The sequence below is a fragment of the Mytilus galloprovincialis genome, chromosome 6 (genome assembly GCF_965363235.1).
Source record: "Mytilus galloprovincialis chromosome 6, xbMytGall1.hap1.1, whole genome shotgun sequence".
NCBI lineage: Eukaryota > Metazoa > Mollusca > Bivalvia > Mytilida > Mytilidae > Mytilus > Mytilus galloprovincialis.
The window spans coordinates 60,767,111-60,911,289 of NC_134843.1; the positions used below are offsets into that span (position 1 = coordinate 60,767,111).

The 144,179-nt window shown below is 31.7% G+C and overlaps 6 protein-coding genes across 13 annotated transcripts in view; 4 read left to right on the forward strand and 2 right to left on the reverse strand.

Moving 5' to 3' along the window:
• Nucleotides 1-4,923: 4,923 nt before the first annotated feature.
• Nucleotides 4,924-24,386, forward strand: LOC143080027 (heat shock 70 kDa protein 12A-like). Its single transcript, XM_076255667.1, has 5 exons — nt 4,924-5,012; nt 7,825-8,163; nt 9,123-9,341; nt 10,653-10,851; nt 21,248-24,386. Exons 2-5 carry the CDS (start codon nt 7,849-7,851, stop codon nt 22,303-22,305), a joined length of 1,791 nt encoding a protein of 596 aa, XP_076111782.1. The 5' UTR covers nt 4,924-5,012; nt 7,825-7,848; the 3' UTR covers nt 22,306-24,386.
• A 4,322-nt stretch (nt 24,387-28,708) lies between these two features.
• Nucleotides 28,709-56,366, forward strand: LOC143080028 (uncharacterized). 5 transcript variants are annotated; one of them, XM_076255672.1, is made up of 26 exons: nt 28,709-28,798; nt 32,377-32,448; nt 33,574-33,659; nt 33,968-34,041; nt 34,353-34,456; nt 34,838-35,027; nt 36,102-36,224; nt 37,687-37,826; nt 38,155-38,278; nt 38,548-38,665; nt 39,049-39,154; nt 39,493-39,724; nt 40,195-40,355; nt 40,745-41,041; nt 41,533-44,637; nt 46,220-46,345; nt 46,749-46,907; nt 47,465-47,816; nt 48,780-48,932; nt 49,654-49,774; nt 50,279-50,403; nt 50,803-51,077; nt 51,346-51,540; nt 52,046-52,138; nt 53,959-53,978; nt 54,908-56,366. In XM_076255672.1, the coding sequence occupies exons 2-26, from the start codon at nt 32,413-32,415 to the stop codon at nt 54,930-54,932; spliced, it is 6,540 nt and encodes a 2,179-aa protein (XP_076111787.1). In that variant the 5' UTR covers nt 28,709-28,798; nt 32,377-32,412; the 3' UTR covers nt 54,933-56,366. The 5 variants fall into 5 exon arrangements, with proteins under 5 accessions (XP_076111787.1, XP_076111786.1, XP_076111785.1 ...); XM_076255671.1 differs by lacking the exon at nt 53,959-53,978; XM_076255670.1 differs by lacking the exon at nt 53,959-53,978 and having other exon boundaries at nt 54,997-56,366.
• A 5,480-nt stretch (nt 56,367-61,846) lies between these two features.
• LOC143080031 (biogenesis of lysosome-related organelles complex 1 subunit 4-like) lies at nt 61,847-69,513 on the forward strand. The gene is made up of 5 exons (XM_076255675.1): nt 61,847-62,002; nt 66,262-66,333; nt 68,062-68,163; nt 68,507-68,626; nt 69,315-69,513. The coding sequence occupies exons 1-5, from the start codon at nt 61,868-61,870 to the stop codon at nt 69,447-69,449; spliced, it is 564 nt and encodes a 187-aa protein (XP_076111790.1). The 5' UTR covers nt 61,847-61,867; the 3' UTR covers nt 69,450-69,513.
• A 5,196-nt stretch (nt 69,514-74,709) lies between these two features.
• LOC143080029 (oxidative stress-induced growth inhibitor 2-like) lies at nt 74,710-89,199 on the reverse strand. 2 transcript variants are annotated; one of them, XM_076255673.1, is made up of 6 exons: nt 89,060-89,199; nt 84,501-84,645; nt 83,960-84,096; nt 78,167-78,358; nt 77,774-77,865; nt 74,710-76,242 (listed from the first exon to the last, which is right to left on the reverse strand). In XM_076255673.1, exons 2-6 carry the CDS (start codon nt 84,547-84,549, stop codon nt 75,225-75,227), a joined length of 1,488 nt encoding a protein of 495 aa, XP_076111788.1. In that variant the 5' UTR covers nt 84,550-84,645; nt 89,060-89,199; the 3' UTR covers nt 74,710-75,224. The 2 variants fall into 2 exon arrangements, with proteins under 2 accessions (XP_076111788.1, XP_076111789.1); XM_076255674.1 differs by lacking the exon at nt 89,060-89,199 and having other exon boundaries at nt 83,960-84,124; nt 84,501-84,636.
• Nucleotides 89,200-104,737: 15,538 nt separating this feature from the next.
• On the reverse strand, nt 104,738-131,597 carry LOC143080033 (acyloxyacyl hydrolase-like). Its single transcript, XM_076255679.1, has 18 exons — nt 131,423-131,597; nt 129,643-129,799; nt 128,589-128,688; nt 126,714-126,805; nt 125,656-125,716; nt 125,180-125,250; nt 124,668-124,716; nt 123,347-123,487; nt 122,420-122,489; nt 121,439-121,555; nt 121,043-121,079; nt 119,530-119,604; nt 112,174-112,249; nt 111,748-111,903; nt 110,689-110,748; nt 109,572-109,668; nt 108,810-108,886; nt 104,738-105,122 (listed from the first exon to the last, which is right to left on the reverse strand). Exons 1-18 carry the CDS (start codon nt 131,541-131,543, stop codon nt 104,994-104,996), a joined length of 1,686 nt encoding a protein of 561 aa, XP_076111794.1. The 5' UTR covers nt 131,544-131,597; the 3' UTR covers nt 104,738-104,993.
• A 64-nt stretch (nt 131,598-131,661) lies between these two features.
• Nucleotides 131,662-144,179, forward strand: part of LOC143080032 (uncharacterized) — an 18,697-nt gene continuing 6,179 nt past the window's right edge. For 2 of the 3 annotated variants that reach the window (XM_076255676.1, XM_076255677.1), the window contains exons 1-11: nt 131,662-131,776; nt 133,767-133,914; nt 134,651-134,779; nt 135,427-135,601; nt 136,075-137,113; nt 137,549-137,633; nt 138,278-139,254; nt 141,085-141,185; nt 142,061-142,196; nt 142,419-142,557; nt 143,259-143,414. In XM_076255676.1, coding sequence (XP_076111791.1) covers nt 131,759-131,776; nt 133,767-133,914; nt 134,651-134,779; nt 135,427-135,601; nt 136,075-137,113; nt 137,549-137,633; nt 138,278-139,254; nt 141,085-141,185; nt 142,061-142,196; nt 142,419-142,557; nt 143,259-143,414 — 3,103 coding nt within the window. In that variant the 5' untranslated portion in view covers nt 131,662-131,758. The remainder of the gene's footprint in view (nt 131,777-133,766; nt 133,915-134,650; nt 134,780-135,426; nt 135,602-136,074; nt 137,114-137,548; nt 137,634-138,277; nt 139,255-141,084; nt 141,186-142,060; nt 142,197-142,418; nt 142,558-143,258; nt 143,415-144,179) is intronic. The other variant, XM_076255678.1, reaches the window with a different exon arrangement.

Consider the following 144,179-nt stretch of genomic DNA (forward strand, 5'->3'; position numbering starts at 1 on the left):
TGGGATAGAAATGTATTTTAAATAGAAGTATTATAGTAAATAACATCTTCTTTACAGTTACCATGATTAGAAGGGAAAGAAACATAGAAATCAATGACAAAAAATGTTTGTACGGCATGAGGAAAACTACGTGTTGGGAAAAATATGGTTTAAAACGCTTTCCATATCCTGGAACACGCAGATACAAGCCGTTGATTTATCAATCTTTAGATGGAGGGATGATCATCTCAAATGATGTTTTTGGGTTAACAATTAGTCAATTTGAACGCGAGTTTAGAGCTTGCTTAGAAAGAAGAACAACACAAGAACAATGGATACTAAATCTCAGATATCCAGATAAATCTTCAAACAAATATATCGAATACTTACAGACTTGTACAGATCAAAGCAAAGGTATGTATATAGTATTTAATATTAAATGCATCGCACACAATGGCTAATGTACAATAGATATATCAATGATTTTAAAAATATATTCATTAATGTATATTATATGTTTATAAGGTCACTTTTAAACCTTTCTATTAATTCATTTTATATTGAAATCTAAACTGTAAATAGTATAATACTGCAATCTGACAAGCAGCATTAAAAGTTACAGAAATCATAATTATGCATGGAGGAAAATTTTAAAAATATGTAAATTATCAATAAAATATCAGATGTATGCAATTATGAAGTCATGAAACAACTGCAAAACCAAAAAACGATGCAATAACTGTCTTAATAAATGTTAAGAATTTCTATTGACGTTGTTATATGTTTAACTAAATATTTAAATATTTCACAGATAACTATTGTTGGTCAGGAAATAATTTAGAGGATAAAAAGTTATACGAACACCTTCTAAATATCGCTGGTACTGAAATAGATATACGTACTCGACAACGACTTTGTATCATACAGAATACTATTCATAATGCAACGTCGCCCAATTCAACCAAAATATCAAGTGGAAGTTTAGCAGAAGGATTGGATTTACCAGGCAGTGACCGAGATGATATGTACGTTTTAAATGATATAGATGTAATAAAAATAGAAATGTCAAACAACATTGTCAACGGACTACACTTGTTATGGAGACTGATTTTAATCATCCTGGATTCACTAAACTTAAATTGGTAGCAGGAGAGGTTAATGAATCCCTAATTGTACAAGGTGCTTCTTTTAGAGATACCAGTAAATGCTTTTATTTTTCAGTGAAAGGCTTTGTTGATGTCATTCAGCATCTACTGTTGGATACTAATATAAATCTACCTGCTCACGGTCCGTGTGTATCCGACAAAGGACAAACGCTCGATATTGCGTTTTGCCTACGTAGTAAATATTTCCCTTACACCTCAATTCCATGGGTATGGCGTCATCGAAAACAATGGCCTCCAAATATCGTTATTGATAGGATTATCAGCTTCGGATGTTTGTTAGTACCAATAGGACCTAAAACTATATCAGAAAATCACTTATTGTGGAGATTGTCTTTTTCTGTGGCAGAAAAACTAATTGTATATTCGTTTAATTTCACACAACTCTTATGTTACAGTCTTCTGAAATTAACATTAAAACGTTGCGTAATCAAAAACGATGTCAAAGATTTGTTGTGTTCCTATTTTTTGAAAACGGCTTTATTCTGGGTCTCAGAAGAAGAAGATATTAAAATATTTCGATTGTCTAAATTGTTTTATTGTTTTTCTCTCTGTCTTGATAAATTAATATCGTGGATAGACAAATGTTACTGTCCAAACTATTTCATACCTGAACACAACATGTTCTTAGGAAAGATCAATCAGAGTAACAATATAATACTTCTTCACATACTTGATAGGATAAAGTGTGGTGGAACTATAGGATTGTTAAAAAATTTATTTCCACAGAACAATCGCTTTTATCTTCCATTAGATAAACAGAGTAAACAATCGTCTGGAAAGTTAGACACACTATTTTATAAAGTTTTTTACCTACCATATTCGCACGAAAGAAATATGTCACATTATTATAAAGAATTTGAATTGATTGAATATTTATTGAAGTCTGAATCTTCTAAATTTATCATTGGGGTAAGTAAATATCACTATGCGAAAATCAATCAACATGTAGCACAACTACTACCGCCTCCATTCGCAATGAATAAAACGTACATGATACACAATTGTTATCATAGACATTTGCAAGACGGTTTAAAGACAGATGCTGTGTCGGGTTGGTTGTTATACGCGTCGTTTTATTACGTGATAGGACAGTACAATGTATGCCTAAGACTACTAGATTATGTTCTAGCAAGATGTGATCCTACCATGCTGTATTTAGGCGAGGGTGTCTATAATGAAACCAATATAAACATCTACAGACAAAATATACATTCTACAATGACATTAAATGAAAGGATGACAGTAGCTACTCGAGATTGTGTTATGTACTTGAAAGCCTCGTCATTAATACCAGAAGAATTAAAGTTAACACAGGGAGATATGACCATTTTTGTACCACCTATTATCATGTCACACTTTCTTAAATTCCTATGTTATCATCATCTTGGTGATATTCCAAACAGACAGCATGCAATTCGTGATTTAGAATTATTAGTGGATGGGAAAAAATATACGGTCCATTCTCAACTTTCAAATTTGAGAATGCTTGGAATATGCTATGAACTGTCAGGTGAAAAAGTCAGGGCTTGTCAATGTTATGAAGGAGCTTTTGAAACAGTATGATTATGTATGTCGTAAATCCTATATAAAGAAAACTAAACCATTTCCTTTAATGCAGTATAGTAGATAACTTTCGAGTTTGGAGCATTTCCTTCAAAAACTATTGTTTTAGTGAACATAATTCGTGCGTTTAGGGGTATCGTCACTTCCGTTCCAGTGTTGAGCGAGTGGTTGGAAAACTATAATGATATATTGCACGAATAATTCGGCAAATAAAATTCGCTGCTGTCATTAGGTAATTGTGATTAGGTACTTACAAAACAAACAGTTGTTCTGGTTTATCCTGCACAATGACGATCACTAAGACGCTTGATTAACGTGAAAGGTGCAGGGATAAAGGCGATTCCACTTTATCTGGTAAATGACGTAATAAAGACGCGCATAGTTGAAGGGTTTTTTCCGGTGCAGGGTGAACTCGAATGTTGTCTATTGCCGTTCACCGACGTTTTTAAGACTTAGACGTATATAAGTATTTATACAATCTGATATTTGTGAATAGATTTAAGAAATGAATATGTGTCTCACTTTAATAACTGGTGGCTGAAAAGGGGATGGAAGATAACAAGGAAGAAATAAATAGAAATAGAAATAGAAAACATTTTGCCCATTGACCCCTATTTTTCTTTTTATGAATCTTTTACATGTATAATTATAAGCAATCTGTAAAAGTCTTATAAAATCCTTGTTATTTTTTAATAGTTTTTGAGCACTTAAACTTGTCAATGATCACGCTATGAAAAATCAAGAGAGAACATTTTCCCGCCAAAATTTTAATGGCTAATATCTCGAAAACAAGCACATTGACCTATTTATTTTTTTGGCTCTTTTGATTCCTTTAATTGTCCCCTTTCAATATATACTAGTGTTATAAAAAGCTTGTTATTTTGAAACTGAGTAGCAAACCTCCTCAAACAACCTCAAGTTTATCGAGTGTATTCATTCTAAGATGTGAAATTGTTAAATAACAATCTATTTCAAATACAGATATTGTGTCACCACTTTGCCATCAAGGATTGATGCTTCATTTCACAGTTTTATTTAAAGTTCTTTCTATATACTCTGGATTTGTCGTAATGATAAAAACTTTCGGATATTTCACGGCTGACATTTCATTGGCTGATATTATTATTACCAGAACAGATAGTAGGGTGAGTGTTGTTCTATCATTGTAACTGCAGCGGGCAATGTAGCTGTATTTTAATAATGTGAATAATAGCAACTCGTTTAAAAGGGTGAAATCATGAAAATGAAAGCCACTTGTTAACGTACCAATTTTAAAAATTGAGATATTCATACACCAAAAACAATTTTCCTAAATGAAAATTTCTGTTGTTGGCCATACGTTATTTTGCAAAACAAAAACAACAAAAAAAGAGTCGAAATTTTAATCATCCATGTTTAAGTTCCGTTGTACACGAAGTTAGTAAATAAATACATACTTTTATATTGCTATTGTTTTTATGTGATAATATATACTGTCGCAATACCTATTTTTGCAATTTCCTCTAGTCTTAATATTCATCTTAAATTGAGACTTTTTCTTCTTGTGCTAAGACATCAGTTATTTCAGGGGGAAATATTGTAAATATGTTCTAATTTCGGAATAAATCAACGAGATGGATATTAAATAATCAATTAAATAAGTCTTGCAGAAATAATATTGAATTATTACCTGTTACTTGTTACCTCTAGCATGAGCTTCGCTTTTAAAGCGTACTCATTTACACCCTTATCCTTAAACACGGGACACTCTTACAATGAAATACGACCATTTATGTTATCAACCAACAAACGATCGGTTTGAATGATATTTTCAGACTATTGCTCAGAAATTCGAGCGACTTAAAAAATCTGCTATGTTTATTACCTCAGTTAAGTGAAATATTTATTTTTTTTCTAAACAGAAAGTATGGTAAGCCTGAATAGTCGTTATATGAGCATCAATAATGATTTTTAAAAAGTTCTTCAAAATGTTTTGCGTTTTTAAAGTCTGTCGGTATACTTTGAATTTAAAATATCCAGAAATTATAATTATCGTTGTTTTCTCCGTCCATGGGAGGCAAGCATTATAACATACAAAATATATATGAACATGTTGTATTCAAAACAGGAGTTAAATTTTTAAATAGAATAAGACGAGTTACCTGTAAGTGTTTTATCTTTTATCTAGTAAACTTTAATAGGAAAAGATTATTCCTTTCCGAAAAATTGTTGTTGTCCCGGACTGCATATGACATTTATGGTATTTATTGACTAAGGTAGTAAGGTCGGCTAGTTTCAAGTCGTTTTAACAAATCTTCAATAAATGTAAGTAGGCTAATTGCATTAACTTTTTAAATTATTTCTAGTTCATCAATACATTGAAAAAACTGTTCATTTTTTAAATAGAATCAAATAAATGCCTGTTTACATAAATGTTACTTTCGTTTTCAACAATATGCAAAATAGATATACATGTATTCTAATTATAATTCTAATAAGTGGGCCCCCTCTTAGCCAGTTAGTGGGTCCCACTTATGACAAATTCTGGATCCGCTGCTATTGGAAACTAAAATTCAGTTGATAATATGTATTATATAAAGATTTCTGCTTTAGGAAGTATCTGTAACGACCATTGGTTAGAATATTGATTAGTAACTAAATCATGAATATATCTCATACAACTATATGGTACAAAACAATAATTCGAATCACACATTTAGTATAAGAACGTATAGAATATTCTTATTTGCAAATATTTGTTTGTATAAACCGAGGGCAGGGTTGTCTAAGAAGTCCATTTTTTGTATCACTAGCCTGTCAACATTAAGGTAGTGAGTTCGAACCCCGGATGCCGTGGGTGCATTTGACTCAATCTTAATTGACTAGGATTGTCAGTTTTTCTGCCGTAGTACGTATTTCTCTACCGGGAATGTAGGACAGAAAGTCACAAAAACACTTATTAAAAAAATATTTGTCTTGAACTATTACATTTAAAGCAGCTTTGTAATTATTAATTATTGAATTTCAATAATAATCAAATAATTGTTAAAAAAAAATAATGTCAAACTGGATTGGTACTTTATAATATATGGTTTCATAGTGCAAAGAAATATATCATTTTTAACAAGATTTTTGTGACAAAAATGTCGGTTATTGATTTGGGGATGTACGGCGGGCAGTCGGGCGGTCGGTCGGGCGGACGGCAACCAAATGTTGTCCGTGCATTTACTCATGAACCGTTCAACCACAGCTTTTAAAAATTTTATATGTTGTTACTGACAACAAAATGAAGGTCAAGTTCAATAATGATGATTTTGACTTTTACCGTTCAGGAGTTATGGTTCTTGAAAGATTGAAAAATGGCATTTCCAGTCGTGTCCGTTCATTTACGCATGAACTGTTCAACCAAAGCTTCCCAAATTTAATATGTTGTTACTGATGACAAAATGGAGGTCAAGTTCAATAATGACGATTTTGACTTTTACCGTTCAGGAGTTATGGTTCTTGAAAACTTGAAAAATGGCTTTTCCAGTCGTATCCGTGCATTTACTCATGATCTGTTCAACCAAAGCTTTTCAAATTTTTATATGTTGTTACTGATGACAAAATGGAGGTCAAGTTCAATAATGTCGATTTTGACTTTTACCGTTCATCAATTATGGTACTTGAAAGATCGAAAAATGGCGTTTCCTTTCATGTTGTAGCATTTACTCATGAACCATTCAACCTAAGCTTCTCAAATTTTAATATGTTGATACTGATGACAAAATGGATGTCAAATTTGATATTGACGATTTTCACTTTCAGCGTTCATCAGTTATGGTTCTTGCGATATTGGCAGGACACAAATAAATGTTATTAAATCCGGTTTGCTGTCGTTGTGACAGCCTCTTGTTTTGGTTAAAGTCATGAGAAACCTCAAATTAAAAAAATAATGCATATGTTTTTTATATCTCAATGGATAGTTTTCATCATAAAACTTATGTACATATACTTTTTCCTGAAGAAAATTCTTAGTTTGTTCATATTTAGAAGAAGTATAAATTCTACTTATACTCGTTTATTATGACTTTAACGATCATTAAATTTAATATTTTTTCATTTTTCAAGGCTAATGAACATTTCCCTAAACTGTAAAATGAATATATGAAATAAAAAGAATATATTATATTTCAAGTTTTTTTTCTTATATTTTTCAACAACTGTCAGCAATTTATTTGTGACTTTTTGTACTGTCACTTTTTATTTTATCAAATGTCTTTCTTTCTTGTGACTTTCTGTTCTGTGACTTTCTGTCCTCTATACAGGCACTCATAACTTCCGCCACCCACCCCTTAAAACTGCCCACCAAGAAAACGCCAAAAGTACTGAGATTGGCGTTTATCACCAATCAATTCATATCGTACTGATATTTTTTCTTATTATTTTTTATGACTCACAGAAATTTAGTTTTCTACATAGAACAAGCTATAAAGCACCTTTTCCTAGATGTGAGATAAGATTTCCTATATATGGAGATTTATTATTCTTTCAAAAGAATCTTTTTGATATAATTATATAGCTCATATATATTTTTTTAAATCCTTTAATCTATTTTGCAAACATTTTAATATGGAAATATAAAAGATTAATAGTGTTAATGTATACTATCTCTGTGCGAAATAATTGTTATCGGTAACCATTGACACACACGAAGTTATCATGCTTATGCAAGTTTTTAGTAATGACGGTTATTTTGCCAATTTAGTTGTATTACTATTGATAATCATGTGTCCCTCTAACTGAGTTCACGGTTAATTGTTATTCGTATTCATATTGCTTTTTCGGTAAGAGCCAAAGCTCTGTGTTGCAGGCCGTACTTTGACCTAAAATTGACACATTGTGACTTGGAAGGAGAGTTGTCTCATTTGCGCTCATTCCACATTTTCTTATTTGTATTCATATGAAAGTCACCTTATGTCCCATATGACCATTTCAATGTGTGCGTTTTCGCCTGACAGACGTCAATTTACCGTGATCTCATTTCTAGCGGTATTTGATCATTTGATGAATACTTTTTTTAAATATTACAAACAATACTTTCATGCTAGAAGAAAAAGCACAACTGAATATTTAAACGTATAGTTGAATATTTTAGGCTAAAAAAACAAACTGACGAGGGATGGCAAAATTAAAAAATAATTACCTAATGGTTGCAGCCTTGGACTTTGGCACCACATACTCAGGATATGCATTTTCTATGAAAGAAAATTTCAAGTATGATCCCTTAAAAATAAGGGCAAACCAGGCATGGAATTCAGGTGGAAAGCACTTCATGTCATTGAAAACACCAACATGCATACTTCTAGATGCAAAGAAGGATTTTGATTCATTCGGATATGATGCGGAAAACAAATATGCCGATATATTGATGGACGGGAAACAAGATAAGTTCTACTACTTTCATCGTTTTAAAATGAATCTACATAACAACAAGGTACATGTGAATACATTTGTAAACTGAAATTGATTATAAAGACATTTTGGTGTAAACAACAATGCAAAGTGATACACTTAGGGATTGCAGTTTTTCAACGGTGACGTTAACTCGTGCATTTTACTATTATATTTGCTATTTGGGGGCTCTTAGGGTAAAAATAAATGTAGTATGAGTGCCACTGAGACAACTCTACATCCTTGTATATGACTGTTTCTAGTTTTGCCCATTAGTAACAATCTTAACCTGTGTTTGTGGTTTTGAGATTAGATTAAGAAAAACATTTAAATCAAAGATCAGCAAAATAAGTTCTTGAGATAAGATGACACGATTGAAATCATCGGTTGTCTTCCTATATGAGCAATGTCCCTCTAATGGTGTGTTTAATCATCTGTACCTTTTGGGAGAAAACTGTAAACATGTAAGATCAGATTTCTAAATAGTGTTTGCTATCATTTTGAGTACTATAAAGAATGGAAATCAAAATTCTGATCTACATTAGCTCGCGTGCTCAAATTAAAAAGATAACTAAATCATAAATATATATTTGATTATATTGAAACATTAACCAATGACAGCTTTGTTATTTAAAAGTTCATGACTTGTAACATGCATTCGTTTAATCAAAATGGTTAAACATGTTTGTGAAACCTCCTCTTCTATCCTTGGACAGTGATGTAACAGCACAACAGAAGAATAAACTGTGAATGTCAACCGGACATATCTATACTCATCAGATTAGCACGAAGCACAAAACCACTAAACTAAAAACCAAAGACACTGTGCTGATATAAGAGTACTCGTAATTACTGAAAGCAAGTTTAAAGACAACAACAACTAACTGATATATAAGACATGACTAAGTTTGCTCGGAGCCATTTATTCTTGAAACAATAAAAACTTATTATAATCGTTTATGCTGAACACATTTTCTGTATATATCACGTTATCAATTGTAGAACATAACACTTGATATGATGATGGAAGATATATCTGGAAAGCCTGTTAGTGCTATCCATGTGTTTAGTCTCTCAATTAAGGCTCTGACTTCACATTTGATTGACAAACTAGCAAAGCAGGGAACTGGAATTCATGATGATGAAATCAGATGGGTTTTGACAGTGCCAGCAATTTGGACGGATTCAGCAAAGCAGTTTATGAGACGAAGTGCAAATGCGGTATACTTTTTCATTCTACCTTCAAACTATTATAAAACAATTTTAGGGAACTTGATTAAGTCTTAACTGAATTTGTCTGCGGGAGAAAAAAGATTTCAGTCGTCGTTCGATTGATGGAGACTGAATGCATTGACTGTCTGTTCAAACATGTCCCAGTTAATGGTCTCTTAATTATTCAGACTGAAGATTAAACAAAATAACGTAGCATTTTATCAGATCGTATTCAAGAGTTTCAGCTTTTGTGTTTAAGGATTAAAAATGGGCGAAACCACTTGTTATTATTTATTATGGGTTCCCAATCCTCTGGATGCACACCATCCTAAAATTATGTGTCTTAAGAGTTATCGAAGTAACAGCAAAACCATTTAATACTTAGACTTTTCTACCTAGAGGATAGATTACCTTAGCTGTATTTGGCAAAACTTTATAAATTTGCGGTCCTCAATGCTCTTCAACTTCGTACCTAATTTGATTCGTGCGTCACTGAATAGTCTTTTGTAAACAAAACGCGCGTCTGACGCACATGCAAAACAGTCCTGGTATATGTGATGAGTTTACTTCCTAGCGTAGCTAATTACGTTGGATTTTATTTTTAGAAATCTTTACTTATTTCTTCAAGCAATAATGGATGATACGGATTGTGGGCTGTTGGATACACTCACATATATTTCCACAGCAAACGCATACTAGCATAAAAGAAAACCGAAGACCTATCTTGGTGTTTAACATGTTTGAATGTAAAAGGATATTTTGATAAAAACGAAACTAAAAAATAGGAAAAGTTGGATTCATCTTATCTGTCAATTATTCCGTGGTGTCATTGTTAAACTTGATATAATGAGAAGACAGTAAAGAATCAGTAAAGGATGCAATGCTGATAACTTGGTATGCCAGAATTACAAAATGAAAGATGCAAGGGAAATAATTTTAATAGAAAATAGTGTTAATTAGGCTGCTGAAATGATGTTTTTCTCTGTATTCTCCTGATTTCCCCATCAATGACATTTCCCGTCTTACTATAACCAATGTGCAGAAACTGTTGTTAAATGCAAACAAACATATCATTAGTATTCAACATTTTTCATTAACAACAATATTTGAAGGATGGATGCTTGAACTATTTTGATGACATTATCTCAGTAAAAGAAGCATTTTGGTTTTTTTTTTTTTATAGGTTGTCGATTGTTATTGAATCTCATTCATCCTAGATTTTGACAAGTTGCAACGCAACCTCTTTAGGACAATCGCGTTAAATTTTGGGAGTGTAGGGTCGGGACGGAGTTTATGTTCTAGCTTTTTGATATATTTTAGGCTGGAATATCAGATGAAAATCTGCTTATTGCATTAGAACCAGAATGTGCATCAATATATTGCCAATATCAGAATTATCTCCCTACAGAAAGACTCCATGGGCCTGATGGAAAAGTAAAGAGGTTTCTGGTATCTATGAAGAGTTTATTATTTTCAATGCCTGAAAGTGGACAGAAGTATATGGTTATCGACTTGGGAGGTAAATTCTATTAAATCTGACGGTTCATGGAAAATGAAATTTCAACCAATTTTTGAAGTTTACAAGATAATTCAAGAATGATTCTCTTACCTCTTACGTAATTTGAGGGGAAACGTGTAGAAAGTTCACAAAACAGGATCTAGTGCATATAGATAAAAACTAAAAGACAATATAGTGGCCTAATGTTTCAAACCGAAAGGGATTTATAAAGGCCTGTTGAAGAAATCTTTTAGACGCTTCTACTGTGATTGTAGCACGCTCTTACCACGACCATACTACAATCATACCACGTTCATTCCGCGATCTTACTACGCTCCCAGTAATAACGTCAACATCGTGTTCCATATAAATACTGTATCATTCCTTTTATTTCCCATTGATACGTAGAGTTTCTCGGAAACAACGCAGTCATGAAACCAAAATCTACGTAAGGGTAGGGGTAGAGGGAGAGGCAGAGGGAGATGTAATAGTAATGAATCATGATTTCGAAAATATATGTGGGACCGACCAACCCAACCAGTAGTATATTTATTGAAAGAGAGACTTTGCTTTAAGAACGATAGTTTTGATGACACAGACGTGTCAAGAATGGTTGAGCCGTTGGAGATAAAGGACAAGAGGTCCGAATAATTGCATACAGATAAAACAAAAGATGGAAAGTTTTTATGAATTTTGTATGACAGTGAGCATGATGATCGTAGTACGACCGTAGTCGGGGCGTAAATACAGCGTAATGAGGACGGCATGGGCGTGCTAAAAACGAAATATGGTCTTGAACAGCGTGGTATAAGCGTGGTATAGACGTGGTATAGTCGTAGTGGAAGCATGTTTGGGTCGCGGTAAGAACGTGATGATCGTGGTGAGGTTGTCGTTAAGTCGCTGTAGCACAGTCTCCCCGACTAGAATCACGCTTTCGCTACGCTGTCGCTACGTATACGATGGTACAGCGACCTTTGTGATCTTGCCACAACATTACTGCGCTCTCACTACGCTTCTACTACTACCTGATTTCGCCACGACCGCACCACAATTGTTTTTAACATGTTCAAAATTGGCAACGCTCAGTATAATCCTGGTACTTTTGATAACTATCATCACGATCATGAAGACCTCACCAAGACCGTACTACGACCTTACTACGATCTGCATGATTGTAGTGCGATCGTGGCCTAGTGGGATTGCGATATTATGCCTTTTTTGCATTAGGTGCAAAAAATCTGAAGCCCAAAGAACATATGTGAAACAGGAAATTTAAGGGGTAGACCTGGTATGGAAGATGACTCTTTGTTGTCATTTGCATTTAATGAATCAGTGACCAATCATTTCTGCTAGTTATGAGAATGCTGCATGTAAGACAATTAGATCAAGGAGTTGCATTGTTATCTATAAGATTAAAAAATCAATACTGAAATGGAAGAAAATTAGAATTCATACATAGTAAAAAAAAGCTGTCCCTGGATAATAACCGTCCAATAACATTATTAAAAAATCCTACCGTTAATAATCCATAGGGACCAAAATGGATACATAAAAATCGCTATATAGGATTTAATGTGCGTCAAATTCAAGACATTATAGATTCTTCTGAAAATTTAAAAAATATTGAAGGAGCTATATTATTTATTGACTTTTCTGTTTCATGGTATTTTATTTTGGAATCATTAAAGAAATTTGGGTTTAATCAATCATTTCAGAAGTCGGTTTAAGCCCCATATTATGACATAAAAGGATGTATCTTAAATAACGGGTGGATTTCAGAAACCTTTAACATTGAGCGCGGAATTCGACAAGCGTGTCCTTTAAGCGCTTTATTGTTTGTTTTATCAGTTCAATTACTGGCTTGCAGAATAAGAGACTCTAATGATATAAAAGGAAAACAAATCAAATCTGATAAAAAATAACTCATAGTTTAAAAATCTCACAATAAGCAGATGACACAACTCTTTTTTTTTTTTTAAATCTAAAAATAAAATAAAGCATGCACTTAATATAATTGAAACCTTTGGATCGCTCTCTGGGCTAAAACTCAATAGAAACAAAACAGAAGGTATATGGTTAGGTAAACTTAAACACTGCAAGGACAAATTTGAAAACATTAATTGGAAATATAAAGTAAAAAGTCTCGGTATTTATTTTGGATCTGACAAGTAAGAATGTCAAAAACTTAATTCAGAAAAACAGTTAGAAAAATCAGAAAAAAATATTAACGATTGGAAAAAAAGGAAAACAAGCATGATTGGTAAAATCAATATCGTCAAAACACTTGTTAAACCTAATATAACATATATTGCATCACTAATAAATCTGTGCAAAGAAACAATATCTAAGTTTAAGAGGGAGGGCGATCTAGTGAGAAAGTTAAACGCTCATTGCTAAGAAAAGATTATTTAGAAGGGGGTTAAAAATGACAGATCTTGATTCTTACATTGAAGCAATGAAAATAAATTTGGTTAAAAGACTTACAGATGAAACTTGGGCAAACTGGAAAATTATTCCAACCTACTATTGCAGTGAGTTTGGGGGTAAAAACCTAATATTTAAAATGAATCTGGGTTCTCATAAATCATTAGAAAACATAAAAAAATGCCTACTTTTTACCTAGAAATCTGAAAGTGTTGGATTAAAAATGGTGGCGGGAAATATGTATCTACGACCACACAATACATATTCATTATTCAGTGATCCTATATCATATAAACAATCATATAAAAAAGAAATAAAAACAAAAAAACAAAAAACCTGGATTTTTGTCCGTCATTTGTTTTGATATTAAAATAAACAGCTGCGCCATGAGCGCATGATACGCCCGACGTCTTATGTGGAAGTCTTATGCAATAATCATAAATAGTTTATGAGAAAGTTTTAAGCAATAACCATATATTGTTTTAGAGACACGGCGGGACATGTGAAACCCCCTTCCCTGGTTTTTTTTACAAAAACTAAATATTACCAAAATAAAATTTTGAATCAAAACCAAAAAATATACAGATCTTTAGATTAATATATCAAAGAAGTGTGTAAAGTTTTAAGCAATAATCATAACTTATTTTTGAGATACGGCACGACATGTAAAAAACCCTCCCCTGTTTTACAAAATACTCAATAACTCAAAAATAAAATTTTGAATAATCACCAAAAAGTATACAGATCTTTAGATTAATAGAACAAACAAGTGTGTAAAGTTTTAAGCAATAATCATAAATCGTTTTTGAGATACGGCACAACATGTAAAAAAAAACCTCCCCCTTTTTTACAAAATACTAATAACTCAAAAATGAAATTTTGAATTATCACCAAAAAGTATACAGATATTGAGATTAATATAACAAAGACATGTGTAAAGTTTAAAGCAATAATCATAAATAGTTTTTGAGATATTGCGCGACATGTAAAAAAAACTATCCCCCTTTTTTACAAAATCCTCAATAACTCAAAAATGAAATTTTTAATCATCACCAAAAAGTATACAGATATTAAGATTAATATAACTAAGAAGTGTTTAAAGTTTTAAGTCATAATCAAGAATTGTTTTTGAGATACAGTGCGACATGTGAAAAAAACACACCCCTTTCTTAGTTATAAAGTGCCGTAACTCAAAAAGTTTAAATCTTATTTTCCCCAAAAAGTATACAGATCATTTGACCATCATAAGAAACAACTATATTAAGTTTCATGAAATTTGGATAAGTCGTTCTCAAGTTACGGTGCGACATGTTTACGCCGGACAGACGGACAGACGGACGGACAGACAGACAGACAGACAGACAGACAGACAGACAGACGGACACCGGACATTTGTATACCATAATACGTCCCGTCAAAATTTTGACGGGCGTATAAAAACTAGTTTGAACCGAAAGTATTTCTTTCTTATATGATTGTTTATGTGATATAGGATCACTGAATAATGTATATGTATTGTGTGGTCGTATGAATACTTTGTAAAATGCAACTAACACAAAATATTAATATAAGATATATTTTGTTAGCCCAATCCCATGGTTTCATTAGCAATTAATAACTCAGGGAGAAACCTTAGAGTCATCGATGTAGCGCTAAGGGACATTGTTCACAACCAGTAGTGAAATAAAATATTTATATTTAAAAAAAAAAAAGAATCTGCAAAAGAAGACTACAATCAGTATACTTTGAGGATTTGTTTTGCATGATTTTCTACCTTAGGAATACGTTACTTTACATATATTTGTCAAAATCTTTCGGCGTAAAGCAAACAACAATCAATCATTCAATAAAAATCTTTTGGAATTTGCTGGTCCTCAATGCCCTCAATATTCGTATTTAGAGTTTAATTTATTTTATGCCAGAGTCAATAGTCGCGCGTTTATTGTACAAAGTTATGAGTCTGGTATCTTTGATTAATTTGTCTTTACAACCACTGTCTTGATACCACTGCTGGTGGAGGTTTCATAGTGGAGGTAACCACTAGCCCAGTAGTCAGAACTTCTGTGTTGACATGAATTATCATTGATATGGACATATTTGATAATTATTTTAAGTTTGATTACGTGAATACAAAACTTTAAATTGTTTAAATACTAAGGATTTTCAACCCAAGGGACAGATAATCATAGCTGTATTTTTCAAAACCTTTTAGAATTTTGTGTCCTCAATGCTTTTCAATTTTTTACTTTCTTCAACGTTAGATTAAACGCGCCTCTCGATTACGAAATTATAAACTGTTATCTTATATGATTTTGAGGCAGTTAAGCTTCCTTATGCTAGCACCATAGATGTGTGTTCCTCCCAACTTCAGGTGAAAAAAGGGCCATTGGTATCATCTAGCAGCTGGCTAACATGTTATTTATAAATACTTGGACATTTTTTATACTTTTAATTTTGGAATACAATAAATATGACTAGAAAAAAAGACCATAAATGATCGTCGAACTATCCAAAAAATTTAAGTTGCACATAAGAAGCAGTGCTCAATAGAAATCCGTACGTATTATCCTATGTGCTTTTGGCTAAGATGTCAAAGAACAATTGTATCAAATATTTCATCGCCGAAAATCTCTATGTACATTTCCCAAATGGCAAAAGACGCAGGAATGTTGTTTATGTACACCCAATCTCTGTGATACTGAAATAAAGTCATATATATAACATGTATAAGTCTAAGTTGGCGGTAATATCAACTTACACGAAACGTAAGCTAGTATTTATTCTAATGTTATAACGGTAAGTTTTGTTAATCATCATGATCTTTTTTTTTTAAGAAGATTGTGATTATACACATTTGAATTCCTTTCTATAATCGTATTATTCCGTTTATCGTTGTCTTTGCCAAATAAGTTGTTATTGTTTTTGAATGAAAGAGATCCGACGTTTATGGGATGTTTTATGCCCGCGTCACACTGTCCCGATTTTTACGCCGATGGCAACACGATTATGGAAATTTTCAAAATCGGGACTGATCGTATCCAGATCGGGCTATTCGTAGTGCCATCTTTAACCTTCGTAGAACCATCGGCCACTTTTTCTAGCCTTCGGGGACAACTTCGGGAAGGGTTCTAAATTTTTTAACATGTTAAAAAATCCCCGAAGGTGCGTCCGATGTTGAGGGTTCGTATTGAGTTCGTATCACCATTCTCACCATCGTAATGTCACCGGGAATGCATCTTTGAACATCGTATTGCATTCGTGTTTCCATCGTTTCCATCGGGCAGTTTTGACATTACGATGTCTACACGAATGAATCACGAAGCTACCCGAAGGTCTTACGATGGCAACACGACTTCGTGAAGACCTCGTAATCCCGTCATGATGCCATCGAATAAAAGTACGAAGGTGACAAGATGGAACTACGACGGCAATAAATCCAGCTAAATGTAAGTTAATTTTCGCGCTTAAATACATTTAAAGTGCCATGCGCGATATGCATTGGTCAGTCTACTACGACAGTTAAGAAAGACGTTCACAAAACATGGAGCCCATATCATATGATTCTATGAGAACAAGAAAGGCGACAGCGTTGTTTCTATTAATTCAAATGGAACAAGAAGAGCAGGTATTACAGGCTCAGGATTTACTTTTACAGATAAAATATTATTTTTTGTCAATTTTTCATATCAAATAACATAATGAAAATCATAAACGCGCCTCGTATACCAACACTGCAGGTACACGTATATAAGGAAACCAACTTTTTCTTCATTATTCTGATTTTTTATGTATCGTCCGAGATGTTGTCACACGAATGTTTACTCCATAAACATTTTGTTTTCTATATGTCATATTTTGCCGCATTTGTTGCTTTCCCCACATCCTTCCTTTAGTATATATTATTATGATATTCTCCTGGAAAGAGCTCTTTTTGAATAAAAGGGATCAACGAACCCATTACCTTACCTTTAAGATAGATCAGTAAACATGGGCATAATTATGGGTGATTATTCAGACTAGTGCACACATTTTACAGTTCAAACAAGGCAATGCCGAGCGTGGCATCCCCTCGTATGTAACATATTGGGGACAAATATGGACACTATATTTGTATATGACACATGCAGAAAATGGTAAATTGAATACGCATATTTGATACATAAACTATTTTTTTAGAAATCAACCAAATTATTCAGTAACTGGAAATACCCACGGTCTTCCGTCTTATGATTAAACCAAAAATTGAATGTACAATATAATATATATTCAATATTGATCAAACAATTTAAAACGCGTTATGCCTTCGGCATATAATTTAAATGCATCGTAAGCTGTACAGACATCATATGGCCATCGCGCCATCATCGTAATCCATCATGTAGCCTTCGTGATCCATCTTGTAGGCTTCGGCTGAGATATAAAGCTTAAATACCGTCTTCGGTTAACCTTAGTATGTCCATCTTTTGCTATCGTATATACTTTCGGCACCCTCGTATAGACTTCGTTATTCATCGTACTTGCTTCGGTCACTTTTTGGTATTTTAACGAGATCGGGACCAACTTCGTACGAACTTACAATTTTCGCATTCGGGTGTCCATCGTATATAAAAATCGGGACAGTGTGACGCGGGCATTAAGAAATGTAGACAAGTCGTCCCCAAAACAAGTCGGACCGAGCCACTCGGACCGCTTGTCAAATTTACTTACGGTTTCATAAAATGTTAGACTAACATGTCTAGTGGAGCCATCAATCTTTCGTTTGTGCATTGGGGTCTGTTTAGGGGTATTTTGAGGGCCTAAATAAGGGAGGGGTTTACTGTAGAACCATATGGGATTTTATTTTTGTCAATGTTCAAATGACTTTTACTTGAAAACAGTTAGTGAAAGACACACGCGGTCTTCGGTAATGAAAACAGGACGATATAACAAATCAAACAAAACATAGGGTGAGTCCCTGGGAGTCATCCCATTCCCTTCAATTTGAAAATATGCTGTTATCTTGAAAACGGTCGCGATCCCCACCCCTAAACCATATACTAGTACAAACTTGTATGGGTCAATAAAATAAATCCAATGAAAATTTGGAGGAATTCCCAGTGTCACCCCACCCACTTCTGTTTGAAAATTTGTAAACAGTCAAGATCCACACCCCTACTGCATACATATTCTAGTATCGGACAATAAAACAAATCAAATGAAATATAGGGGAATCAACAGGGGTCACCTAACCCTCTTCTTTTTGAAAACTGGTAAACAGTCGAGATTACCACCCCTGAACCGTATATATGTTTGTATAGGACAAGAAAACAACTCCAACGATCTATAGGGGAGTTTCCGTGGTCACCCCACCCCTTTCTTTTTGAAAACTTGTAAACGGTTGAGATCCACAACCCTACACCATATATATTCTTGTTTGGGACAATAAAACAATCAAATGAAATATAGGGGAAATCCACGGGGGTCAACCCATCCACTTCTTTATGAAAACTAGTCAACGGTTGAGATCCCAAACCCTACACCATATATTTTCTTGTTTGGGGCAATAAAACAAGTAAATGAAATATAGGGGAATTCCACAGGGGTCACCCCACCCCCTTCTATTTGAAAACTTGTAAACAGTCGAGATTCCCATCCCTAAACCGTATATATGTATGTATAGGACAAGAAAATAACTCAAATGATATATAGCGGAGTTTCCGTGGTCACCCCACCCCTTTCTTTTTGAAAATTTGTAAACGGTTAAGATTCCAAATCCTAAACATATATATTCTTGTTTGGGACAATAAAACAAATCAAATGAAATATAGGGGAATTCCACAGGGGTCACCCAACCCCCTTCTTTTTGAAAACTTGTAAACAGTCGATATTACCAACCATAAACCATATATATTCTTGTATGAGACAATGAACTAAATCAAATGAAATAAAGGGTGAGTTCCCTGGGGATTACTCTCCCTTTTTGGAACTTGTAAACGGTAAGATACCCACTCCTAAACCATATTTAGTACTGTTCGTTATTTCAAGAAGATTTGATTGACACACAGGGTCAATCTCCTAGACGTAACATATGCATATTACTTTACTAGACATAACCAATTTGTATTGGACTTTGCCCAATATCAGGCTACCATGGGTATGACAAATTATGGGAGCTCTGTTTGTATAAGACGTCGTATTAAACAGCATTCTGTTACACTCATTTCTTGTTTATTATAAAATGTAATTGATGCAAAAATAAGTCTTTACTTTAATTATTTTTTGACTTATTTCTTGCCCTATAACATTTTTCATTATGGCTCATTTTAAAGAGAAATAATAATTCTTTCAACATGTTCAAGCAGTGTGAATCACAAGAATGTTTGACCAACTGTTTTATAATCACCTGTCATTCTATTCCAAATTTGGGATGAAGTAACATCATGGACATGGTGAAGGTAAGGGTCTCTTATATTATTTGGCTTTATAACTATTTTGATCTGAGCGCCACTGATGAGTCTTGTGTAGACCAAACGCGCGTCTGGCGTATTGAATAATTATCCTGGTACCTTTGATAACTATTTACTTTTACTATGGACAGGTCAATCAAACCTCACCTTTGATTTCTGTAGTAGTAAACCTTTGGCTGATTTGTGTCTCATAACTTTTGTACTGTAGAATCCAAACTCAATGTTCCTGACAGGGAAGCAATTCCATTTATACTATTACAAACTCGTACTACGTTAACTTGTATCACTAAAAGTCAACTGGTACCAACGTTAACTACCAACTACAACAACTGCAATCATTGTGAACTTGTAACACTGCAAACTCATCATTAGAAATATACATTGGTATATGCATTGTTTTTGAAAATCTTGTTAAAATATCAATTAATTTGCCTTAATAATCAATTCATTAGATAAACATACATGTGCAATATACGAATGTTTAATGTTTGTCCTTTTAAAAATCTTTTAAAAATAAATTGAAGCAACACTTCCATAGTTTTAATGATTACGTTTGCCTTGGTTTTTAGTTAATTGCTTATAGCGCTTTCAGTGCTTTGATTTATGAAGTAATAATACTTTGATTTTCAAATTCAGCGTATAAAACATAAATTATTCTTAGAGAGATAGTGCATTTGCCTATTTTAAATACATCACATACCATTCAGCTGGAAAATACGTACAAAAGTAGCCATGTTTGGCGCACTTTTTGGAATTTTCGGTCATAAATGCTCCTCAACTTTGTACTTGTTTGTCTTTCTAACTATTTTGATCTGAGCGTCACTGATGAGTCTTATATAGATGAAACGCGCGTCTGGCCTATTAAATCATAAGCCTGGTACCTTTGATAACTAATTATACATATTTGATACACACTTATTTAACATCAATGTTTGTCTAGTTTATATCTTTGAATTAAATCTTAAAGGTGTTTTCCTTCGAAATGATACCCATGTCCCCGCCGACCAACACACTGACAATAAAAACAGAACACACCGGCAAAACATTAGTTTTGATATGTTTAAAGTAACCTATTCTACTTTGACCTAGATATTATTATTTTCACTTCCAAAGTTGGGCGGAAAAATGTGTTTAGATCAGTTAATAGTTTACCCTTCCAATCTTGAAAGAATTCTATAAAATGTCTCAGGATTATTCTTCAGGATGCATTTCGAAGCATTGATATGGAATTAAATTGGGCGCCATCACATGGATTTATTTCAAATTTATTACTTCCGTGACGTTTTTTAAAAAATTATACATGATAAACAGGTACCAAAGTAGCAACAAAAGCTATGGTCGAAAAAAGGCAAGATAACAACATGGTCTTAAAAAGAACAAAATATATAGTCAAACTGAAAATCAACAAAACGTAATATAGAAAATTAGGATTTAACAACATAAGTCATGACAATTTTTGGCTTTATCACCAGTTGCTCTCAACTGTTAGTTGATTTTGTGTTCAGGTGAAAAGTCACATTTATCGGTTACATGTTTTTATTTTGTAGGCGGAACAGCCGATATAACAGTACATCAGAAAATGTCTGACAACAGTCTTAAGGAAATATGTCGAGCTACAGGAAGTGATTGTGGTGGCACATCAGTTGACAGTGCATTTTTTCAAATGATGGCAAAAATATTTGGAGCACCTCTGATGAATCTTTTGAAAAAAGAAGACACATCTGCCTATCTGGACCTTTTCCGTGAGTTTGAAACGGTCAAAAGAACAATTACTTCTGAAAAGTCAGGTAGAGTTAACATAACTGTTCCATATACCACACTTGATTTACTTTGTAAGAAGCACTTAAGAGAAGATTTTCCATCAACAGTACATGCGTCTTCTTTATCTACGAAAATAAGTTTAAAAGCAGATAAAATGCGTTTCGAAGTAGATTTGATAAAGACATTGTTTGAATCAACCATTCAAGAAATCATCAAATTGATTGGGGAAATCCTACAGAGGCAAACCGCAAGAGATGTCCCTACCTTTCTGTTGGTCGGTGGCTTTTCTGAGTGTGTTCTAGTGCAAGATGCCATACAGAAAAAGTTTAAAGACAAAAAAATTGTAATTCCAGATGAGGCTGAAATAACGATATTAAAAGGAGCAGTTTTATTTGGACACAAACCGGATTACATTACTTCAAGAATTTTAGGACTCACTTATGGTATTCGTAACTGTGTTAACTTTGACAAAGAAAAACACGGAGAAAAGCGTCGTGTACTATATCAAGGCATTGAAAAATGTGATGATGAGTTCAACACTGTCTTAAAAAGTGGCGTAGAGGTTCCTATTGGCACAATTAAAACAGATTCATTAAGAACTTTTATGCCATTTCAGCACGCAATGGATATTGAGATGTTCTGTACACGTGAAGACAATCCTAAATTTGTAGATGAAGATGGTATGCGATTCCTAGGGAAAATGACGATTAATATTCCTGAACCATCGAAGGAAACGAGATACGTAGACATCGAATATCACTTTGGTAATACAGAACTGAGACTTAAAGCCATTGACAGACAGTCGAAAGTAGAATGCGAAACATCCTTAAATCTACTTCTCTAAGTTGATATGATGACATATACAGACAATCTCGGATTAATTTACCTAATGAAATTATTGTAAACACTACAGAGCGTGATTTAATTTACAGATATTAAAACGACAGATAATATCCTTACGCAAATATATATAGAGAGAGATCCAAGTAATTACAGAGGTATAGCAATATCTAGCTGTTTAAGTAAGTTGTTTGTAAAGATCTTGTGCAACAGATTAGATTTTTTTGTAACTGAGAACAACATACTATGTCAAAATCAAATAGGCTTTAGAAAAGCTAATAGAACAATTGATCATGTCTATACATTAAAATCCATTGTGGATAAAATGTTTAGGGCAAAAAAATATCTATATTGCTGTTTTGTTGATTTTAGAAAAGCCTTTGACACAGTCCGGAGGAATTTTCTGTTTTCTAAACTTTTTGAGCAAGGTATTAGTGGCAATATTTTCCATTTAATTAAAGATATGTACACATGTGTTAAATATTCAGTTAAACTAGATTCCGGACTGACTGATTCCATACTCTCAAATGTGGGTGTTAAACAAGGGTGTACACTGAGTCCCCTTCTTTTCAATTTATTTATGAATGACTTTCCAGGATACCTTGATAAAAAGTGTGATCCAGTAGATATAGGAAATACAAGCCTAAATTGTTTAATGTATGCAGATGACATAATTTTAATGTCTCAAACCAAAGAAGGGCTACAAAATTGTCTACCCTCATTGGAACTTTATTGTCAAAAATGGCAATTATCATTGAATATAGAAAAAACTCAAATAATAGTATTTAACAAATCAGGTAAATTATTGAAAGACTGTAATTTTTATTTTGAGCAAAATCTGATCAAAAGTGTTCAAGAGTATAAATACCTAGGTATTGTAATGAGAGCATTTGGTTCTTTCAGTACTGCAGTTGAAGATCTTAGTAAGAAAGCACTTAAATTAAACGTAAATTTCACTGTACACATAATAATACACCTTTGCTTTTAAAACTTTTTGACTCCTGTGTAAAACCAGTCCTTCTCTATGGAAGTGAATTGTGGGGTCCGTACATTAACCTGGACAAAAGATTAACACAAGGTTCAAATGATGATTTAGAAAAAACTTTTTTAAATTTTGCTCCTGAAAAGGTTCACATTCGATATTGTAAATATGTACTTGGTGCCACTAAATATGCTCCTAATATTGCCAGTATGGCAGAACTTGGTCGTTATCCAATCTCTATATTTGTTATTTTGCAATCTCTTAAATACTGGCTATATTTGTATAAAGACCCTCTTTTGATTTTTTCAAAATTAGCATATAAGTCAATCGAAGAAGTTGATTGTACCTTTCCATGTACCTCCAATAAACACATTTTTAAGTTTCTAAAATTAATTAATTTTGACCATGTTTGGAATAATAAAGGAACTATGTCAGAAGGAAAACTCATATCTGCAGTGAAAAAGATATTACAAGAAAGATATGGAAATTATTTTTTCTCATGTTTGTCAGGTGAAAAGCAAAACAAACTACGCACATATTACAAGTTAAAAGAGGAATATAAACCTGAGACTTATACAAAGTTAAATATCCCAAAACAATATGTTAGACAATTATGTAAATTAAGAATTTCTAACCACAATTTACAAATTGAAAAGGGCAGATATAATAAAACGCCTTTGGATCAAAGAATATGTACACATTGTATTGACAAAATTGAAGATGAGTTTCATTTCATATGTGAATGCAACCTCTATCACGAGGAGAGGGAAAAGTTTTATGATGACATTGTTAATATTATACCATGTTTTTGCGATTTAGATAATTTTGATAAATTTAAATATTTAATGAACTGTTCGGAGACTGATGTTCTCACCAGATTTCTTATATATATAGACAAATGTATTTTGATTAGATATTCATCAGTGGGAATAATTGCATAGTATTGAAATGTGAGTTTTGTCTCTTGCTTGTTATAAGTGTCAAAATTGTTGTCTGTTATGTTTTATTTTTGTTTTGTATATGTTTTTTATATGTGTTTATGTGTTTCAGCGATGATCCTTTTGTACTGGATTTTATACTGAATAAAATTAGTTAGTTAGTTAGTTATATATACACCAAGGAATTTTTTTTTTATAGAACAACCTTATTTCAAACCCACTTTACATCAACTAACATTAATCATATAACTCATCATCGATACCAGGATTGAAATTTTGTGTTTACGCCAGACGCGCGTTTCGTCTACAAAAAAACTCATCAGTGACACTCCAATCAAAAAAGTTGAAAAGGCCAAATAAAGTACGAAGTTGAAGAGCATTGAGGACCAAAAAAAATCCTAAAAGTTTTGCCAAAAACAGCTAAGGTTATCTATTCCTGAGGTAGAAAAGCGTACATTTAATTCGAATTGAATTCGAATCGAATGCGCATCGAATTCGATATTCGCGTTCACACACTCTTCTTTTTCAATTCGAATTGATTCGAATTGGCTAATTCGAATTAATTAATTCGCATTAGAAATAAGTTTTCGAAATAACATACAAATTAAAAGTTAACGTCGTTAGGACAGTAAAGCGAATTTGACGCGCATTGCAATTCGAATTAGAATGACGTTAGGACGTTAAACTTTTCGAATGCGAATTAAACTAATTCGAATTAGTTAATGTGAATCAAAGTTTTGTAAACAGATAATTTTTAATTATTACTATATCAATGATAATTCATTTCAACACAGAAGTGCTGACTACTGAGCTGGTGATACCCTTGGGGAATAAAAAAAACTCCACCAGCAGTGGCATCGACCCAGTGGTTGCAAATAAACTCTTCAAAGATACCAGGATTAAAAATTTGTATTTACGCTAGACGCGCCTTTCGTCTACTAAAGACTCGTCAGTGACGCTCGAATAAAAAAAGTTAAAAAGACCAGATAAAGTACGAAGTTGAAGAGCATTTTGGGGACGTATTGTAAACGTATAACGAGGAAACTTAACATTAAATATTTTGCACTTTTAAAAAAAAGTTATACAAATTTAAATATCTTTGTAACTTTAGCAAAAGACCAGTCCACGTTAGAATATAGATTCAAAGTAAGGGATGTTGATTTGAAAATGAATCTAAAAAAGTAGGAAAAAAATTTATAAAAAAAAACTACCAGAATAGAAACGGGGCTAAATATTTGGAAGCATATGAGCACGATGTTTCGAAACTGACTGAAAAAAATCTTTTAAATGCGAATTCAACGTAAATTTTAAATTTCCTGTCAAATGCATAATAAATCTTAATGTCCTTAATATTTACAGCTAATTTTCTTATGCATGTACAGCAAGACTTGGGTTAGCTTGCTTGCTTTGTTTGTATATATTGTACAATTGTAATTGGGGTAACGTCCAATGAAATGTATATACAATATATACAGGTTTAACTATGCTTATATATATTGTTTGAAGATGTCATCTTAATTCCAAAGCTTAAGTTAACATTTATGCAAATAAAGCAAGCAAGGCAACCAAAGTTTCACACTACAAACATTTGAAAATTAGCTCTAATTGTGTGGCTACGTAGTTCCAGTTATATCTAATATCAGTGGAAATAACCTTGAAAATAAGGATAATTATGACAAATTCTACGAATATCTGAACGTCATTCATACCATCTTCTGTCAGAATGTGGAATAATCTTAACTTTTCAAGAAACGTACTAACGATTTTACATTTTAAAGAAAATAATATACTTTGAACCATTTAGAACTCATAAATATTAGAGCGGAGGGTCCAGGAAATTGTACATATTGTATACAAGGCTAAGACACTAACGCGCTTAGAGTTGAGTTCAAAATGCGTGTATCAAAGTGTAGTATATGGGCATTTATTTTTTACAGAGACAAGTAAGTGTGTGTGATTCTAAATGTCCCGATAGTTTTAATGATTGAAGATGCTATTCATCTACATCTTGAAGGTCGATTGTATTGCAACTGATAACAACCAAAGAATATCTCTGGATATTATTGGTCTTTTTATATAATAAACGTGCATATACAAATATATTTATACTGGAACTGATTCATTTCACTACAAAGTTGACTTAATTTTTTTCAATAAGGTTGTGTTTTTTTTTTTATTATACATGCGAAGCGGTTGTAATATTTCTATTCAGCTGTCTTGCTAAATATAAAAAAAGAATATATATATGTGGTATGATTACCAATGAGAATCGTAAATCTCCACAAGAGACATGGGCAAATGACATAACAATTAACAACTATAGGTCTCTTAATTACAAGATAAAATTATTTAATTAAAATTGTTTCTAACCATTACAAATATTACCTCGAATATCTAATACCGATTGCAGTTCATCATGGTTCATGTGATGACTCTTTATTGTGTCGATTTTTGCACACGATATTTATAATTGTTACATTTGAGAATGGTTCTTTCGATTTATAGTCATTAATATTATACATTAGACACTCACATGGTTATATAATTCTAAGGCGAGTCTGTTTTAACTTATCAATGCTTTATGCTTTCTATTGCATGCATGTTGGTCGTCGAGATTTTTTTTTTTAACCTTTTCCAGTTCTAAATTGTGATATCTCACCGAAATAAGTTTTAAGCTTGGTGAAAATATCATGACCTAAATAATTTACTTATCGATGCCAGATGGTTTATTTGTAACCACCAAATTAGCAAATAAAGAGAAATGACCATATTAATACCCGTCAATAAGTTTCTTTGTGTTTTTTATTGTTTGTTTATTATTATTATTATTATGATTATCTTAAAGGACATATGTACAGCATTACAAAGAATACACATTGTCATATTCCCGAGGGTGTATCAAATGAGGTTCTGTTAGTTAAAATGCCCACTGCAATTAAGTTTTTAAGTATGATATAATTTTACTCAATGTCAAAAATTGACATTCTCTCTACGTATACGTGCGAACGGATATTGTTTTATTGTTAAAGCGTTAAATTGCATTTTAGTCTGTTGTGGCCTCAAGGAAGTTATGACACGAAAAAATGGTAATTAGTGATTTAACTAAGCATTGCTGTTTGTGTGACATACTGGCAACAAACTGAATATTAATCGAATGTTTCAGATGAAATGACAGTGTCGTTAAACATGTTAAAAGAAGTAAATCGAGAAATGCGAATGTTTTCAACTCGGAATAATATATTCATATCAGCTATACTTATATGCGTTTGATGTCTGTATGATATTTTGATTGTATGATGATATTATTTTAACCTTATAACCTCCCTAACTAGTAAGTATTTGTTCCGCATATATTGAACCAGTTTTAATATTTGTATTGCATTAGTTTAAACATGATATAGCCTAGAACTGTATTGCATAAAAGAAAGCCGTTATACCATGTTTACCATTCATGACAAGCAATACAACAAGAAGAAAATATGCAATATGACTAAAACCTACAACATATTTATTTATTAGTTAATGCAGATATGTTTTGAGCCAACTGAGGTTGCGAATGAGTCCAGTTAGTTATTTTATTTCATTTCTTTTACATTATCAGTAAAATTATCCCTGGTCTAGCTGATAATTGAACAAACTGAAAAAGTGCGCATCGTTATAGAAAGTGGTTATATAGATTATCTGCTGTCCGCTAATAAAACGTGTCAGTTGAAAATGCTCAACCACACCGTATTTTTTTTTTTCACTTTGCACGAAATAGAAAAAATGCAATCTTTTGAAAAACGAGTTATTGGTGTCATTAGGTCCAAAGACACCGTTATCGTCCTCTACGAATAAAGTTCCTAGTGAACAGTGTATAATTTGATGTTTTATTTAATACACTTTCACAATTTATTTCTTGATATTTAATGCATGAAATATTAAGTAGGGGGATGAAATTACATGTTAAAACAAAATGGGTGCTGAATCTTTATGTATAGTAGGGATTTGGTCCAGTTAAAAATGGTCAAATTTTATTACCTCCGAAGCTGTCAAACTGAATTGTATACCCCCCTTAACCAAGGACGTATAACTAATATACGTCCTTAATTGCCTTAACACAGAATTGTCAATATCATTGAGTTATAGAGCTGGTAGAAGTTTCTTTTATTTTGATATTATTTGGCCAATTAGTAAAAATCCTTTTGAGATAGAGCAGTTGCGGTTTTTTTAATTTGAATTTATTGTCTAAAAGAAATGCACTACGAAATAACTGTGTTCTTCATGTTAAGTTCGTTTCTTCGAAAACATACTGATATTACTAAACCCCTTTTTTTTAACATGGCAGCCATTGGTATGGACTTTCATTTCTACACCTACATTTCGAACTGATATGTTAATTGGACAAAAATTGATCCTTTAAAAAGAATTATTGGTGTTTTTATTGGGACAGTTTTATATTAATAAATACACTGAAATTAAAGTTCGTTTCTTCGAAGTAAATTAGAAAATTCCAAAACGAGGCTGGCCGCTGAAATTCAAAATAAAGATCTCCAGCTGAAGATGCGAATGGCGTAACTTACAAACAAATGCCTATGGTTAGTTTCCAAGATATGTAGTGTCTTCCATTTGTTTTTAGCTTGATGCAAACACTATTATTTTGATATTTCAAACAATCCTTATCAAAATGAAAACGCACAATTTATAATTTAGTATCGACACAACTGAAATGTGGTCGGCGTCATCACACGTCGATTATAATTTGTTGTTATTATTATTATTTGTAAGAGGTCAACTCATGGTTAAAATTTCAAACGAATATGGTTAAAAGCTTACTCGGAGACTTCAATTTCGTCATCTTGTACTGTAGGCAACTTTCAAATGAAAAAAAAAAACAAATTTGTATCCCCCCTTTTTTATGTAAATATTAAAGCTGCATATTTGTGACTATACAAAATAGTTGGATGTCCCAAGTTAGGCTTCATTTGATAAATACGACATTACAAGCAAGTCATATTGAAGAAAAAATAATAATGTATAATCTTCAGTGTTTTTTCTAATACACCTTATCACTATTTGTCCGCCATTACTGGGCAGTGTTCCAGCTTGAATCTCAGGGCAGAAGGGTGCTACTTGTCTGAAAGGGCACTTTAGCGCAATAACCCAAATTGTAAGGGCACTGTTTGGCAGTGTATTAATAACCTTGAATATATGTATTCTATATTGCTAGGCTCAGCTGCAGAACATTACTTGTATTTTAACCTTATTCAGAAATTAATGTGTTCCAAGTGTTGGTTCCAGTAAGATTTTTTTATTATCAAATTATCATACCATGACACAAAGCATATCATTTTAATTGATGTAAATTTATGCAAACTGTGCATTTTGATCAGGAAAAAAATCCTTAGAAAAATCTTTTTTTTTATTTTATAATTTATATATAACTTAATTATACAAGTCTATAAAAATAAACAAGTAGTTCTGAAAGATGGAGCTAAACAAAATTGAATTTGTTATGTAATTAAATTATTTACATTAAAACTACTTGTTTAGACATATAGCATTTGTGTTATTGAAAGTTACCTAACTTGTAAATTGTTACAAAAAAGTATTAAGAAGTGCACACCAAAGTGCTCCTAAGTAGGGAGTTTTATAAATATAACAGGTGATACAAGAGATGATTATATTATAATGATGCAATAATACATTGCATATATTACAGAAGGTATAAACTCCATTATGGTTAAAAAATAAAAGCATTTGTTAAGTGCTCCTATGTAAGGAGGATTATAATACAAGAAATAAAACAGGAAGTGGTGCAATCTTGTTATGTTCAAATACAAATTTCTTTGGTTCTTCTTTTAATTTCATACTCGTGGTTATAAAAACAAAACGTTTTTACCAATCTACCAATTTACTCAAAACTTAGTCTGCCTTTTAAATTGTTTTAAATTTTCTTAAAAATATTTTTTTTTATGTGTACATATGCTATGATACGTAAACATTACAAATGGCTAACATGTCAGCATTTTCATTCTGTATTAAATATCTAGTATTTGTTCAATTATCTTAAATCCACTAATTAGCAGTGAACAATCATTAGCAGAGGTGATAAAACTGCCAAAGGCATTAGGTATTTAACTTAATCCTATTGTCAGTTAATTAGTGTTACACAATCACTCAGGTAACAATTTTACCGGAAACGCCAGAAGGCATGAAATTTGTAAAATGTATCTTTTGAAAAGGCAGATGGGGGCATTCTTTGGCTTTGGAGGGCAGAAGGGCGGGGGTAAGGGCACCAAGGGCGGGGCGCCCTTCTATTTAGGGCAGGCGGGAACACTGCTGGGTATCACACAGGTTCCCATAAAATTTTGACGTCATAAAACAGAATATCTGACGCCTTAATGGAAAAGTGATTGCTGTATGCGTCAAAAGTTCAAGCGGCCGGGTCAGCCGGCCGATAAGGCTAATAGCGATAAGGTGTATGAAAGGGAAACAGTGAGTAATGAACAGGTGCTTGCATGAATTAAAAATGATTATATGCATATACAAAATGTACCAACCAGTGAAACATATTAACATCACTTGGAGTGCATGTTATCCCTTTTCGGGGTTACATGGCTAACCAAAAATTAGCAACACTATAGGATTAAATGTTTTTTTATGCCCCACCTACGATAGTAGAGGGGCATTATGTTTTCTGGTCTGTGCGTCCGTTCGTCCGTCTGTCCCGCTTCAGGTTAAAGTTTTTGGTCAAGGTAGTTTTTGATGAAGTTGAAGTCCAATCGACTTCAAACTTAGTACACATGTTCCCTATGATATGATCTTTCTAATTTTAATGCCAAATTAGAGTTTTTACCCAAATTTCACGGTCCACTGAACATGGAAAATGATAGTGCGAGTGGGGCATTCGTGTACTGAGAACACATTTTTGTTTTTTATTTGTTTGTGAGTGAATTGGTCGAGTTAATACACCAATAAATTCCATGAAAAGGCGTTTAATCCTTATAATTCTTTTAAATTGCAGATAAGGAATATATTTTTTTTCACACTCGTAACCTCTATTACACATAAATTGTATATTTATGTCATTGAATATGCCTGTCGCATGAAGTGGGTCTCATTGGGGTCTAAGCGTGACGCAGGATTGCTGATTTTTTTGTAAGCTTGACACGTGAAAGTCAAATTATTGTGCCGTGAAAACAGGAAATGTAATCTAGTGGGACACAGGAAATTACAAAAATATTAGAATTGCTTACGTATAAATAGTGTAAGCGGGATACAATAATTTGACAAAACAGTAAGCAAGATCCGGGATTAGAACCCCCCATGAATATATTTGTTGGTTAACACAAAAATATGTACTCAATGAAATTTCCTATCTGATAAAAATTAAACTGCAAAAACTCTTATTATCATTTAAACGAATGTTTTTGTGTATTATTTTATTTAACGATAACCTTGCAGTGAAAATAAAAATAATGTCGTTATTATCGCCGCCATTTTGTTTACATTGGTTACGAAAAGAAGTTCAGTCAACATCGTCTATGGAAAAATAACCAATGTCAACTACCGGAAGTCCTCTCAAACCAAGCAATGCAAGCATATCAACGTATTCCCTTATATGCAAATCCTATAAGAATTATACAATAATCTTATTTATAATTTCCCAATCAATGTCTTATAAAGCTTGCCACATTCTATCCAGTTAATGTTGAAATTTTTGTCGAAACATACACAATTTTACCAGTCATTTGCCAATGTCCAATAGAACTTCACAATGACAGATAAATGATTATTGTATAGGATATTTGGTTAGTGATTAATAATGTCAATGTGACGGGTCACAAAATTGAAAAAAAAAAAATAAGGTCTAATAAAGGTATCATCATGTTTCCAAACTAATCTGTGTGTTTTAAGAAGGATTTTTTTATAAAAAAATCACCAATATATTAGTTGTGCTTCTTCCAAGTAAGGAACCAAATTCATATTGAATGTGTATGTTATACATTTGTAGCTGCGCAATTATTTCCTAAACCGGACTACTGACATTTTTAGAATGAATTTTGTTTTCTTGGGCTTTGAAGTATTTATTATTTACATCAAAGAAATTATCTCCAATGGTAAAAGAGTTATCTTCAAATTAATAAAAAAAAAAATGTTGTAATATTTGCAGATTTTAAATTTCATTCATGTATGACAAAGATAAACAATGGACAGTAATAAAAGAAAAGCACTGATTGAATGGGTATGTATAATTTTGATTTACCTTTAAATGAACATTTTATTGCTCATTGACGTTGTCTCATCACTGGTATCAAAACAATGTAAATTACTCTTTGATGCTCAATTGTTCATCACTCCATACACATATTTCAGTGTTCACGTCGAGTGGCTGCCCAGGCTGGTAAAATTGCTCTCGGTCTGTAAAAATCAGACCTACAGGCCAACAGAATCTAACTAAAATTTTTCAAAAATTGAGCTGGTAGATTTAGCAGTTCGGCGTGAAGACTGAATATTTTTTTTCCGTTGGCATTTCAAAGATTTTTAAGAGTTTGATTTCAGACTTCTTTTATTCTAAAAGCTACATTACCTTGTGACCATTTCTGTCTAAGACATCAGCCAGGATTGTGTTTTCAATATTGCACACATATATATATATATATATCTTCTATCATCATTGATACTAATTTGTACAGATTTTATTTTCAGCATAAAAATTAAGTCAAGCTACATAAGATCTTTACACACAGAGATGCAAACAGTTTTTTTTTCCTGTCAGACAATGGGGCCTACAGGGTACCAAGTTTTGCCAGACCCATCAAATTTCTGCCAGACCCATATTTTCACTCAAAAATCAAATGAAATTATGCTATTGAACAAACGTTAATTTTGATTTTGTTGATATTATTATTATTCGACCCACTTACAAATTTTATCGGCCATGACATATTTCCTGAACTTATCAACTATGCTTAATAGACCTCCTTCCTAGAGAGCGAATTTCTAAAACAAAAAACATGACAGAAATACGGAGAATTGTTCGGGGCGAGATGGACAAGGTACGAAAGACTATTACTGGGTGGAAATACTGGTTCCCGGAGTTAGAAAATGCGGGGGGAACAGGACATTTACTTTTATTAAAGATGATCGCAATTTTATAAACAAAATACTCTGCCGGGGCCGACGGGGATTTCAGTTTTGGCGGACCCAAGCGGACTTAAATATTGCCGGCCATCAGGTCCTGCACAGCTACGAGTTTTGCCGGACCTGCATAAATTCTGCCCCTTAGGTCCGACGGGTCCGACGATTAGTTGCATCTCTGGTTACACAATACATTTATATAAAACTATATTCTTTGTTTTACTTTCAGGTTAATTCTTTAGTTCCAAGTAATTCTATCAGATCAGTTTTAGATTTACAAGATGGAAAAGCTTTTATACAACTTTTACAGCTATCGTAAGTACAATGAGGGATAGTATAAAGAATTTAAATAAAGTTTATCAAGGAAAGGCAATAATTTTAACTTTATAAACTACAATTTATATGTGAAAATCAGAACAAATGTCAAAACGTCATACAATAAAAGACTCCACTTAAGAAATAATACCTGCTTTAATTTATGAAATATATACGAATGTGTAAGCCATGTCTCAAAATTTTTAACATGTGAATCAAAGGTTGAAATATACAGAAATTTTGGGGCTATGATACATCATGTCATGCATGTTATTTGCACACATATTAATTATGCTATTTTGTTGTAGCGATGAATGTTTAGTTCCTGAGGCACCACAGACTTCTCAACAAAGATTAGATTTGGTAAAACAGTATTTAGAAGGTACTTACTAGTATTCTGTCTGCATGTGCAAGGTCATATAGACAAAGCGTTTTGATATTCACTATCTTCTCCAATTCAAAAAAGATGCACATAATGCAATATTTCCCTGATGTCCTTGACAAAACTGCTAACAAGGGTAATTATGAAATTACAATTAATCCTTGCAGGAGCAATTTTCAAGTTATTCTGTAGGATGAAGAAACATGCTAGATCATAAAATTCAGGTTAAGCTAATGAATGAATTCAATCATTATCTTCAACAAATTAACAAAATATACGATAAAACTTCATTGCAATATTCTGTATTGTAGGATTTTATTCAGTGTCACTACTGCCTGGAAGTTCTCTCCTAGACTTCAAGCTTATTGTTCAGGACAGTATTAGCAGAAAAGACAAAGAATGGGAACTTGGAAAGGTTTGTTGTAAAGCAAAAACATGGTAGCAGAATAGAGATAGGCGACAATAAGAATAAAGTTTTAAGAATTTGCAGACTGACCCTATTAATTTGTGCCTCAAAATACTAGTCATGTGTTGTTTTTTTTACCCTTTTGTTAGTCAAGTGTGAATAATTGTAGTTCTTACCTTCATCAGAAGTTAAAAATTGAGCAAAATAAAAGAAACCCTAGTTTTCTTAGAGCTATTTCAGGAAATACTATGTTGTTTGGGGGGGGGGGGGGGGGGAATAGGCTTTTCTCAAGCCACCCTTTAGGTGGAAAGCCTTTTTCATCCTTACATGATGACAGCATATATATTGTAAGATGAGATAAAATAAAGTATTGTTAAAACTCTGTTTTAGATATTATTAGCATTGTTAGAAGCATGTGTACTAGAGAAGAAAAACAATACATTTGTTACAACGGCAACAAGTCTTCCAGAATTAGTCCAGATGGAGATTATGCAGATGTTACAGCCTATGATCATCAATGCTCAAGACGTGGGTAGTCACTTGACCGAAGACTTTGCTGATATCTTGACTAAAACTACAGGTTTGTTTGGATTGAATGTGTTCTTTTTTATGTTTATTTTGCTTGCTAGATGTACAATGAATGTATATGTTTTTGTTCCTTCTTTATTCCTTGTAGATTACTTTAACTTGTAGTTGTGCCATATTTATAACAGTTAGGTAAAAGTTGAAATGGTCCTTTATGAATAAAATAGATAAGAATTATCATACATATGATTATGTACATCATGTACATTGGGTATGACTTATTTGTGATGCATAATATATTTTATTTTTAATAACTGAAAGAACACACAAAATTTAAGCAGCTTTGATTTAAATGCAAGTGAACAATGCCATGTGTTTTCTCTAAACCAATCACCCCTGAAACATAACATTTAAGTCAGAAAGTTGGTGGTTCAATGGCGTTACCTGGGCTTTAATTGAAATTTTTCTAAGCAGAAACTGACAAGCAGATATTTGTTTGTGTCAGACAAAAGTCTATAAATATCAAAGTAAGGAGATGGGGTATGATTTTCAATAAAGACAACTAACTACCATAGTAGAGGAGAGCCCTCTCGCAAGCTAAAACTAAAATATAAGGGTTAACAATACAAGCAACACCTTGTAATTGATATGAAAATAAGGTGATTATTTATTTTTTAGCCTTTTGTACTTGTAATAAGGCTATTTCTTACATCATGTCTTATGAAATAATGATTTAAGAAAACAATCAAAGATAGTCCGGACTTTTGAAAGTTGTTGCAAAATCAGAATTACAAAAAGAGATAAACTCAATGTTGTCAATTAAAATCTTTGGATCATATACATTTTGTACTTAGTTGTAGCATTACCTTAAATGGAAACCGTGGATACAGACTTTCTGTTTTAAATTTTTTTTAAATTCATGCACAATTAAGAACAATATGATGTTTATAATTTCACATTTGTTAATCCCATTGTATAAGACATATAAAAAAAATTTGGATAAGAATATTCAGGCTTAGTCATTTGTTTAAAGACCTTCAATATGAAAAAAACAGACAAAACATACACATCAAATAAGTATTAATTAATAACCTTGCACCCTCTCGGTACCTTGTTTTTCTGTTCTTAGACACCAATGCTCACCAAGATGCTGCTCTTTTCTTCCAACTAGTTACCCAAGGCAACATGAGTCGAGTGACATCAACACCAAATGTGGACCATTCTTTCAACTTTAGTAGATTTTCAAATCATGGTACTGGTTTGTTCTTTTACCTTCTTCACTTTTGCTTTACTTTTGTATTTTTCACAGCATGCTGGTAAATATTGTGAAGAATGATTACCTGCAAGCTATTGATGTTATATTAATATTTATTTCCAAGTTTTGTTTTTTTGCTAACATAGTTGCTCACTAATATTTTCTAGTTTTAAGATGAGATACATGCTTAAAAAAGAAATGCTATGAGTTAAACACAATTGGCAATGATTGATACAATATTAAAAGATATAAATTTAATCTGTTTTCAAGAAAGAGGGATTTTGTTTGTTTGTTATGTTAAGAGTTGACTTTGGATACAGACCGAATTTCAATGATGCTTTAAAATTCACTAAAGTAATTTTGTAATAAACTGTTTAATACTTAAATACTGCAATGATACAAGAATTTTCAGGAACATTCGTGTTGTGAAATTATATATATAACATATCTAATTTCTACTATGGGCAATCCCCTTTTATTATTCAATCAGTTTGACTGATGATTAATAAAAGTATATGTTTTATTCTGGGGAACAAAATACTGTAAATTCAGAAATTATTGCGAAAAATGCGAAAGGTTTGCAATAATTTAAACTTGCATTATGAAATTTGCTATATATACTAAAAAGGATTATTCTCAATATTGCAAAAGTTTAAGTTGCATTTGAGTCTGAATTGGCAAAAGCGCAAAAATAAATGCACGCAATAATTTCTGAATTAACAGTATACAGATTTGACAGTGCTTGTAAAATGGATTTGGGATAATTGGAAGGTCCTTCCAAAATCCCTCTCTTCCCAACATACTTTCTTTGAGTATTTGTGAATATAAATTTTTATTTTAATAATTGTGAATAAAAAAAAATATTTTAATAATTGTGAATATAAAATTTATTTTGAGTAATTGAGCACATAATTCTTTGAGTATTTGTGAATATAAAATTTATTTTTAATAATTTTGCATATAGAGCTTTGAGTAATTGTACATATAAATTTATATTTCAATAATTGTGAATATAAAATTTATTTTGAGTAATTGTGCATATTGAGCTTTGAGCTATCATGGTAATTGTACATATAAATTTGTTTCTGAGTAGTTGTACATATATATCTTTGAGTAATTGTACATATAAATTTTTGAGTAATTGTACATATAATTTTTTGAGTTATTGTACGTATAAATCTATGAGTAATTGTACACATAAATCTTTGAGCAATTGTACTATAAATCTTTGAGTAATTGTACATATAAATGGACACTTGTACAAATAAACTTTTACCAACTCACATTCATTTACATGAGAAATCCCTCATGAGCTAACAGGATTGCGAGACTTTAAAAATAAAACCAACAATATTATAGTAAAAAAAAAGAGATAATGTCTTTCATGTAAATTGATAACGACTTTAGTAATAAATGTGTTTCTGACACTGATATGAAATGACATTTGAATATTTTCCAGTGGCTAGTCCTGTATCTCATCAACAATTTAACACCAGTTTATCATCAGAAATAGCCTCTCCTCTCAGAATGATGACCATAGCTAATTCACCATGTACACCACTAAGTGCATTGATGCAGTCGCCACAACTGGCACAGAAGGTATTGTATAAATCTGTAGGCTAATTTTCAAACAATTGGACTTTTATTTTTAAGTTACATTAAATAGAAATTGAGATTATGAAAAGAATTATGCAATTATTTCACTAAGAAAGAAGATACAGAATTAAATGAAATTAGCTAGTGCACTTTACATTTCAGATGAGGCGCCATTTTGATTAATTGAGGGTGATTATATATGATGCACTACAAAACTTGGACATGTGTCATAGTTCATATTTTTATTTGCAGGCTATAGCTGTTATGCAGGATTAACTTGTGTCAAATGTAGTAATTGAGTTATATATGTGTATATGCATATCCATTTCAGGCACTTATTCGACAGAGAGAGCGGGAAATTAAAAAGCTTGAGTTGTCCCTACAGAATGAAAGACATCTTAGGACAGAACTGGAATTTGACCTTCATGAAAAGGTTGAAAAGTTAAATGATAAAGGTACTGATTTTTTTATTATTTTTTGTTTTAATATTATAATGTATCTCATGAATTGTAGCCTAGAAAGTATGATCCTAGTGACAACATCTTCATACATGTTTTTACATATTTTCATACAGTTTCTCTGGATTTTTATTCTTTGGGTATTTTGATATATTTTAAAACACTTAATGATATGATTTGAATAATTTCTTTTATAATGCAGAATATGTGGCTAAGTGGTGGCAAAACCCATGCAACATGATTAATGATGTTTGTGTTTTCTATAGATAACAAAATAAAAGAATTTGAGAAAGTAGTGAAGCAACAGAGAAAAGTTCAAGACATGGTAGATGAAATAGATACACTCAGACAAGAAAAAGAGAAGAACGAAAAGGATCTCGCAAGGTATTATTAACGCTCTTGCAACAAAAAAAAGAGAGACAGAAGTTACCATCAATCAAAAAACCATAAGTCAAAAAGAAAAACATTAAAAAGGCATTCCCCATTACAAAACAATACTTAAAAAACTTGAGTTTGAGCAACATAAACCCAACCAGAAAGGGGAAATAATCTTGTGCTATGGAAGGGTGATCAGCTCTGCTCCACTTATTGTACACATATCATGTTGATCATAGCAAGGAATAAAATAAATAATAAGTTAATGGAACAATTTTATTCAAATAAACAGGTGCATTCATTATTTTTCAACTAAACTGAATATTATGAGATATATACTTCCGACTTTTAGATTTGGACATTTATCAAATTTCTTTACTTTTTTTTTCCAGGGTTCAACAGAAAATGAATGAATTGCAGAACATCAAAGATCATTATGAGATTGTAGAACAAGAAAATAAACAGCTGACAGAAGAGTTTTCAAAAATGAGAACAGAGGTATGTTTGCACTGATAGATTTATGATGTGTGTATGTTTGAAGTCTTGTCATATAAAATTTCTACTAGCTTACATAGTTTTCTCCCATTGTTTCAACTTATTTGCATTTCTTTTTAGCGTTCAGTAGCTAAATAGTTTGTGGACACTGCACTGAAAGTTTAGTTGTGAAACAGATAACCTTTGTAGTTTCACTTTGTCAAAATATGTTCAGAGAACATTATATTTTGACAAATTAACATTATAAAGTAAAATTAGTTATATGGCAATTTGAACTCATACTTTTTTCCATTGTGGGGTGCGTTATTTATTATTCAATAAAATTTGTATATTATCTGTAGGTTCAGACAATGGACAGTCTAAAGAAAAGCCATGAGGAATACAGAACTCAGTGTCATCTCAAGTCAGTAAGATTGTCAGAACTAGAAAGCTTGATTCAACACAAGAATAGTGAATTGGAAAGCAAAAACATAGAGATGTGTCATTCTGAAGAGAAAAACAGAAACTTGATAAGTCAAATTGAAAGCTTGAAAAAAGATCAAGAAGAATTTGAAGAGCTACTAAGTTGCAGAGGTAAGTAATGTATTATACCCTCACAACACGTATTGAGAGATATATTATTATGTTCATTTGATTGTAACATATCTCAGTCATGGTTGATATTGTTATTTACAACTGATTATCACATTTTATTGTTACCAGTTAAAATCATAAGGAAAAATGAGACTCTATTTAAATACTTGGTCGTAGATATATGGATGTTGTGGTAAAGTGCATTTGTTTTCACAAATTTTGAAACAATCATAGGAAAATAAAGCTTTTCTTGAAAAAAAAGCAATTTTAAGGTTGATAAACAATTATTTAAATTTCCATACAAAACTAAAATGTATAGCTGTCTTCAATAATAATGTCTATATGTATGTAAGAAAGAAAATGAGATCCATGATTTTTATTTCTTTTGATTAATACAATAAATGATTGAGATAATCAGATTTCTTACAAGTCTTGTTTATTTAATCTGAAAATGTCCATTCTTCCAATAGGTGCTGTAAATGGTGAGAGTATGGGGGTAATCAGTGACAAACGGATAAAGGAATTAGAAGATGAAATGGCACATATGAAGTCATCGTGGGTTGAATTGTCAGCTCATGAACAACTACAACAGAAACTAGATGCTGTTTCAGAAGCCAGAGATACATTTGAGGTTGGTATGCTCAATTAATTTGATCAGATTTAATGCAACTTTCTTTACATTTCCAAACAATAGACAAATTTTCAGATACCAAATTCAAAATTCAACGTATGAAATAGCTGCATACAGTAATTATACTGATGACACAGAAATGTGTATGTGCCAGCTGATCAGGCATTAACAATCTTTAGAAAATATTTTTTAGAATTAGATGAATAAATTTATTGCAAGGTTTTATGTGCAATTTTTCGAAATTTATACTGTACTGGATTTTGTGCATTTTCTTGAGATTTATATATTTATATAACATTTCATTATGAACTGTGAATTCTATTATATCAAAAATAGTTCCAATGAAAAAAAAAGAACACAATCAAACTTTTTTACTATCTTCTTTGCAGGCAAAGTTCAGTGATGTTCATAAACAGTTTTTAGAAAAAGACAGTCAGGTAGACCAACTTCAGCTGGAAGTTTCTCAACTTAAATCTAGCATTGAAGTTCATCAAGAAAATCAGACTGAATTGGTAAAGAAAGTTAATGATGCAGAACAAGAGATTAATGTTCTTAGGCAGTCAGAAGCCAAACTTATTTCATCTGAGGAATCTGCTATAGCTGCCAGGAAAGCTGCTGAAGACCAAATCCTGACATTACAGAAAGATCAGTCACGATTACAAACAGAGTTCAAGTTAACAGTACAGGTGAGGCAACATACATGTAGCAGAGGAATATTTTTTCTTTATTTGATGAATTTCTGGGAGAAATAAATTAGACAAAACATTTTGAACTAAAGTTTAAACTTTTCAACCAAAAATTGTTTTCTGTTAGAAAAAAAGAGGCTTTTCAACATAGTCTTTGGGCACTTCTCTGTCTTTTCCTAATATTTTTCAACTTTTATTTGTTGTAACTTTCTTTTATTTTTTTAAGAATGAGCTTCAGTCCATATTTTATCAGAAAATCACTTCATTATGTAGGAATACGAAAACATGTGAGTTAATACCAGCATGACACACTCTCTACACTATCTGTTATTTTCAGGAGGTATGCTAAAGGTAGAAAATGACACCAATAAGAGAAAACACCAAGAGCATCTACAGAAAGGGATTAAACAAAATATCTGTAAACATTTTAGGTTACCTTTCCATAACGAGTTAAAATACATCTTATTACACTTTACTTTATTGTTTTGTAGGAGTTAGAGGGCACTAAACAAGCAAGTGAGAACAGACGTCAAACTATGGCAGCATCAATTGATGTGGCTTTGTCTGAAAAGAAAACTGTAGAACAACGCCTTCTTAAATCTAATCAAAAACTTGAGGAACAAGTCACAGAGCTAAAAGCAAAACTTCAGAAGGAACATGAAGAGTCGGCCAAGAGTGAGGAAGCACTGAAATCTAAAGTACAAGCCTTGCAATTGTCACTGAAGCAGACAGAAATTCTTTTAGAGAATGACCAATGGACAAAGGATAATACAATAACAGCAATGAGAGAGGAGCTTAAGGAAATTCAGGAGGAACTTACAGAAACAGAAAATAAACTTCAAATTGAAATTGCACAATTAACTGAAAATAAAAATAAACTAGAAGATCAAATTGCAGAACAGAAAGATTCATATGTGCAGAAAATTGATAACATTTCATCGGAACTACTCACTTTCAAAACAGCAGCTAGACAAAAAGAAAATGACATGTGTGACAAGTTGCAGACGGTCAAAGATGAAAATATCGCTTTGAAAAATGAACTTGACAATTTGAAGGCAGCCAGTGATAAAACTGTATCTACAATGGAACAAAAATATTGTAAATTTGAAAATAAGGTGAAAGATCAAGAAGAAAGCCTAAGGAAAGAACTTAAGGCTTTACAAGGTAAATATCAATGGAGTCAACATGATCAAGAATCACTGTCTGAAGAAATATCCGATTTAAAAGACTTGATTAAAGAAAAGTGCTTGGAAATTGAAAATTTGCAAAGTGAAATATTAAATCATAAACAATGCGAAAATGATTTGAAAGGTCAGATGTCTCAGATAACAAATAGTAAAGAAAACTTACAAAAGCAGTTGGAAGAAATGAAAGAAAATATGAATGTTGAACAAGAAAATCATGCTGAATTAGTGAATAAGATTTCACTGGAACATGAAACTGAGATTCAGAAATTAAGAAATTGTTTGTCGGCCAAAGAGGCAAGTAGTTTAGATACCCAGCAGAACATGGAAACATGCATGAATGAAATACAAACTTCACTAGAAAAAGAAATGGAAAGAGGAAAAGAGAAAGAGAGATTATGTCAAATTCAGATTGCTCAAACTAGAAATCAACTGGCAGAATTACAAGGGAAATATGATAAGCAAACAGCAAGTTATAATACTATTCAAACCACATTAAATAATGAACTAGAACAACAACGCATTACAGCTGCTGTGTTAGAGGAAAAGCTTAATAAGGAAGTACAAAAAGGTCAAGCTGAATTGAGTAAAATCTCTGCTGAGTACAATGAATTGGACATGAAATATAGATCAGTGACTGATCATGAAAGAACACGTGACAGCAGAATGAAGGAATTACACCAGCAAATATCAGAGTTAGAAAGTCGGAAACGGGACTTGGAAAATATAAGTGAGGAGAAGAACGAGAAGGTTGATGACCTCACTGGTCAGATTGTTCTGATTAAGAAGGTGGCCGAATCTAAACAGGCAGACAATGATAAACTATGTTCGGAAAATAAAAATTTGAATGTGAAAGTAGAAGATTTGAATGAAAAGTTACTGAAGGAATGTAAAGAAAACGATGAGATGAGACACAAACATAAAGAGATTAATTGTCATGTAAATCAGTTGGAGAACCAATTATGTGAAGTCAATAATAAACTTGTAGACACTGAAAAAGTGCTTGAAGAAAAATCTTCATCTCTTAGTCGGGAGGTTGAAGCTGTATCTGAACGTGATGCAGAGATTTCTGATTTGAAAATTTCATTAGGAAATACAGAGGAAGAAGTTGTATCTGCAAAAGAACAGGTTTCTGAACTAACTGAAGTCAACTCTGAATTAAACAAAAGTCTTGAAAATGTGAACAATGAACTGAAAAATTTGCAACTTGTTTTCAATAATAAAGAAATTGAATTGAATGAGAAGATTCAGACATTATTAGAATCTCATAAAAATGAAATTTTAGAATTGAAGGAATCAAGTGAGTCAGAAATTAAAGTACTGAACTCTGAAATTGAAAAAATGAAATCTGATTTACTTTCATGTGATACTGAAATTCTTAGACTTGAACAAGAAAACAGAGATCTGAAGTCATCGTTAGAACTATTGAAGGAAGAGCATTTGCAGGAACTAGAACAGATTCATAGCGAGAAAGAAACAGTTTTAAATGAATATGAAACAAGATTGAAAGGAACAAATGAAAAATTACATAAAGAAAAGAATGAACTTATTGAAAGTCATAAAATGGAACTTCAGTCACTAAATTCAGAATTTTCAGAATCAAAACAGAAGTTTGAAAATACCATTGTGCAACTGAAAGAGCAATCCAAAAATGATTTAGAATCATTAAAATGTGAATTTAAACTTCAAGTTGAAAGAATGACCACTGAACTTAAACAAGAACATGAAAAAATGAGCAGTCTGAAAAAGGAATGTAAGGTCAAGGTCTCTGAAACTGAAAAATACTGGCAGTCACAACTAGAGCAGCTGCAAGAGGAGTATGCTCAAGCTAGTGATGAACAGAAACAGGAATATGATAGTCAAGTTCAGGAACAGGAAGTTAGGTACCAGTCTCAGTATGAGGCACTGGTACAAGAGAGGGAAATGATCTTGTCCAATCAGAAGATGGCATTCCAGGAAAGGGTGAATTACCTTGAAAATAGGCTTACTCAAAGACAAACTGAGATTCAGACTTTGACGAAGGAAATGGATGAGGACAAAGGAAAGACAGAAACAGATTACAAACAGAAGCTTGCTAATATTGAATCTATATTGAAGAAAGAAATGTCAAATCAGAAAGATTTGATGAATGAATTAAAACAAAATAAGGAAAGGGTCAATGAGCTTCAGTCTGCTTTGCGTGAAAAAAGAACAAGCTATGAAACTTCCCTGAAAGCCAGTAAAAATGCCTGGGACTCCGACCTCGATAATCTTAGGGAAGAGTACAATGGTAAAATGTCAGAACTTGAAAGAGAGAAGAACAGACAAATAGAGGATGAAAAGCAAAGAAGAATAAACATGGAAGAATCTTGTCATCATCTGGAGGATAGAATGGAAACATCGTTACTTGAAAACAATAGCTTGAAACAACAGGTAATATTATTAACTCAATCTGTTTATCATGTTCATAATGAAAGACATTTTCTATAGTCTTATTTTTGTTGAGCATTTTTTTAATCCATTCTGTCTTACAAATTAGATACAAAAAGTGAAAGTTTGTGCAAATAAGAACAAAATTACAAAAAGTACTCTAAGCAGAAAAAAAGCACATCTTCACCAAAAATACAACCGCTTGACAACTGTGTACAATGAATCAAACAAACATGAAATATTTTAATTTACAATTATTATAATCATGATAATGGTTAATGTAAGAAATTTAAGGGGCAATGAACAGTTTAATTGTGTGACACAAAGTATTATTCTTTATCTTGCTGTTTCATTATATACTAAGCAAGGATCCGAAAATTTTTTCACCTAATTTCGGTCATTTTGGGACAACTTAAAAGTTGGTGCCCTTTTTCAAACAAAGATTGTGTGTATGCTCATACAGTCATACTCTGACGTCCCACGGCCCCAGCTTGTCTGGCACAACAGACGTTGGACGTCAGAGTAATCTCGGACGAACTCGTAGCATTAACGAACTTGTTTAACTGTTGGATCGCATTTACTTCAGAAATTTCCCTACCATTTTCCTTAAAATCGATCTTGAGCAATAAAAGGAAGGCAACAGTTTAAAAATGAAATGATTTTAATGACTCAAAACGATAAATTTCTCAAACTTCGCTTACGTTTCTTTCGATTTTGAAGCCAAAATTATAACCGGATGTTTTACGACAATAGTAAAACGACCAATTCCGGACTCATTTCCGGGATTAGTTTTGTTTATCAAATTCACAGGAAATCGTCGGCTTTTTAACTGTTAACCTTTAATAGTGTTTGAATATTAATTATAATAGTTGGACTTGTTTAATTTAGCATGAAATCATTTTGAATTTACGATATAGTGTCTAATTTGCGGAATAGAATTTCAAGCATGCGTATAAGTAAACAAAGCACGTGTGTTTGTAGTGAAACAATATTTTGTTCTACGTAAATTAATTTGATTTTAATTTAATTTTAAATCAGAATTGACAATTGTCTAAGCTGAGAAAAGTAATAAAATAATGCAGACAGTTGTTATGAACTTTTAATTTCTTTAAAATATTAGTTCTGAGCTCGTGATCAATAAAAAAATTAATTAAAAACACAGGTAAAGAGATTAGCGATCATTAGCCAATATTTCCCAGAGGCATAACTATAGTTATTAGGAGGGCCCTCAGGATTATAACACTTTACTGGAGTGGCAGTTTTATTACAGGAAAAGGATAACAAACAAAAAATAAGTTCAAAAATGGCGATTTAGACAATGTTAGAAACTCGATCTCAACGAAATGACATTGAATGACCGAAATTATTTCTGTAAAAAAATAAAATTTATCCTAAATCCCAATTACTCATTTAGGACAAAATACTCTCAGTTTAGGTCAAGACTGGCATATATGACCGTTTCCGGACCCTTGATACTAAGAGTAACACATGACTAATCCACTGCATTTTAAATGTTTTTTATTTGCTGTTTTAATGCATATTTGAGCTCTATTTTATTATTGAAAAATATATATATATTTTCCAGTTGGCTGCAGTTGAAGAAGAGAAAAATCAGCTTATCCTTGACTATGAAAAGACGTTAGATTTGAAAAACAATGACTTTTCCAATCAAGAACAGTTAAAGAAGAAAATAGAAATGTTTAAATCACAGGTAAAAATCTAATCCCAAAAATATGTTTATTGTTAGATTGTCAAATTAGTATACAATATAGTATAGTAGTATCAATAACCAAAGTAGTTATCATGATGAACTTGTATTTGTCATTGAAGAGCACCAAAATATTAAATTGTGAAAAAAAATAATGCTATATAGACGAAAAATGTTATTTAAGCAAGCCTCAAATTTGAATATTTCCAAATTTATTTATTCTTGGAACTACTACTTCTTTCATGTTTCATCTTGGATGCAGTGAACAATATTTCGAGCATATTCAGGACAATCTATTTGACAACATCTTTGTTTATAATGTTAAAATATCAAATTCATGCGTAGCAGTCAAAATGATGCAAGTTGCACTGATTACAATATTGTGTATTCAAATATTTCGTTTTAGGTCCAGAAGTTAGAAGTGGAAAAAAATTTCCATCGAGATCAATTAGACAAAAAGGTTAAAGAACTGAAAGAGGAACTTGAGTATAAGGAGGAACAGTGGTCTGAGGAAATGGAGAGTGTAAAGAAACAATACACAGAAGCTAACCAACAGAAAATACATGTATGTAAAATAGAACTTGTTCATTTTATACTTAAGATTAATTGTCTCACTTTATTGGTTAAGTAGTTGCAAAGACAAAAAAGGCTGTTGACTGATTAATGAATGTATGTAGATACAATGTAGAAAGGTAACATGACATAAATTAACATGTATTTACACTTTTTGTTGTTCTGAGTTTTCTCCCCTTGATTATTTGTAGGTCTAAAGTTTGATATAATCATGACCAATATCCACATTTCTTTTCCACTTGCCAAAAAATGTAAAATTTATGTTGGTTTTCAGGTTGTGACCATTTCTCATTGTGTCAAATTTCATAATCTTCACAGCATTTGGTGCACACATTTGAAAATATCACCCAGAATACATTTTAATGCAAATGGTAATTATTGGACCACCATGCTTTATTGATGTTTTTGAATTCATGTGTCTGAAAAATTATTCTAAATAGATTTTTTTACGATGCAAACAATTTCTTATCTTTTCAGTCTGTGTTATCACAGGAAAAATGTCTATTTATGTATTTTGAATTAATTATTTTTTTGTTATTTACACTATAGCTTCAACAACAGATGAAGAACATTGGGGAGAACACTGACAAGAAAGACAAAACAATTGCACAGTACCAAAAATACTATGCCCAGAAGAAAGAAACCAATCTTCTTCTACAACAGGAGGTTAACATCAACAAAAAACTGGCCGATAACTTCAAAGAAAAAACGGAGAAACTGGAGGCAGAAATGAATAAGTTGAAAAACAACTATAAGGCAAAATCTGAAAAGATGGAAAAAGAACTTGAACAACTGACAGTACAGATAACAGAGCAGAAAAATAAGTTCTCTAAGACGGAGACTGAAGTAGCACCAGTGAAATCTCAACTCCAGGAAGAACTGAACAAAAACAAATCACTTCGTAAGAAGCAAAATTTTAGATTGTTAAGGATGTTTGCTACTTTTGTTTTTGATGTTTTGTCTTATATTGGGAATCCTCTATACATGTAGTGCCATTAAAAATAATACCAGCTGTTCCCTACTTTTGTTTTTATAATTTTACCAAATATAGTTAAAAAAAGTCATTTTGAAATCTAATAAATCCTTGTTATTATTTCATTCTTTTTTAAAGGAAAAAAATGAAACATAGAAAACAAGAGAGTATCATATCCTGCCAAATTTTCAATTGCTTATATCTCGAAAACAAGGACAACAACATTGCATTTTTTTCTGCCATTTTTAGTTCCTTCATACTGTATAAGTTGCTTGTTGTTTTGAAACAGAGTAGCAAACATCCTTAAACAAAGTAGTTAATTAATATGATTTTAACAAACGGAATACATTTAATTTGAGGATATCAGCTGCATACAAAGATATATGACTGTGTATATATATTTATACATTCTTGTGCTTGGCTTTAATTTGCCTCGATGTCTGAAAACTTTGTGTAAAAGTATACTGAGCAGTAGAAGTTATGGTCATAAAAAAATGCAGATGTATTAAAAAAAAATCAAAAATATCAGAATTATAGTTTTGTATGCCAGGTGTGCTTTCGTATTCAAAAGACTTTATCAGTGACCCTTAAATACAAATGACATACAGGCAAGAACAGTACCAAGTTGCAGATCAATGAGGGTTAAAAATTTAAAAAAATGACATCAGGAATTGAATTTCTTCTTTTTAATAAAAAATGTCGTAACTCTAACGATTTATCCATTACACATTCATATATAAAAGTAGAAGGAAGCAACCTAAAGACAAAAAGCGAACTATTTATACCACATTATTTATTTTTTTTAATGTATAAAAGTTTCTTGCTTTCTTTAATCAAATAGTTACCTATTTGTGGATTGCTGATGTACTGATTTTATTTGTCACTTGATAGAAAACAAAGTAAAGACCTTGGAAGTTCAGTTAGATTATGCTGATAAACAAGTGAGAGAACTCCGTCACAAGTTAGATGATGCTGGCACAGTGTTTTTGGGAGATAATACTGAATTCATGAAGTTAAAGAAAGAGTCAGATGTTAGCCTTATGGGTAAAGAAACATTTATTTTATATATCTTTTTAGACCAAATAAGAATATATGTGTTGTTCCAGTAACCCTATCGTCCCTACTTTTTCGGCTTAAAAATAAACTACCCTAAAGATTTTATTGATATTTTTCATTAAGCACTGTTAAAGTCAGAATGTTGCTCCCATAGACTCAATGTAAAAAAAAACATAAAATAAAAAAAATTCCCTACCTACCTACCCTACCTTTTTTTCAGATGTAACTGGAACCACACATACTTTTTTATTTGGACTTATATGAAGCTCAAAATTGAAAATTGAACTGATAATGAGTCAGAAGAAACAGTGTATATTTTTTCTTCAAAAAAATACATATTTCCCATTTTAAATAGGCTTTATGCAGAATTTGTCAAAACCATCATATTAAGTTTCTACTAGAAGACAATTTTTCTATAATGTATATATGGTATTCAAAAAAATAAAGAAATCTCCCAGTATATCATTCGTCGATTTCAGCTTTTAATAAAATTACATATTATCTTTTGATTCCAAGTTATATTTGCTTGACCTTCAAAGCTACTTGAAGACAAAAAAAAAAGAGTTTTCTTTTATAATTTCTATGCCTTAATAGTGATAATGATAGTAATGTGTCATTTGTGTAAGTCTTATATTTTATATATTTAGTACATGTATATAGAAAGGAAAATAGAACAATGGTATAATTTTATCTTTTATTATATTTTAAGAAACCAGTTTCCGTGATGATGGTGGTCCACTTACTCCTTATAACCTCCGATCATCAACTTCAAGAAAATTCTCCCTGGAAAGAAACCCATCTCAGAGTTCGTTACAACATCTATGTAAAAGGTTTGTTATTCTGTTGCTTTGTATTTTATCATATGTTGGACCGAAATGAAGTTGGGGTATTATATGAAAATAAGAAGATTGGGTATGATTGCTAATGATACTTTCCATCATAGACCAAATTATGCAAACTTAGGTCATTGTATGGGCTTCAACAATAAGCAAAATCCATATTGTTTGATAAGGTACTAAAACAATTCAAATGAGAAAAACTGCAGCCTCAATAAAATCTTTGAAAAATTATCAGAGTAAGTTTGTACTGGTTGTCTGCATTAATTTGCACATGCTAAATTATCTTTGGAAAATACAAAGAAGGAAAATTATGAGAATTAGTGTGATAGAAAATAATTATTCATCTGATATCAATACATTTGGAAAAAAAAGAATACTATATCAATAAGTATTTGGAAATGTGGAAAAAATTCAAACACTAAAATAAAAATTTCTACAAACCTCATTTAGTGGAATAGTCACCATATGAATACAGTTACTTTATATTTTTTACAGTGATGGTGACGAGAAGAGTATATCTCCTTTATCATTGAGAAGTCATGGCAGACGGTCATCACTATCGGATCCTAATCTGAATGCCACCATAGCAAGTATAGATTCTGTGAGATCAACAACTTCAAGTAAGTATTAAATATGTAGTTTTTTATTAAATGTAAAGAAAAATATCCGTTATTCAAATACTATGGACATAGAATTTAAAGCTGAGTTTATTTCACAATCACTTCAAATTTAAAATATCTCCCATGTGAATAGTTTGTAGAATGAAATAATGTTGATGTGAAGTGCCAATTTATTAATTTTGTGTAAGTAGCTGGGTTTTTTTTTTATTGCTCTATTTCTGTTTAAGCCAATTTGTTTTTTTATGCTTGCAATGTTTTGATTTTTTTGCTTTCCTGATTTTTTGTTTTTGTTTTTTTGGGGTTGTTTTGGGTTTTTTTTTTTTGTCAAATTTTGTCAGAAAATCTAATTGTTTTTATAGAGCAGTACAGTTTATAATGATTTTTAATTTTTATTTTCAGAAGGTATGAAAAGATTTGTCAATGATGAGGACGATGAAGGTGAAGTACTTGAATGGAAGAGACTTGGTGAGTTATCACGAAGAAACACACTTTGTCTTCCACATCTTAAGACATCATACCCTGTAGAAACACAGAAGATTCAACTCCGTGTTTTCCCTGACAGACAGCTGCAGCAGAGCCATTTGAGTACCAACAGTCTGAAGAAAAGGAAACAAGAATTGGTGGACGAAGATGATATAAAAACAGAATTTTATGACAGTACTAAGAACAAACAGGTAGACCTTTTTTTTCATGTCATTAAAAAAAGAATGTAACAAGAAAAAAAAATGAGAAATTTTACATAATATTCATGCACGAAAAAAGATAAATATCTTTACTTAACTTTGAAAGCATCATCTGTTAAACCACAAAATACTGATAATGACAATTTCAGACCACCCATCATTGAATTGATGCCCTTAGATTTGTCATGTTATTCTATCAAAATAAATCTTACATAAGAATTCTTAATCACACTTGCCTCAATGACTTGTTCCTTTGCAGGCCAAACATGTAAATACAGTTTATCAGAAGCCAGGTCCACCTACACCCGGCAATTCTAACAAGAGGAATTCTAGAGGGACACCAGGAAGAGGTTTACTAAATTCACCACGGTCTCCAATGACTAGTGGTAGGAGACGAACACCAAAACGTACTCCAAAGAAGACTCCTAAAAAGGAGACAAATGAAAATGTTAAGGTAATTATTGTTATTTAAATCTTCAATTATTTGAAGTCAAGTTTCTTTGAGAGTACTTTCTTATATAGCATCTAAGGTTCAAATTACCAATGTCAAGGATTAATGATTTGGGTGAAAGATAGATGCATTTGTAGCTAGCTAGAACCTTCTTTTAACAGTCAAAGAAACAAGTTTAATTATTGGAGCAAGGTTTAAAATGGATTCTTTAATCAGGATATGCATGAGGCCTGCAGTTTTAATATAAAAAAAGAGATTTAAGCAAGACAGCATCAAATGAAATTGTACACTATTATAAAAGGAATAGTACATATGTTATTTTTCCTGATCCACAAAATTGCTCACCATAAAAATAAAATTGAGAATGGAAAGGGGGAATGTGTCAAAGAGACAACAACCCGAACACAGAACAGACAACAGCAGAAGGTCACCAATAGGTCTTCAATGAACACTTGTACTTGTAGAAATAAAAAAAAATAGATTTGAATAAAGATTTTTCTGCTTTCAGCCTGCCACAACATTTAGCATAGGATTTACTCCAAAGAACAAACGTTTGACAAGGCAGCATGGTTTTGTGTCGGCTTCTAAAAGTTCAACGAAGGTTAGTAAGTTGATCAACATTTTCGAAAAGAAATCTGTATCAAAAACACCAGACACACCGATGGAACAGAAGTCATCACCAGCAAAAACACCATCTCCGAGAAACAAGAGGCTTTCAATATCCAAATTAGCCAAAGACAGGAGGCTTTCAACAACAAACACACCATCTCCCAGAAACAAGAGGCTTTCAATATCCAAATTAGCCAAAGACAGGAGGCTTTCAACAACAAAGCTACCTACATCTCCACAATACAAAAAGTCACCAGCGTTTGCCATAAGAAAAAGGAAGTTAGCAACTTCTAAAGTACAAATATCTCCCAAAAACAGGAAGCTGTTGTTATCAGGAAATAGAACTCCAACAAGTCCTGGAAACAGGGAGTCGTTATCTAGAAAAACACCTAGATCTCCAATAAACAAAAAGTTGTTCTCGTTACAAACACCGACAACACCTAGAAACAAGAAGCCACCAACAGGGCTCTTACTCATAACCACACCCTTAAAAAACATGGGCAAACAGCTTACACCAATGAAAAATTTAGCCAAAGTTTTCAATAAGCTGCAAACTACACCAAAAAAGATGACCGCAAAAGTTACTCCCATTGTTACAAAATAGATCCATGTATTTTTTGTATTGTTGAATGTAAAAAAAAAAAGGTGCTGATTACTGCTCAGTTTAGAAAGAATTGTTTTATGACCTGTATGAAAATAAAAGTAAATTATAATTCTTTTGGATATTTGATAAACAAAAAAAATCATTAAAAATGTAGACAACAAAAGCAGTTTTTTTCAAATGATGCAAGATGTAAATTGAATTATAAGAATAAAATTTCTTTTTATTGAAGCTTTTCCCATCACTTTTCGTCCGTCGTCGTTAACTTTTACAAAAATCTTCTCTGAAACTACTAAGACAAATTTAACCAGACTTGTCCACAATCACCATTAGGGTATCTAGTTTAAAAAATGTGTCCGATGACCCTGCCTGCCAACCAAGATGGCCGACATGGCTTAAAATAGTACATAGGGTAAAATGCAATTTTTGGCTAAAATCTCAGCAACCAAAGCATTTAAATCAAATCTGACGAGGATACATTTGTTCGTTAGGTCAAAGTCTATCTGCCCTGGAATTGGTAATTTTTCAGAAAATTTTGCAGCTTTTGGTTATTATCTTGAATACATTATTATAGATAGAGATAAACTGTAAACAGCAATAATGTACAGAAAAGTAAAACCTACAAATAAGTCACCATGATCAAAATGGTCAATTAACTCGTTAAGGAGTTATTGCCCTTTATAGTCAATTTTTAACAATTTTCATAAATTTTGTAAATTTTGTAATTTTTTATCCGTGTATGAAATGCACATAGACCAAGGTGAGCGACACAGGTTCTTTAGAGCCTCTAGTTAAGATGTATTTATCTTTCTAAAATATAAAAATAAGATAAGTGTTATTAAATGTTAATCATTTGATTTTGAATAAGTAGTAATCTAGATAAATTGTTCTGCCAAATATGTTTTGTAAATATTGAATTTAAACATCTTGCAATCTAATTAAGTATTTATGCGCTCTTTATTTATAATATAACACAATAAAAATAATTAATAGTAACTATGTTATCCATGTGCTTAAAGTACCTAATTGCAAGATGTTGCCAAATATAATTATATATTTTAGTTTTGTATTTCATATACAAATGTATTATTATTATTATAACCATAACGGCAACATTTGATGAAAATCACTGCTTTACAATGAATAGATGTGTTCATAGGGAACTATATTATCTGTCCCACTTTTCTTGTCTGTTTTGTTGTTGACTTCAGCTGTCAAGAATGTTAACATGGTAGGCATTAGACTGATATTGTTTTCCTAAACACACTGATTACTGCTTCTCATTTGCTTTGCAGTTTTATTCCAGAAATATATTAACATTGAAATTTTATGTTAAAGTAATTTGAACAGTTTAAAATCATAATATGACTTTTTGAAGAGCCTAATGAGGAGTATACTCATTAACTTGCATGATTTCAGAGATTTTAATGATGCAATATTAGTACACTAAAACATTGTTGAATGGGGATTGTTTAGTTATCACTTGTTCATTTTACTAATGCACATATTATCCTATTGCACAGTAAGTTTTGCAAATTTGTATGCACTGTTCACAATTTGCATAGATGCATGTACATGTGTATGATATAAGTTTTTTTTTCAATTTCCACATTGACAAATATTGAATCAGATTGGTCAATTGAAGACTTACACACAGAATGATAGACAAAAAATTCTACATTACTAAAATTTCCATGAAAATTGCACATTTTTTAAACAATTTTGGAATACTATATTTCCATATTCCTAGTAAAGAAAATGTGATAGTAGAAGTACTACACAGGGTATTGACCTCAATTTATGGATATAAACAAAAACTCTTAAACCACTCCTGTAGTTCAGGAAAGCAAATACTGTTACATGATATAAAAGTAAGAAGAAGATGTTGTATGATTGCCAATGAGACAACTCTCAACCAGAGACCAAATGACATAGAAATATAGGGAACCATACAGCCTTGAACAATGAGTAAAACCCATTCCCCATAGTCAGCTGTAAAAGGTCCTGAAATGACGAATGTTGAAAAATTCAAGCTAGAATTTAGAAACAGAGTATCAGAGTATGCCAGTACTTGAAACAATGTGTATAATTGTTTGTAATTTCTTGAATATTCTTTACATAGTTTCTATGATAAACTAACTATGTTTTTTCTCTTTTCAGGGACATAAACCTAGACAGCCCTTAGCCGTTAAGAATTGTTTCCAACAAACTGGTGTGTGATGAAGTTGTATTTTTTATTTATTATACAGCGATTCCAGACTCTCAGGAGGATTTGTGAAGCTGTTATTCTGGACTTTAAATGGATATTTTAAATCAATTATTGCTCATAAATATTTTCTAGCTTTTTTATAGAAGTATGATTAAATTTGCATGGTTTTTTTTAAATGGCATTTCCATTCACAATTTGCTGTTTGTCTAAATACAAAATTATTGAATCTCTTAAATATGAATTAAATAATTGAAATATATATCATGTTAAATAAATTGTTTAGAACAGAGTGGTTGTGAAATAAAGAAATCAGTTGTGGCATGTACATAATGGATATATATAAATTTTTAGGGTGTAATATTATAGTTTTACTCACACACCAAGTTTGAGTTGGACAACTGGCTTTGTCTTCTTTATTTGTATTTTTTGTAAATCTATGCTTTTTATTTATTTTAATGTAGACTCTTTAAATACTCTGAATTCTTGTATCAATTGCCTGTAATGTAGATTTATTGTATTTCTGTCAATTTTCAAATGAACTTAAAGCTTGCATACTGGAATTGTAGTCTGGGGGTTTACAGACGTTTTAAGTATTTGGCATGTTAAAAAGATTTTTAAAGAAAAAAAAATTTCATAATAAGCAAATATTTTTCGTTTAAAAATTACTCAACAACATAGAAACGTTATTTTACAGATATTTGAAATTATATAAAGTTATAAAATTTCTCTAGTTACATTGACATTTTTCTCTTTTCTTTCTTTTCTTTCTTTCTTATTTTTCTTCCTTTATATTTGAGATATCATCTGAAAAAAACAAGCATTTTTTTAAGTCTTCTAAAGAAATTGACAGAATTACAATGAATACAGAGACAACTTTTAGTGCCTGATGCTAGTCATATAGTGTATAGTGATGAGTGCTTATATATGTGAGAGTGAGTGGTGTGTACATATATACCTGTGTATGTTACATTTTTATTTTCTTCTTTTTTCTTGCCTTAAAGTTGCTGCCCACATGCAACAAGAAAGTTTTTCAATTGATCTCAGAAATTGTAGTTTCCATTGTTAAGTTCATTCATACTCATTTCATGCAGTGACTTTTGATCCTTTCTTAAAATTATGATTTTTGTAAACAGAAATTTTTTATTATGCAATGAAGTGGTTAATATTTATAGAATTGTAAAATAAATTTGTATGTGGTTCAATGGCTTTTCAAGTGCTTTTTTAGTGTTTTATAGGGCATTATTTCCAGATTTATTTTTTATATAGAGAGCCAATATTAAGTCACTGCTTCCATTATAATCATGTAGTAAACTATTGTATATCTAATGTAAAATATGTAAAATAATATCTTCATTGTAAAGCAGTGTATAAATTGTCGTAACCAAGCTAAATAAATCATATGACAGATAATGTGTGTCCATTTTTATTAGAGTCCCAAAAAAATCCAGTTTGTACTATAAGATTTTTAAACATAGAAAATAGAAAGTTACATTTAGTTGGTTCTTGGTGAGTAAATTGAAATTCTCATTCATTTAAAATCAAAAATGAATTAAAAAATAAGTAAAAAATACCCCAAACTACAGAGAGAAAAATATTGGGATATGTCATAACCACTGTGACAGTTTATTGTTTCTTCCTTTTTCCATATATACTACAATATAAAAGTCCTATTCAATTAAACATTTATATTTTTTCCCAATTAGTATGCACTTAAGCTAATATTAAATACACAAACAGTCATAAGTTGAAAGAAGAGGGACCAAATCATGGCAAGATGAAAAAACAAGTTACAAAAACTGGATAAAAAGCTAGATTGAGCAACTTGAAACCCTCCAAAATCCAAAGGGTAATCTAGGGTTCTTCAGAAGGGTAAGCAGATCCTGCTCCATAAGTTAAGATCAGTTGTGTAAGCTTTTCAATAAATTGAGGAGAATGTTTTGAATGTTTTAAAAAACACTTCAAGCAATATAATGAACAGAGATGTACGTAACTAAAGCCATACAAATAAATTCTACTTTCCATCTAGTAAATAGTTTTGTTGGGGAATGCAAGACTGATTACAATTGCTATCGTATAAAACAAGGACAAGAAAATAGGTATATGGATTCCTTTCAAGGTCTACATGTCCTTCAGACAGGGTTCGCCTGACCTCAACCTAATTTCATGGATCATTGATCAAGGTTAAATTAAAATGGTCAAGTCCATGTTTTAGACAATGTTTACAATAGGTCAACTTTATTTGGTCTATGGAATGATTGTAACAATGACATTTCTGTGTCTGGTTTCATGTGACCTTGACCTAGTTTGTAAATGTTATTTTTTTCTGATTTGGTCTATTTGTCAGATACTATAATCAATGCATCTATATTTCGTGTATTTGTATATATCTGTCTGCGAGGATACATTTGACCTTCACCTCATTTTCATGGTTCACAGTTTTTGTGTTTTGGTCCATTTCATATGATATACCAAACAAAAAGTCCGCTATAAATATGGTGTATGGAATGATGAACATGTCTGTCTTGCAGGTACTATCTACACTTTGCCTCATTTTTATGATTTATTCGTCAATGTTAAGTTTCACAATAAAATGAGGTGGACTTTTCCAGGCAAAATATATGTCCCTATTCCCTATTTCTACCATTTTCTCTGGATGCATGATCAGACAGATGAATTAGCATATAGTATTCTAAGTTATTGAAAATTCATTTATTATATATGGAAAGCACACAGACAAGTCAATACAAAATAGATTCAAATAAAACACAGTACACTTAATTGACAAAAGACAATACTGTCAGAGTTGTTTTATAATGGTTGTATATTATCATTATCTCAACTTCATTATGTTTGAAATTTCAACCCATTGTCCTTGACTTCAATTTCATGGTTAACCATCTGTTTGAGAAATTCACTTGTTCTAAAAAGTTGTGTCTGTTTCACGGATACTACAAGCAATGGGTTAACTATATTCTATGTATAAACTGATTGAATGATGAACAAGTCCGATAGATAGGGTTCATCTGACCTTGGCCTCCTGTTCTAGGTTCATTGGTATATGGTCAAGAATTACATTTTGCATAATTCTTATGTGGAAAAGCCTTATCATGGTGTCCGACTTGCACAACACAGGGTTCATATTCATATCGCATCAGCATGTAATTGTCCTGATATGCATGTAATATTTGCCACTGCACGTTTACCACAAACTGATCATCATTATCAAATTGAGACTATTTTTACACTCACAGCTAGATATCTTTGTAGTGGATTAAGATTTTGCGTGGTGCTTGTTCAATACAACACACAATTAAGATGGATGTTCATACTGAAAAAATGTTAATATTATGACTATAATAGGCATGAACAAGATTGACTAAATGATGTTAATGGTGATTAAATAAAACTGTTCACCAAAGAATAAAAAAAAGAAAAATGTTCATGTGAATCCCTAAATTTTTAGGAGATATTTTGTTTATGGATTAATCTATTTTCATGGGTACCAATTTTCGTGGATTTAGGAAAAGCTGTATATTCGTTGATATTCAATGTCATGGCTTTGACAAAATCATCATGCATTCCTTTTAAAAAATTTAAATTCCTTGAACATTTAAATTCGTGGTTCCCCTTTCCCACGAAATCCACGAAAATTGGTACCAAAATGGTTCCCAACGAATATTAATGAATCCACAGCGTAATAGGCATAGAAAAGATTGACAATGATGTTAATGTTGATTAAATGAAACTGAACACAAAGAATAAAAAAAGAAAAATGTCCATGTGAATCTCTAAATTATTAAAAGATAGTTTGTATGAGGCCAAATAAAAATATATGTGTGGTTCCAGTAACCCTACCGTCCCTACCTTTTCGGCTTAAAAATAGCCTACCCTAAAGATTTTATTGTCACTTTTCATTAAGCACTGTTAAAGTCAGAATGTTGCTCCCATAGACTCAATGTAAAAAAAAACAACATAAAATAAAAAAAAATCCCTACCTACCTTTCCTAACTTTTTTTCAGATGTAACTGGAACCACACATACTTTTTTATTTGGCCTGACCAACATATCAAGATAAAAACCACCCTTTTTAAAAATGTTATTAAAAAGATTTATTTGATTTTTTAACAACCTTGGATTCAGTGCTTCACAAACAACCGGATGCATATACAATGTAATACCCTTTTAAACTTTTTCAATTCAAATTAATTTATGTAAGTCTAAAGATGTTGAGATACAGTACGTTGGGTACATTCTGAATTTTTAAGCCTATTAATTCTTTCTTTATAACTGTCATCTGCACTCTTTTTTTTAAATAGACTATATAAATTTGTTTTCGTACATAAAGTAGGCCGTCAGTTTTCTCGTTTGAATTGTTTTACATTTGTTCTTTTATAGCTGACTATGCGGTATGGGCTTTGTTTATTTATGTGTCATTTGATCTCTTGTGGAGAGTTGTCTCATTGGCAATCATACCACGATCTTCTTTTTTTATTAAGAGTCACAAAATCTCATATTTGATTTAATAAAGCATGAAGAACTGCATATGCATATTGAAGAAAAAAACAACGATATATGCATAAAATATGTGAAAAGAAACCCGAAGGAATCTATAAGCACTTTTCATTTTAACTATGAACCTTGTACGATTTTCCAACTTGCAGTTGTTTGTTATTTTTTGCTATATCATTACCCCCACCTCCTGTCAAATCCATGTTCACCGAATTTACTCAAATTCTCATATTTGGCTTAAAATAGCGTAAACATTTATCCATAAAATGAATCACAAATTGTCCAAATATACATTCTCAGATTGGGCTCGATAATTTGTAGCTGCGTTTCGTGTATATTTTAGTCTAGACGCAATCTAATTTACTATCGAGTCGACATCTGAAGACCGTTGATGGTCATATAAGAGCTTTAAACACAAATATAGATATAAATAAATATTGAACTTGTACAATTGGACTTGTCTAGGTCTGTCTAATTTCATATTGTAGATTTAAAATATATGTTGATCATCGTTTTTACTTGTATAAGAATGATTTTTTTGCGTATCGAATTAGTAAACCAAATGATTTACCTTTGTTTCACTTTCAATATTGACATTCTTTTTCTTCAATTAACTTAACACGCATAATGAGTTCTTTAAATACGGATTCAATGAGGTCGAATAATTCATCATCAATGTTTCTTAACTTATTTTGACAAAATTAAACCATATACTGGCTGCTAAAAGCGAATTATTGTTTCACTATTTAACTTTCATTAATGATCGAACCCCCAGAAAAAGCTTATTTAAGATTTTTTATATATTTCGTAGCTAGTTCCCCTTTAGAGGTAGTTAACAATGTAGTAAGGTCTTTTAGGATTTTCTTATTAATAGAAACATTGGTTTTATATTCCATAATTCCATACATAACCAAACATATATTGCTATCCATATATTATTAACACTTACAGTCCCTATATATAGTCGGTACTTACATGTTTGGCATTGTTTAAGGTCATGCCTGTTTAGGACTACTTTTAAAAACGTCTTTACACTAAATCCGGTTGGGTTGTATAGATTGATATATTTTGTTTTGGAATACGTGGTTTATCTTTTAGTTGAGATTGGACATTGACCTAGCTTTCGGTTACTGTGAGGTATCTTGGGTCGGCACTCAAAGTTTTTTTTATTATAATTGTTAACGTTTGTTTTTTCTATAAATTGTTTAACCATTTGTTTTCCAGGTTTTTTTTTTATAGCTTTTTTAAATGGTATTATGTTTACTTATTGTTGAAATCCCTATAGTGAGTCGGTGACATGTAACTGTGTACATCATTATACTTAAGTCTTTAGTTGATAGTTCAGTGTCTCCTCATCTTCTTATTTTCATACGGACGAACAGAGCGTAAACTATGGTGGCCGGATGCGGCCATGCATTACGCCTTTTTGAGTTTTCTCCTTTCGCTTTCGCGCGAAATCGAGAATTCGGGAAATCGAGGTCATGAAAACGAGAACTTGAATCTAGAAATCGGGAAATCGATAAAGAAAGCAAGAAAGCAAAAGCGCGAAAACGCGAAAACGGGAAATAGATTTCTTGATTTTGTCTCTTGCCGCGCGATTTCCCGATTTCTCGATTTCGCTTTCTCTCTTTCTCGATTTCGCTTACATGATTTATCGATTTCGCTTTCATAGTTTGTCGACTTCGATTTCATTATTTATCGATTTCGTTTTCTCAATTTCGTTTTTTCGTTTCCTAATTTACCGATTTCCTCGATTTCTCGATTTCCCAATTTCCTGATTTCTCGATTTTGCGATTTCGTGTTTGCAAAGTGAGAGGAGAAAGGGAGAAAACGCGAAAAGCTAAAATAGACTCATCCGGCCACCATAATAAACAGTTCAAAAATTTTGTTTTTATTTCTACCCAAGGAAACTCTGTTGTACGATTAATTTTGAATTTTGACGTTTAAAATTTCTTAAAATTGAGTATTTCAATGCATGGAAAGAGGGGACTGGATCGTAATCCTTTGCTAGTGAAAATGGTTTTGTGTAGTTTTTGAGATAAACAACCAAAAAACTTGGAATTACCACTTGGCGGTCATGTTTCTTAATGAACAAGAATAAAAAAAAATCAAACGTTTTGTCTTCCAATTGTGAAAACTAACGTCAATTCCAGTAAGTCAGTCTACTCAAGGATCAGAGTCACTATACTTATAAATAAAAAAAAAAAAAAAATAAACCATACTATTTTTCACTGTTTACTTCAAGTTTTATTTCGGAAATGTTTTATTTGACTCTAAAGTTGTCATGGAAGAAAGAAAGAACAGAAACAAAAAACCAAAACAAACAATAATAACTTTAAATGAACACTAAACCGTGAAAAACGATGTTACCCAATGTTGAAATGCACACTTTACTGTCATAAATGAAAATGGAAGTAGAAAATGTTGAAAAGCTGAACCCAGAAGAAACAGAAGAAAACAATGATCCTAGTTCGAAACTTGTGGAAGACCTCGCTATTGAATACTCACAATATATGAAAATTGATACAGAAGCCGAGGTAATGTGTGTGCAATCAATGTAGGCACACATGAAGTATAACTCTTAACACTTCAAGTCACTTGATCAAAGTTCACCCTTCAATAGTTTTGTTAGAAGTAATAAATATCTAAATGTTTATATATTATCATATATACAAAAGACAACATTTTGCTACCAAGTTTCCTAATGTCAAAAGATATGAACAAAGGAGACAGGTGTAGTGTATGAGACAGCATCTCAACTAAATAAGTAATCAAAAGACATTTACAAATCTAAACAAACAGGAATTGGATCATTCAAGCATCAAACTTTTCCAGTTCTGCCAACTTTTAAAAATACAAATGCATGAGATTGGTCAAAATTGTAAAGATCAAAGAGAGAAAAAAAATAGATCAAAGGAAAATTTCGCCAAATAAGCATGAAAATTTGTGAGTTGCTATTCTGGTAGTCCTGCTATTCTGAACTTCAAGTAGATTCAGTTGTTTGTGTTGAATTGGTCCAATTTGATCTGGCAAAAGTTGTTCCAGCCCCATATAATGGATCAGTCTTCAGAACTTTGTTCTTTTATGAATGTGTTACACTGGTGACCTTCTGACTTATATAACTGGGTTTGTAATTACATGAACAACATGACGGCTGCCCAATGTGGAGCAGGATCTGCTTACCCTTCTAGAGCACCTGAGATCACACCCAGTTTTTGGTGGGATTTTTATTGCTTACTATTTAATTTTCTATGTTGTGTCTTGTGTAGTATTATTTGTCTGTTTGTCTTTTTCTGTTTTAGCCATGGCATTGTCAGTTTATTTTCGATCTATGAGTTTGAATGTCCTTCTGGTAACTATCATCCCTCTTTTTCGACCCTAGGTCAATCAGAGTAAACAATTATATGTCATCAAACTATGTGTTTTACAGTGACCTAATTACATATGGGAAAGTGCTCGAAATTCATAGTCATTTATAAAATATATATTATGAATAACTTATATGTCAGAGACTTATTTATAAAGTATTTGATTAAGTGTTTAAGTAGGGATTTGGGCTTGAGAAAAATTGTGTAAATTTCATTTAATGAGAGTAATTAATATATATCAATTTGTGTCAGAGACACAATTTTGATCATAACTGCCACTGCTATTATAATTTAAATATTCATAAAATGTATTCTAATCTTCATTGATGACAAGTCAGATATATATATATATATATATATATACATGTGGGTTGATGTTTAGACGAGTTGTATATATATAATATTGACACCTTGTGTTTCTGGCATCTTGGCCACAAGTTTATCGTTTTCTGTTTAGTATTAAATTTATATTAAGATCCATTTTGTTACATCTCATGATCAATTTTATTTGGCAATCGCCAATGGCAGTCAGCAGGGTTTAAGAACATCAGTTGTTCGACCTGTTAGTCAAATGCGTTTTGTTTAAATATACTTTTTCACTTTTTTGGTCTTTTTGAAAAGGTTGTTTGTGCTGTATTTAGACCCTTCTACAACGAAATTTGTTTTACATGCACATGTATAAATTTGCGGTTTTTATACGCCAGTCGTCTTTTAGACGGGACGTATTATGGTATACCGTTGTCCGTCTGTCCGTCCGTCCGTCGGTCGTCCACACTTCGGACAATAACTCAAAAACACTTTCACCAATTTCCATGAAACTTTGGTGAATTGTTTATATCTATTGACGTAAGCTCCCTTTCGTTTTTTTTTAATTTCAGATTTTAAGTTTTGGATTTATGGGGCTTTATTCATAAAAAAGGGGGGATTTTCAAGACTTCGGACAATAACTCAAAAAGGCTTTCACCAATGTCCATGAAACTTTGGTGAATTGTTTATATCTATTGATGTAAGCTCCCTTTCAATTTTTATAAATTTCAGATTTTAAGTTTTGGATTTATGGGGCTTTATTCATAAAAAAAGGGGGATTTTCAACACTTCGGACAATAACTCAAAAAGACTTTCACCAATGTCCATGAAACTTTGGTGAATTGTTTATATCTATTAATGTAAGCTCCCTTTAAATTTTTATAAATTTCAGATTTTAAGTTTTGGATTTATGGGGCTTTATTCATAAAAAAAGGGGGATTTTCAACACTTCGGACAATAACTCAAAAAGGCTTTCACCTATGTCCATGAAACTTTGGTGAATTGTTTATATCTATTGATGTAAGCTCCCTTTCAATTTTTATAAATTTCAGATTTTAAGTTTTGGATTTATGGGGCTTTATTCATAAAAAAAGGGGGATTTTCAACACTTCGGACAATAACTCAAAAAGGCTTTCACCTATGTCCATGAAACTTTGGTGAATTGTTTATATCTATTGTTGTAAGCTCCCTTTCAATTTTTATAAATATCAGATTTTAAGTTTTGGATTTATGGGGCTTTATTCATAAAAAAAAGGGGGATTTTCAACACTTTGGACAATAACTCAAAAAGGCTTTCACCAATGTCCATGAAACTTTGGTGAATTGTTTATATCTATTGATGTAAGCTCCCTTTCAATTTTTATAAATTTCAGATTTTACATTTCCGTGTTATGAATTTTTATGCTTAAAAAAGGGGGGATTTTCCAATTTTGGGACAATAACTAACACTTTCACAAAATTTTATGCAACTTTGATAAATTGTTTATATCTATTGACATAAGCTCCCTTTCCATTTTTATAAATTTTAGATTTTACGTTTTCTTAAGTAATGAATTTTTATACTTAAAAAAGGGGGATTTTATGAAACTTTGGTGAATATATTAATGTAACATCCCTTTTGATTTGTATATATATTTCTAGTTGATCATATAAATTCATTTAAAGCATAAAAGACAAGTTAAAAGAGCAACGGGCGTATCATGCGCTAAAGCGCAGCCCTTTATTATCCAACGCAATCATAGGTTTGAACGTAGTTTTCAATTCAGACTCGTTTATACATGTATAGTTGTATAAACATCAACCCAACAATGTTAGATCTGTAAATTTGCTTTCGCATGGATAATAAATTAAAATCTGTTGTAGAGTTGTCAGTGGCTCAGTCGTACTTATATATATATATATACTAAAACACACTCGTGATATCGCGGGTTTGTGACTAAATTAAAGTATATAACTATGCGTAAGCCTTATTTAAGTATTGGTATTATCATCTGATAAAGTCATGCCGATTATAAGATACACAGTTTTCTCTGCTTTCAAAATCTTTCTGTTTGAACCCGTCGACCTGGAACTTATCAATTATTGGTAATATATTAATTATTTGGAAAACAAAAGGTCCTGGAATGGAGTATTTTTTAAAGCATTGTCCTGTATTAGTTATAAATAAAGTTGAATTCTTTTATTCGCTGTTTCACGTCATGCCCGCTAACAAATTGAAAACTGTACCTATATGCCTTATTTTAAGTCCAGATTTTTAGAATTCGTATTGTTATCTTAGAAAGTCTTACTTATTCAAATACTACAATAGGGAACAATTTGACAATGATTGAATTTAGTAGTGTCAACCCTGTGATTATGACCCGTGTATACAGCAAAATCCTAAATACACCGTTTGGTGGTGCGTCTGTCAGATGCGGAACGTACAGATAAGGTAACAGATGAATATACTATTGGTAATGGTATCAGATTCGACCCGGAACTTGTTAATTATTGTCATTTATTAATTATGTGGAAAACAAAAGGGTCTGGAGTGGTGTAATTTTTAATCTACACCATTGTCCTATATTAGCTATATATAAAGTTGAATTCTTTGATTTGTCGTTTTTACCCGATGACGGCTGACAAATTGGACCTCGTTATTTTAGTATTATAGATATATATATATATAACCTTTATCCCTTTTAAGTATTTTTCATATATATAGGGGATGAATCAACTTTAAATATGGCAAGATTAACTTGGGCACATGCAAAAGACCTGAATATAAATTAAACTGAGAGTTATTGTTGTATAATGTCAATAGTTTAAGTTTGGCGAATTTTTTTAATGCTATCATCTTCTTTCAAATCTTGGTGAATATTTATCACATTTAAAATAAACTTATAGTTAAAAATTTTACTTCACGCTATTATGTTGATCAATTGATTGAAAGCAAAATTCACATGATTTAGTAGTGCTTCATTTTTAGGCCAATTAAATTACAGTTTTGACAAAATTCTCAAAGAGTCAGAGTATATGATTAAAATTTCTGTATGCTAGATGGCTAGACCCAATCACTGAATTGCAAAAACTTTGATTTATATGTAGAATTGCATTTTAATCAATTTATTTTCTCATTTCAGTATGGAAAATTCTTTACCACTGTAGAAGAGATGCTGACAAAGCTAGAAGAATTTGGTCAACTGGTTGAATTGGTAATTATGAATTACACACCAGCTCAAATACCTGTAGCTATCCTGATAAGTGTGGATTTATATATTTCATTGATAAAAATATTTGTGGATCACGGAAACTTGCATTTTTGAGGATATTTGATTTGATAGTTTTTACTATATGTGCATCCATTCCTGTAGGGAATTTGTAATTTCTTGAACATTTAAAGGAGTAGGTCCAGTAAGACCCCTTTTTGGCCCCAAAATATAGCAGTTTTACAAATATGTTAAAATGTAAACTTCTAGTTATTTATTGGAAAGTAGAAAGATTATGCTACACACATATGGGCTGTTTTTGACAATACAATGCACATATATCAGGTACTAGCATCATTAAGTCATGCTAAATTACTGAAATCTTCACAATTTTAGCATTTTAGTAAAATTTTAGACGGTTTATTTGATGATAATACATATATAAAGGTTGAGGATGAACACGGATGCGGCCACTTTCATTTTTAACAAAAACCATCTGTAAAGTGACATTTTTTGGCATATTTGATAGATTTTTTATATTTAAGCTTGAATCGGGGCGTTTTTAATGACTGAATCAGTTAAAATCAGTCACAAAAACTAATTGAATCAACTGTAATAGATGCGTGTTCAAAAAGTGTCTAAAATCTTTCGTCAGATAAATCTGAAATTTGAGGCCAAAAACAGGACCTACTCCTTTATGGTTCCCCTGTTCCAACGAAATCCATGAAAATTGATATACAACGAATAATAATGAATCCTAATGGTATCTACTGCTGGTACATGTACCATAGAATGATCTTAACTGTAAAGTGATTTGGTTTTGCCAAGATTAGAACTTGTGATTCCATGGGACAAAGGAGAAGGGCAAGGAGATACATTAGAGATGTTATGATATCCTAATAGAGAAAATAATTGCCTTCAGAAATTTCCCATTTTAATTTAATCCATTGAGAACCTTGCATTGATTTTGAGGGACTCTTTCTTTCTTTCTTTCTTATTTTTTTTTTTTTTAATAGAAATGATTTCTAATATTATTAGTAAATGAAATTTCATTAATCATACATCTAGATGTACAGTTATTGAATGGTACAGACTCCTTTGAAAAGAACAATTTTTTTTTTAAAGCTAAACATTTGTATATGAATAAAATAAATAATCTGCTGACTGCTCTATAAAAAAAATAGATTTTGAGTTACAGACACAAGCACAGCTTCAATAGAGGGTAATTGGAGTATATGTCAATGGGACAGCAACCCAACAACACAAAGAATTGGAAGACAACTAGGGGTCAATGAATGGTATTCTGTTCTATATGAAGTTACATCTAGAAAAGTTTTAATAAATTAATCAGAAACTATGTACTTGATGATAGTACTTGTAAAGTAGTAAATCTTATTGATACTGGAACTTCTGTTCCTGGTCACTCACCCAACCTCTTATTTAAAATATATGATACATTAAATTTTATGGATTAAATATGTCTTTACACTAATTGACTGAATACATGGAGGTCATAAACAGATAAAGTGATAGTCCCATCATCATGGTACCATAGGACTAAAAGAATCAAGGAGTAGGACACGCGTATCAGTCCTCTAAATGCTAACAAGAAGTCACTTCTTTGAAACTTCAAACTTTATGTATTGGGACAGTAAAATAAGCTCAGTGTTTACAATTACTTTCATCATAAATAAACTTTATAACCATATGTAACTACTTTCTATTTGATTGCAGGTTAGAAGTGACACAGCTATTTGTATGAATGATGCCATGCCATTGATACAAAACAAATGCAACGAAATGCACACTGTTTTTGATAAAATTGACAATTTAGAGGTAATCTTTTTATAGAGCAAGCCATGTCTCAACAAAACTGCTTACAGTATAAATTAATTTAGTATCATAATTATTTTGATTTGTTAAAAACGAGTTTCAGTAGTATAATTTCTGTAGAAACAGTTGCTTATATTGATAACTATTGTTATGATTAACCAAACATTTGAAATTTTAATAGATTGCCTTTGAGAAATATATACATGTATAAAAAAAAAAAAATTTCTACGAAAATAAATGAAAAAAACATACACATTTAGATTTGCCTTGCAATGTCACAAACTAGGGATTTTGTCAATGTCTATAAATATCTCAACATATTGCTTAATAATCTCTTGATTTACAGAAATTTGTACTGTTAGTGAAGGATAATGTATCTGTAATGGAAACTGAACTGGTGAAGGCTGAAGATCAGATGGGGTCATTTAGTGGTCTGAAGAAAATGTTATCTTCATTTGTTAGTCCTGTAAGTAGTTCAAAATCAAACGACCTTCTTGTAATAATTGTGTAATGGTTTGACATAGCAATGATATAAGGATTAGGCTGAGAAACACAGCTATCATAGAAATAGCATTATTGAATCACAATTTTCCATATTGCACAATCATCTTCAAGATAGTGGTTTCATTGATTTGAAACTTTGTACACATGTTAATTTTGAAGTGAACTCTTTTAAAGGCCATTAGCAAGGAGTTAGACAAACAATTATTTAAACAAACATTATCAAATGATGTTTTATTCTAGAAAAATTGTCTTTATGTCAATTGAATGTGCTTGTCTATCTATTTATATCTATTTATATCTATTTATATCTATTTATATCTATATCAGTCCTTAGAGGCCATCTCAATAGATAATTTGATGGTGTCTTGTTGTAAAGACATACATAATGATGATACATGTACATAATAACTTGTCCATACAATTTTAGTTATTTCTTTGGATTGACGTTTTAGTTTGTTATAAATCAAAATATGAGAATTTGGGTCAAATCAGCAAACATTGCCCCTTTAATATATTTACCAAACTAGGGTATTGAACAAGATTTCATGGTTTTACTGAACACGGAAATAAGATAATACGAGTAGGGCAGCATCTGTCCTATGGACACCTATTCATGTTTTGACTGTGTTTTTTTTTTTGTTGATTTTCAGAAAAAGACGCAGACTAAAGTGACGAAACAAGCAGACTATGAAGTGCCAAACATATTTAAAACCGAAGACTACCTTCAAACTAAACATTCCAAAGACATTAAAGAAGAACCAAATAAAGACAATGAACAAAAGTGAATGATTCCATGGATAATTTATTGATTTGTGCAATATTTTGTATTTATAAAAATTTTATAACCAATTGAGTTTCACACATTTGCCCACAGAAAATTTCAAAGGATAAAAAATTATGACATGATTTATCATACACCTAGTTTAAAATTGCCAAGTGAAAGTTTATAAAGGGTTTTTAGTCTGACCTCCTATCAGTCCACCTGACCAATCACTACAAACAATGTGATATGTGATGGTCTAGTTATAACCCCATTGCTTGTTATCATATCTGTTTTTCATAAATTGTTTTGGATTTTCTTATCCCAGGAATAGATTACCTTAGCCATATTTGGCACAAATTTTGGGTCCTCAATGCTCTTCAACTTTGTACTTGTTTTGATCTGAGCGTCACTGATGAGTCTTATGTAGACGAAACGCGTGTCTAGCGTATAAAATTATAATCCTGGTACATTTGATAACTATTGTACATATATCAGGCCATAGATCATCTTTACTAGCCAATGGTTATGTTCTGACCCACTACTCTGCAACTTTGGCAGATTAAGTCAAATATTCAGGTCCACAGGATAATGATTTTCATTGGTCACAGTTTCAACTGGCTACATCCAATAAAAAGGTGCCTTCAAGATGATCAAATGTGAATGTAGAAAATGTCAATTAACAATTACCGCATGCAGCTTGTGCAACGAGATTTCCCCTCAAAACATAGGACAATACTAAGTGAATTTAATTCAACTAATTGAAATTCTTGGGTAGGTTTATTTTTGCAAATTTTGGTAGGTCAACCTATATTTGCAGTCCCTGCATTCAAGAAATTTGTAAACATTGGACTAAAGTATTATAACACCTCTACACTGAAGATAGTTCAAGTGCTGCCATTGGTCAAGAATGATGAAGGTGGAGTGGGCCTAACTTTTTTTTATTTTGCTTGAAGGTACAGCACTGTATACACAAATGCTATCTTAATTTGCCAAGGGTGAAAAGCAGGGGGCTGGCTGGTGAAGATGGTAATTGGTGTTCTTTTTAATTGTTTTACATTGTGTCATGTCAGGACCTTTTATAGCTGATATGTGGTATGGGTTTAGATCATTGTTTAAGACCATACTTTATTTGATATCTGGTAAATATTTGTCCTGTTTCTTATTTTTAGTAACCTGTCAGACAGACTTTTCCACATAACAATCATCCCATACACCACATATAGACGACCTATTGCTTATACAAATGTAGTACTTGAAAAAAAGACAAAAACACAAAAAAATTGTTACTGGCGAATGAACCATGAAAATGAGGTCAAGGTGAGATGACACCTGCCAGACTTATATGTTCCCATTACAATCAGTCCATACACCAAATTAAGTTGATCTACTGCATATGGTATTTGAGAAACGACACCAATCACTTAGACTTAAACTTGATCACTGAAATGAGGTCAAGGTTAACTGTTTACTCATAATAATTGAGAAATTCACATTGCAAACAGGTAAATTTTTTCATGCAGTCACTGAACCATGACAGCCTTAAACTTCGTAACATATGGTATCTCAATACAAAATATAAATCAATGTCTTCTACCTTCAGAAATACACAAGCTTTATACAAACAGTTTAAGCTGCAGCTGGATAGTGATCCTTGTGTCTCATTTAGGCAGCAATCATTTGATTTTCTGGGGGGGGGGGCTATGGTTTTTTTTTGAAAAAAAAAGTTTGTTTCCAGTTTTTGGAGAAAAAAATAATTTGTTTTTGACCTGGAGAAAAAAAATTGTTTGTTTCACCCTCAGCTGCCACTATATGTAATGCTAAAATTGAAAGAAAAAAAATTGTTTTCGACTTGTCGCCAAAAAAAAAGATTGTCTTTCGCCAAAGGTGAAAAAAAAAGTTTGTCCAGAAAAAAAAAACATAGCCCCCCCAGAAAATCAAATGGTTGCTGCCTTAGAAGGTGCGACAAAACTGGGTGTTCTTCTTTAGTTTATATTGCATGTAGTATTTACACCCATAAATTCTCATTGCTGAGATCTACCAGTGACCATGAAGATGAAGAGCAGCATTCGAAGCATTATTCCTTTGTTATACATTCACTTCTGGTTTAACTTGGTATTCTGAATCATGTTATCAGCACTTATTTTTAATTGTACAATTTTTTATGTAACTTTTCCTAATCTGATTAAAATGGAAAGTTAAGTCCCTTTTTCAACTGATTTTGTAGTTTGTTCTTTTGCTGTGTTGTTACGCCACTTTTGGTTAGGGGGAGTGTTGACAGCTCTCAAACATCGTTAACCTCCCACATTCTTTATGTGCCTGTCCTAAGTCATGAGCTTATACATTGTTGTTATCGTATCTAATCTAAATACATCTAATTTTCAGATAAGGGGATTAATAACTAAATTTAGAATAAGTGATCAATCCCTCTTGATTGAAAAGGGGAGATATTTTAAAATCCCAAGAGAGGAACAACTTTGCCAGAAATGTAAAATACTAGAGGATGAGAAACATTTTTTACTCTATTGTGATTATAATAAAACTCTAAGAAATGCCTTTTTTCAACATATATGTACTGAAAATAATAACTTTAATAATTTAACTGAAGAAGAAAAAAATCATTATTTACTAAATCCATCAACGCCTCTACAAACAAAAAAGTCATTAGAACTGAGTGCAGGGGACTCTTAACAGCTTGTTTGTTGTTACAAATTTTGATGCTGTTTTTATTGTGTATGTTTGATATGTATGTATATATGTTTATCGTGTTAATATATGTTGGTCACAAACTGTAATGTTTCTACGAAAATAAAATATTTGATTTGATTTGTTATCTGGTTGCTATCTGCCATTACAAATTTTGATACTGTTTTTATTGTGTATGTTTGATATGTATGTATATATGTTTATCGTGTTAATATATGTTGGTCACAAACTGTAATGTTTCTACGACAGTAAAATATTTGATTTGATTTGTTATCTGGTTGCTATCTGCCATATTTGTTTGTTTTTGCTGGTTTTCAGGATATATCAATCTGTTGGGTTTTCTCTTGAAATGTTTTTACATTTTGACATGCCAGGGCTTTTTTTTGTAGCTTACCGAAACAGTATGAATTCTGTTCATTGCTGAAATTCTCTAAAAATAGACCTATAACTGTTCATATCCTCATCCTGTAGTCTATTTCGATAGTTGTCTCATTAAAAATCCTACCACATCCCGATTTTTTTTATATTGGGTTGTTTTAGACACTTGTCATTTGTTGTAGGTCATCATATGCTGACCTGTTCATGTCCCCTTTTCTGCCAAATTGACTTTTACCCGTTATCTATTTTTATTTATATTGTGTTCATATAACTCTCATCACACTTTTTCCTCCCCAATTGTGTAAAATGTTACATACAATAAACAAAATGTGAAAACAACTAAGAACCTGGTATAGTTAACTGATAAAGTCACATCAGCTAACATTTAATAAAAGTATAAAACATTAGGAGATGACAAGGAACACTTATCTATTGTACAAAATAGGAAATCCATGAATTTCATAATGTTGCTGAAGCCCGAGATAAAAAACAATCGTTATTCATTAAAATTTCATATTTGTTTTAACATAAAAGATTGTTATTACAACCTTCTTTAAGAGTAGACAGATTTTTGCACATTTAAATTGTTAATGCCAGTGGTTGAAAACAAGCAAAACTTATTTCAAAAGTTGTAAAAATTCAAAAACAATGTAAGAATTCATGGATTTTCCAGACTGCAATAATTACTGTTATACAAGCTTGTTTTCCTATTAACATTTTAAAACCATACATCATTGAAAAGGCACTGTAAATACATGCATTAACAAAATAATGTAAAAATCATCAACATTTTGAAGTCATCTAATTTTTTATATCATTCTTAGGGGTAGAAAAATTCAATGGGCAAAGTTAAAGTTCTCCCTAACGAAAGTGTACTTGCTCTTTCCATTTAATAATAAAGTAACAATTTCGATTGGCAAATTAATTCAAGGTTTTGGCTGACCTAGAATAAAATTAACTTGTCACTAGCTAGCAGAAGCATACAATTGAGACACCTGGCTTTTCCATAAAAAAAACTTAAGTAGCTTAAAAATTCATTTGTGCTGGAAATACCAAGCTAAATAAGCATGATGATTTGATAATGCAGGTTAAAGTTACTCAAAATATTGCTCTTGGACAGCAGTTTTACTAGCAAGTGTGATAGGATGAATGTTACATTATGTATTTATTAATATTGCACCTGAAATTATGTATAGAAAAGAAAAAAAACAAACACCTATTATTATTTCATGAGATATAGCAATGTTATAAAATTGCATGCTTTTGCTATATTTGAAATTTACCATCATCAATCATTTATAAAACGATCATAATCATATATATCATGGTTAATGCTATGATTGAAAGCCTTTACATATTCAAAAAAAACTGCTGAAAGAAGCTATGTCGGATCCAGGGTGGGGGGCCTTTTGTGGGGAAAATGTAATTGATTATATAGGCATTAATTTAAGCATGACTATAGCAGACCCCATCTTACAGCAGTCAGTTATTCTGTATAACACTACTAGTTCCAAATGGGATCAGTTAAAGTAAGCTTTGGCTACCAAATGATGTGTGTGAAAAAATATCACAAATGCTTCGGAATACCACATATATATATCCATCTTGTCACAGAGGTATAAGAAACACCAGTCAAATATCTGGTTTGCCATTTTTCATTAACACAATAATTAAGTTAAAAAAATCATAAAACAATTAATCAAATTGAAAAACTAAAGATTTTCCAGCAATATATAAAAAAACAAAAAAAAAAACCTCATAAAAAAATATCTTACAATAATATTGTAGTAAGTACCCTTTTAATAGCATGTTCAATTAAAACTGGAAAAAAACCTTCCAGTTTTAAATTCTCACATTTTTTGCTCAATGTTACATTAACAGTCATTGACAATTCTTATTTGGTCCTGAGCTATATCTCTAATCTAACAAAAATGACAAACCCATTATCTAACAGACCTGCTGCTTAAACATTCATTCAACTTTTTATATTTAGAATAACATGACATTGTAAAATTCATTTTAATAACTTTTCGACTTTTTCCTGCATAAGGTTGTTAATAGCCCAGAACAGGTGTACACATTAGTGTTTGCCTGATTTCTGAGGGCAACTAGATCTGTTAGTAATAATGATCGTAAACCAAAGGAAATGTGTAATGGTTGTACAATTTGACACAGGCAAAAGATGAAAATAATTCAATGTATTCTACAAACACTACACAAGTTTAATAATACACAACAAACTATGCATTTACATCAACAAATGAACTGAGGAGATTATCCCAGAACACAGCCATGAGACAAAACTCCTGACCTGGTAAATCAGTTTTCAACATCTATTCAATGTATAGTAATAAGTTTCTTTTATTTCTTCCTTTTTTTTCTACAAAATGACCTTTTTTTATGAATAGTAGTCTCTTAGCCCAAGTATAATTCATGACTAAATACAAGACATATTCACATTAATGCAGGTCTGATAAATTTCAAAATCAATGCATGTCTGGGAAGAGAGAATTGAAAAATGATTGAAACCTTGTAATTTATTTAGTACAGATTTTTCTACAACATTAGTCAATATGACATGTGCAGTCTTGAAAGACACTGTAGTATAAAAAAAATCTTTCCATTTTACAAAAGTACAAATAGCAATAAATAAAAGTAATACATGTAATTCACCGAACAGTATTAAAATGAGAACAGAAAAATGTAGATTTCTTCATTACGAACAGTCCTTCTGTTTCTTTTTGTATAGAAAATTGCTAATTCCTAAGGCACCGCCTAAACCAAATCTCACAAAATTCTCTCCTACCAATGGTCCCATTGCAAAAAGTCCAACTTCATGATTGCACTGAAAACTATATTGGTCCACATCTAATGGATTAGGTTTGCATTCTATTGGATATCGTGGTACAACACCCAAGTTTTTGGCTTCGTATGGGAGGTATGATAAATCGGGACGAGATCCTATTAATATCACAGCCATAGATATGTCTACAGAAATAATGTCTTTGCTATCGGTTGACTCTAAAAGTGCGTTTTGGTCATCTTTTAATTCAATTAACTGATGTTTGCAGTAGGATTTATACAGGGGGTCAGATATCTTATTTTTCATTAAGGCATGAATTCTGTGGTATTCAGGGTAAATGCCTGCAGGCAGCTTCTTGAAAATAATACTTGGGTCATTAGGACCTTTCCTAAAAACATGTATCACAGAAACGTTTGATTCTAATGCCATAAGTATAGCGTCTGCTGCACTCAGACCAGACCCTACAATCAAAATGGGGTCTGATGCAGGATATTTCAGTCTGTCCGCAAGGCATTTTTCAAAATCTTGCAGTGTATGCACAGCATATGACAGATTTTCACCTGGTATATTAAGTCTATTAGAAATATCAAATGTACCCGTTGCTATGACAACATGAGGTGCCATATAACAAAATTCTTCATGTAATTTAGTTCCACGTTCTTTGTCTGTAGTTGAATCATTTTCAAAATTTTCAATGTACCCTCTTACTTCCCACAAAAATGGATGGTTGTCCTTGAAGTTCTTGCAACATGGCAACCTTTCGCCACTTTCTAAGTCTATGCAAGATTTGAAATCAAACACTTTTCTCACTGAGGTAACTGTATGATTATTATAGAAGGAATTCAATTGATTCTGTTTCACAAAACTGGTATAGTAATTTTTAACATCTGCTACACTGGCACGATTCCTATACACTTGTTCGTCCTCTTTTCTGTGAAAAAATAAATAAAGTTGTAAATTTTAATGCAAGCCAATGATTTTTAGTGATTCCTGTTATCTTTATATTATTTTCCAAAATTTCCGCTTTTTTCAAAATCTTGGATTCCAATCTGATATTAATGTTTAGATGAAGAACAGCAATAAAAGTGTTGTTTCTATGGTATACCGTTATTTTCTGATGTATCACAACATTAAAGGGTATTAATACACCCACTTAAAGCATTAGGGTATAAGGAAATAAATAATCTGTGGTCTTAGGTTCAATATTTAAAACATGGTTAAATTCTGGGCCATGATTTTTTTTATGTCAAATTCCTCATAATCCAGCAAACAATAAATAATTTCAATAAAGCACTGCAGAAAATGTACTGGTATTTAAATAACTTATTCCATATATGCTTTTGTATATGTGTCATTTAAATGGGACACCATAGTATACAAAGGGTATGGAAACTATAAATGTTTTCTATCATGATTATATTTAAATTTTTGTAACTGGATTTTAAAACATTTTCAACAATGTAAGTTTCATCCTTCTAAACATGGACTTATAATTGTATTGAATCATATATAACTCAGTGATCATATTATTAGGTCTATTTATACATATTTGTCTATACCTTGGAAAACACACTTGACAAAAATCAATAACTTAATACTTTATAAGTACATAATTCAATGGTATTTTGTTAATTTATGTAATCAAATGGGGCCTTGAAAAAAATAAACATGTACTTTTCTTGCAACTCCAACTTTGACTTACTGTTACGGTAAACTTAGAGGAAAAGGAGATTTAAATTTAAGTTGTATCCATGCAAAGACAGATTAAAAAAATCATACACCCACTTAAAGCATAAGGGTAGATGGAAATAGTTACCCTGTGGCCTTGGGTACGGTATTTAAAACATGGTTAAAATTTAGACCAAGATTATTATTATTTAATCTTTGTTCATAAATAAGACCTTTTAAAAAGACTCTTGTGACAACACTTTAGGTAACATTATAAATAAATTTTCTGACATGGGAGAAATCGATGTCGATAACAGATATATATAATTCCTTATCAATGACATTTAAACTTTGGGTCACAAGGTCACAGATCAACAATGCGTGATACCCAGTTACCTTTATACTTTATAAAAATTAAAAATGAATGTCTAAATGAATCACTCATTTCTGCTTAGTTTTCATCTTGTGTTCATCACAAATCAAAAACAATGGACGAATGCACAAAAAGATTTAATCATAAAATACCCTACATTGCAGCAAGTTCAGCATCACAAGTTTCACATTTTCACTTTGATCTACATGATAAAGATAAATCTTAACATATTTCAATTTACATTTTTCACTTGGTAATTCCTGATTCATCCCTAGATACATTTCAAAACAAAGCATAAACAGTTCCTACCAATGTTTTATCTTAATATCAATTCTATTCAAATATAAAGGCAAAATTACTCAGCGCTTGCCTCTATTTTTGATAAAAACTGCCTAATTTTTATTAATTGTTAGACACTTACATGTGATGATTCATGATCCAGTCTTTAAATGGAAGAGACGGTAGCTCCATCCAGTTGGCTAAACTTAACGTCTGCATGTTCCCATCCATTTTCTGTAAAATTGATAAAATATCACTAGATATCCAATTTGAAGGTTGGACAGCATCATGTATGAGGAATAAAATTTGAAAAACTTACAAAACAAATAAACAAACTGTATGTATGCAGAAATGCAATATAACCATTATATGAATTTTTTGGGCAAGCAACTTTCAATATTTGTTAATATAGAAACATAACCACAACATAAAATTATCAAAATTGGTCAACTATATTTCTTGAATGATCTTTGCTACATGATTAATTGAAAAAGAGGAACTGGTACAGGTACTCCGATAAATAATTCTGTCTTACCTGCCAAGCTCCTCCTGGTTTACCCTTTCCAAGAACTATGTGATTAATACTGTGTTTGGGTTCATGTTTCCATGACAACAGAGATGGATTGTCAACTCCCATGTCAGCATCAGGTCGACAAAGGTTATCAAAAAGCAAAGCGGTGGGGTTAGATGATCTCCCATCTAAACCTTCAGACAGATACTCCAAGTCCTGAAAAAAGGAGAAATAAAGAATGTGAATACTGATTTGCCTTAAAGAGCTACAGACTTTTATTTAATAGAGCAGTTTATTTCTAAAATGTGCTGTCAAATTTAAGGATACATTAATGGGATAACCAATTAGGTAAGTGAACAAAATGATGTAAAACCCAAGCTGCAGTTTCTTTCACAAAAGATCTAACTAAATATCTGGTAGGTTATGAACATTGCATTATAAATGACTGTGGATTCATTTATTTTCATGGGATCCAATTTCTGTGAATTGAGTAAAACTTGCATTTTCAATAATATTTGATTTCATGGTTTCTGCATACAAGCCTATATGTATTTGTAATTCTTTTAACATTTGAATTAGTAGATCACCTGTATCCACAAAACCCAAGTAAATTGGAATCCAGCAAATTATAATAAATCCACATAGTACTACACACCTATTCTCAGAATAAGTGTCCACGGTTGGAAAATAATTTCTAATTCAAAAAGTTGTAACAAACATCAATATTTATATTTTATTTCAAACATAAGCATACAACAAATCAAAATGCAAAACGGCAGATCTCAACCAATAGAAATAAAAAAGAAAATACAATGCCAAAATATGGGTATAGAGTATGCTGTAATCTACGTTTCAGGTACTTATGCATAGATTCAAATGAATAGTTCAAACATATTTTGTAAATTTGAATAGTTTTCAATGGCTAAATAAACTGATAATAATACAGTCAAATAACTGTAAAAGTTTCTCCTCAAAATTCCTATTAAAAAAAAACATTGGATCGAAATATAAACTGATAAAAATTTGGTATAAAACATGACAATAATATGACAGCTTACATTTTCAGTATTAAAAAACATGCTCAGTGTATGCAAACACTCTACATGTTGTGTATTGCCTCTCATCTGATGAAAAAATAATTACTACACATCTTTTTAAAATGTTTTCATAACAAACTTGGATTGCCAACAATGAAACAATAACGTAAATTACACAAAACTGTAACGTATCTTACAAAGAAAAATTCTCTCATAATCAGGATTGTTTCATCCTTCTTCCTGAATTCTTTCAAAATGTATGAAAAAAGAAATATTGTAACAACATTTTGGGTGTTTTATCATTAAACTGTAAATGTTTTACAAATATAACGTAAATTACACTTTATAAAAAAAGAACGTTCTTTCTTGATTTTCAGTTTTTAAGCATCTGTTTAAGTATTAGATCTTAACTGTAACAAACTACAGGCATTTCTATAGTCCTGAGGATCAATTTCAAAGCTTCGACCACTCCGTCCAACTTTATTGGGCTCTCTAATGTTACACAATATGTCTGTGACCTGTAACCATATTTTGTCTTCTGGATTTGGCCATTTATACAAAGGATTTCCAGTATTCCTTCCTTGACTTGGCCGCAAAAAATTAACTTGACATTCTTTATCAGTTTCATCGATGTCTGTTATTTTTCCAACGTGCCATGCATTATCATATATTGCCGCAACAAATTGGTCGACGGCGATGAGTATCTCAATCCTGTCAGCTTCGACTTCAGCTGTTTCAACATGCTCATTTTGATTTATATTGGCCTCTTTTTCTGGTACTACAACACGACCAGCATTCTCTCCTTTCAATATGTTTGACTCTGAGTAATCATGGAAATTACCTATCAAACATTCCTCACAGTAACAGGAAGTCACGGTCGTCTTGACTATACCTTTAGATACACCAACCACACAGTGGACCTGCATTGTTCCCTTCAATGGAATTATGTGTTTGTTGAACTCTGAAATCTCTAACCTGCTATCTGTGCATTCTGTTGAATTGTAATAAATGTATTTAGCACTCGTGTGGTGCTTTTGCACTCTTTCAAAGTACTCAGGTGCATCCTGTACTGTTATTTTTCCTTGTCTGACGGCGAGGTCTGCGGTACGTTTTGATGTTCCCCCAATGCCATCGCATGGCCCTTTTCCGTGCCCGGTTTCAAAATAGTTCCAAATGGCATTGACACCAAATATATTTTTATGATCAGACACAATGTAGAAGGCCGTCTTGTTACGATATTGTGAACTTGGACTATCTGTCCAGTAGTGAACAACCTTCAGATTATTGACATGATTCTTTATTTCAGACAAAAGCTTTTGAATGATGGTATAAACAGATCCTATGTTGTGCCCAAGATCGTCGGAAACGAAGACATAGTTTTTATGTTCAAGTTCCTTCTGTTCGTTCTTGAAATAAACAACAACTGGATGTAGGGTAACAGCACTCGAATTCCAATATGCACTCTGAACTTCATCGGCTGAAGTACATGAAAAGTTTTCGGCAAAGTCCATCTGCACGATTACATTTTCACACGGTAAATTTTCTTTCAGATTGTTTAAGGCTTGGTATTGAAGTCGAACTCTTGACACGTGTTCTTGAAAATCACGAACTTGAGTATGTACAATTGAAATGAAGCTGTCCCTTGTTTCCTCTCTCTCAACAATTTTTGTTCTTTTTTTGCCATCTGCCATCTCAACCTTTTTCCACTGTTCATACCTGACATTTTCATTTCGAATTTCTGAGAGTATCTCTGGGAGTGGCTTGTCTTTTAGCTGCCTTACAAATTCATCGGGATTGATGGTTACGTTGGCACCTGACGTTTTCATGTTCTTAAGGGCTAACGCCATGTTTTGGTGCTTTTGGCAGAGGCATTTATTTCTACTTAAATGTTTGGTCAGGCATATATGCTTTGGTCTCAAACGACAGAAGGTAGCAAGTGAAATTTTCTTCGGTGACTCAGTTTTGAATTTGAGATGCAAAAATAACATGCTGTCGTTAAGAACTCTTTTTTGTATATGACCGGTTTCAGTTTTCTTTTTATCGTTTTTGCCAGGCATCATTCTGCTATTATCGTCTCTTTCTAAGAATGTGACGACGTCTCCACGAAGTATTTCTCTTGATTCTACACGCTTCCTCAATAAAGGAAAAGAGAGCAATTTGTTGGAACACACTGTGGCCTTGAAGTGATGACGTCTTATTCCGGATTTGATGCCTAACATTTTCTTCATCTTGTACTTCTTGATTATTTCTCCGTTAACAATTTTCTTCAAAACGTGTTTTCCCTTCAACCCATTTGATTTCCAAGCAGCCCCTATCTCTTCTGTTATAACATTTGCAAAGAGTAGTTTTTCCTGGATCTTTTTTGGAACCTTATGTGGTGTCAGACCCTCTTCTCTGATTTCTTGTATAGTTCTTTTTCTAGGTGTCAGAGCAATTGATGTTGATGTAGAAGGGCTATTTCTGGAGGAGGATGATGTAGTAGGATTTCTTATGATAGTTTGTGTTTTCTTTTCCCTGTTTATTAATCTCTGATATCGCTTTGATACGGTCCTAATTTTTCTATTGAGTAGTTCATTTTTGTCTGTCAGGTCTGCTATTGTTCTTCTATGTTTGGCGTTGGCACGATTTACTCTAGTTCTGGTTCTTTTCTTTGTAGCCAGTGACGGTAACTTAACTATCAATTGTTCAGTCACAATGTTAACTGTAGATGTGACATCTGATGATGATGATATTTCTGAACATTGCTCCAAGTTATTAGCTACTGTTTTGGTTTGCTCCAAATTATTAGCTACTGTTTTGGTAAGATTCTTTTTCTTTAGCCTATGTTGTCGAACCCATTCACGAACCTTTTTACGCCTTTCATTTGCCTTTCTTTGTGGCTTTTCTTCTATTGGCACATAGTATCCTTTGACTCTTTCTCTTTCTTTTTTAAGATAAGCTTCTCCTTCTTTCTGTTTTTTTCGCTCTCTATAGGCTTTCTGAATTTCAGCCTTTGATTTTCCCATTTCTGAAAATAAAATAAAATTTGATTAAATCAACAGAACACAAATTAACTACAGCATTATAAAGCCAGCTATCTGAAATGATGGTAGAAATTCTTTGATATACTCTTAATAAGAATGCGTAATCTACGTTATCAAGTTGTGTAGTCTACGTTATAACATTTTGCACACGTTAAATGAGAGGATACTTGGAAATTAAATAGCAATGAAGCCGTTAAAATAACGATAAACACCCTTGCTGTTGTTTACATTCTTTCAAAACATGTTTGACTTGACACAGCAAAAGAAATGTTATAAATTATAAGCCTTTCTGTAGCCATAAGTAAGCTACGTTATCAGGGATTCAAAGGAGCAAATATGCAATATATTTACACATCTGGATACACAATGGAATAAGTTTGCAAAATTCATGAACAATTATGTCTATTTTTATAAATTTTTGGGATGCTAACTTCTTTGTACCTTATTTGTAGTCATAACATTCGGACACTACTGATCACGTAAATTACCAATTTTTCTAGTGTTTTTAAATTGAAAATACATGCTGTAAATGCTTATAGCCTCTAATGAATGCATCACAAAAGGTTTGATAAATATGCATTTAACTTTATATATAATCTTGAATCACAACGAAAGACAATATAAACTCCTTACCTGAATTTAAGCTGAGTATTCCACATTCATATATTTTGAAAAACCTTGAAGGTCAAATGACGCTTTCCTTATATGACGTCAGACGAAATATGAAAACAAAGAACCACTGGCGGTAGAATAACGTCAAAATTTCCGTACTAACGTCGCGTTTTATTGTCATATTGTATAGCAGGTAACGTAATTTACAAAACGTAAATTACAACCACCATCTATTTTCAATTTTTCAGCAAGTTCTAAAGCCTCAAATCTAAAACACCGGGTATTTAATTGGTCTTTACAATAAGGTGTACCTTTTAAGGCAAACAATAAGCATTAATTCACATACTTATGTTAGTAATCGCTATAACGTAACTTACAAGCTTATAGCAACGCTCGTTTTCGGTTTCATAAAATGTAAAAAAAAATATTTCAATGAATTTCAAGACAAAGTTTGTACATATGTTTAACAGCAATACTTTTAAAATAAGTTTGGTCTAGTTAACATTCGTTAAATACTATATGTAGTAAAATTGTATAAATTTTAAGCTTAACAACGTAGATTACATAGTTTTCGGCGACATCAGAAAAAAAGGTGTATTGAAAAAATGTATATATTTGAATGAGAACTGTTTTTTTCACTTTGTTGTAACGTTAATATGCTACAAGAAAACACTTTACATTGTTCAGAACTATAGATTGGTTTTTATTTGGCAGTTGTTTCATTATAGCCCTATGCCTGGCGACATGCATTTTTGGTGAAATTAGCGTACTTTCGACACTAAAATTTTACTGAACTAATGTAGGCAAGTCAAATAAATTGATTGAAATCATTAAATTATATATATCTTCGTATAAAAATCACAATAATTGACAGATATATGCTGTAATACTCCCCTCGGGCATCAGCGACAAGGATTTCACAAGCGTGGACACTTATTCTGAGAATAGGTGTACAGATATCTATAAACAAATATTTTGTATATAGAGCTAGACAGTGCTGTAGAATAAAACTGAAAGAGAGCACTGAAAAAATACCACTGTATATCATACATGTTTTTGCAGCTATAAGATCAATATCTTAGTCAACATATCTGGAAGTTCTACAAAACTGAAACATCCTCAATCAAAATAAATTATTCGCATACCTCTTCAATTATTGATTTATTTTTATCCAGCTTCTCTAATTTTTTATTCAAGTAAACATTGGAATGGGATCCTCCATTGTAATAGGGACGATTTCCTGACAGGAGGAAAGACAAACAGATCCCTGATGGTCCATTTCCTGTAAAAAGGATTATGTCTTAAAAAACCTACAAAATGTACAAAAAAATACTCATCATTAGAAGTTCTTGAGTCCAATTGTACACACATACACACACGTCCTTAGTTCTTGATTAAGAAATACTATTTTGGTGTATTATTAATTTAATTACATTAGAATGAAGAAAGCTGTGTTGTATCTGGAGATTTGGGGTCATCAATTTCAATTGATGATTGCAAATATCTGTTTCATTGTTCCACTACCACATCTCCAAAATATTCAATTTGAAACCATCAAATTGTTGATTGATGCCTGCAAATCATAAAATACAATACAACCAACACATTTTTTTTGTGGCTTTTGAGTCACATAAATCTAATGCAACAAAAATGTAATTGGTGTGACCCAGATGATATAAATCTTACCAATAATAATGACATCTGTGCAGTCCTCACTGTGAAGTGTAGCAGACATATTGAGGGTGTTTCCTGCGAGGACTCACTTAGTCAATGGAAAGGGTTTCCTAGACCGATCAATGTTGACAACACATCTCAACTGTGTCAACACCACCTGAAATAGATAGAATATTCTTGTATAAAGAAACTGATATGAAATATATAATGATCCAGCTGACAAAATCTAAATATTTATAAAAATATACAACACAATTTAAGAAAATAATTTCGGCTATAAAAAATGCATCATACAAGTTTTTCTCCTCACAAATGTTAAAAAGATTTTTTACCATAAAAAAAACCCATGTAAGAGTGAGTAGGGGACGACATCAGAAGTTCAATGAAGGATAAAAAACTTAATTCACATATTTTCACTGACCCCCCCCCCCCCCCCCCCCCAAACCCCCTCTTAACTTAATTTGGGAAAAATTGATTGACCCATATAGATATATGTAAAAATCAATGTCAGATAACTACATCTTGCAGCAGTTCACCCCCCCCCCCCCCCCAAACTATTTGAATTAAGTTTTTTTTTATCTTACATTGATCTTTTGATGTTGTTCCTAAGATATCAGTAGTTCATAGATCACAGAATTTAAAACCGCGTTATCAATCTACCTCAATTTTAAAATACATGTAGAGGATCTTTCTACAGTATTAAAATGACTTGTAATAATCAAGGATTCAAAAATTTAATACCCCTTACAAAAACTAAATTTGTTAGGAGAGAATTATTATTCGATTATTAAATATAATAAACGTATCAATTCCTGTATCAATGTACCTATATCTTAACCAGGATGTCAAGAGTACAATTATTTAGACTACTTATCAGGTTTCTAAGTTTAACAGATAACAAAAAGAGGAATTTGACTTAAGTTACCTCCAAGGTCAAATAAAGAAAAAGATACATTAGTAGTTAAGCTCACATAGCCCACACCCCATATAAAGTGTTTAAAGGTTAAACTGACCCATTAGCATAGTTTTTTTCAGTTTACTTTGAGATATAATTCTTTTCCTTTTTGATTTTAGATGGTAATATTGTGATTAAGTTCTTTGATATAACAAAGAGATGTGGTTTGGTTGCTAACGTGACAACTACATATTTATTTAGTTTTTACCCAAACATGTACACACCATAGATCAAAGGACAGTCTTTGAACTGGTATCATTTAGTTTTTGTGTGTAAAAAAAAATATTTAAAAGTTTTTTTTCCTAATTTGAGTTTTTATTCTTTCTTCTATCTATTTTCTGTAAATCAGTTGATCGAGATTAAAATGAGGATGATTGATGGCTCAAAAAAACATTATACATGTAACACTTTTTCATGCGAACGTGCATATTAAGCCAGGAACCTTGCAAGGTAGTCCCTTTTAACATCTTAGCATTTAATTTTCGCCAAAGAATCTGGCATTTATCTTTAGTAGTCTTTATCAAATTCAGTCACATATAACTTGCCTTAATTAAAACCTCGGCATACATCATAGACAGATGTGACTTCTTAGGTTGAAAACTGTGTGTTTACCTTTTTATGTGTACCATTTTTTTGTTATTGTTTTGTTTGATTGTTACCTTTTTTCTTTCTTTTGTAAAATTCTTATTAGAGTAATATGGATTTTTACCTCTAACTAATAAGTATATTTGATCAATGTTGATATTAGGAACTGTACCTTTAATTTTGCTCGCATTTGCAAATCTTTAAAAAGTAAGGCACTGTTAAATATTTATAACTAAATGAAAACTTATCAAGCAAATATCGCTATAAAAGTGCACAGTATATATACATAAAAGGCTCAACACATGAAAATAACAGCTAATGGAATCATTATGGTACAATAGCTCTGACATATGTTTTTATATCAAAATCAATACATGACAATTTTCTATCCATTGTATTTGTCCTGAATTGCATTAACAGCTGCACATATTGAGAGGACACATGTACAAGTTAATTTTTTTGTACATGCATTCATCATGTACATACCATGGGCAATTATTTGGAACAAGGACGTCAAATATTGAGTCGGCATTGAACTGTTATCCCAAACAATAACATGTGGATAACAGGTCAGCTGCCTTTTAAGCTTTGAAATATCAAATATTTACAGTGCGAACTATCAATATTTTACTTTTATGAAAAGTTTGTTCTGTACATACAAAAGTTAGACAAAACCCTCTAATGACACAGATACATGTTTTTAAGGTGGGCGACCACTAAAGGAGAAGGTTCACGAAGGCTTAAAATTGGCCCTAAATTTTTAATGTTTTTAAATTGGGCCAAACAATTACAAATTTCAAATATAAATACTTATGATAAGACTATTAAGACTAAAATATACTTTTTTGGCACCTTTCTTTAAATTTTTAGGAGCTATGACCCCTTAAATATACATTATTTGTATTTTAGATCATTTTTGGTCAATTTTGTCCAAAATTTTAACAGTTTTTGGCATAATTAACCTTGGTCGCCATCCACGATCCAAAGAGTTTTTATATTGATGAATTCTATATCACATTGGGAGTCTTTTGGTAACAAAACATTTTGGATCGTAGGTGGCGGCCAAATTTTTCTTAAAGCTTTTAGGTCTGAAAATTGCCCAAAATCATCAAAATTTGACAAAATGTTCAAAATGGGCCTAATTTGGAGTGAATGATGTACTTTTATGAAAGGAACTGATTTATTGAGCATTAAGACTTTTGATTTAGACCCATTTATGAACCCATTTATGAACATATTGGTGTTTTATGATAAAGTTGATATTTTAGGCCATTTTGGGCCATAAGTGAACCTTGTCCTTTCAATAATTGTTAATGTTCTCCAAAGAAGCTTCTATACAGAATTTGTATACAATTTATCACCTTGTCAGTAAATACAACCGTGACATATAACTACATGTAAACAAATGATCCAGTAGATAATATTTCCAAGGTTAATAATCATATCTCCTCAGCGTTTTTAAAAGGTTGAAAGGATGATGAGAATATCTTGGGTGACAAAAAACAATAAACTGCTTCAAAAGTTATTGTCTGTAAAACAAAAGTCTTCGGACAATGCCGACATGATCGCAATATACGACCAGAAAATTTCATATGAAAATTATTCCTTTACAATATAATTATAATTTGATTTGCAGTCGACAGCCATACATAATCCTATCTTTTCCCTAAGATTATTTATGTATATTATATATATAAATTACCTCACAAAAAATAAATAGCAATCCATAAACAACTTACACAACTGATAATAACACCCCTATTCTAAGAAATCTCAATTTTTTAAAACAAAAAATCCCAGTTGTTAATTGCATCAGAAGTATCTTTGCACAACCTCTTTTCTGGGAAATCATGTGTTACAATGATGTTCTTTTGTTTTATCATTTAAAAGTGTCTTCTCAATAAATATATTTTGAATTATTACTTGAGAGCAAGGACAATGTTAAAATACATCATTCTCATTTGGAAAAAAACTATCATCATTATTATTTTTAGTATTATCTTTAATCTTTTTATTATAAATACATAAAGGAATAATTATCTATATGTGGCTGCAGGCCAACCCTTCCTTAAATAATCTAAAGGTTAAACAGTACAACATCAGAACAAAAGGATATTAATCATATGATTTATTTAATACACATCCTATGTATTGTTGTTTGTTTATTTTTTATCTAACTCAAGTGTAGAAAAAAAAATGTATCTATTTTGCTTTGGAAAAATAATTTTCCCACATATTGATCATCTAATCAATGGCAAAGATTGCAAAAATCATTTGGCATGAATACTTGCCAGGTTGCCATCCAATTGTTTATTTTTTATCTAATTTGAGTGTCAATATAAAAAATGTATCTGGTTTTACTTTAAAAAATTATTTTCCCACATATTGATCACCTAATCAAATGGCAAAGTAAAGATTGCCAAAATCATTTGGCATGAATACTTCCCAGGTTGCAATCCAATTAACATCCAAGACAATTCCTCAATTTATTCATTCAAATCATAAAGGTGTTTCCTTTAAAATCTCAACACCTGGCATTCCATTGAGAAAAAAAATATTCTGGAATGTCGGCTAAATTTTTAAAATTATGTTAAAATTATCAATATTTGCTTAAGAATTTATATGTTTTAAACTGAGAAGACATGAAAAATAAAATTATCAAAATCATCAAAAAAAATCTTTACAAAAGGATATATAAAATGAATGTTTTTTATTCCACAAATTATGTTTTTTACACCTTTTTCTATCATATGTCCTACTTATTTGACTTACTGTATCAAGCCATGCTTCATGTTAGAAATAGCACACAAATATCAATACATGTAATATCAAATATTCTGACACCCAATCATTTTCTAGAAATAAACGCTTAGCTTGTATGCATAAGCAAACACCTGACAATTGTCCTAGTTATACAAATAATTTAAACATAATTCAAAAATTTTACAAAGATTTTAGTTACCATGTTAACTATGGATGGTAATTCATTAACAAAAACAAATATTGATAAAAGAAAATTCATCAATCTTACCTGGTCACTTTTAATGTTGACCACGTGTCACTATCCAGACCACTCTGTATGGAAAGTGCAAGTTACCATAACAAGTCACTAAAACTCAAATTTAAAGATTAATAAATCCATTTAAACATTTCTCCTTTTAAAAGCACCCCCGCTTTAAAAAATATGAAACAGGCCGTCATGTTCTACATTATGACCCAGTCATATAACAGAACATTGATTTATAAATATAGATCTCCTAATTATTGACTAAGGCCAGGAATCAATCATACAAAGAAATATCCGTAATCCAAACTTTTCACGAAGTTAATATTTCAAATTGAAATACATTTTTGTAAAAGGTTGACTTAATATTAATTAGAGCGAGAAATTCTATAACATTACATAACCATTCTTTATTTAACAATAATACGGAACTTATAACATGTATAAAGAATGTTATGAATTTACGTCAGCTTTTGGCCAGTTTAAAGTATAAACCTGTAATTCTGTACTATTTTAACAGTTACTTCGATTGGGCTCAGTCACTGAAACAGCATCACTTCATTGATTAACCAGAAAAAAATTAAAATAGCAATTTGATGAATCAAATTAAGACTGAAGTGATATGGCTTTTTTACCTCAGGAATAGATTACCTTAGCTGTATTTGGCAAAACTTTTAGGAATTTTGTTCATCAATGCTCTCTCTTCAACTTGGTACTTCATTTGGCCTTTTTAACTTTTTTTAAATTGAGCGTCACTGATGAGTCTTTGTAGACGAAACATGTGTCTTGCGTGAAGACAAAATGTAATTCTGGTATCTATGATGAGTTTATTTTTACATATATTCATCGTTATCTGACACAAATTCCTTTGAACAAGTAACTACTGACCTATATAACACAAAAAATGTAAACTATAATATTTATTGTGCACATTTTAACTTTGCAAACAATGCACAGAGAAAAAGCACAACAGCATTGCATTTTCACGGAAGGACCATCCATAGATTAATTAACAGCCAATTTACCTGATAGTTTTACAAAGAAAATGTGAATTAATAAAGAACAGACCATAATTTATGGTTACAGGTCATACTGGTCCTTTTAGAGGCTAGCTGAACTAAAAAGTATAGGTCAACATTAAATGATATCACCGATAATCAATATTATAACCACAAACCATGATCACCTCATTTTTATTGTCAAGTCCTTATTACCTTCTATTAGGTTTTATTTACTGTAAAAAGTAATCTTTTGAAGTACAGATGACTATTGATTTTCTTCACAGAAGATAATGTCAATTTAATTTGTATTGACACATTAAATTATCACATTTTAAGAAGAAGGGCTGTTGTAAGATTAAACTGGCAATGCATTCCTCTTGATTTGGAACTTATTTTTTTTTTAAAACTGAACAAATTTCAGCATTTCAATTTCAAATAAAAAAGAATGTGTCTTAAGATAGAAATGTCCAGTCCCCACTCGGCACTCAAGCTTGGCATTTTCCAAGTTAAAAAGGGACATAACTCAAGAACAGTAAATGACTTGCTGCACAAATTTAAATATGAGTTTCATATTATATGGAAGAGAAGTGAGGAGGAGACAAGAAAATGGTACAGACGTCACAAGGGTAACACTCAATGCTAGCCTCCATCACAGTGGAGGCATAAAAATTTCTGCTTTCCAACTTTTAGTCTGTGTAAATAACATCGCCCATACAAATATTTGCCTTAATGGAATGATATCAGATATCCTTATTCAACAGTTGCACCCATATGAATAGTTGTCTCATTGGATATCAGATCTGTGTATTCGACAGTTACGCCCATGTGGATAATTGTCTCATTGGAATGATATCAGATCTCCTTATTCAACAGTTAATCTTAGTTACAAATGTTGAGCTTAAATGGACCAATTCTTCTTTTAATCAGCAACAATATTCCATTAAACAAACCATATCATCTAACAAAGGCTCATGAAGGAATGCACTGCTATGGTGCTATTTAAAATATGCATTCAGTTTTTACCCCATGTTATATGATTCCCAGCAGTTTTTGTTTTTCCAAAACACAAATTTTTTAAATGGCTTTCAACATGTTCAAAGAAATACTTAAAATAGCTTGACACCATTGACAATTCAACCTAAATCTGATATGTCAATAGTAAAAAGAATTTTAGTTAGAACTTTAATTAGATGTTAATAGAATGGTACCTACCACTTGAACCTTCTAAAAAATGGACGGCTATTTATTTTTTGACAAAGAAGTTTGTTTTGCTTTTAATACTGCTATCTAAGATCTTACAAAAAATATGAAAATAAGGAGATGCCAAAATGATCATCAATGAGACAACTCCCCATTAAGGGCTTAATGACATAGATGTGAATAATAACAGGCTATCATAAAACTATTTATCTTCTGATAATTAAAATCAGATATAAAAACTTTTTCAATTTCTAATGATATTGACATAACTTAATTCGGTGGGTGATATTTTAGAAGTGTCTCGTTAATAGAGGAAAATGTCCAAGTCATACCAACATAAGGAAATATGATCTCACGATATATAACAGCTATAATAATTAAGAAGTTCTGCTCTCATTATTCTAAATAGTTCAAGGTCAAGTGTTTAAATATTTGGCTCCCTTAACTACAAAGAATTAGAGATATTTCTGAGCATATTGAATTATTGAAATGGAAAGCAATAAAATTCTTAATGTATAGATGCACTTTTAATAATCAATAAAAACTAATCATATGTTGAATTATTAATGTATTCTGCAAAAAACAAATAACATTACCAGTATACTTTTGCAATTTTTTACAACCAACATGTTTCCTCTAAATAAAACCCTAAAAGTACATTTCCTTACAAAAATAATTTCTTCTATATAATGACTATATAATACATGTATCACAATTATTAATTATACAAAAACCTATATTTTTGACAAGAGATATATGGATTTTTTAAAAATCGTAATGAAAAAATAAATAGACACAGATTAATTTCAATCACACAGCAACCTAATTTCAAGGTTTTTTACAACCTAAATTCCTAATTACCCCAAAAAGGGTGTATAGTCCCCTGTAGTTGCTTGTGAGGTTGCTGCTGAATGGTGTTCAAATTTTGAAGTAAGAATTTACAAATGTGTAAATGTCTGTAAGGTACATTTGTATGCCAGAACAAAGATAACAAAGGTAGTTTACAGGACAATAAAAACAAAAAAAATAAAAAATCTTAATTAGTCAACTGTCATTCATTAAAAAAATTTCATTGTATAATTTGCAAGCTTTAGTAATGAAGATGTAAGCGATTTATACTACTTACCAAACACTACGTCATTACGTACAGACTACACGTACCAGTAATTAACCTTTTCTGAGCCCATGATAATTTTCGATTACACAAAACAAGTAAAGTAGCCCATAGTTTTATTAAACAACTTTTTGGTTGTTACAAAACTTTACTCTACAACAAATTATTAGATCAGAAAAATTAAAATCCTACATAAAATTAAATAGCCAACATTGATAAATTCAAAAAATTACTTAAAAATTATGGTATAAACTCTACCAGGCAAAGATGTACATTGTCATTGATGATTTTGGCTACATGTTTCCGTCCCTTGTGGTCATGTAGCTCTTCAAGTTGTTCTATATCTTCAGCAATCAAATTAATTTTGATTTTATCATTACTGATATATGTATATCCAGAAAGCACTTTGGATGTATCAAATTTATTCAGCATTATTTCTTATATATTAATTAATCTATACATGGTATTGACAACTTATTCAAATAGGTATAGGCTTGAGAAACATTATGTTTTTCTATAACTGCTATATATGCACATGCATATAAATTAAAAAGAATAAAAGTCACTTAGTGTTTACCCAGTTCTGTCGTACCCTTCCCTAACAAAAGGAAAGAGCAAGTGAATTGCCATCTAGACACATTTACATCAAGTACCTATTTTTTTTCTGCATGTTTAGTCTATTTGAAATTATGTAATACAGAAAAATAATATTATTTTACAATATCAAATGAAAATATTTTTCTAAAGCAAGCATTTAAGGTTCCACTAAAGTCAAAATATAGGACACTTCATAAACATCTAAACTTTGCCTGTATTTGTCAACCTATAATGAATAAAGTCATAAACTATGAGAACATATGTTCATTTAAACATACTTTACATATACACACTGTGTAAATTGTAAATAAACTTGAACTTGTTATGATGTGGCCAAACCGGTTCTTGGGGTGAACACTAAATTTTCAAAAAAATCTGGAGGCCTGCGAGACGACTTAATTTGCTTAAAATTGGTATGGACAAATACTGTTACATGTAATGCAGGGCAAGCTCATGTTGATTTGTCACATACATATGTTTTAATGGCATATTTGTCCAATTTCTCTATTGTACCTTCGATATTCGTTCACTTAGATACATGAAATTAACTGAAACTCGAAAATCAATACATTTTAAGAAAAATCAACACGAGCTTGCCCTGCATTAGATATAACAGTATTCATCCATACCAATTCTAAACAAATTAAGTCGTCTTGCAGGCCTCCAGATTTTTTTGAAAATTTAGTGTTCATCCCAAAAACCGGTTTGGCAACAACATAACAATTTCAAGTTAATTTACAATTAACGCAGTGTGTATATGTTAAGTATGTTTAAATGAACATATGTTCTCATAGTTTATGACTTTATTCATCATAGGTTGAAAAATACAGGCAAAGTTTAGATGTTTATGAAGTGTCCTATATTTTGCCTTTAGTGGAACCTTAACTAACCTGTTTCATAAAAATATCTTTTCAAATGAAACAAGAAGTATACATGTATTTTCTCAAAAGGAAGGGTAGAAATATTTGAATGACAGTGCAAAACCTCTTTCACATCATGCTAGATTTTGGTAAGATATATAGATATATACAAAAATAAAAGAGAAATGTCTCTGATAGAATGACTCAGCAGTTTATAAACCATTATTTGCTGAATCATGGTAACATATTTACACCAGGCAGAATGTTAGTGAATACACCCGTGAACATCATGACATATTTCTCACGACAATAAAAATCAAATTTGATTATTCACCTACAAGGTCTTTTAAATTTCAAGCATCTGTTAACATAATAAGTTAGTAAATTAACATTGCATACCAACTGTTTGATGATATATTTACAGAACTAGACAACCTACATTTATCCACAAATACTAATGGATTGGAATATATTTCAGTGGCGGATCCAGAAATTTTTATAAGTGGGGCCCACTGACTGACCTAAGAGGGGGCCCGGGCCCCCTGCCCCCCCCCCCCTAAATCCGCCTCTGTATTTGTTTGGCCTATATCTAAATTTAGTTTTAAAAGCTTATATATGTTCAAGAACTAAATTTCTACATCGGTTTAAGTTTAACAACAAAATTAAAAGCTGACACTACCTGATGAATGTTATTCCACAATAATTTAGCAATAAAAAAATATCTGTTGTATTGTTACCAAATAAAAAGGATTCAAATTGAACAGGAAAGAAAGGACTAACATATGATATAATCTTGCTTTGACAGTCCTAAGACAGACAGGTCAAACAAACTCTTATTACCCATAGCAGATGAGATTTTGAAATTGATATATCTAGAATAATACAAGTTATGATGAAATAAATTTGTTCATTTGATGTTTTTTTTGGGTTGTAGTCATTTTAATAACATAGCATGATTACTCACAGTCCAATTTTTCAGTCTTCCAAGACTTGTCTGGTTATTTTAGCTAGTTTCCATCTTGTGAGCTGCAATTATGGAATACTCTAACATCTGAAAACAAAAGTTCTAATAAGTCAAGATCTTGGTCAATAAATTGTTTGCTAAGGTCTAAAGAATGATTCATGTAAGAATGCAATGCAAAATTCTACAAACTTGACAACTGTTTACACCATCTTCATTTTCAATAAAGTTAGTATTTGAATGTCGATGGTCATCTGACTCCTGAGATGTAAATAATTTGCAAGGGGGATAACCCAATATTTCTAAATAACAATTACAAATTGGTCAAGATACTAAATGCGAGGTAATAAATTAAGTATAAACCAGTTGATCACTTTTGGTACAGATTATGAAACATACATGTATCTGTGTATGATCAGATGTAGATGTATGACCATAAGATTTTTGAATGTTTACAAAATACAATAAATTATGTGCCCATGGCCCTTTTCAGTTGTCCTTTCAAAAAATCACATTAGCCGAGGTGGATAAACATGATAAAGGGCCAACGGATCTGACTCTACGCTTTATGGAGCTACATAAGGTAAATGCAAGACTTTTAATAAAAAAAAAAAACATCTGTAACAATTACAAATAATACACTTTATTGCTACTCCCGGCTGACCAGGTCGCTTAAACTTTTGCATCATACAATTCGACATTCACTTTTCCATTGTGGCATCAGAAATTTTGTTTTATGAAGTCAAAATTTTACAGGAACCTGTGTGATATCTAGTAATGGCAGACAAATAGCGATAAGGTGTATTTATGCCATATAGCTAGTCCCACCACCACGTCCCCTTTTCAAAATGCTACATTGCTAGCTCTGCATCTAAATATTGAGATTGGTGGCATTGCTATGTATAATTTATATAGAATATTAAGGCTATATCGGTTACAAGAGCAAGTTTACAACCTGATCTGTGATCGATTTGATCAGTTGCTGATGTAGCATTGTTGATAAATTATGAGACGTAGCTAAGAGTAAGATATGCAGCGGATGTTTTGTCTGTAAAAATGTGCTTTGTCATTTGTCTATTTCCTTAAGATGGACGTGGCGTATCTTTGTAAAAGATTTCTACTTGAGCGCACACTGAGTTTCATTCAAGTCTTACCGTAATTTAGTGTACAACACATGGTTCATTTATGAGAACATGACACACCATGAAGCACACTTCTGTCGCATGCCGGTTAAATAAAGATTTTGATTGGATAAAGAGAAATGAATAATTTACTGCTCCCAAACAAGAAACGGGCAACCAGTTTCGCGGACTTTTTTTTTCAAAAAAAAGCTAAAAACGTATTTTGGATGAGAAATTTTATCCTGTATTTTATTTTAGTTGTAATTTCTGTCCTGCTATTTTTCACTTTAACGGTCCTGCCTTTTTTTCTTAGTTTATCCTGACTTTTTTTTACATAAATTGTCATCCTGCCTTTTTTTGCCAAGTTGCTCATCCTGCCTTTTTTTTAACTCAAACTCCTGTCCTGTCTTTTTCTTTTTTTTTTCAAATTTCATCCTAGTTCCCCCTCCCATAAAAATCAAATGGTAGCTCCCTAAAGTAAAACTATACCAATCTTTGATATGATCAAAATATAAAAATATCAAAAACCTAAGAATTAGTATAATGGTCCCAACAAAACCATAGTAATACTTATTTAGTTTTTAAGGAATTATTGTCACTTTTGTATAAGATTGACAATGATAATGGACCAAGAAGTATCTTGATGTATTTTCTGAAGTCCAATCAGCCACCTTTGAAAATATATAGAAAAATAGTAGCAAACAATGTTTTCCCTTGTCACAACCTTTCTATCATAGTTTCTGCAAAAAACTTTTTAAAAAATCTCAATAAAAATCATCTTCCAAAGGCAAAAACTCCTATCAAGAAACAAATGACCTTTTCAGTCAAGTTGACTTTTTTGTTGGTCTAACTTTGCTTATCATTTTTTGTTTATTTGAAGTTTCCCTCTATCTATTGCAGTTCCATCTAAAAATTATAAAAATGGTTAAAGTTATCTTTCAAGGGCAATTATGCCTAGAAGGGATCAATTGAAAATTCGGTCAGTTGGCTTGTAGCTCTTACTTTGAAGTTTCTGTCTATCCATCATAGATTCTGCAAGAAACCAAAATAGATGGTAACCAGATGCTCCGCAGGGCGCAGCTTTATAGGACCGCAGAGGTTGAACCCTGAACGGTTGGGGCAAGTATGGACACAACATTCAAGCTGGATTCAGCTCTAAATTTGGATTGTGATTAAATAGTTGACACAGCATAGGTTTCTGACACAGAATGAATGTGGTCTAATGAACTTAAAATACTTTTTTTTCCTTTGAGCAATTCACTATGCTGTTGAATATTAATCCTCTCAAAAAAATGTCTGAAGAAATTTTCTTTTTATTTATGAAATCTGAAATGAGAAAAATTTAACCCCCCCCCCCTTTTTTTTCACATCCCCCTTTCCCTTTTTTTCAAAACTGATCTCAATTCAAATTTCTAATGGAGTTTGCAACAATAACTACTCATTTAAATACATCATAAAATATAAAAATGTAACAAAAGGTGCTTGTTATCACTGAATGGTAAAGATTGTTTTAATTTATCAGTTGGTAGTAAAAGTGAATATACATTGTATATTGTATAAAACAATGATTTAAGTTGATTCAACTACTATTCTGGACAAAGAAAGATAACTCCAATCAATTGAAAATTTCTTGCTATTGCACAATATTGTGCAATTAGATATTTCTTGCTATTGCGCAATACTGTGCAATTGAAAATATTTGCTATTGCACAATACTGTGCAATTGAAGATTTCTTCCTATTGCGCAATATTGTGCAATTGAAAATTTCTTGCTATTGCACAATACTGTGCAATTGAAGATTTCTTGCTATTGCTGAATACTGTGCAATTGAAAATTTCTTGCTATTGCACAATACTTAATATAATAATTTTGGATCCTGATTTGAACCAACTTGAAAACTGGGCCCATAATCAAAAATCTAAGTACATGTTTAGATTCAGCATATCAAAAAATTTGGACCCTTTGGACTTTAATGTAGACCAATTTGAAAATGGGACTAAAAATTAAGAATCTACATACACAGTAAGATTTGGCATATCAAAGAACCCCAATTATTCAATTTTTGATGAAATCAAACAAAGTTTAATTTGGACCCGATTTGGACCAACTTGAAAACTGGGCCAATAATCAAAAATCTAAGTACATTTTTAGATTCAGCATATCAAAGAACCCCAAGGATTCAATTTTTGTTAAAATCAAACTAAGTTTAATTTTGGACCCTTTGGACCTTAATGTAGACCAATTTGAAAACGGGACCAAAAATTAAGAATCTACATACACAGTTAGATTCGGCATATCAAAGAACCCCAATTATACAATTTTTGATGAAATCAAACTAAGTTCAATTTTGGACCCTTTGGGCCCCTTATTCCTAAACTGTTGGACCAAAACTCCCAAAATCAAACCCAACCTTCCTTTAGTGGTCATAAACCTTGTGTTTAAATTTCATAGATTTCTATTTACTTAAACTAGAGTTATGGTGCGGAAACCAAGAATAATGCTTACTTGGGCCCCTTTTTGGCCCCTAATTCCTAAACTGTTCAGACCTCAACTCCCAAAATCAATACCAACCTGCCTTTTGTGGTCATAAACCTTGTGTTTAAATTTCATTGATTTCTATTTACTTAAACTAAAGTTATTGTGCGAAAACCAAGAATAATGCTTATTTGGGCCCTTTTTTGGCCCCTAATTCCTAAACTGTTAGAACCAAAACTCCCAAAATCAATCCCAACCTTCCTTTTGTGGTCATAAACCTTGTGTCAAAATTTCATAGATTTCTATTTACTTAAACTTAAGTTATTGTGCGAAAACTAAGAAAATGCTTATTTGGGCCCTTTTTGGCCCCTAATTCCTAAAATGTTGGGATCAAAACTCCCAAAATCAATCCCAACCTTCCTTTTGTGGTCATAAACCTTGTGTTAAAATTTCATAGATTTCTATTCACTTTTACTAAATTTAGAGTGTGAAAACTAAAAGTATTCGGACGACGACACAGACGACGACGCCAACGTGATAGCAATATACGACGAAAAATTTAAATTTTTGTGGTCGTATGAAAATAATCTTTCAGGGTCAATTATTCCTACTATGAGAGATCAATTGACAATTTTGGTCATTATATAAATGAGGAGAGGAGGCATGATAACCAATGAGACAGCTATCCACCAAAGTTCAAATAAAGTGAGTGTATGGAGTTACGGAAAACTTAAATGACCTTTAATAATAAGAAAAACTCAAAACATATAGTTGGCTTTAAAAGGTCCAAACATGAAAAATATCAAACAATTCATTTGAGAAAAACTAAAGACCTAATTTATATTAAAACAATTTACAACTAGATTTGCCATTGCAAGCAATAGCGGATGGCACCCTTCCCGTATTTCCAGGCGAGCGGCAGCAATCTAGAAGATTCCAATTTCAAAGAGTGCATCTACACATTCAAATTATCATTGTTGTAAAGTTTCATTAAGTTTGGAGCATTTTGAAATTTTGGATATTTTTGCTGTTTCCATGGTTACGGTGGCCATTTTGAAAATGTAAACTTCAAAATGCACATCTTGCAATGTTGCTCATCATTACTGTGAAGTTTCATTAAGTTTGGAGCATTTTGATATTTTGGACGAATTTGCTGTTTCCATGGTAACGGCAGCCATTTTAAAAATTCCAACTTCAAAAGTCAACACTGCTTATGCCAGTGACCATTTTAGTAAAGTTTCATCCAGTTTGCAGCATTTTTATCCTTTTTTGAAATTTTTGACCTTTTTGCATTGTTTCCATGGTAACAGGAGCTATTTTGGGAATTCCAACTCCAAATGCCACATCTTCTAATGTTGCTCATCGTTAGTGTGAAGTTTCCTGAAGTTTGGAGCATTTTGAGATTTTTGAAATTTTTGGTGTTGTTTCCATGGCAACATAGTAGTTCCAATGAGTGTCAAAATCATCCAACACCTGTATATAGTGGGCACCTACATTGTATTAAAATATAATGATTCTGAGTTAAAGCATATCCAAACAGTTCACCAAAACCCAAAACTGGAATTTTTCACATTTGTTCTGTTTCCATGGTAACGGTAGCCATCTTCAACCATTCCATGCTTCCTGCAACACTGCACATGGGGGTCCTTAATATAGTAAAGTTCCATCAACTTTGGTCCATTGGATTCCGAGAAATGGCACGGACAAAATGTGTTGCAAGAAAAATAATAATAAGAAAAAAAAGAAACGTAGAATAACAATACGTCACCCCAACTCCGTTGAGGGTGCCATAAAAAACAAATATGACAGACATGAACCAGCAACAACCACTGAAACATAGGCTCCTGACTTTGGACAGGCAAATATAGCATGAGGCAGGGTTAAACTAGTTTGCTGGCACTAAATTCTGCACTAACCTGGGACAGTGATGTTACACTACAACATGGCAACACACTATGAAATCAGTTGAAAAGGGCTAACTCATCAGATTGATGCAAAGCAGAAAACATTTAACCAAAACACAAACAGGATAGTCTGCATACAAACCTAGAGAAAATTTGTTATTCATTGAACATTTAATTTCGTGGTTTACCTGTTCCCACGAAATCCATGAAAATTGGCATCCAACGAATAATAATGAATCCACAGATTTCATTGTCTATCCACAAAGGAGTATTTGTTCTTTAGATTGGTATATATAAAGCACATGACACTTATATTGTCAGATTTCATCTATCATTCTTACACCGAGTATAAAACCTCCATTGAAGATTAACCCGTGCTTGTGCATGAAAATGATTTTTTCTATTGGTTCTCACACTGAGATTTAATTGACGGAATTGATGGAGGAAGTGTTCTATCAAGCTCATATCAAGGGGATTCAATAGAAAAATCTGTCAATCAACTACAGTCTGCCAAAATCCAGTTCAACTTTACTGTCAGAGAACCCACAGTGGGAGACCCTTCTTGGAGGTCAAGGTTATTAAAAACAACCTCATAATCTGTGTAGAATATACCAGTCAGATGAAATATCCAGTTATGCCGACTTTAAACCAGATAAGAAACTTTTTAACTAGTGTGTTATGTATATTACTTTTCTCACCAGACTTTATAACCATAACAAAATTTGACAGAATTAGTGAAAGAAAAGAAAGACTTGGTCAGCATACATCTGATGATATCCCATTTGAAACTATAATCTTTCCTCAAAACTTTTTCAAAAGTGAGTGATGGCTTCAATGAAGATTCAATCAAACTGCTTTTGTAATTATTTTTAATACCAGGTACACAGCTGTAAATATTTCCCCTCCACCTAACAGTATCACAGAAATGACCTCACTTATTGTGAAAATGTGATTGCCCTCTCAGATGTATATTTAGTGAAAATGATAAATCAGAATTTTAAGGTTAAAGATCTCATTAAATATATACTCTTGTGATTTTTTTTGTGTTGTGTTGTTTGTTAATAATGTTTCATTGATGTAGACCCTTGATCTCCATTCATTTATAATAAAATGTCTCTTTTAGCTTTTTTCTACAAATTTATCATTGACATAACATAAGATCCCTATTTCCTGAACTGTTTATGACTTTCTTGTTTTAATCTACTCTTATATATCATGTACAGCCACTTATATCAGAGTGTACTAGAGAAATGTGTTACAAATAACTTTTAAATTTATTCAACATAAAGAGAAATTCAAAGAATCAGCCAATTGAAAATAGGGTTTTATTCAACATTAAAGGGAAACTTCGCAAAAAAATCAAAAATTGATATTATGTCCATTCTGTATAGAAATGCTCAAATTTATAGATATTAAAGTTTTATTCCGCTAGATAAGAGATCACCATCGATTTTAAATTTAGAGTATCAATTCTCTGCGTTCCGCCATTTTGTCATCTTCTCCGATTAAAAATCACGATATGTCTATAAACCACAAAGGACCAAAACCACAGTAACCGATGTAGTCGTAATTGCGTGTCGATATCTTGTCAATCGTACGGTAGTTTTATCTGACTAACTAAATTGATACGGAAAATGTTCTTATTTTTTTTTAAATAACCATAGTCTGTTATTTTTAAACTGTTAATATTGGAATTAGTTAAAAAGTCAAACTTCAAATCATAAATAAGTGTTCCGTGAAAATTGTTTTCGAAAATCTAATTCGTTTATAATTCTTTAAAGTAATAAATTTTATTCAAACAAATTCGTATCTTCCCTCATCTGATCACCAGCATGGCTAAAGGTATTACTCCCAAAGGTATTGTGAGGGGTGTGAGGTGACACGTCCAGGTATTCAAGCGATTTCCTGTCGGGCTTGCAAGTTCATGCATCATTTCACTTCTGTAGGTATTGATCAGTGTACACGGCCGATAACTTATAACTCTCCATTTTGAACTATCAGGTGTATATTCTCTGTCTTGCGTGTCCAAAAGTGATATAATATACTAGTCATTACTAAATTCATACGCTTGTTTATAAATAACATTACTGGTGTAAAGAATATTATTTATAAAAATATAAATAATACCAAAAAAAAAGAAAAAAAGATTTGATGAAATATAAATCTATTTACATTTTTTTCCAAGGTTTAATTTGGGAAAATGTAATATATACTCGTTGTCAATAGTAAAGGACAGATTGGCACATACCAGAAATATTGATTTAAAAAAAAATTTACGCACTTGTCGACGATTAGTTTCTACGCCTGTATAGCCGTGAAGTTACGGAGCTATATCCAAATTTAAAATATATACATGTATACATTGAACATAAGAAAGAAACATACATTTTGTGTAAATCGGGGTAACAGTTTTGTAAATAGACTAGTCCACGTATGCCAACAGTATGTAATCATCGAATTCGATAGACTATTGTATACCAAAAGAAGAAGAAGAAGAAGAAGAAGAAGAAGAAGAGGACCAATTTGATTTAAATACAGGTCGATATATAACTTGCTTCGGTTCATCGAAGTTATGAACATAGTAAAATCACAAATTTATATATCAATTAGATAATTCTCGAATAAAGGAAGAAATTCGACTTCATCAAAATTGTTCCGACATTCATGTAAAATATATGCAATTGGACGTACACTAACAAACCCCAAGGGATGTGAATATTTTCTAGGAAAACTATTGAGTATTAAAGTTTCAAATTAATTTCGGGATTTATTTTCTTTCTTGATATTCAATGACAGCAATTTAAAGAATAAACTGCTTGTCCGCTTTAGGGGTATTCTTGCCAGTTGAACAGACTTTAAGATGACATTAAATTCGTTGTTTTTTTTAAACATCGTTGGTCAAATAGTTAAAGTATTATACGTTGTGAGAAGAAGACTATTTTAATAAGGACGCTCCCGATTATGAATAAATTTGGTTAACGTTTTTCACACTTGAAAAGAATATCTATTCGTAATTTTTCGATTCCATTCCAAGAGGATCCTTAAATTTCCTCTCAATTTTTTAAAACATCTTTTTTCAAATAGCTGTTCAAGTATTCATGCGTTGCGAGATTTAAAATATTTTGATGAGAACATTAATTCCTAAATAGGTAAATAAAGATCGCTTTGGATGGACTAAATTATATAATTGCAATCTGTTTGAAATATTAAAGGTTGCCGATTCTAATTTAAAAAAGTACAATTTTTAGTTCATACACTCGTGTTTAGAAGGCTATTTTTATTTATAAATTTATTCAATTAAAATAATTCAGTATTTTATCGTTACAAAAGTAATCAGAAATCATAATTCATTTAAAATTGAGCTTATGCAAATTATATAAAAATATACAACAGCTATCCAGTTATTGTGCGACCTTATTTCTCCCGTATAAAATTCATTTTAATTCTTTTTCTTACATTTCTGTGTCTAAAACTATAACTGACTCCCGTATATCATTCATATGAAATGTTGTTCACACATGAAATGGTGAACCGTGACGCCTAGATGTCACTGAATGAAGATCAAAAGATTAGAATTACATAATGCTAATCTTTTAATTACCTGCAGTTTAACTACGCATTCAACATTCACTAAGTGTCACAAATTAATACACATTTTATTTCCACAGAGCAAGTGAAAATGTTTGCTGGAATGACGCAAAAAGTTCAGAATACAAACATGTATTTTTCAAAACACTATCGATCGTGTCAGTTTCATATGTTTGTTTAAAGTGTTTGAAGAAAAAAATCATAAAAATGTTCTATTGTATTATTTACTTTAATTACTAGAATTCGTATAAAAAATCCACACATAAATCCTACAATCTAATTTTAAAAGTTGCATGGCTATCACTTACTTTTCGTTGGTTAATAGCTACACCAAAGGTCGTCGATGCGCTTTAAATAGCGTTATTAGATGGTTAACGAACAAGACTTAAATGAGATTAATTTCACTCCCAGCATGCTCAAAGACTTAAACTACGTCACATAAGTCAGGAAGTTTGAAAAAATAAAATTAATAATTCCCAATTTTCTTCTTTATTACTTTTCATATCGAAATAAAACTTGGTGAATATGTTTTTTATGGTATTATGAACATAATAAGATGAAAAGTGAAAAATCACGAATTATCCCTTTAAGAGAAATTCAATGTATCAGCCAATTAAAAATAGGGTGTCTGATAGAACTGAAAAGTACCGTACAGCTCATTACTGTCAAGATGCTAGCCAAATATTTTTGTTAAAAAGAGTGATCGATAAGAATACTAGGCAAATGAAGGGACTGGTAAATGGGGAATGAATGAACCAACATATTAAGGAGAGAAGGATGACCATGATGAGTGCTATACAGCACCCACTTCAAAAGTGGGGTAATAAAATCAATTAATAATGTTTAGGGACCAAATATTATAAACTATGAAGAAATTAAAATCTTATTTGCTGAATATTTTATTGCATTAAGTTACCATGGTACCTCTATCATGCTCAAAACTGATTGCAAAACAGGTAAGTTCATGTAGATATACCCAACGAATTGAGTATCAAGTTTCTCTGAAAAACAAAAATTTATGTATTGATTTAATTACTTTTATTTCAAATTTTAAGATTTAATATTAGTCATTTTCCCAAATTGATCAAAATTAGTAGATACAAAAATGTCAAATTTTAAAAATAAGTCCTTGTATCACATCAGTAGCCACCCTGTGCTCCAAAAATCTGTTCTATTTTACTGTTGTTAGGATTTTCTGGGCCTAACACATCAGGATAATTAGTTTCTAGGTTCTCCCATACCACTTTAGCTGTCAAAGCTTGGCCAATCTGTGAATTACAATAATAATATATATAAATAACAAATACTGTGGATTCATTCATATCGTGGGTATCATTGGAACATCACCAGGTGCTGTTAATTATGTGTATCAGCATATACTGTGAACCAAGTTATTTTAGCGGATTTTATTTCGCGTTTTACCCTTTCTAGACCACTTCGCGGCTATTTAATTTTGCGATTCTCTAATTTACTTGATGAAGTTTAATATGGAATAAGCCAGGTTTTACATATTCATGACGATTTAAATTCACGTTATTTTTCAGAATTTCTACTCGCAAAAGTCGCAAAAATAAGTTGGTTTACAGTACTCATTACATTTTCATATTGTATGCAATCAATTTTCGTTGATTGAGAAAAAATGGAATTTTTTGTGGATATTTGATTTCATGGTTTTTGCGACCTCTGCATACTAAGCCTATAGAAAATTTGTGATTCTTTGACCATTTGAATTTGTGGTTCACATGTACCCACGAAAACCACGAAATTTGGTATCGAAAGAATAAATATGAATTCACAGTATGTCAATGAGTTTCATTTGCATCATTTATCTTCTTAAAAAAAGAAATAAAACTGGGTAGAAAGTAAAACCGTAAACTACCTAGTATCATATGGAAGGTTGATATCCATAAAATTGTATGAATTATTTTTTTTTGGTGATAGTCACAGCGTCAGTTCAGTACTTAGTTGGTACAATGTACAAAAATACAATCATTTTTTTTTTTTTTACATTATTGGACTAGTGCAGTAACATAGGGAAATTAGAACTTAACAATTATAAATTGTCTTGCTTAAATCCACATCACTTTGACTCTGTTGAATAATTGTCTCATTGACAATCATACCATATCTCTTTATTCTATATTGACTTGTCATTTAAAAGATTTGCCATACAACAAATAAGTTATTTCACAAGTATTGATGATTATTATTCAATTTGCAATTCTAAAAATAAACTCATGACAATTGTTCACCAATATGTGTAATAAACATATTATTGTTTGTAAGTATGGATAAATCTACAAATTAAACCAGATGCTCTGCAGGGCACAGCTTTATACGACCGCAGAGGTTGAACCCTGAACGGTTGGGGCAAGTATGGACACAACATTCAAGCTGGATTCAGCTCTAAATTTGGATTGTGATTAAATAGTTGACACAGCATAGGTTTCTGACACATAATGAATGTGGTCTAATGAACTTAAAATTTTTTTTGCCTTTGAGCAATTCACTATGCTGTTGAATATTAATCCTCTCAAAAAAATGTTTGATTTTATTTATGAAATCTGAAATGAAAAAAATTTACCCCCCCCCCAATTTTTTTTTCACATCCCCCTTTCCCTTCTTCCAAAACTGATCTCAATTCAAATTTCTAATGGAGTTTGCAACAATAACTACTCATTTAAATACATATTAAAATGTAAAAAAAAAGTGCTTGTTATCACTGAATGGCAAAGATTGTTTTAATTTATCAGTTGGTAGTAAAAGTGAATATACATTGTATATTGTATGAAGCAATGATTTAAGGTGGTACCCAACACTTTCAATAAAATTAATTTGACTCGTTTAATTTTCATAAAATTTTGTCAAAGTATTTACTATGAGACTTTAATAAAAATATAAAAATTTAAAAAAATTTTGAACCAACAGTTTTGTCAGAAAAAATACACTGGTTATATAGCAATTTGACAAACACCAATTTTGATCATTGAGAAGCTTAATACTCATTCTTTACAACACAACGTAATTAAAACCTTTAGCTGACTTTACAGTGTTATCTCCCTGTAGTGTTACCACCTTAAGTTGATTCAACTACTATTCTGGACAAAGAAAGATAACTCCAATTGAAAATATGAAAATTTCTTGCTATTGCACAATACTGTGCAATTAGATATTTCTTGCTATTGCACAATACTGTGCAATTGAAAATATTTGCTATTGCACAATACTGTGCAATTGAAGATTTCTTGCTATTGCGCAATACTGTGCAATTGAAAATTTCTTGCTATTGCACAATACTTAATATAATAATTTTGGATCCTGATTTGGACCAACTTGAAAACTAGGCCCATAATCAAAAATCTAAGTACATGTTTCAATTCAGCATATCAAAGAAGCCCAAGAATTCAATTTTTGTTAAAATCAAACTTAGTTTAATTTTGGACCCTTTGGACTTTAATGTAGACCAATTTGAAAACGGGACCAAAAATTAAGAATCTACATACACAGTTAGATTTGGCATATCAAAGAACACAAATTATTCAATTTTTGATGAAATCAAACAAAGTTTTATTTTGGACCCCGATTTGGACCAACTTGAAAACTGGGCCAATAATCAAAAATCTAAGTACATTTTTAGATTCAGCATATCAAAGAACCCCAAGGATTCAATTTTTGTTAAAATCAAACTAAGTTTAATTTTGGACCCTTTGGACCTTAATGTAGACCAATTTAAAAACGGGACCAAAAATTAAGAATCTACATACACAGTTAGATTCGGCATATCAAGGAACCCCAATTATTCTATTTTTGATGAAATCAAACAAAGTTTAATTTTGGACCCTTTGGGCCCCTTATTCCTAAACTGTTGGGACCAAAACTTCCAAAATCAATCCCAACCTTCCTTTTATGGTCATAAACCTTGTGTTTAAATTTCATAGATTTCTATTTACTTATACTAAAGTTATGGTGCGAAAAACCAAGAAAAATGCTTATTTGGGCCCCATTTTGGCCCCTAATTCTTAAACTGTTCGGACCTCAACTCCCAAAATCAATCCCAACCTTCCTTTTGTGGTCATAAACCTTGTGTTTAAATTTCATTGATTTCTATTTACTTATACTAAAGTTATTGTGCGAAAACCAAGAATAATGCTTATTTGGGCCCTTTTTTGGCCCCTTATTCATAAACTGTTGAAACCAAAACTCCCAAAATCAATCCCAACCTTCCTTTTGTGGTCATAAACCTTGTGTCAAAATTTCATAGATTTCTATTTACTTAAACTAAAGTAATAGTGCGAAAACCAAGAAAATGCTTATTTGGGCCCTTTTTGGCCCCTAATTCCTAAAATGTAGGGACCAAAACTTCCAAAATCAATCCCAACCTTCCTTTTGTGGTAATAAACCTTGTGTTAAAATTTCATAGATTTCTATTCTCATTTACTAAAGTTAGAGTGCGAAAACTAAAAGTATTCGGACGAGGACGACGCAGACGACGACACAGACGACGACGCAGACGACGACGCCAACATCATACCAATATACACCAAAAAATTTTCAATTTTTGCGGTCGTATAAAAATTATTCCAAAAACAATTAAAAATTTGACCAAAATTGACCAAAAATACAAATAATGTATATTTCAGATGTCATAGCTTCATAAATTTAAAAGGAAGGTGCCAATAAAATATATTTTTATATTGATAGTATTGTCACAAGTATTTCTGTGCAAAATTTGTAATTTATTGGCCCGATTTTAAAAATGTCAAAAATTTAGGGCCAATTTGAACCCTTCGTGAACCTTCTCCTTTATGCCAAAAAATTAATGAATTGAATTGAATTGAATTGCAAAAAATCATATCACATGTATGCAAGTATTACAAGCATAGTAATCTTGCCACCAGAATAGACTCACTTTACCATTATGAACAAGTTTGTTGAAATGATGAGTATACATGTACCTGATTTGAATGAAATCCATCAACTGGCTCCAACAATTCCCATTTTTGTCCTCCATTTTTCTCATACTCATTCAAAACTAAAAAGCAAAACCAATTAAACATAACAAAAATAACAATCTTTGATATATGTATGGAGAATGAAGAGAATAGTTTTAACAAGTTGAACAGACTATTTTAATTATAACTATTATAACTCTTCTAGATATAGAGATAAATTTGTGATATAATTTTAGTTCCTTAAGTATGATGGAAAGGGGAGAAGTGACAGGGTATAAACTTCATATGCTTTTTGATACTGAGATGCTATTTAGTAATGGTAACTTAATTTCTATTTACTGTGGATTCATTTATTTTCGTGGGTATCAATTTTCGTTGCTTGCTGAAAACTTTCATATTCGTGGATATTTAATTTCGTGGTGTTGCCAATTTCTGTATACAAAGCCTATTATTCGTTTGAATTCTTGGTTCACCTGGGCCCAAGAAATACACGAAAATTGGTATCCAACAAATAATAATGAATCTACAGTATGGTTAATTCAGAGACGTTATGATGGTTCTACTAAGGGGTGTTTAATTACTTTGACTACCTATGATGGTCTCGCAGGGTCTGATGGAAAATGGAACATCTAGCTGCTTCTAAAATAGTTTTTGAAAACTTAAAAACTTGCAAAATTTAGCTTCAACCATAAAGTTACAAACCGTTTGATACTTAGTATCAGACATGAGACCTAAAGGGGCGTTACTCTAAATTACAAATCTTACCTTGGTTAATTGGGTTATCTACATAATATAACTTGAAATTCTTGGGCTGATATTCAGTTGAAAGCTGTTGTAATATTGAATTCAACTCATTGGCTCTCTAAAATTAGAAAATAAATTAAAATGATATATTTATAATGAAAATAAAAGTTGAAAGCTCATTGACAAATTATTGTGACTAAATTAAATAAAAAAAATTGTAGAAACTGTTTTGGATTTCATGAGTCAATTTTTTAATGCTAACATTGAGGCTCCCGCAGGGTAAAAAACGACCTGCAACCTCTGGGCTTTTTAGAGGCGACTTCTGACCTGAGGCCCTTCTAAAAACGACCTGCGACCTGTAAAATTTGGAAAAAAACTGACCTCCGACCAACTTTCGTCCTCTGTGTTGGGAAAAACGACCTGCGACCTGTATATTTCCCTTAAAAACGGCCTCTCGACGAATTTAAAAGCAACCTTGCGACCTGAGGGGGTACCCTGTGGGAGCCTAAACATTAGTCTTTTGATCTTCCAGTTACCCTTCTCAGAAAATATATTATTTAAAACATTATTTCTATATTTCATTGGGTACAGAAGATGAACACTTCAAAGATATGAATGTAATTTGCTAAAAAAATAAATTACCGTGGATTTATATTTTTTAGGTACCAATTTTTGTTGATAATGGAAAGCTTGTATCTTCCTGGTTTTGCCAATGTTTGCATACAAGCCTATAGAAACTTGAACTATGTTGATCACTCAAACTTGTGGTTGAATTTTCCCTTAATAACAACGAAACTTGGTTTAAGGTGGTACCCAATACCTTCACTAAAATTAATTTGGCTCGTTTAATCTTGAAATTTTGGCAAAGTATTTACTTTGACCCTTTGACAAAAATATAAAAATTTCAAAAAATTTTAACCAACCAATTTATCAGAAAAATTACACTGGTTATATAGCAGTTTGACAAACACCAATTTTGATCATTGAGAAGCTTAATATTCCCTTTAAAACACAACGTAATTAAAACGTTTAGCTGATTTTACAGAGTTATCTCCCTGTAGTGTTAGATACCACCTTAATAACAACGAAAATTGGTTTAACAAGATAAAAATTAATCTGCAGTATATTGTATACTTACATCTGTGGTTAAATTCCTCATTGTTTCATTTGAGTTCATCCATCCTGTGCATGGGGACACCTGCAATGAACATAAAAAATATTTATAGTTTGTGATAATTTTAGAGCATGAATGCTCAGAAATAAGAACTGTCATCAGTAAGTTACAGCATATTGAATAATAGAAGACTTTGTCTCAGAGGACACACACACCTCACTCTAACAGTAAGTAATTGACTGTTTGAATAGACCTCTATCTGAATGGTTTGGATATTAGCATTGTCTTTGAGTTTCATAAAATTTGGGTACGAAAAACTTTAGTTACATTGGGGAAACAAAAAAGTAACATTTTTCCAAGTTATAAAGGGGCATAACTCTAGAACCATGAGTGACTCGCTGCCCAAATTCAAACTCTAGCAGCAAGTTTTGGTTCTTACCATGGTGTATGACATTTTAAAAATTTATAAAAGACAAACTAAGTTAGATTGCAGTAACGAAAATTAGAGAGACAGAAGGACAGAAATACTGAAGGAAAGATGGAATGAAGGTTAACGCCCCTACTGACAATTGTAATAAAACTTCAATGAATTTATGCAATAATACACTTTGTTTAAAATTTCAATATCTTCCTAGAAATAGTTGGAGTCGTACCACAAAACCAGATATATATTTTTAAACAAATATTATGTTTATAACAGAGACAAGAAAACAATAAAAAATAAAAATTCATAGGTATTGAACTAAAGTTGACACTACCACACAAATAGAAAAATTTATACAAGTATATAAAAGGAACTTGTAAAAAATACATATAGCAACTATATAATATATTTGATCCATAAACTCATTGAACAATCAACATACTCACAAATTGAAGTATGTATTACTAAGGTAATTCCTGTAAAATACACTTCATAAGTTAAAATCAAGAATCTTACGCACACTTACAGAACGACTTACTTGTATCAGAAATCATGCTCATAACTTCATGAAACAGGTTTATAAACTGCTAGTCGCTAAGACACTCACAAATGAACAAAACTTAAAATTCACAACATTGGAATTATTGATTTACAAGTACCTGCAAACAGTTGAAATAATCATAGAAGTTTGCATATGTGACATCATTTCTGAGTGAACCAATCGGATGAATTCTAGTGTGCAGGCTGTCATACAACACTCTGCCGTCTGCAAGTGCTGTTAGGAAAACATGACTGCCCTTTGGTAGTGTTTGATCCTTCAAAATAACATATAAGTATTATTTTTTTCATTATATTAAAACAAAATGGTTGATGTCATGAGTTGCATTTGGAGTAAGTGGAATATTAGACTTAGCAAGATCTTAACCATTACTTAATAACAGAATATATTAATATGATCGTTCACTGTTCTTTTTTGGTAACTCTTCTGGGACATATTTCAATAAAAATCAAAATACCAGTTTAATAACAGATAGAATAAAGGTAAATATGTAAATCTATAATTCATAAAATTTATATTTTATTACCAAGTATTTGAGAGTTGTCAATGAATTGTTCTTCATTTGTTCTGGTTTGGTCATGTGATCTATAGTATCTGGATGTCTGAAAGTAAAAGTTGTTAGGGTAGTTATGAATAATGTTTAAAATTTTATTTACAGAGAATAAAGATTGACTGAGTAGGAATACTGTATACACGCCTGGTAAACCATCTAATCTCAACCAAATGGTTGAGACAGAAAAAAGTATTCTGGCACTTCCTGTTGAGCTTTTCTGGTTCAAAATATTGAAAATAAACACAGGGTAGGTCGAATTTTCGTCGTTTAACTGAAAATCAACGACTTTTTTGAAAAATCGGAGAATGTCATGCCATAGATAAATCATAATTGTAACTAATATGTCTCTTCTTGGTTTAAAATATTTTAAATTGAAGTCACAATCACTTTTCTCCTACGGATTATAATGTTTAATTCTTTAAATCCGATAGAACTGCTATGATATTAATGACTTTAGCAAGAAAATATGTCAATTTTTTGTGTTTTTTTTTAGGCTTTACGATAACCACGTCTGTAAATTGAACAAATATTTGTTTGTCAAGCCTACACTGAGCAGAAAAATAAAAAAAATATAAATGGTTGAGATATAAAGGTATTGGTTGAGTCTTTCTGTCACAATGTTGAGACTTTCTGGTTGCGCTAAATACTATTCGAGTTTACCTTTTTTTTTATGGTTAACCTGATTCATGTTTTCTGTCTGTGGTAACATAAAATCTAAATACAGATACGATTTTAAGCATTGGCGATAGAAAAATGCATGCTTTACAAATATAAATAAGATTACTTTACAATGGGTATTCATTAATATGATTTGGATAAATTCGATTCCTAACAGACATTTTTTAATGCAGAAAATGCATACATTTATAAAGAAATAAAATAGTTAGAAACTAAACAATCGAACAGGACCCCTTTTCTAGGTTTATTTTTTCGTACACATTATTTCAGGGTGGTGATAATTTAAATGTGAGTAAAAGATGTCATTTTTGTCAATATAATACTGATCACCAAAAAAAATATGACGATTTTAAAATTGCTTTGTAAGTATTATAAGTGACGTCCAACTTAGTGTAATCACAGGTGTTGTATTGAAATAATTAAAACTTTGATGTTTGTTCACAACTGCATTCAGGGCACATCCTTCATATTTGGTAATATTCAGCAACATTTATTTTATAACTGGCCCGGGCCCCGTCACACTAGGTCGTGATCGCACTACGATCTCTAAAAAAATAATGCTATTGACGATCGTAGTGCAGTTTGGTCGTGTTACGGTGGTGATCGTGTTGAGAGTAGCCAACTTTAAACATGTTCAAAACAATCGTGATGTGTTCGTGGCGAAATCAGGTCGCAGTTCTGTTCTAGTCGTAGATTGTTTTAGCTGTGGAACTGTCAGGATCAGTTCCAGGTTGAACTGTGTAAATCAGTTCTAGGTAGAACTTACCAATGACCAAATCAGTTCTTGATTAGAACTGTTCTAGCTAGAACTGTCTTAAAAGTGTCCGGAGATAGTTCCACATTTGTCCGCTAGAACAGCCCAGCTAACACATAATATTTTCATGATATTATTGACTGGTTATATGTATGTTTGTCAAAAATATTTACCAAAAAATATTTTATAGACATTTTTTTTAAATCAGAAATTATGCATGAATGATATTTTAACAATAATATTTCATTCCAATGTTTGATTGCTAATATAAAAACATGTTTTGTAAATATTTTTTTATAATAAATAAATAAATATTCTTTGCTGATGTTTTTAAAACGTTAAATAGACAGTTTTCTAAATGAGAACAATTGTATGTCGAGGAGATATTTCTTTGCAATATTCAAACAATATCTGATGGACATTTTTATATTACATTTAATATATATATTTATTAGATGTATAACAGAAATATTTATAAAACATTTTTGATTAATATCTATGTAAAGCATAGGTTTGATGTTTGATAAAATATCTTTTTGATGTAACATCAATATAATTTTCTTGTCTTAATTAAAAATATAAAAATGGTAATATCTAATGAATATTTCAATAACATCATAACACTATATTTTTTCGATTTTATTTAGAAAATATTAGTTAAAGACTGTTTCATAATCGTTTTAAGATAATATGTTTAATAGATATTTGTAAGATGTATGCTAGAAATGTTCTCCAAATGTTTGTTAGTGATATTTGAGTGAAGCACATGTTTGATATGAAAAAAGAAATATTTTATAAACATTTTTACATAATATTTCTAATTGATATTTGTAAGATGTACGACAAATCATACGGTTTTTCTAATGTTTGTAAGTGATATTTGTGTGAAGCCCATGTTTGATATGAAAAAGGAAATATTTTTTATATAATTTTTTAATCAGATTAACATGAATGTCTTCTCATTTTTGATAGAAAAGTTTTAACAAATCTTATCTAACTTGGATGAAAATTCCAATCAAGTCAAAAGAAAAATTATCTAGCGAATAACGATTGTGTTTGAAGAGCATTGAGGACTCAGTAAAAAATCAAATGATAAAGTCATACCAAATAGGACTACGATAATCTGTGCCTAGAACTAGAAAATTCAAAGTTTTTAAAACAGTGTTTATAAAAAAAATATCATTGATATTTCTTGCCAATAAAGAAATATAAGCCAACATTGTGCCAACAATATGCCAACGTGTTAGGTACTTATCTTCCCCCTTTATACGACATAATTGAAAATTTATGTTTTATATTATTCCAACGTTCTAACAAAAAAATGTGCTCTTCATTCTCTTTATCTAACATTTTCAAATCTGTGTAGTCATTTAAATGTATTTACCTAAATGATTAAACATTTTTTTGCACAAATAAAAAATAGTTAAAACCAGCCCAAAACAACAAATACAATTTGAATATAGTTTCATTTTACTCATTGTAATTGTAATTATGAGATGTTTGACACGAGAAAATTTATTGCTCTCCAATTGATAGTTGTGAAACGTCTGAATTTTAAGAGATGACTTATAATCTTTCATACTAAAGCATTTCATATTAAATCATAAACATTTTATTAAAATGGGTACATGGTTGACAGACTGTATATAAAAACATTTGGTAGACATCCATAAAACATATCCTAGACATAAGAAGAATATTTTTGTCCAGATGTTTGAAAGATGTTGTCTGGATATTTTCAATTGACACTGAATTATATCAAAATTATGTTAATTCAATATATAATCAAGATATTTAAAAATAATGCTCTTTAAACATTCAGAACAAATATTTCCATAAAATATGCTATTCACATGAGTAAAGCCAGACATATCACGTCAAAAACATGTTTTTGGATGATATTTTGGTTACATTTTGCAAGATATTTTAAAAATATCAATAAAATGTTTTTGTACTACCTGGGAGTCCTCCTTCAGATTATGACAGTTAGAGGTAATCTCCATTTGTATGTACATCTCTTTTGCAATTATCTATTTTAAATGAGAATAACTTTTGATGAAATGAATGAATTTAATGATTATCCATTTCTGAATATTAATTCAATTTTCTTTTTAAATATCTTAAAACTGAATTCGACGTAGCTAAATTATGAGAGATAGTTAAAAAACAATTGTGTGTGTCTATGCTAAGCATGCGATATCTGCTAAAAACTGGTCACACCTTACCAGATAACTCGAACGACGCCGAAAGGATAAACAAAAGTTTTTCATTTACAAAATTTGCATCCGTTAGGAGTCTGCGATGTAATGGCCAAATAAAACGGACGTGTTATATGCCGAAAAATGGGTGGAAGAGGAATAAAAAAAAATGTCAGAACAAAAAGCCAATAATTTTGCCTGATCATGATTAAGAAGATGAGCCAAAAATATTCATGATACTAAAGAAAACTAAAATACCAATAATTGCTTTTTCTTACGCGATTTGTTTTCAATTTGTATGTATCCGTTTTATTATCAATGTTCTTTCTGTGGTACGATTGCCAATGATACAACTCTCCACAAGAGACCAAAATGACACATAAAGTAACAACTAGAGGTCGCCGTACGGCCTTCAATAATAAGCAAAGCCCATACTGCATAGACAGCTATAAAAGGCCCCAAAATAACAATGTAAAACAATTGTAACGAGAAAACTAACGGCCTTATTAATATAAAAAAAATTAACGAAAAACAAATATGTTACACATAAATAACTAAATAAATTCTAGCCCTGGAGATGCTTAAAAAACACAGCTATTTACTATTTAGACTCTATTACAACCAAGGGCCTCTCTAGAAGCTGCTGTGATAACTACAGACAAGATTAAAATGACAGTTGAAATGTCAAACAATATACGGCAAGTTTATGAATTTTGACAGTTGTATATGTAATTGATACTAAACTACACAAGGTCGTGTTTTTCTCTGACTGTTTATGACGTCTTTCCATTAAATTCATTGGATGTTGGATTGTACGGATTGATAGTTTAGTCTTAGATGCATGATTTTTTTATGAGTTGTTAGTGGCTTTTAACCAGCTGTCAGATAACTGCGAGTACTCTCAAATCTGTTCCTAGTGTCTTTTTGTTGTCGGGATGTTCAAGAACCCGGCCACGTCCAATTGCATTTTTGTCCATCTGATGAGTTAAACCGTTTTCAACTGATTTTTATAGTTCGTTCTTATGTTGTACTGTTATATATAGCACTGTCCCAGATAAGGGGGATGGTCGGGATCCCGCTAACATGTTTAACCCCTCCACATTATTTATGTATGTGCCTGTCCCAAGTCAGAAGCCTGTTATTCAGTGGTTGTCGTTTGTTTATGTGTTACATATTGAATCATATTTGTTTTTCGTTATTTTTTATTTATTTTTTTTATATAAATAAGGCCTTTAGTTTTCTCGTTTAAATGTTTTACATTGTCATATCGGGGCCTTTTATAGCTGACTATGCGGTATGTGCTTTGCTCATTGTTGAAGGTCGTACGGTGACCTATAATTGTTAATGTCTGTGTCATGTTGGTCTCTTGTGGACAGCTGTCCCATTGGCAGTCATACCACAGCTTCTTTTTATAGTTGAAAATTTCATTCACCAGAAGATCTCAACATTGTTCCAGAATATCTCAACCGATACCAGAAAATCTCAACATGACATACTTTATAACATATTTAGCTTAATGAAATTATATTAGTAAAGAAAAAGAACAAACTGTAATTTTATGTTTATAATGTTTTAGAAAAATACTAATTTACTGATATATATGCTAGTTTATCAATGATATCACTGTCATTTTGTCAATAGCTGACTGCGCTGGCCACATTTACCTGCTGGAGAAAAGTCACTACGATGTCATTTTAAATCATATTCATTTGTGTTATACACGAGACAAACTGTAATTCCAATATCTATGGCATGACATTCTCCGATTTCACAAAAAACGCATTGATTTTTAGTAAATTGACGAAAAGTCGACCTACCCTGTGTTTATTTTGAATATTTTGAACCAGAAAAGCTCAACAGGAAGTGCCAGAATACTTTTTTCCGTCTCAACATTTGGTTGAGATTAGATGGTTTACCAGGCGTGGTATAACAGAAAAAGTATTGCTATGTTTTTATTAATGCAAAAAATGTTACAGCATTAGGTTGGCAATAATAAAAACTTGCTTCATATTTTAGTTGTGATTTTCCTCATAAAAGTTTTGGCAATCACATTAATTAGATTTTGAATTTTTCCCAATGTTTAAGGATTCAGAATAACAAAGAGTTGCATTAATTATTGAATTTACAACCCAGGGGGTTATTTCCTATATTTTTAGTGGTATGAGTGTGCCTCAAAACAGGGTCGTGTTTCATGCCCTGCTGGTTAGAACAGGGTTGCTTTTTCATGCCCTGCTTGTGAGAACAGGTTTTTTTAAATAAAGTATTGGTCTAGAACAGGATCACTTATTTAACTGTTTAAGATACAGTCTAGAACCCAGATCTAGAACAGCATCTATTTTATACAGTCTAGAACAGGGTATACATTTTATGAGAGTGTCTAGACTCTAGAATAGGGTATGTTTTTCAATATTTCTGTTTAGAACAGGGTATGTTTTTCAATGTTGTCTTGTTAGAACAGGGTATGATTTGGCAAGTGCTGTCAGCACAGTTATACCCGAAAGGATAGTCAGAAAAGCCCCCTTCTGGATTTACAGAATGGAATAAAGGGAAAATTTCCTTAAAAAATGAAAATTGCCAATACATCAGAGTAAAATCCTATGTTATTTGTGGTGATCTTCAAACTAAAAATTGTAAAATGTTAGGCAATTCAAACAACAATTGATCACTTTGAACATTTCAGAAGCTAACATTGATTGTTAAGGTGATACATAGAGAATATCATATGGCTTTTTCAATATCGCATCCGTATCAACCTGAGACACCAATATAATCCCAAGAGCTCTGCTCGAGGGATTATATTGGTTGAGGGTTGATATGGTGTGTGATATTGAAAAAGCCATATCATATACACTTTATTATATACATATACCTCAAGTAGATGTTTTTTATGTAACATGACGTCATACAGATTATAGGTTTGACATGACGTATTTGAAAGCCTTTGCAACAGTGACTGCAATCGATGATGTGACGTCATACAGATTAAAGGTGTGATAAAGCTTTTGCAACCGTGCTTATATCGATATCATCACGGGTGGCTGATACAGCACGCTTGCCAATGATTGTATTACACATACAATTTATCTGTATTTACTACTAAGTATATAATAAATAACACTACAGGGAGATAACTCTGTAAAAATCAGATGAATGTTTTATTCACATTCTCTCGTTAAGGAAAATTAATATCAAAATAAGAGTTTGTTTAACTGTTTATATATCCAATGAAATTTTTCAGATAAACTGTGTGGTTCAATTTTTTCTCAAGGTGGTACCTAACACTACAGGGAGATAACTCTGTAAAATCAGCTAAACGTTTTAATTACGTTGTGTTGTTAAGGGAATATTAAGCTTCTCAATGATCAAAATAAGTGTTTTTCAAACTGCTATATAACCTGTGTAATTTTTCTGATAAAACGGTTGGTTCAATTTTTTTCAAATTTTTATATTTTTGTTAAAGTCTGAAAGTAAATACTTTGACAAAATTTTATGAAAATTAAACGAGCCAAATTAATTTTAGTGAAGGTGTTGGGTACCACCTTAAATATATATATTTTTGCCAAAGGGTTTAAAGTAAGTATTTCAGATTAGAAAGGGAAATTCATTTTTCATGTCCTTCTAAACATGTTCCAATAATGAACATATGTAGAAACTTATTATACAGAAAAGAAAAAAAAAACCTTTTGTAAATAAACCTACCCATTACAAACATCATTGCCAACCAAAGCATAAAATAGAATCACTGGGTAATCTGCTGTTGGGTCACGGAATAAACTACAAGATAAAACATTTGTACATATACTTATTACATGTAGGTTTAAGTTTCGTCATAAAGATTTTTACAATTAAAACATATAAATTATTTGATATAATTTTCAGTTGATGCAATAATTTTTGTTTATTGTGTGAGTCCAGAACCTTATATAAAATCTGATTAGTCCATATTGAGACTGTGTTTAGGTGAGTTTCATGTAACTGGCACTCCAATTTGTGTTGAATTGCATTGCACCAAAACTTAATATGCCTCTTTTCAAATATTAACTTCATGCAAACAAAACATTCACAAAGTACCTTACTTCAAGATTTTTATTACATGAAATTTATTTCTAAAGTCAGAAATATATTTTTGAACTGATATTCACAATTCATTAATCACTCAGTTTAAGGGACTGTTTTTTTCAGTTTTGTTTAGTGCTGAAATGTTTTATGTTCTTATGTGTTATATGTGTACAGGTGTAATACCTCCAAATCATGGTACGTCACATCCTGTTGTATACGAAAGTAGGTCGAAAAAAATATTCCCTTGAATTTGACAGTTGTAGATAATTAATCCTACATTTTATTGCAGTAAAACCATTTCTGTGTCATAAACATATGTCTTGGGTATTTCAAAACACCATTATTTTTTATTTGGGATTTCTATAGAAAATTTTGTAATCTTGAGGTTACATGGTGACTAAACCTTGTACACAGATAAAATAAGGGGAGAACTTTGATTGGTTAACTTCCAATGATGGTTATTTTCTTATATGCAATGAAATGTTATGTGAATTTTTTTCTATAGAACTGGACAGGATAAAACTTTACTCATGCCAAGTATTTCTTTATTTGAAACAAAGATAAATTCTGCACATTTTTTTGAAAAGTGCAAATTTAACAAAAACTAATAGGGGAAAATCAATGGTGGTATTACACCTACAGGTAAAGTATAGTGTTTTCATGTGATTAAGCATTAAATTACATTTGCAACATTTGTGGATAACGTTTGAAGCCATTTGCAGTTGAGCAAGAATAAATTTTGTTTGTCCTTTTTGTCAAATAGTCAAAAACTTCAAAAATGTATGTACCTGCCAAAATTTGATGGGCTGATAAATAACAAATCAGCACTGTTAAGCTGACCTCCTGACGCTAATGTTCATCCACTGAGGAAACACATGAACAAAGAACAATATTTTTTCGTTCTAAAAGTCAAGAACAAAATAATATTTTGATTTTTCAGACTTTAAAGATGTAACTTATTCTAATGAAATATCGCCATGAAAAGGAAAAAGTATATTTGTGTGCATCAATACATTTATAATTTGAGTATATTTGTGTTCATCTATACATTTAAAATTAGTGCTGTATTGAGTGTTATTTAATGCCCTATTGATGTGCATTTTCTTGACAACTGGGAGGAGCACTGCAGATATTGTAGCCAGTGATAACAAACCTTAACATTATATCATCCATTGAACCAGATCTAGCACCTGGTACAGAAAAAGAAATTTATTTAAATAATTAACGATTTCCTTAAAAGACACTACATTAATTTTATGTGTAATAAGTACAATTGAACCTAATCCATAAATCCTCACTTTCTGTAGCCAAGGGTTACAATCCTATCCCCTCATCTACACCAGTGGAGCGTAACCCTTGGCTAGCAAAGATGATAAATCCCTAGTTGGAGCTAATGCTTGCCAAAGTTTTTTACATATTGTTTCTGGTGAAATTTTCATCCCTAAAAAGGACTTTTGTGTAGAATTTTTAGCATATTATTCATTTATACATAATACTATGAAACCATAATATCTACTCAATCTTTGTTCTAAATAAATTGATTTCTTACCATTTACTGCGATGTTTTGATAATCTCTATGGTTACATCTGTTTCTAGCCTTCAGTCTCATATATATGGAATCTGTAGGTCCATGGTTAATCAATGGATAAGGGTTCGGTATAAATCCTTTAAGATAAATTATCCGATGCTATCAGGTAAGTATACAAGTATTCAATATAAAATGAGTAAAACAGTGACAGTACTAGAATATAACACACACACATAAACTCACTATTTCTTGTGCAAAATGAACTGTAAATAACATTTGTATTTGTAATTTGGCATTACTGACAGATTTAAGTCTTTGCTTAATTTTTAACTTTATAAAACTCTCAGTTTTTGGCATACTGTATAGAAAAAAAATTGGAGGACTATATGTTATATTTCTAACATCACAGTACCCAAATTGCAGAATCTGTTTCTCTTGTTATTTTAGAGTTCTTTTCAAAGATTTGCAGAAAGTTGTTTTCTATATATGTGACGTCATCTGGCATGGTAGTCTTTTTTTTCATGAAGTCATAATAGGAAATTTCAGTAGAAACCAAGAAAATTTGATTTCATAATTAAAGTTCAACTTATCATTTGCAGAGAACAGATATTTCACTAGTGAGTAGAAACATTTTTCTCAAGCTGATCAAGAAATGTGAAAATAGCATTAAAATTACAGAAAGAAATATAAATCAAGTTAATATTTCCCAGCTTAAGGTGGTACCTAACACTACAGAGAGATAACTCTGTAAAATCAGCTAAACGTTTTAATTACGTTGTGTTGTTAAGGGAATATTAAGCTTCTCAATGATCAAAATAAGTGTTTGGTCAAACTGCTATATAACCAGTGTAATTTTTCTGATAAAACGGTTGGTTCAAATTTTTAATTTTTTTTATATTTTTGTCAAAGGGTCAAAGTAAGTACTTTGTCAAAATTTCAAGAAAATTAAACGAGCCAAATTAATATTAGTTAAAGTGTTGGGTACCACCTTAATAACTTACCAGTAGTTGATGATAATTCTGGCCAATCAAGTTCATTTTCTAAAACATTCAACAACGGTTCAAACATAACCTGAAAAGAAATTTACAAAGCCTTATTTATTACATCCCCATCTTTTTACCAAAATCCAGCTAGTGTACAACAAAGTCTAAACATACAGTTCAAAATATCATTGGTATCAAATTCTTGGTGTAATACCACCATTGATTTTCCTCTATCAGTCTTTGTTAAATTTGCACAATTCAAAAAATAGTGCAAAATTTATCTTTGTTTCAAATAAAGAAATAATTGTCATGAGTAAAGTTTTATCCTGTCCTGTACTATAGAAAAAATTTCACATCACATTTTATTGCATATAAGATAATACCCACCACTGGAAGTAAACCAATCAAATGTTCACTTCTATTTCACCTGTGTACAAGCTTTAGTAACAATATGTTACCTCAAGTTTCCAAAATATTATATAGAAACACCCAAGAGATATGTTTATGAACAGAATTTTTTACTGCAATAAAAGGTAGGATTAATTTCTTACAACTGTCAAATTCAATAGAATACTTTTTTCAACCTTTTTCATATGCAATCGGATGTGACTTACTATGATTTGGTGGTATTACACCTTAACATGTAAAAACAGGCTGATATAATATAGCCAATAGGTGTGTTGAAAGTGGCACCCCAATCACCATCAATATACCAATCAATCAATCACAAAAAAAACCCACCTTATATCCTAGAAGTAAAAACAAAAAACACCAAAGTCATTATAATTCCTTAATAACTGATTGATTGTTGGTTCTTTTACGCCACATTAGCACAAAAAGGCTATATCGCAGCAAGAGCTAATTTGAATATTTTTACAATTTCAATTTTAATGACACCATGTTGTTTAAATGGTTATAGTAAAACCATCAATGTACATAACTTACAACTGACATTTCTGTTGTATTAAACCATTCTCTTGGTAGATGGAAGTGAGCACTGATTGAATCTCCTAAGACTACAGCTCCTCTTTGTTGACTGTTCAGACATAATTGGTCTTCATATGCATTCCCTGAGCTATCAGAACCCTGATGTTTGAACAAAAACATTAGAAATGCTGGTCACACATGGAATTTGACAACGGTTTTTTACTTCTTGATTTATGAGAGATTAAAAACTTTTTTTTTTTAATCTCAGTTAACATCAGTTTATTTAAACTAATCTAAATCAATCAAAGAAGCAAAATTCTAATTTTATAATAGATTATTACCAATGTTATTTCAACTGATCGGGTGGAGCTTACGTTTTAATTTGCATAAGGCCAGTCTATTTGAAGATGTGTGTGATAAGGATGACTGCCGTTATAATTATTACTGATTTCTAATCACCTATCAGTGTCATCAAATGAATTTACAAAACAATGGCTGGACACTTCATTGATGAGTTTATCTTAAAACACCTATCTATAGACGGACTGGTTTATTGTGAGCGAATCGGTTAAACTTCACCCAGTCAAGTGAAATAAATAGAGTAATACCATGGCATGTCAAATTCATATTTGTAGCATACCATGGTTTATATTGATCTTTAACATTAAACAATAAGTCTTAGACATGTTATTCACTGGTGATAAACGGATGGTAGTAATGTAAAGTTATGGTTAGCCAAAAATGGGAAAATTATCTCTAGAGTTTTCTCCCATCTTTGGTTAACTGTAACTTTACGGTACGACCATCAGCTTACCACCAGTGGTTATTTAGGGCAACGTAAATTTAGTTTTAAGTCTTTGGATTTAATGATATATTATTTACACATCCCATCTATGTTGGACATTTACAAGGATGGCCAATTTTCCATTTTTTCCTAGGTCAGCACTTCTCTACTTCCTCCCTCAATAAAAGATGTCTGCCATGATGAAGCAAAAAGTTATTTTTAAAAAACACCAATAATCAATTAAACAAAAGAAAACAAATATTCAAACTTACCTGATTTTTATGCATTATAACTAAACGTGTTACAATGTATAAACACATTTTTTATCTCCCATGATTATAGTGTTTTTCATTCAGGTCTTTAAATTAATATGGGCAGTCCACCACAATATGATCCAGTCATAAAATTAACTCTAATGTGTTGACAAAAAATTTATTGGTTTTATCCATAAGATTAGTGTACTTTGTGTTGACTGGTTTATATTATACTTGATATATTTTTTTTCAAATCCTGTGTCATATTTTAAGTTTATTCTAATAATCAATGTTTACTTACATATATCCCATTACAGTTAGTGTCTTTGCTTACATCTGAGAAATGAGGCCTGTCAAAATACCAATTAAGTGTTGACATAATAATATCAAAGGAAATGTGATGAGATAATAAAACTGCATACCAAATATCATTTACCTAGCGCCACCACTGTAGTAGTTTCCCTTAAATAGACTCAACAAACTTTAACATGTGAACAATGCAGAAGTTGCAACGTCAATAGACCATGACTGAGGGGACTGGGTCAAATAATCTCCTTTAAAATGCTAAAACAATAGCATACCAAAGATAATTGACCATCCACTAGTTGTTCCTTTTAATCTGACCTAATCACAAACTTATTAGGTAGCAATATACAGTTAGGAAAAAATATAAAATTGCAAAATACATAAAATATTCATGAAGACAACACATATATATATATATTATACATGGACCACTTTCAACCTAATTAGGTAAGTTTTCCAGGAGAGAAGGGAAGATAACTAATATTTCAATTGCAAACTTCACTTTACCTGGACCCAGGATGAATATCTTTGCGTCCATCATCACAGTCTTTTCCTCTCCATGATGTTCCTCTAAATGTCTATAAAAAAATATTTTACGTTTAATACAATTTAACCTTTAAGAATTGTTCTTTGTTTTGACCTTTCATTGTGATCTCAACACCAAAATATATATTTGGGGGATTTAGAATTGTGTACAAGAATATAAAATTGTCTTCCAGATTGACAATGTTTAGTTATCATGATTTCTATGTTGTTTGGTTGCTGTCTTATTCACTTGGACTACCTTTAGATACATCAAAGTTGAAAAACTCCTGACATCTCTTTGGTCAGACAAGAAAAATATTGCAGTACTTAAATGGTGTCTAAAAAGACATAGGTGTGTGAGATGCAAAAACACTATTTTCAAGCTTATCACAAAAATTTCATAATAATTTTTTTTTAAATTCAAATTTGTAAGATTTCACATAGTTATCATAAAATACCTTCATGACACTAAATCTGTCACCATCTATATCAACTGCAGGCATGTGGCCGTCAAATATTCTGAAATAATTAAGGTAACATTCAAATAATTATTTTGACATCCAAACAATTAATTGAAGTCCATGTTTTGAAATTTACCAGGAAATCCAAAAATATACACAGATCAAAATTAAAATAGCAAGTGCACAATATGTGTCCAGAACAATGATCTGTGCAAGATTGTTTGAATTATTTTACTGTTTTCAGGAAGTTGCAGATTTATAAAGTGTGACCTGAAGGACATTAATGCAAGATAAGAGGATACTCTAAATGCCTCATAAGCTTTTCTGTCAGGCAACACACCAGACAGTTAGGAACTGCTAACTCTTCTAAAGCACCTGAATTCACTTCAATTTTAATCAATTGGCTTTCTATCGCTCTATTTTTTATTTTTTGTGTTGTATTTCTTTAGTGTTCTGTTATTGTCTTGTTCTTTTGACCACTATTAAAATGTGCTGCTTCATTTTAATGATTTGTGTTTTTTTACTGCAGACTTTGTATCTTATCAGGGCCTTTTATAGCTCACTATGCGGTATGGGCTTTGTTCATTGTTGAAGGCCGTACGGTGACCTATAGTTGTTAATGTCTGTGTCATTTTGGTCTTTTGTGGATAGTTGTCTCATTGGCAATCATACCACATCTTCTTTTTTATATTTGTATCTGCAAACTTTTTTGTACTTTCAATTAGGTTGAAGGCCATGGGTTTTAAATGAGAGCAGTTTATTTTTAAGTTGGTTTCTACCGCATTGTACTGGACAATTGATATCACACTAAAACAATTATAGTTGAAATATAAAACAAATTACAGGTTTGAAACATATAATAATAATTGAGATTCAAACAGGGGGTAAATTGCTGATTGATTAATAAAAGTAACATCATACTGCATTACAGACATAAAGTATTTAGTTCCTGCTTAAATTGTGGCACCCATTGTGTTGCTCTTCAGATGCAAAAAATTGTTCCATGTAATTTTTGTGATTGGCCATATTGACCAGGTAAATTGATAACTTCTTACTTGTCTATGAGTTTACAAATCTCTTTAATTCCAGGCAGTTCACATATGTTAGGAGCTGCCCTCTTCCTTCTTGCATTGAATACTCGGCTAACCTATATGAGAAAATAATCTATATACTATAAATTCAGAAATTATTGGGATGTTTATACTAATGAGAATAATGCGACTAGATGCCTTATGCAATAGTAAGAAGTGGCATTATGATATCATATGCATATGTCTGTACTCTGAAAAAAGTAAAAACACAAAAATACTGAACTCCGAGGAATATTCAAAAAGGAAAGTCCAAAATCAAAGTCCAAACACATCAAACGAATGGATAACAACTGTCATATTCCTGACTTGGTACAGGCATTTTCTAATGTAGAAAATGGTGGATTGAACCTGGTTTTATAGCTAGCTAAACCTCTCACTTGTATGACAGTCACTGAAGGCAACTTTTCATGAATCACAATAATTAATCTTGCATTTTCATTCATTTATAAAAAATAAACAGCTGCGCCATCAGCGCATGATACGCCCGACGTCTTGTGTGGAAGTTTTATGCAATAATCATAAATAGTTTCTCAGGAAGTTTTAAGCAATAACCATTTATTGTTTTTGAGACATGGCGGGACATATGAACCCCCCCCCCCCCCCCCACCCTGATTTTTTTTTTCAAATATCACTAAAATAAAATTTTGAATCAAACCAAAAAGTATACAGATCTTTAAATTAGTATAACAAAGAAGTGTGTACAGTTTAAAGCAATAATCATAAATTGTTTTTGAGATACAGCGCGACATGTAAAAAAAACCCTCCCCTTTTTTACAAAATACTCAATAACTCAAAAATAAAATTTTGGGTCATCACCAAAAAGTATACAGATCTTAAGATTAATATAACAAAGAAGTGTGTAAAGTTTTAAGCAATAATCATAAATCGTTTTTGAGATACGGCACGACATGTAAAAAAAACCCTCCCCTTTTTTACAAAATACTCAATAACTCAAAAATGAAATTTTGAATCATCACCAAAAAGTATACAGATCTTTAGATTAATATAACAAAGAAGTGTGTAAAGTTTTAAGCAATAATCATAAATCGTTTTTGAGATACGGCGCGACATGTAAAAAAACCCTCCCCCTTTTTTACAAAATACTCAAAAACTCAAAAATGAAATTTTGAATCATCACCAAAAAGTATACAGATATTAAGATTAATATAACTAAGAAGTGTGTAAAGTTTTAAGCAATAATCAAGAAATGTTTTTGAGATACGGTGCGACATGTGAAAAAAAACACACCCCTGTTTTAGTTACAAAGTGCCGTAACTCAAAAAGTTTAAATCTTATTTTCACCAAAAAGTATACAGATCATTTGACCATCATAAGAAACAACTATATTAAGTTTCATGAAATTTGGATAAGTCGTTCTCAAGTTACGGTGCGACATGTTTACGCCGGACAGACGGACAGACGGACGGACGGACGGACAGACAGACGGACACCGGACATTTGTATACCATAATACGTCCCGTCAAAATTTTGACGGGCGTATAAAAAATGGCAATAGTAAATGCATGCAATTAGTCATAAAGGTGGATTATTGCATGTGAGGTAAGTATTTTAGGTCATAATAAACAAGACTTTCTACATTATTTTTTTAACATAATTTGATCATTTGAAACACTTTCTTAAATACGTCATCATTTCTTGCTTAAAATTTTTTAAATCGTAAACAGAGTTTTTTTTCACTGATTGAAATACTTCATATAGTTTCTTGAAATTAGATCAAAGCATTCTTAATCTTTTACACATTATGTGAATATACAGATAGACAATGATTAATAAACATAAAACATCATGTCTATGAAGGGCATTATTGAAATAACATACCTTTGGTTTTGGAAACAGATGGCACTGTTCTTCTCCTGTATCAGTGAAGCAAAAACCAAGTCCTTGACAGGCTTCATCTGGATTGTATTTTGCTGGTAATCTAAAAATAAGATAACAATAAATTTAGAGTTTATCAATTACCTACATGCCAAATAATTTTGTTTTACAAAATTAGTATAAGGGACAGGGATAAGTACCAATACCATAGGCGGATCCATGGGGGCCCTGATGCCCCCCCCCCCCCATTGTGGGAAAAATTTGGTTGGTTATATAGGGAATCACTGAAGCATGACTGGAGCAGGCCCTCCCTTATGAAAAGTTCTGGATCCGTCACTGAATACATGTACTATGGAACAAAAAAATCTTCAAAGAATAAACAATGAGTCTACAAAACATACACTCTTTTCTCTTTGTGCAACCTGACTAAATTACATGTCAAACAATTTGAAAACTCAAAATTGAAATACAAAGGTTTTCCTACTACCTATAAGGTGTAAATGACCTAGCTTAGTTAGATTTGACAAACTTTAAAAAAAAAAAAAAAAAAAAAAAAAGGTTTATAATGGCCTTCAACTTTGTAATTAGGTTAACCTTCTAAATATTTGGTTCAAGTGCCACTATTAGAGATTATATAGACCAGATGCATATCTGGCATACTAGTTTATAAGCCTGGTTTCTTTGATGATATTTTCTCATGAATAATGTCCTCTCTGTAAATCCTGTCACTAGTTACATGGCAATAACAAACATCAGGAGCCTGTAATTCAGTGGTTGTAGTTTGTTTATGTGTTACATATTTGTTTTTCGTTCATTTGTTTACATAAATAAGGCCGTTAGTTTTCTCATTTGAATTGTTTTACATTGTCTTATCGGGGCCTATTATAGCTGACTATGCGGTATGGGCTTTGCTCATTGTTGAAGGCCGTACAGTGACCTATAGTTGTTAATGTCTGTGTCATTTTGGTCTTTTGTGGATAGTTGTCTCATCGGCAATCATACCACATCTTCTTTTTTATATCTATTTAACCACAAAGCACAGAATATTAATACTTACACACGTATAATCTCATATGCAATGTAGTCTACAAATACTTTACATGGTATTGCAACTGCAGGTGGTAAATAATTGCAGAATCTTTCTAAAGATTTTGTTACTGTTTCATTGTGTATAGTTGCTAGTTGTTCTCCAAATGTAAAAATAACAGTACATGCTGAAAAAAAGAACATTTTCATTTTTAAACACATTTAGCTTTACATTTTCATTGTACATCTAACGTCCCCAATCTAGAAAGACAAATTCAAAACACATCGATCTTTTGATTTACTACTTGATGTTAAGCAAGAAACAATAAACCAATCCATATTCTGTATTTGTACAATTCTACAGAGATGTTCAGAAAAAGAAAGCAGAAATCAATTTAAGTTTATGTCAATGACTGTCTGACACTAACAATGACTAAGGTAAATTCAAATACCTTATTTCTGACATATACTTTTATATATATGTGAAATAGTTAAATAAGATTGCAAACATGTGAACAATAATCAAGACAACCTTTTCTAACAATTGTTCCAATAGAGTCAAATCTTAACAATTAGTGTTTGACGATACCTTCTTTCCTTTGATTTTTTTGTTTCAGTAATAAGAGTCTAAGACCCAATTAGACCTTTTATGTAGGGTCTTTCTTCATCTTAAAATGCTTATTCTAAATTTTTGCCTTGGCGCCTTCCTGTGACCATCAGGGATAAAAATCAAAATCGAAAAATACCCTTAGCAGACAGCATGATTTTTATGGGGACGAAGTCCCCTATTACGGTAGAAAAAAAAAAGAAAAAAAATCGGGAAAATTTCCTGAATTTTTAATTGTACTAATAAAGTCGAACTCGTTAACTTTTTTTTTTCAGACTTTTTCAAATCCCCGCATCTGCGCAGAAATCTACTTCTGTTTCCAGTCTTGTTTGCATGAGACTTTGAATAAAATATATATTTATTATCAGTCTAAGAAAGGAAATCAATACTAATTTATTTTTTTAAATTACTTGTTTTGAAAAAAAAGGTTACCTGATGACAGTGTTTCTTTGTTTACATTGAATATGACGTCATAACTTAAATAACGTCACAACTAAAATCCCTAACATCAGAACCAAAATCGGAAACGTTACGGTATTTGTGTTACTCTGTTTTTAAAACATGTGTGAATTAAAAAACAATCATACAGACTTCGTCCCCATTCACAGGTAATGCCTGCCTCATATTAGGACTACTATACACCTAATCGCTATTTATTCCATTCCGGATAAGTTCTAAAATTACACAACTTTTTCATCCAGTTGAAGCTATCTGGGACCCTGTTTAAACAATGCACCATGCATGATACTTTTTAATGAGACCTGTTTAACTACCATAAATACTTCAAACAAAATATTTTTTTACTTCAAGTTTAATTTCGAAAAAAGTGGATCATACAATATCAAAGTTTCTTGATGATCACTTTCTAAAGTTTTTTCTTCCTCAGCTCACTACTGATGACCTCCATTTTCCCTGGAATGGACTAAATAGCGATAAAGTGTATTACATGTATGTGTGCAAACAACTAGTATAACAAATTTTTGTTTTGTCATCAGTATACCATGTAAAATAGAATAAAATAAGAGTATATTGAAGAGTTAACAAATAAGTTAATTCTATCAGTTTACAAAAAGTCTAAAACAGACTTTGTCCTCTATCAGATAATAGCTGTCTAGACAGATATGTAACTGGTGTAGTAAAATAATCTAAAATCAACAGTGCAATACTATATCATAAATGAGTCTAATTATCAATTAAAACTTACCGGCACAGTTGGTACCACCATTCGCGCCGAAATTTAGGAAGTTTCTCGATCTAGATGCTTCTGAACCATATGAACAGATAACAAAAACAAGGACAAAGACAACTGCTTTCCCAAGTGACATTTCTTTGGATTTTTTAACACCTTCTGCAAAGTCACATGATCACCACGTGACACCAATTTCAAAGATCACTTACAAAAACCGCATTGTAGATCGAGATCAAAATATTTGAATTTTCTCGCAGATGTTCGAGATTTCACGTTGTTTTGTACCGCCAAATTTGAATTGGAATGGCTAATGTTACCTATTTTTGAACGTAAACAGAATTTGTATTTATAATGGACCCGTATACAGAGGTAGGTAGAAGCTACAGAATTGAAAAATTTTTGAAATTTTTATTGTGTTAATTGTGAACATCACACAACTCACCAAATGAAAAATGTTGAGCAGACAAGGCGTTGTTTTGAATATTGTCTTATTGAAAATTCAAAATAAATAACATGTGGATTTATATGTATGTGGTGGGATGGATCAAAATGGGGTTCCAACCCAGGAGAAAGGGTGAGAGGTTGGGATTCAACCATATGTCCCTATAAAAATGCATTGTTCATTCAAAAAAAAAGGGGGGGGTTCCATCTGGAAACCCTCCCCTGTCCTGGATCCGCCACTGATGGGCATGATTTGTCTGTAAACATGATAAGTGAAACATATTTCAAATTCCAAATAATAACAAATTCCAGAATTTAATCTTAAATTTGAATAACCATATATGACTGGAGGGGTGTTAGTAGACATTACTCGTCATTAGTCATCACTCACTCTTAAATCTAGACAAGTTGAGTAGCTTTACAGGGGGTCTGTCTTGTCCAGTTTCTCTCTTATTGATTTGTCAAATTCCTGTATCCAGCTAATATTGTAATGATTACGCTTGTAATTTCAAGTTTCATGCCTGACATGTTTTCTGATTTCATGCTTTCAAAAAATTGGTCAATCCTGCATCATGCTTAGACCCCTATCAGACCCACCTAACATTGCCTTCAGGATTTGGAGGTCTGACACTTTTTTTTTGTCTCGCTTGACAGAGTCAAAAAGCGAGACATAGGTATGCTGTTTCTAGTAGCGGTGGTGGCGGCGTCAACATGAATGTATTAGTTTGTGATAAGGTCTAGTTTATGGTGACCGTGAACCACTAGTGGTAGGTCAGAGATATTTGGTATGCAGTTGTATACATATTGGTACATCTCATTGCCAGGGAGATTATTTGGCCCTGCCCCCTCAGTTATGGTCTATTGACTTGAAATTTTGCTTATTTTTCATGTATTAGTTTGTGATTAGGTCAGTTTATGAGAAACCAATAGTGGGAAGTTAATGATAATTGGTATGCAGTTGTATAAGCATTGGCACATCTCATTTCCATGCAGATTGTTTGGCCCTGTCCCCTCTGTCATGGTCTATTGACTTTTAAATTTTTGCTTCGATTTCATGTATTAGTTTGTGATTAGGTCAGTTTATGGGGAACCACTAGTGGTAGGTCAATGCTTTTTGGTATGCAGTTGTATAAGCATTGGCAAATCTCATTTCCATGGATAATATTTGGCCCCGCCCCCTCTGTCATGGTCAATTGACTTTTAAATTATGCTCAGTTTACATGTTTTAGTTTGTGATTAGGTTTGTTTAAAGGGAACTACTTATAAATGATAAGTTAATGGTATTTAGTATGCTGTTGTATTAGCATTGGCTCATCTCATATCCATTGAAAATTTTTAGCCATGTACCTTCAGTCATGATTCATTGACTTCTTTAATTTCAACATTTGCATTATTGAAATTACAAAAAAGACATATCTCTGTGATAACTGTTTATTGTGCCCAATCGGGCAATCCCTGTAGAGCCACTTTTATCTACATGTACATGTACATCATTAAACTTCTGAAGAATCAGGATTTGTCTCTAATGATAGCCAAAAATGAAGTGTTGACGCTTGACTGGAAAGGCCAAATAAACTTTATATTTTGCAACATTGTAATTTATATCAATGAATAAAATGGTGACCATGTCCAAACTGGACCTTTATTTAAAAGTAAATATTCCTAACTTCAGCAGTGTTCAAACTTAACCACAAGTCCTGTTTGTTAAATTCTTCTCTACAAGCCATCAGAATCCAACTAAAATTTTCGAAAAATTGAGCTTTGGGCTTGAGGTACAAATGTATGAGGATTCAAAAGTTTATCGTGAAGACTAAGCTTGCTGGATTTTGATTAATGTAAGTGTATTCTGTTTTTTTCATTATAGATACATAGTTAAGCTTGGACCTATTTAATAAATTACATTTATTTGTACTTTTAGCAACTTCTAGAGAGGACTCGGCAGAGAAGAGAGATGTTAAATCAGAAAATGGGGAAAACCCCTGAAGTCACACCAAGAAAAAGATTCCTGCAGGATAATACCACAGACAATTTACCACAATCTGATACTAAAACTCTCATGAAAGAAGGTATTTAAAAATTATGTATCTGATACAAGTAGTATTGGTTAGTTACATGTACATATTTTAATTTATGTACAAGTATGTAATGCAAATATTCCCCCAAAAAACCTACATACATTGTACATGTACTTGTTTCCTGTCTCCTGGATGGAAAAGAATACAAGGGTAGGTTTGTAGGTAAAATGGATTTTTTTTCCTTCAATAATTTACATGTGACATGGAGATGATGAGAAATTTCTTGGTTTTGGTGCTGCCAGCATAACAAAAAATGTAAATAAAATGTGTCAGGACTAATTTGCAGTTTTCAGTACATATATCTTGACATACACAACTGTATAGGGGGAGGGTTGAGATCTCACAAACATGTTTAACCCCGCCGCATTTTTGCGCCTGTCCCAAGTCAGGAGCCTCTAGCCTTTGTTAGTCTTGTATTAATTTAATTTTAGTTTCTTGTGTACAATTTGGAAATTAGTATGGCGTTCATTATCACTGGACTAACATATATTTGTTTAGGGGCCAGCTGAAGGGTGCGGGAATTTCTCGCTACATTGAAGACCTGTTGGTGACCCTCTGCTGTTGTTTTTTATTTGGTCGGGTTGTTGTCTCTTTGACACATTCCCCATTTCCATTTTCAATTTTACAAGTACTTGTGTATGTCAAGAATTTATAGACAGAACAATATTGTGTTACAAATTTCTAATACAAAATGTACCACAATTATACAGCAACCATATTTTTTCAGCATCACCTGGCAAGAGACAATGTGTTAGAGAAGATGAAATAAATATAAAGCCAGACACACCAGCTATTAGTAGTGTGAGATCTAGAATGCATAATTTGACACAGCAGAGAACAGATTGGTCTTCAGGAGGTATGAAATAGTCCTGTACACAATTTGCATTTAGTGTGAAATATAAAAGTTATAAAAAAACAAAACAATTTGATTTCAACAAATAACAGTTATGACAGACAGCAAACAATGACCACTGGAATACAGGTTTTTGCCTGAAAACAGGCATAAAATGTTATGGTGCAAGGGTAAAAAATGTTTCATCCAATATTGTTTGAAGAATCATAACCTCCAAAACAGTCACATTCACATGATGCAACACCTTTTTCTTTTGTCTAGACCAGCAACAATTTTTACCCAAAAATCTTGCAGTATAATTTGTAAGACTTTTTGTGCAAAGAGCCAATGATTAAGAAACTTAATATTTGTTTCCAATATATGTAAACTATATCCGATACAGATTTTATATTATTTACCTCAAGAAGGTAAAGAGAACTTGTATTCCTTCAGCTTGAAAAGATAGCTCTGACAGCATGTGCTGTGAATCTAATAAAATAGTTTAAAAAAAAAAAAACATTGGTGCAAGCCATTTTTTTTTAACTCTAAATGATTCCCAGCACCAAAGATAAAAGCTAGAAATAAATGCATATTGAAATGACAACTAATTAAATTAGGAAAGTTAAAGTTGTAATAAATAAATAAAACATTTGACATAATTTTGAATTCAGATGGTACAGATTCTGACAATTCACATCCTAAACCAGTTCCTAGGAAGTCACTCCAGAATTCTTTAGAGGAGGAAGTAGAACCCCCTAAAGTAGAAGGACAAAGGAGAGGGAGACTTGCTAACTTAGCTGCCACAATAAACAACTGGGAAGATGATCTTAGTCATCCCACAATTCCGTAAGTTAAGGTTTTACGGCTAGTAGTATTAGAAAATGTATATAATTGATACAGCATTTTATAAAAATCTTAAATGGTTTTCATACATTTTATCTGCACATTTAATATACATGTATTTGAACAACAAAAAATACAGGTTTGTCTTTCCAGTTAAATGAAACAAGTTCATTTGTACAATTCGACATTGATGTCATTTCTTTGATAGTTTCTGTTTTATTGAGTCTCAACTATTTATACTATGGACAAGAACCTTGACATAATGTATATTTTTGAAGATTATATTGACCTCTAGATGTATTTTGGTTATTAGTACTTATATCATTGAGGTATATTCAACATTACCTTTTATTCTGTCAGTATTGTTTACAATTTATTTATGATGGTTCAGCTTATTTTAAAATGTTTACTACAGGTTAAACAACAAGTTGAACAACTATAATATTAATGAACATGGCCTAATATTCCTTTTGCAGAAGTAGTAAAAATACAGAAGAGAAAAAACCAAAATGGCAGCCTCCAAAGAAAGATGATAGTGTACAACCTCCTGCTCCAAAATCACAGATGGATTCTAAATGGCAAACATCAAAAAGGGAGATGTCTTCAGACATTGTTATGCAATCACCAACTAAGAAAACAAGTCCAGGCAGTGTACCTGCCCCACCCCCTCCACCTGCCTTTCACTCACCAAAGAAATATGCTGCTCCAGCCCCTCCAACAGGATCACCAATAAAGAGCAAAACATCAATAGTACTGATGGAACCTCATAGTTCAGAGGTTAAGCCTAAGCATCAGGTTAAACATCTTGTAAACAAGGAACCAGTTAATTTGCCTTCAAGAAATGGTACAAATGTTGGTACTACATGTAAGCCTGTTGTTTCTAAAGTTGAACAACCTGTTAAACAGATGGCAACCCCAGTAAACAATAAACCACCTTGTAAGACTTCCTCTTCTGAACCCTCTCAGTCTAATGCAAACAGGGAACCAGACAGTGATGATCCAGCCTCTAAGCCAGTGTCATCTAGAATGGCATCATGGCAGCAAAGAGTCAACAGTTCTGTGCCACCAAAAGAAGAAGAGCCAACAGCATATTCAGTCACTGCTCGTATGTCTGCCTGGGAAACCATGTCATCATCGAACCAAGTTTCAAACATTAAGAAAGTAGATCCTGGAAGCTCACCTTCAAAATCTCCTTGCAGACAAGGTCCCATACAGTCAAATATTTCAAAAGCAAGAACCGTAACTCCAAGTAAAAATGTTAAAGATAGTATCATGGAAAAGGCAAGCAAAATACAGAGTAGTATAACAACTCCAGTCAGCAACCTCCAGCCTGGACAATCTCCAGCTGGTAAGATTGGTAGTGCTACTAAAATGATCCATCAGAAGTTGTTTGACCAGGTACAGCACAGTAAGACAGGCGACATGGCTGATCAGATGAGGAAACAAAGAATGGCAGAATTAAATACTTTACAGAACAGATGGACTAATGGTGTCCTAAAGGAGGACAAATTACAGGTGATTTGATATGGTTGTCACATTTAAATGTGTTAAAATGTATGATTATAGAAGTAGTAGACTTGCTGTAAGCATTAATTGACTGTTTCTAATGGCCCTAGCTGAAGACTTTCATTGTTTTCTTGATAAGTATTACCCAGAATGCATCAGATACAGAAAAATGCAAATTTGGATCACAGTTTTCAATTTAAGAATTGTGAAGATATTGACAACGAACTGCTGTATAGGATTTTAAAGTTTAAAGCTAGTAAATAGTCAATATAAAAAAATATGGCTTTGTCAATTCCATATGAAAAAAACATAAAAAGAAATAGGCATTCGTGTAGTCTGTTTTCTTTTTGTACCTCCTTAAGCCCTTTGCACTGCCATTCGACATACATTTGTATCAAATATTGATAAACAGTATGGAATGTTTAAAATGTGTTATTATTTCAGGACAATGTTGTTGAACCGGCTGAGGTCAAGAATGCTACTGCTCCTGTAGAGAAAAAGGATGCAATAAGGGCTAAAGCAAGAGAAGGTAAAATAATATCCAATATAATTTTTTTTATTTTCAAAAATATTTTAACGCTTACATATTTATATGAAATAGATTTGACATATTTGAGGTACAGGTGATTTTGAACACCCAGTTGGCAATCATTCAAAAAACAAATTGATATGGAACGTAACATGAAAAAGATAACATGGACTTTCAAAAATTGGACAGTGCAACAGTCCCAAAACAATCTATTCTTCAGAAAAATAGACTTACTAACATTGACAATTATGCACCATTTTCATAAGTAGGCCATATGTCATAAAAAATAATATACCAATTCAAGCAGGCGTATGCTTATAATATATTCATGTGATCTGATATTCCTAACTTTGAGTGGTTTATCCTCATCTGATACTGAATATTTGCTTGGATTAACACTAACAGGGGTTAATAAGGGATCCTGTTATGGGGTTGAATTTGTATCAATATTTTCCAAAAGTTTATTTCTATTATTTGGATCTATGAATGCACATTCCAAGTAATTTCCATTGAATGGCAATTGCATGAAAATAGTTTCGATTGCACTTCAATTAATTGTATTTTTAATTCAATACTGAAAATATTCCAATTATTTTTTTTTGCATGCTGGGTAATTGGTTTTTTCTTTTGCTTGCTTATGCAAGATTTTGATAGAAAGTTAGCTGAAATGGGATTTGACCTTTCAGATGAACAGGCTTCCTATGACTTCAAGAAAGGTCAACAGAAAAGTGGTTCTGAATCTTCAGGAGAGGAGAGTTCCAGAAAAGGGAAAGCACCTACACCTCCAACAGCACCACCCCTACCACAACAAACAAACAAAGCACTGCCACCCCGTCCAACATCTCAGCCAAATTTCAAAGCAAATGGTAAACAGTCTGCAAAACCAGGAACCAGTTTATATCGACTTATATCACAGAAAAGGAATGATAAACCAGATGTTCCTACCAACAAAGCTCAAGATCATTCTGGAAAGAAGGTTCAGTTCGAAGACAGCTTTGATAGTACTGAAGATGATGAATTGTATGCAAAAAAATCTTCGTCCAGCACAGAAGATGAGACAGATATTGGAGAAAATGGAGATCCTACTACTGATGATATGGACACACAAGACGATTCTTTTGAAAGTTCTAATAGTGCTTTTTCTACTGATGTAGATCATCATCCTGTAAATAAAGAGTTACCTCCCATTAATAATCAAGCTCGTCATTACATGGAAGAAGACACTGATGGAGATGACTGCAGTCTTAGTGCATTTGTACCAGCTTCAGTAAGAAGAGAAAGTATACTGCCACATGGGCCACCACAAGATGCCACCCCACAGAAATCAGAAAGTCATGGCAGAAAAACACAACATACAGTGGCATCTGTGCCATCAGCAGTCAGACATCAGAGCACAACAAATCTCAAAAAGTACCTTGACGAAACATCTTCAAGTCAAGGGAGTTCGACAAGTAGTCTGAATAGCGAGACTGATTCTAATCAGAGCTCATTCGATGAAGATTCAAGGAGGATGCAGGAAACAACTGATGATGATGAAACTAATGAAGCAGAAATTGATGATTTCCTCGATGAGGCAATGAGTGATGAAGAGTCAGAGGCAAAACAACCACAAGTAACACCAGTAAGTTAGAAACTATTCTAATTTATTCTGCAAATTCAACTTTATATGAATTCATTTTTTTAATTCACCTTGCCCAAAGGGCCAAGTGAGCTTTTCTCATCACTTGGCGTCCCTCGTTTGTCATCGTCCGTCTTCGTTAACTTTTACAAAAATCTTCTCCTCTGAAACTACTGGGCCAAATCAAACCAAACTTGACCACAATCATCATTGGGGTATCTAGTTTAAAAAATGTGTGGGGTGACCCGGCCAACCAACCAAATGGCCGCCATGGCTAAAAATAGAACATAGGGGGTAAAATGTAGATTTTTGCTTATAACTCTGAAACCAAAGCATTTAGAGCAAATCTGACTGGGTTAAATTGTTAATCAAGCCAAGATCTATCTGCCCTGAAATTTTCAGACAAATCAGACAACTGGTTGTTGGGTTGCTGCCCCTGAATTGGTAATTTTAAGGAATTTTTACTGTTTTTGGTTATTATCTTGAATATTTTTATAGATAGGGATAAACTATAGACAGCAATAATGTTCAGCAAAGTAAGATCTACAAATAGGTCAACATGACCAAAATTGTCAGTTAACCCCTTAAGGAGTTATTGCCCTTTATAGTCAATTTTTAACAATTTTCATAAATTTTGTAAATTTTGTAAATTTTTACAAAATATTTTCCTCTGTTACTAATGGGCGAAGTTCATTATAGATAGAGATAATTGTAAGTAGCAAGAACGTTCTGTAAAGTAAGAACTTCAAACACATCACCATCACCAAAATACAATTTTGTTTTGCTTTAGTTTTACTTAAAACTTTCATCAATGAAATATGGTCAATAATCTTGTAAAGCCATGGGTGATATAAATAATATATTTCCACTAAATTTTTATGCCCCACCTATGATAGTAGAGTGGCATTATGTTTTCTGGTTTGTCGGTCTGTTTGTTCGCTCGTCCGTCTGTCCCGCTTCAGGTTAAAGTTTTTGGTAAAGGTAGTTTTTGATAAAGTTGAAGTCTGAACAACTTGAAACTTAGTACACATGTTCCCTATGATATGATCTTTCTAATTTTAATGCCAAATAATAGATTTTATCCCAATTTCATGGTCCACTGAACATAGAAAATGATAGTGCAAGTGGGGCATCTGTGTACTATGGACACATTCTTGTTTGGTTATTTTTTGGCATTAAAAGATTATAGTTTCTTCTAAGGCCAAAAAAATATATATGTCTGTTTAAGGTTACATCATCAAAATAAATAGGGTAGGTAGGTCGGTATTTCCATTTTATTTTTTGCACCATGATTTTGAGTTGTGCGGTTCGTCTTGCCATGGTTTGTGGAGTTCTTGGGCCGAGTTGCCCATATTTTTAATGATTGGATTATTTCCCTTTGTTATTGATTGGAAAAAAATGGTGGCAAAATGTTTATTTCATCACACAAGTCGCGAATTTCCTTAAAACAGCTATCATATTCATGATTATGAACATTGGGATGTATCAGGCAACACTATCTTCACTTTTAACACGAGTTCAGTTTATTTTTCACTTTACGACGGAAATAAAATGGCTTAGGGTCGGCGCTCAAAATAGGGCCGGTCGGGTAACCGTAAACAGACATATATTTTTTTTGGCCTAAACTTACATGGTCATTTTCATGACCTTTTTAACACCCCAAATGTCATATTTTGAAATTTGTCTGGAGATAAACAAAAATGGTGTTCACGAACACACCAAAATTAATATCAGACATTCTCATCTTGTGATATATAATCTTAATGACACATATTAAAAAAAATAAACATAAACATGTTGTTTTTTTTTAAATTTTACACATAAAATTTTCAGAGAAAAAGGAGAAGTCACATGATAGCCACAAGTGGTGCTTATGAAGCACATGGTGATGAACATAATCTTGTATACAGTGTCAGTATGTATAGAAATAAAAGGTAAGTGTATTTAAGCAGTGTTCTCCCCACAAATTTTATATAGCACCCTGGCAAACAGGGATTTTTAAAATACCATCTTATTTCTAGAAAATATAGCAGCACACCCATAACACAATCTATAACATAATAATCTCAGATAGCATCATGTTCAAGCAATATAGGGCCACATTACCATGATGATAAAAGACCCTATGGAGAGCACAACTTTAAGTAGAGAAACTATGTGCCACAGCTCATCAAAATTAATCATAAGCATTTGCACATTAGCTCCTTTTCTTGCCCAACCAAAAAATAAAAATAATGGTTGCTGCAAAAGCACTATCATATACAATGATGCATGTACAAAGTACAACCATGCAGGGCCAATAAGAGAAATTCACTAATCAATTTAGCAATAAAATTTTATGAAGACTCTTGTATTCATATCAGTACCAGTGGCGGATCCAGAAATTTTCATAAGTGGGAGCCCACTCCAGTCACGCTTCAGTGATTCCCTATATAAGCAACCAATTTTTTTCCCAAAAAGGGGGGGCCCGCCCCCCCCCCCTAAATCCGCCTCTGAGTACTGTACATGGTCATGAGAAAAAAAAAACTAACCAAAAAAAAATATAGAGAAAAAGACAACAAAAACTTGGTCTTTCACAGGAATCATCTGGCAAATAGGGTCAGAAAGTTTCTGCTAAATTGATCCTGTCACCTTATGTTACTTTATATTTTCAACAGAAAAGGAGTTGAATATGTTTGCTTTCACAACATGTTCTCATCGCAATTAACTAGGCTATTAAAAATAACATCCATAAGATGTACTCGCCTAAGTCATAATTTACCTGTGTAAGATACAGCAGATTATATATTTTAATTTGATATTTCTATAGGGATGGACCACAATCTCCAGACAGAAAAATAGTGAGAAATCGTCAGTTCCAGGCAGACATTGAGGAAGAAGAAATAGAAATGCCTACTCATCTACCACCTGACGTAGAAAGAAAATCTGTGCAGGAGAGAATCCATGTATGTCAATTTATTTTTTATCTATTCAAGAAAAAATAAGGCTGATTAAAATTTAAACAGTGGTAATGTAATCTTGATTTTGATTCTTGTTATATTTTTTTTTGTACTTGTGGTTTGGTTTTGGGAGTAAGAGAACGTACTTTGTTTAGAAAGAGTTAAAGATATATACTTGTATATAATCCATGCTGTCTCAAAAAATCATGTATTTTTTTCTAATTTTAGGAATTACAGGAACTAGTCAGTCAAGAACAAAGTGTCATAATGCAAACCAGTAATGCTCTTAACCAGTGCTGTCTGGGTAATTCACATTTTGCTGGGTCAGCAGAACAAGTAGAATGCAATAGATTGTTGTTATTAGCATGTGAGTATTCTTATTATATGATATATTCATATTTAGATATAAAATAAGAAGTTGTGGTATGATTGCCAGTGGGATATAGGTCAACAGTCTAAATGGATTCACACACCTTATGGTACAACCAAAAATGAGCAAACCCATATTAGATAGGTAGCTATAATCAGCCTTGACTGACAAACACAATACATTTCAAACTCAAAAACTGATTACTCGTGACATTATAAACCGAAAATGCAAAGATTATACAGCAACAAACAACAACCACAGAATTACAATAATTCAAAAAAATTGTGTTTTACTGTGAATGTTATAGTGTGAAGCAGGCATGGTGTCTTAAGAAACTTATCTTTGTTTGATTTATTAAGTTACAAACATTTCTACAGGTTCCTGTCACACATTTTATTGAAAATCATCTACAACCAAAAAGTTCAATTATATTTTTGTTGAATGAGGATGAGAATTTTAAAGCTTAAACCTAAGTATATATTTAGGTTTACTTTTGTTGTTGGCTTGAGTGTTTTATTGATGTTCACATGACATTACCTGTTCTTTGAAACATACCTAGGTAAAAGCAAATATACAAGTGCACTTATAATTTCCAAATCATAAAATGTGACCAAAGAGGGAAGTAAAGATTTGTTAAGTCTTATCAGAAGAGTGTAATATTGCAAAGAAAAATAACTTGTTTATTTTGGTTGTTACAGGTCAGAAAAGGCAAGCATATTTAACAGAAATGCAGCGTCTGAAAGAAACAGGACATTTGGACCCACCAGGGCATGGAACTAAAGGCTCCCTTACGATTAGTGATATCAGACTGCCATTGAAAAAAGAATTTGTTACAAAGATTGGAACAACATCAGGTATAGATTTTTTAAGAAAAGATAAATTCATATCAACTACATGTCATACAAATGTCAGTTATTGACTTTTGTATTGTGTACATTTTTTATAACCATTCAGTGTATTTCCTTGAATATTTTAAGTATGCGAGATTGAATAAAGGGGATGTGGACATGAATTTTTGAAAGACGGTTCTAATATAGAGTTATAGAGAGTTTACAAATTGAAAGGATTTGGACCTAAACTAATGCATTGGACCCCACTATGCATAAACCCTTTTTAGGGAAAACACTGCCATTCTTATGGTAGATTAACTGCATAAACATCATCTTAGATTGTGAAATAACAGTTCAAAATAGGTCTAGATCTTTGCTTAAATCCGCAAATTTTGAGACAGGTTGGCAGTTAATGAGTTCGATTGTTTATTGGAATAAAGAAAAATAAATGATTCATAATAATTCATTGAAATATTCAGTCAGATTTATCAAATTAAATACCAAAAAATGGTGTATTTTCAATTCCTTGACAACCTACCCATTTAATGGAAAATAGTAAAAAAATAATATTAAAAGAAATGACAGAAATTTTCATTTTTTTTCTTGTAGCAAGAAAACAAAGTCAGTAATACCACTTTTTATTGTTATTTTCTGAAAGCATATTTTAAAACCTATCTTCACATATTTTATTTCTAAATCTATCATTCAGATTTCTTTTTATTCACAACTTGTAGCTTGAAAATTAGCATGACTTACATGTATAATTTTTATCAAATTTTTGAAAAAAAC

What these genes read in the sequence shown, in the direction of transcription:
- LOC143080027 (XM_076255667.1), top strand. Translation starts at nt 7,849, where the DNA reads ATGGCAAAATTAAAAAATAATTACCTAATGGTTGCAGCCTTGGACTTT. An exon ending in TGAATCTACATAACAACAAG is followed by an intron (nt 8,164 to 9,122) that starts GTACATGTGAAT and finishes TATCAATTGTAG; the next exon opens with AACATAACACTTGATATGAT. An exon ending in TGAGACGAAGTGCAAATGCG is followed by an intron (nt 9,342 to 10,652) that starts GTATACTTTTTC and finishes GATATATTTTAG; the next exon opens with GCTGGAATATCAGATGAAAA.
- LOC143080028 (XM_076255668.1), top strand. Translation starts at nt 32,413, where the DNA reads ATGGACAGTAATAAAAGAAAAGCACTGATTGAATGG. An exon ending in TGAAAAGTTAAATGATAAAG is followed by an intron (nt 38,279 to 38,547) that starts GTACTGATTTTT and finishes TGTTTTCTATAG; the next exon opens with ATAACAAAATAAAAGAATTT. An exon ending in AGAGCTACTAAGTTGCAGAG is followed by an intron (nt 39,725 to 40,194) that starts GTAAGTAATGTA and finishes TTCTTCCAATAG; the next exon opens with GTGCTGTAAATGGTGAGAGT.
- LOC143080031 (XM_076255675.1), top strand. Translation starts at nt 61,868, where the DNA reads ATGAAAATGGAAGTAGAAAATGTTGAAAAGCTGAACCCAGAAGAAACA. An exon ending in AAATTGATACAGAAGCCGAG is followed by an intron (nt 62,003 to 66,261) that starts GTAATGTGTGTG and finishes TTCTCATTTCAG; the next exon opens with TATGGAAAATTCTTTACCAC. An exon ending in TATCTTCATTTGTTAGTCCT is followed by an intron (nt 68,627 to 69,314) that starts GTAAGTAGTTCA and finishes GTTGATTTTCAG; the next exon opens with AAAAAGACGCAGACTAAAGT.
- LOC143080029 (XM_076255673.1), bottom strand. Translation starts at nt 84,549, where the DNA reads ATGTCTGCTACACTTCACAGTGAGGACTGCACAGATGTCATTATTATT. An exon ending in ATAAATCAATAATTGAAGAG is followed by an intron (nt 78,359 to 83,959) that starts GTATGCGAATAA and finishes TCCTTTTTTCAG; the next exon opens with GACTTGGAGTATCTGTCTGA. An exon ending in AACCAGGAGGAGCTTGGCAG is followed by an intron (nt 77,866 to 78,166) that starts GTAAGACAGAAT and finishes TCAATTTTACAG; the next exon opens with AAAATGGATGGGAACATGCA.
- LOC143080033 (XM_076255679.1), bottom strand. Translation starts at nt 131,543, where the DNA reads ATGTCACTTGGGAAAGCAGTTGTCTTTGTCCTTGTTTTTGTTATCTGT. An exon ending in GGCAATGATGTTTGTAATGG is followed by an intron (nt 112,250 to 119,529) that starts GTAGGTTTATTT and finishes TTTTACTTTCAG; the next exon opens with ACATCCAGATACTATAGATC. An exon ending in TGAGGAATTTAACCACAGAT is followed by an intron (nt 109,669 to 110,688) that starts GTAAGTATACAA and finishes TTCTAATTTTAG; the next exon opens with AGAGCCAATGAGTTGAATTC.